The 136,915-nt window shown below is 36.8% G+C and overlaps 7 protein-coding genes and 1 pseudogene across 9 annotated transcripts in view; 5 read left to right on the top strand and 3 right to left on the bottom strand.

Annotated features, from left to right (window-relative positions):
* The window catches only part of map1sb (microtubule-associated protein 1Sb), a 9,393-nt gene extending 1,565 nt beyond the window's left edge, over positions 1 to 7,828 (top strand). Inside the window, exons 2-7 of the mRNA XM_048164350.1 lie at positions 1 to 67; positions 1,344 to 1,426; positions 1,783 to 1,923; positions 2,087 to 5,204; positions 5,278 to 5,483; positions 6,563 to 7,828. The exon at positions 1 to 67 is cut by the window's left edge and continues 35 nt beyond it. Of these exons, the coding sequence (XP_048020307.1) occupies positions 1 to 67; positions 1,344 to 1,426; positions 1,783 to 1,923; positions 2,087 to 5,204; positions 5,278 to 5,483; positions 6,563 to 6,721 (3,774 nt within the window). The 3' untranslated portion in view covers positions 6,722 to 7,828. The remainder of the gene's footprint in view (positions 68 to 1,343; positions 1,427 to 1,782; positions 1,924 to 2,086; positions 5,205 to 5,277; positions 5,484 to 6,562) is intronic.
* A 7,860-nt stretch (positions 7,829 to 15,688) lies between these two features.
* Positions 15,689 to 21,515, top strand: LOC125251362 (interferon-induced protein 44-like). Its single transcript, XM_048164363.1, has 8 exons — positions 15,689 to 15,801; positions 16,059 to 16,548; positions 16,646 to 16,697; positions 16,875 to 17,070; positions 17,190 to 17,342; positions 19,284 to 19,455; positions 20,398 to 20,498; positions 20,582 to 21,515. Exons 2-8 carry the CDS (start codon positions 16,065 to 16,067, stop codon positions 20,765 to 20,767), a joined length of 1,344 nt encoding a protein of 447 aa, XP_048020320.1. The 5' UTR covers positions 15,689 to 15,801; positions 16,059 to 16,064; the 3' UTR covers positions 20,768 to 21,515.
* A 743-nt stretch (positions 21,516 to 22,258) lies between these two features.
* On the top strand, positions 22,259 to 25,051 carry LOC125251359 (interferon-induced protein 44-like). The gene is made up of 8 exons (XM_048164359.1): positions 22,259 to 22,408; positions 22,668 to 23,157; positions 23,252 to 23,303; positions 23,422 to 23,617; positions 23,744 to 23,896; positions 24,061 to 24,232; positions 24,420 to 24,520; positions 24,604 to 25,051. The coding sequence occupies exons 2-8, from the start codon at positions 22,674 to 22,676 to the stop codon at positions 24,787 to 24,789; spliced, it is 1,344 nt and encodes a 447-aa protein (XP_048020316.1). The 5' UTR covers positions 22,259 to 22,408; positions 22,668 to 22,673; the 3' UTR covers positions 24,790 to 25,051.
* Positions 25,052 to 25,201: 150 nt separating this feature from the next.
* On the bottom strand, positions 25,202 to 32,418 carry rabgap1l2 (RAB GTPase activating protein 1-like 2). 3 transcript variants are annotated; one of them, XM_048164367.1, is made up of 8 exons: positions 31,036 to 31,329; positions 29,505 to 29,573; positions 29,231 to 29,341; positions 29,019 to 29,123; positions 28,859 to 28,942; positions 28,709 to 28,780; positions 28,394 to 28,585; positions 25,202 to 26,264 (listed from the first exon to the last, which is right to left on the bottom strand). In XM_048164367.1, exons 1-8 carry the CDS (start codon positions 31,144 to 31,146, stop codon positions 26,046 to 26,048), a joined length of 963 nt encoding a protein of 320 aa, XP_048020324.1. In that variant the 5' UTR covers positions 31,147 to 31,329; the 3' UTR covers positions 25,202 to 26,045. The 3 variants fall into 3 exon arrangements, 1 of the variants encoding a protein (XP_048020324.1); XR_007180982.1 differs by having other exon boundaries at positions 26,129 to 26,264; positions 27,970 to 28,585; positions 31,036 to 32,418; XR_007180983.1 differs by having other exon boundaries at positions 26,133 to 26,264; positions 27,981 to 28,585; positions 31,036 to 32,418.
* Positions 32,419 to 36,136: 3,718 nt separating this feature from the next.
* fam163aa (family with sequence similarity 163 member Aa) lies at positions 36,137 to 59,190 on the bottom strand. Its single transcript, XM_048164373.1, has 4 exons — positions 58,237 to 59,190; positions 39,670 to 39,794; positions 39,335 to 39,449; positions 36,137 to 37,138 (listed from the first exon to the last, which is right to left on the bottom strand). The coding sequence occupies exons 3-4, from the start codon at positions 39,425 to 39,427 to the stop codon at positions 36,779 to 36,781; spliced, it is 453 nt and encodes a 150-aa protein (XP_048020330.1). The 5' UTR covers positions 39,428 to 39,449; positions 39,670 to 39,794; positions 58,237 to 59,190; the 3' UTR covers positions 36,137 to 36,778.
* A 5,209-nt stretch (positions 59,191 to 64,399) lies between these two features.
* Positions 64,400 to 83,534, bottom strand: nrd1a (nardilysin a (N-arginine dibasic convertase)). Its single transcript, XM_048164351.1, is given in 32 exon segments — positions 64,400 to 65,315; positions 67,634 to 67,723; positions 67,833 to 68,040; positions 69,144 to 69,227; positions 69,315 to 69,367; positions 70,071 to 70,118; positions 70,242 to 70,380; positions 70,486 to 70,517; positions 72,139 to 72,301; positions 72,588 to 72,715; positions 72,806 to 72,900; positions 72,903 to 72,955; positions 73,100 to 73,151; positions 73,293 to 73,412; positions 73,510 to 73,596; positions 76,784 to 76,907; positions 77,050 to 77,154; positions 77,310 to 77,364; positions 77,484 to 77,542; positions 77,850 to 77,970; positions 78,122 to 78,199; positions 79,369 to 79,438; positions 79,522 to 79,595; positions 79,672 to 79,729; positions 79,815 to 79,937; positions 80,023 to 80,118; positions 80,202 to 80,275; positions 80,440 to 80,593; positions 80,690 to 80,771; positions 82,417 to 82,672; positions 82,897 to 83,133; positions 83,516 to 83,534. Coding segments are annotated over 31 exon segments (3,282 nt in total). The 5' UTR covers positions 83,073 to 83,133; positions 83,516 to 83,534; the 3' UTR covers positions 64,400 to 65,090.
* A 9,004-nt stretch (positions 83,535 to 92,538) lies between these two features.
* Positions 92,539 to 100,077, top strand: slitrk3b (SLIT and NTRK-like family, member 3b). Its single transcript, XM_048164352.1, has 2 exons — positions 92,539 to 93,195; positions 94,249 to 100,077. Exon 2 carries the CDS (start codon positions 94,273 to 94,275, stop codon positions 96,916 to 96,918), a length of 2,646 nt encoding a protein of 881 aa, XP_048020309.1. The 5' UTR covers positions 92,539 to 93,195; positions 94,249 to 94,272; the 3' UTR covers positions 96,919 to 100,077.
* Positions 100,078 to 134,390: 34,313 nt separating this feature from the next.
* On the top strand, positions 134,391 to 134,507 carry LOC125252045 (annotated as a pseudogene).
* Positions 134,508 to 136,915: the final 2,408 nt, after the last annotated feature.

Raw genomic sequence — 136,915 nt, 5'->3', positions numbered from 1 at the left:
AACTTGGATGAGCAGCTGAAGCTCTTCACTTCTCAGCATTCTTCTTATGAATCCAAAGACATAAGAGGTATTATTTCTGCTTTCTAATATTTACTGACTATGAATGCCTTTTTTTCTGGGTAACTTTTATTTTTCATCATACAGCAGACATAACTTTATGAGGTATACAAAAAGAAGCACATTTGGGTTGGCAGTGAAAGACATGAACTACACTTTTAAAGAACTCTGTTGGGAATATTTCAGAGCCCAGTTGGAGCACATGATATACGTGTGGGATTCAATCTTATGAATTAACAAAGAAGCAACTGTGTAGTCCAGCCCCAGCACAGCTCTATTTCCAGTATCAGACATGCACAATAATATTCCAGTTAATAATGGAATATGGTTATATTTTCAATGTGTATGAGTCATAAACTCATTAAAGCCATAACCATAATCTGATTATGCCAATTTCAAAAAGTCTGAAAAACAACAACTGGCATGTGTCTATATTAAAAGAATTACGGTTCAAGGCAAACATGAGAATAGCAGAAAAAGAACATGCATGCAATGGAACATTACAATAACTGTTGAGCATGTAAAAATATTTTTTTGGAATAAAGTCTTAACAAGAATTTTGACACTTTTATCAGAAAATTGTTTTAGTAAACCTGTTCCTTTTGTATTTTACATTTATAAACACAATAAATATCCTTTCATTAAGTGTCTGATGTAAAAAGGCTTTGCTTTAATGGAAGAAAATCATTAATTAATTATAATTTTAATATTTATATTGCGTAATGAGGACTGTGTAAACTGTGTCGCTTCTATTATTCAGTAAAAGTTGTATTATGTTGGTATGTTGGTCCTGATTTGCTATTTCAGTAGACACAGCAGAAAGACAGGAAGGAAGTGCTTTCTACCAATTGTTCAGACTTTGGCTGCTGTTGAAAAAAACAGCAGTGGAACATTTTCTTGCAGTAGTTTTGAAAGTGATTTTGCTGACAAACCATTGATAGACATTTGCAGCTCTAATACTCAGGGAAAACTCACTCATTTTATTTTGCATTACTCTGGCTCTGTTTTAGGTTATGGCAGCATTCAAAACGCTTTGAAGTTTGACTCATGATTTTAAAAGCTTACAGAATAGCCAAATATTTAAGTGCATAATGTTTTGGACTTTAAAGTTTAGTGCAATTTTCTTTGATTTATCTTTATTGTGCTTTTTTTTTTCTTTCAGATTAGTATGCAATGCATTAATGTTTGCTGTTGAGAAATCCACATATGCATGCCATCTTTGTGTACTTATTCTGATGATTTCCCTATTGACTCATTTTGTTTGTCTCCCTACAATCCCATCATAGGTCAGAAGACATTTCATTTCAGTTCAGACGTACTGGACATTAAAGTTGTAGTAAATCCATCTGAAGGGTTACTCTACTCTGAGGTGTGTGACTGTTAAAGGCATCTCTTCTCTTCCTCGATTCTATTTATTTGTATTACACAATCAATAAATGACAAAGGTCACATAAGATATGTTAAGGCTAAATTTAGTGCCTCGGAAATATAAGACCCATCACCAATCCTGCAGAAAAATTTAGTCTCATTTTCTAATGTAATCATTTGTAACAAAACATTAGTTTTCAATCAAGTATTCAGTCTCCATTTTGTAGTACTTTGTAGAGGCATATGATAATAGCTTGAAATGTAATTGAAACATAATATGCATATATTTAAAATATTTGAATATATAAATATACTTTGAAATATTTTTGTAATTTATAAATATTTTTTGTAACTCAGGTCCACAGCTTCATATCATCCATACCTCGGCACAAATTGCTGGTTCTAACGGGACAGTCTCTTGAGGACTCCGGGGATCTGGTCCTGCACACGGGGCAGTTCACTCCTAATGATTTCACCCAGATCTTTTCAGATGAAGAGGTTTGCCAGACTGTAAATGTGTATACCAATATTTTAAAGTGTTGTCCTCTCATAAGTAGTGGATAAGAAAAAGTAGCTATATTTGTATATAATATGATTCTTCTATGCATTACAAATGATTCAGTTTTTTTGATGATAGCTGTTTTCTGTACATTTCCAACAGATTCAAGCTCTCTTAAACTCTGTAAGCACACATGGCAAAGCAAACCTCACCTTAAGCTGCCCTAAAATTGGAAAATGGAAAAACTCAGTGCTAGGGAAGCACAACATACATGACATTATCGACATTAAGGTGAATCCTCTAATGGTACTGCCCAAAATGGGCGGCCTTCAAGAGTTCACAGACCACATTTTTGAGTCTTTAGAGCCACAGTCTACATTTGATCTCTTAGAGCCACCTGGCACAGTGGGATTCCTCAAGCTATGTCGTCCGTGCTGTTATGTCTTTCCAGGAGGGAGAGGCGACTGTGCCTTTTTTGCTGTCAATGGCTTTAATGTTTTGGTAAATGGTGGAGCAGATCCACGCTCTTGCTTCTGGAAGCTTGTCAGGCATTTGGACCGCGTTGACTCAGTGCTGCTTACACATGTTGGAACAGACAACCTGCCGGGAGTTAACAGTCTGTTGGAGAGGAAGGTCGCAGAGCTTGAGGAAAATAAAACTGACTCACAGGAAAAGGAGCAATGGGCGAAGAATCTAATCTCTCCAGAGCTTGGTGTGGTTTTCCTAAATGCCCCAAACAGACTTAAAAAGCTTCAGGGTGATCCTAATGTACTACGAAGCAGTGATCTAGCAGGACTTATTTTACAGCATTTGGAAAAACTAAAGATCTCACCAGAACCGCTTTTTCGCAATTCAAGTGGCTCCATAGAACCTGTTATTCTTTTCCAGAAAATGGGAGTGGGATGCCTTGAGCTTTATATCCTAAATCCAGTCAAACGTAGCAAAGAAGTAGAGTCTTTCATGAATAACTGGCCAGATAATAGTTCCAAATCCAAGAGTTTAGATGGCCACCTATCCTCTGTGGTCTCTATATGTGCTTTGCTTGTTTGGCATCCTGCTAATCCAGTGGAGAAAATCATCAGAGTTCTCTTCCCTGGCTCTACACCACAAGGAAAGATAATGGATGGTCTGGAGAGACTGAAGCATCTAGAGTTTCTCAAGCGCCCTGTAGTGTGCTCCAAAGATTTTGAAACAAAACAGGATAAGAATCCAAAAGCAGAGAGTCAGGACAGTCCCAAATCTGTTAAAAATGAATCCAGACCAAGTAATGGTGCTTCAAAAGACCGAGCGATTCGTGGAGATCTAGAGCTAAAAGACAAAACCAAGGGCATGAATGCGAATGATCTAAAAGGTGAAGAAAAGTTAAAATCTGTAGAAAGCAATGTGAAACATAAACCCTCCAGACTAGTTACAAGGAAGGAGTCTTTGAAGGACAAAAGCAATGAAAAAATAAACATATCAGACTCAAAGAAACAAGAAAATGGGCAGAAAGAAACGTCAGGTAGCAAAAATTCTTCAACGAGAAGACCAAAGTTAGATAGCAAAACCGAAGAGAGAAAAGCAACAAAGCCTCTTGGGAAAGAAATCAAGAAAACCTCCACTGGATTACTGAACTCAAATAAGCCTGGAAACGTAAAAAACGAAGGAAAATTATTCAAACAGGCAGAGGACAAAGCCAAAAACTTTAAATCTAACAAGGAGCAGCAGAACCAGAAGATGTCAACAGACTCAGAAGATGTAAATTGCTCCATAATGTCTTCACCAGAAGATATGACAGCAGATTTTCTGGAATTGGATCGAGAGCAACATGAATTGCTCATGAAGAGGCAAATTGTTGACTCTGGGAACCTGAAAAATGTCTCAACAGGTAATGTGCAGTCTATGTGTAGTAGCATAGTAAACCCAAGCATGTCCGGAGCATCTGCGAGACCCTTTGTCAAAATAAAAAATGAGCTCTGTGTGAATCTAGACCTCACTCCCACTGAGTATACTTTGCTTGATGGGGCTTTGAAAGATAATATTTCAAAAAATGGGCATGAGGAAGTTTGTGTCAGTCCAGATGAAAAGACGTTAGAGCTAACATCTCCTAGATCAGGTCCAAATAGTGCTGGTCATACTCCTTATCACTTGTCACCTGAAGAGACCTGGGCCTCAAAAGATCATAGTAGTTTTGGCGTGAAGATGTGTCTTGGCTCAGATAGCCAGCAGACGGGATTGTCCAAGTTTTCAGAGTCCGGATGCCCTAAAAGTAACCAAGAAAGTATCTCAACTTCCTCCAAAGAGAAGCATTCTAGTTTCCTGTCTCTCAGCTCTTTCAAGGATATAATGCATGATATATCTCCCACTTTTACCACCACACACTCAATGCCTGCAGAAGTAAGTTCACCACAGTCCACTGAGGTCGATGAGTCATTGTCGATGTCTTTTGAACAAGTGCTGCCAACAGTGAGCGAGTCCACCAACGAAGACGAAACATCTTACTCCAACGGACATCATGTCAATTCTGATTTCAAAGTAGGAATGTCTTTGTCTTTAAAGAAGCCTCACACCCAGAGGGCACCTCATGATGGCCCAGATGGGTGTTCATCTGGACCGCATGGTCTAGTATTTGATGCTACCCATGATGTTGACCTTTGCTTGGTCTCTCCATGTGAGTTCAAACATTTCAAACCGGTTGGCAATCAAGATGTTCCACTGTCACCAGGTTTTAGAAACACCAGCCCGTTGAACCTTTCTGATGATAGTGACCACTCCCAAGAGGTAGCTAAGCCCCTTCCACCTTCATGTTCAGGTAACAAGGTCACTCATCCAGCTCAGGAGACCCCTCTCACTTCTGCCAGTGACTATTTTCAGATGGCAACAGACTCAGATATACATCCTGGTGTAGAGGATTGCCCATCCATTACTGCAGATGGACTTCTGGATTCTGATGAAGAAGGTGGTGTCCACCTGCAGTCCCAGAACCTAAATGATGGTGTGAATTCTTGCAGAGGGAATCATTCTTTGCCGAAGGATCCCCCACCCGCACCTCTGAAAGACTTACCTCCTCTTCCACCTCAGCCTGGCGCTTGTATGCCTGATCCTGTCAGCAATGCAAAGCCTGGTGCAACAAAAGGCCGAAAAGCAGCAAGAGTTACGCAGAGGTTAACATCTTCACAAGGCACCAAAACCAGGGCTGGTAGTCAAGGTTCTTCTGTTAGTGGCTCGAGAAGCAGCTCAGCAGGAGACATACTGGCTAGTCGGAGCACAGGCTCTGCTTCTAAACGATCCACAACAGCAGGTTTGAACTGATTTTACATTGTTTATTTTTGCATGAAGATATTTATCTGGTACTGACTGGTGTCCTAATGCAGGTTGCAAGCTTGGTGCTTCAGTATACCTGGACCTGGCTTACCTTCCCTCAGGCCATGCAGCTTCTACTGTTGATGTTGAGTTTTTTTGCCGCTTGCGATCATCCTGTTACATATTAAGTGGGGACGACACACTCAAGGAAAGCTTGCTGAGGTCTATTCTGGATGCATTATTGGAGGGAAAATCTGTATGGCCTGAGGATGTGCCGGTATGTATGAGAAAATATATGCAGTAGAAGTCAATTCAAAGGAACTCTACAGGACTTTGGCCTCTTTATCTGTGGTTAACTCTTTCCCCACCATTGATGTAGTTTTCTGGCTTTCCCTGTTTTCATTGTTATACAGTAGGGGGCACTATTACACATCTTCTGAAAAAGTACTGAATGTCCAGATTAAAACACAGGCAAAAAAGGAGCAGAAACAAGCGATAAGTGTTGCTTATAAACATTGTACACTCTAAAAAATGCTGGTTTAAAAACAACCCAAGATGGGTTTAAAATGGACAATCCCAACGATTGGGTTGTTTTAACCCAGAGGTTGGGTTAAATATTTGCCCAGTGTGCAGGGCAGTGTTATTTATCTCAACTACTGTTTAAAAATTACTTTATGACTGGTTTAAAATGAACCTAAAATAGGTTGGAAATTAAAAATAAGACACATAATTACTAGAGGCAACAATAATAATCAAAAGGTGAACATTTATTAATAAGCAATTTAATAAGTGTTTGTTGTTTAATTATTTATTTTACGTATTAATAAATGTTCATTTATTAAACATATTCATAAATGTTCATTTCCAACATACTTTGGATTCATTTCAAGCAAGCAATACAGCAGTTTTTAAACAATAGTTGAGTTAAATAAAACTACCCAGCAGGTTTGGCGAACATTTAACCCAACTGCTGGGTTAACAACCCAAACAATGGGTTTGTCCATTTTCAACCCAACTTGGGTTGTTTTTAACCCAGCATTTTCTAGAGTATAGTCTGAAAAAAGGAGCCATTACATTTTTGTGAAAATGATCAAAATTGTTAGCGGTGGCTGGAAACTTTATAAAAAAAAAAAAAAAAAAAAAAAAAAAAAATGCTGGCGGAGAAAGTGTTAAACATAAAATTGCAAGTTACTTGTAGAATTGTTTTTTGTCGTGCCACTTTAAATGTTATGCCACTTCTACACGGACAGGTATACCTATGGTTGCCTGTGATTATCATATCAGAGTGGACCCAAAACAATCTTTTTTGAGGGGATAATGTGACATACTTTGTTTTATCTTTGTGTAAACTTCTAGGTGACCCTGATTCCCACATTTGAATCACTGATGATGCATGAGTGGTATCGGGAAACTCAAGAAAAACAACGACATCTGGGCATTACAGTCCTAGGCAGCAACAGCACTGTGGCTATGCAGGAGGAAACTTTCCCTGCTTGTAAAGTAGAGTTCTGCTAGATGGACAATGGTGACACATGCTTTACATTTCCAATCTGTGTATCCCATGCTTATTTAAAGGGACACATACACATTTTCACCACCATACATTCATATGTACAGTTATGTTCTTCTCGGCAGATGTTTTACCAAACAACATTGTGTTTGTGAAAGATTCCTAAGCAGGAAGCTAAGGACTAAAATACACAGAAAAATCACAAGTATTAAATCAATACCTATAGATGTATTTACTCTAGGAGTATAACTTCACTGATTTATTATTAAGAAGAGTATTTAATAGATTCCCACTTCACAAACATAGCAAGTCATAATATAATTATATACTGCACACTTTAACATAGCCCAGAGTTCACATCTTTCTATGGAAGAGGTATACAACCTTCTTTGGAAAATGCTTTATTGTGGTTTATGCGGATGACCTGAATAAATTGGAGCTAGAGAATTGCATTGATTATGTGCATGAAGACCATTATAAACTCATTTAGACACACAAACAAATGAATTAAACAAATTAGTAGTGCCAGTGGGGGTTAGATAAAAGATGGCACAGATATTTTAATATCAGTTGTCCAAACACAGATCAAATCACACAACATGATTACATAGAGACCTATTTTACACTTCAATATGTTCTTGACAAACATTTTTGGTTTTGCATTGGTCTGAAAGGATAGTATTGTACCATTTTCCTGTCCCTTTTGAGGACCAGTAGCTTCACACCAATTCACACAGATGTGGTATGAATGCACTGCACTGTAATAGAAAATCACTATGAAATCTGTAGATGGCATGTAAGTGACAATTTCAGTTCATCCCATTTGGACATGTGATAAGTGGTAGAAGTGTGTGACACTAAGTATAACTTGTAACTGCAGTGCAGAGCCTCTGATATCTACTGTATGCCTACTGTGCTTCTGTTACTGAATGCTGTAGTACATACTGCTCCTTTATTTTTATTAGATGCATCTCCTTAATTCAGCACTATAAAGAGAATGTCTGGTAAGTTTGTGGAGCACAAGAATTTCATGCATTGCTGCACTCTCATATAAAGTGTGTAATATACTTGTATGTAAAATGAATTATATGAATTAAAACATTTAAATGTCATTGAAAATTCTGTACTGATTCTTTGTCAGTATTACAGGATAATGCAATCCCACAATGCACAGACATGATTAGTGGGGAAAAAATGATAAAAGTTTAGAGAAAAAAAAAAAAAAAAAAAAAAAAAAAAAAAAAAAAATATATATATATATATATATATATATATATATATATATATATAATACTGAAAAGTATCAATAAAAATAGTTGAATGTAATTAAATTGGACTGTCCCAGATAGCAAGCAATTATTGAAAGAATGTTAATTCAGTGTTGATGTGTGGATGCTAATAGCAAAGTTACAAAGTGATGTTGGTTCAGTATCACTTTTGCAACAATTGTGAGATTTCAACAAAATATCAACATTGAGATGAACAAAGAATCATTGGCAATATTGTTGAATCAGTGTAAAATTGTGATGTAAAAAATAAATTATAGACTTGTTTTTAATGAGCGTTCATGCTTGCAGTTGCCAGTTTCGAAGAATTTAAATCAAATTGGAGCCAAATTGGAGCTTTTCTGTTGAAAGAACACATTTTCTACCTGGTGTTTTACTTAATCTTTTCAATCTGGCAAAGATTAAAGAACACTTCGGAAGCGCAGATGATCTGAAAACACAGACCAACAAGTAAACCGGCGGACTTATGCGACCTGTCTCTAGTAATTTGCATATGAAACTAATTTAATGTTTATATATATATATATATATATATATATATATACAGTACAGTCCAAAAGTTTGGAACCACTAAGATTTTTAATGTTTTTAAAAGAAGTTTCGTCTGCTCACCAAGGCTACATTTATTTAATTAAAAATACAGTAAAAAACAGTAATATTGTGAAATATTATTACAATTTAAAATAACTGTGTACTATTTAAATATATTTGACAAAGTAATTTATTCCTGTGATGCAAAGCTGAATTTTCAGCATCGTTACTCCAGTCTTCAGTGTCACATGATCCTTCAGAAATCATTCTAATATGCTGATTTGCTGCTCAAGTAAACATTTATGATTATTTTCAATGTTGAAAACATTGTGTACTTTTTTTTTCAGGATTCCTTGATGAATAGAAAGTTCAAAAGAACAGCATTTATCTGAAATACAAAGCTTCTGTAGCATTATACACTACCTGTTCAAAAGTTTGGGGTCAGTAAGAATTTTTATTTTTATTTTTTTGAAAAGAAATTAAAGAAATTGAATACTTTTATTCAGCAAGGATGCATTAAATCAATCAAAAGTGGCAGTAAAGACATTTATAATGTTACAAAAGATTAGATTTCAGATAAACACTGTTCTTTTGAACTTTCTATTCATCAAATAATCCTGAAAAAAAATATTGTACACAAATATTTTGTACAATTGTACACATTAAATGTTTCTTGAGCAGCAGATCAGCATATTAGAATGATTTCTGAAGGATCATGTGACACTGAAGACTGGAGTAATGATGCTGAAAATTCAGCTTTGCATCACAGGAATAAATTACTTTGTCAAATATATTCAAATAGAAAACAGTTATTTTAAATTGTAATAATATTTCACAATATTACTGTTTTTTACTGTATTTTTAATTAAATAAATGTAGCCTTGGTGAGCAGACGAAACTTCTTTTAAAAACATTAAAAATCTTATTGGTTCCAAACTTTTGGACTGTACTGTATATATATATATATATATATATATATATATATATATATATGTGTGTACATAAAAATAGTAACTTGAGATGATGGAGGGGCCCAAAGAGAATCTTGTTCCTTCTTAGACCCGGGTTTTCCAGGCTGAACCATACAATATACCACTATAATCAAATACAGACCGTAATGTATATGTAAATAGTTTTTAATGAAGAGAAACTTGCCTCCATTCCACTCCACTTACACATCTCTTGATGTTTAACAGTTTTTGACATTTCTCAACCATTTTGTTTATATGTTCAGCCCATGAAAGATTTTAATAAAAAATAAATAGGTCTGCCTCAAAATGTAAAAACCTTCACCCTTTTCTGATTGCTTCTTGAATCTTCCCATTAATATGAAAAACATTCCTTCCCCTTTTCCACAGAGTCTGTTGTCTGCAAAAAACATCTATTAATGTCTTTTACTTGATTAAAAACATCATTAACCATTACAGAAAAAAATGAATGGGCTTTATTACACTCCCTTGTGGAGTTCCATTTTCTATCTCAAATCTATTTGACAATTTGTTCCCTATTCTTACCTGTATAGTTCTGTCTGCCATCAAATCTTTTATCCAATTCAACATCCTTCCTTCTATGTTCATCAGTTTTAATTTTATCAGAAGACCCTCCTTCAACATCATATCATATGCCTTTTCAACATCGAAAAACACTGCTATAAATGATTCTTCATTTATCCTTGCTTTTCTAATTTTGTTTTCCAAACATACAATAGGATCCATTGTGCCTCTTCCTTTTCTAAGGTATTTTCTTATTATTCCTCTCTTTTAAATATGTCAACTATTCCATTACCATCCTTTTCATACATTTAGAAAGATTCGATGTTAGAGCTATAATTAGAAGGATTTGAAGGGTCCTTTCCATACTTCCTGATAGGAATTATTATAGTTTCTTTCCAAGCTCTCGGTTGCTTTTACCAACATTTCTGTCTTCGTCCTTGTCTGTTACCTCTATTTCGCCTTCTGATTCTGATACAGGATATTCCCATTCTTTCCTATTACCTTCCATTCTCTTTATCATATCTACTAGGCTGATCTTCCAATTTCACTGCAAAATCTTTGCCAGCTTCCTCTTTGTCTTATAGTTCTCCTCACCACTGCTTGAGTGTAATTATGTGTTCTGTTAAAAAGTATAAATGCCTTATTTCTGTTTCTCACAGCTTCACTACACTTAGCTGTCCACCATGAACAGTTTTCCTTTTTTACCTGCTTTTTGGTATTGATTCTAATGCTGCCTCAAGTATTGTTGCACAAACTCTTGTCAGTTTCTTGGTTTGAGTCAAGTGCTACCACTCTTTTCTCACAATATTTCCTCAAACTTGACCCAATTTGCTTTTTCAAATATCCATCTTTCTCTTCCTTGTATTAACATTCTATGTGTCTCAATATCCACTGTTGTAATAACTGGTGTAGTGATCACTCCCAATGCTAGATTCTTCCCATAAATCCCACTTTCTAGGCAAATTGTTGACACAGTGTCAAATCCAACACAGATTCAATTCCCATATGAACATCTATCCTTGTTCCCTTCCCATGAGTCTGCATCATTCAAACAAACCAGCTCCCTTTCCTCTAATTTAGAGCCTCCACTATCCATTACCATTTATGTACCTCCCTCCCCAAAGTGTTTTATGTGTATTTAAGTCCCTAATACACCATAATTTATAATCACTATCTCCTGTCCCCTACTCCACATCTCCACCACAATATTTTCTTGATTCTTTCCCTTTCCCAGTATGTATTTCTCGTTTAATGACTGTTGCACAGCCACCACCGTTCCCTTCTTTCCTATCATATATCATATCATATCATATCATATCATATCATATCATATCATATCATATCATATCATATCATATCACACTGTTCCCTTGTAAAACAAATTCTAAATAATGTTTCAATTTCTTGATATTCAGAATCTTGATATAAGTTCATCTTCCCAAAAACCAGTCCCACCAATCCAAGATGACGTATTGCTGCTATTACTACCAACTGAATAATTTGAGACTGGACAACTAATTGTGTGTCACATCATACAATGCGAGAGAGCTGCTCTGCTAAGGGGTTTTGTGTGTGGTGTCACTTTCAGTGACTTACATCGAGCTAGATATGAGCTGTGTGTTATCTCAAGGTTTTAGATCCAGTCACTGTTCTCCACCAGAACCGCTCCAATCAGTTTTGTGTTCTATTCACGACTCAAATGCTGTGTCATGCGCGAAGCACTGCAAAGGACATGAGACGCGAGTGCAACGGTTAAATGTGTCCAGCTAGCGCATGTTTACAGTGAAGCTGCTGTCGGTTAATGAAGATTTGATAGGTGTCAAAAGTGATTAGATAAGACTTTTCAGTTTTATGGATGTTGCCATCTTTGATATTACTTTGGTCATGTCTCTATGGTTACTAGTAAGGGAATCCGGGCTTGCACATATACATACAGACATTATTTTGTTTGACCCTGCCTGTATGACCACGCTCATTCTTAATAAAGCTTGCAAATGGATCCCTGCCTGAGTCCCGTTTCGTTACAGAAGACTTCGCCTAAACAAAGATCCAGCAGCTACCATGGACCGGTAGGAACAATCCACAACTGTTGTTATGGCTGAAGCAGGGACCAAGATCATTGGAGGATTACATTAAGGATTATTTGGACATTGCGTATTATTCAGATTTGCCTGACTGTGCACTGATAGACTTTTTCTGTGATGGAGTTAACCAACCTCTCCAGAACAAACTAAGACAAGAGGGACCGCATTCATCACTTAGTTGCTTTATGGATTATGCTTTGTTGTCTGTTGGCTCTCTATTTACTGTGGGTGTCGCGGAGAAATGCGACACCTCACTTAATCACGTAATGGCCGCCGCACCAAAGGACACTCACAAAATGGCGGCCACCATCACAACAACACCAGTCCATGTCTCCGCTGATTTTCATGAGCAAAGTCAAGTCACAGTTGATCTTCATGAGCCCAGTCAAGTCACAGTTGATCTCCATGAGCAAAGTCAAGCCGTCGTTGATCTTCGTGAGCCAAGTCAAGCCACAGCTGATCGCCCAGAGTCATGTCACATCTCCGCTGATCGCCCAGAGTCACGTCACGTCTCCGCTGATCGCCCAGAGTCACGGCACTCAAGCCTGCCAGTTACAATGCACTCAAGTTCGCCGGTTGCAACGCACTCAAGTCCGCCAGTGTCTACGGACAAGATGGCCGCTCCGCCTGTGTCTACGGACAAGATGGCTGCTCCGCCAGTGTCTACAGACAAGATGGCTGCTCCGCCTGTGTCTACGGACAAGATGGCCGCTCCGCCAGTGTCTACAGACAAGATGGCCGCTCCGCCTGTGTCTACGGACAAGATGGCTGCTCCTGTCTTCACCGAGCCCGCTCCAGTCTTCGCCGAGTCAGCTCCAGACTCCACACCCGAGCTCCTTGCCCTGCCGGCAAGGACTCTGACTCGCTATGGCCGCCTATGGACTCTAATTCACTATGGCCATCAATGGACTCTGACCCACCGTGGTCATCTATGGACTCTGTCCCGCCATGGCCGCCCACGGCACCTGACCTGCTGTGGCTGCCCGAGCCACCTGACCTGCCGTGGCTGCACGACTCTCCTGACCCGCCTTGGTGTCCCAAGGCTCTCAAACTGCTATGGCCGCCCACGACCTCTGACCCGCCGTGGCTGCCCGTGGCACCTGACCCACCATGGCTGCCCGAGTTCCTGGACCTGCATTGGAGACCCCGTTCCCGTCTACCAATAGATCTCCAATGCACCCCCCCCCCTGTCTATGCCATTTACGTTGCGAGGACGCGCCTTCCGGAAGGGGGGCGTTATGTCACAATTCCTGTCAGTTCCTGGACTATACTTCCCATAATCCTCCCTGCCAGTCACATGCACACTCCACACCAATCATCATTTGCCACATACAGCTGTAGCTTATTATCTGGACTATTTAAGACTCACTCACACACCACCTCATGGCAAAGTCTTGTTTCACCCTGTGTACAATTCCGAGCATTATTACCCTGTCTGCCTGTCTGTTACCGATCCTGTCTGTTACACGTTCACGATTCTCTGCCGCCTACCTTTGGACTGTGTATTGTTTCCTGACCTGTGATAGCCATCTGCCTGCCCCAATCTACTGCCTGTATCCTGACCACGATTCTGCCTGTCCCTTGCTATTCCTGTTTGTTCCTGTTTGGCCCTGCCTGTACGACCACGCTCACTCTTAATAAAGCTTGCAAATGGATCCCTGCCTGAGTCCTGTTTCGTTACAGACACAGGACTAAGTCTAAATTAAAAAAATAGTTGACAAAATTAACACTAAGTGCATCCCTACAGTGTCATTTGCACTGAATGCATGAGAGTTGGCAGCAGCTGTTATGGTGTGTGCATGAGTGTGCAAATGATGCATGTGTGTTCCCGAGCGTTAAAGTCAGTTAATTTCATACTTCAATACTGCCATTTGCAAATATTTGTCATTCTTTAATAGCTGTTTGGTAGTTACAGAATCAGAATCAGAATCAGAATCAGAAAGAGCTTTATTGCCAGGTATGTTGTTTACACATACTAGGAATTTGTTTTAGTGACAGAAGCTCCACAGTGCAACAGAGTAACAGCGACAAGACAAGACACATAATAAAAAGAATAAAATAATAATATACAAATTTACAAGATAGACAAAGTGCAAAAAAAGCAAAAGACAATATATATTATAGACAATTGTATGTACAATTATGTGTGCAAATTGAGATATAAATAAGTGTTTTAAGTAAATAATATGTAATAGTGTTGTGTGTTCCGTGTTTGTCAAGTGTTCATGAGATGGATTGCTTGAGGGAAGAAACTGTTCCTGTGTCTGGTCGTTCTGGTGCTCAGGGCTCTGTAGCGTCGACCGGATGGCAACAGTTCAAAGAGGGAGTGTGCTGGATGTGAGGGGTCCAGAGTGATCTTCTTTGCCCTTTTTCTCACTCTGGATAAGTACAGTTCTTGGAGAGTGGGGAGGGTTGTGCCAATGATTCGCTCAGCAGACCGGACTACCCTCTGTAGTCTTCTGAGGTCAGATTTGGTAGCTGAGCTGAACCAGACGGTAATTGAAGTGCAGAGGATGGATTCAATGATGGCAGAGTAGAACTGTTTCAGCAGCTCCTGTGGTAGGTTGAACTTCCTCAGCTGGCGAAGGAAGTACAACCTCTGCTGGGCCTTTTTCACAATGGACTCGATCTGGTTGTCCCACTTCAGGTCCTGGGAGATGGTGGTGCCCAGGAACCTGAATGACTCCACTTCAGTCACAGTGCTGTTCATGATGGTGAGTGGGGGGAGAGCAGGTGGGTTTTTCCTGAAGTCCACGATCATCTCCACTGTCTTGAGCGTGTTGAGCTCCAGGTTGTTAAGACTGCACCAGACAGCCAGCTGTTCAACCTCCAGTCTGTAAGCAGACTCGTCACCGTCCTGGATGAGGCCGATCAGTGTGGTGTCATCCGCAAACTTCAGGAGCTTGACAGAGGGGTCTTTAGAGGTGCAGTCGTTGGTGTAGAGGGAGAAGAGCAGTGGGGAGAGCACACAGCCCTGAGGGGCGCCGGTGCTGATGGTGAGGGTGCTGGATGAGAATTTCCCCAGCCTCACTAGCTGCTGCCTGTCTGTCAGGAAGCTGGTGATCCACTGACAGACAGAGGTGGGCACGGAGAGCTGAGTTAGTTTAGGCTGGAGGAGTGATGGGACAATGGTGTTAAAAGCAGAGCTGAAGTCCACAAACAGGATCCTCACATAAGACCCTGGTCTGTCCAGATGCTGGAGAACATAATGCAGTCCCATATTGACTGCATCATCAATCAATATGGGACTGCATTATGTTGTTACAGTTGTTCGAACTTAATATGTGACTTCATAATTGAGTTGGAATCAACTACAGGGTGGGGTTTTGCGCTTAACCAGATTTTTTGTGCATTTTTATATTTTATATTTACATATTTACATTTCTTTTGCATGCATTATATGATGTGACAATTTAAATTACTTGAATCCTTTCAGATGTGGACGGTAATCTGTCACACCACACTGTACTGTATCTAGTTGCTTACATATTTTTCAAAATACATTTTCAAGGAACTTGGTTCCTGGGTGGGGTTTTGTGCTCAACTGGTTTGTAGGAAATATCACGTTAAAGCAATCCTGCACTGCCACTTCATTTTTGTGATCTGTACGACGTTAAGTTTCAGTAAAAAAGAAAGTAATCTCTTTCAGGTTACCAAAGGAAAGCAGACGAATCTCACGTCTCATTCCAAGGTGAGCTGATTTCGTAACTTTTTTTATTTTGCTTTCATTTTTTGCTAGGTAAATGCATTTTTATATTTTATATTTACATATTTATGATGAGACAATTTGTATTGAATCCTTTCACATGAATTTGGGTGTGGACGGTTATCTGTATGTTGTACTTTACTGTATGTAGTTGCCTACATATTATTCAAAATCCTTTTTAAAGAAACTTTTCATTTCATTATAACAGCATGCTTTAAAAATTTTGGTTGAATGTTTTTCAGGTCATTATGAGCAGCACCATCACATCCAGCTTGAAAAAATGGCAGAAGAAGAAGCTCTGCTCGTTGTTCAACAATGCCAACTTCAGCCTGCTGTTTAAAGCCAGTGTGCATGGCTACCATAGCACTACATTTCACCAAAAGTGTAATTATCAGGGGCCGACTGTTATTGTAGCTTACAATAAGTCTGGATATGTTTTTGGAGCTTTTATTAGCAAAAATTATGGTCAAACAAACCAAAATGTTGTGGATGACAAAGCTTTTCTCTTCAGCTTTAATGACAAAGAGATTAAAGAAGATCCTCTCCGTGTGTTCAGTGGAAATCCCCAGTATGCTTTCACTGACAGTGGTCCAAACTTTAGTTCTTTAGTGTTTCTTTACAATAACACAGCCAATGTCTACAGTAATCCAGCATCTCCATACAATTTCGATCCACAGAGGATGCATGGGAATGACTTACAGCTGACAGAATGCGAGGTGTACAGAGTTGAAGGTTTGTTTTATTTTGTGCTACTTTTTAGATAATTTATGAGAGAGTAGTGCACTTTCAATAATGGTTGTGTGAATAACTCTGGTTTGGATTTCACCAGACTGTGGAGGACTCTTGGAGAAACCATGGAGAAATGTGCAGTGGAACTCTGAGTGAGTGAAGAAAACCAAATTTAGTGTCTTCTTAAAACTTATTCAGATTCAGTAATTCAGTCAATTTGGTCTGATTTCTGTTTTTTAATATCAATGTCTTTTACTAAATGTTTTTGACTTACTGTGTCCCTAAGAGTGCTTAAGGAATTTGACAGTGACAATTATTAATGTTTTTAGGACAAAGGAGGCACTCCTAAGCACCATCTCGGGCTGGAAGCCTTCTGTTAGCTCAGTTAAACAGGCCCGGATTCTACTGGTTGGTCCTGTTGGAGCTGGGAAATCAAGCTTCTTCAACTCTGTCAACTCTGTGTTCAAGGGTTATGTGAGCATCCAGGCCAACACCGGCACTGCTGGAACCAGTTTGACAACTCGGGTAGAAATATACCTCGATTATTACATCTCTGATGTTTCACAGAGTGAAATATTGTGTGAAGTATTGTGATTAGTTATGTACCACATTGAAAATGATTGCTAAATATTTGTGTCATGCAGTTCCGTACCTACTACATAAAGCCAGGCAGCGATGTCAGCCATGTTCCCTTCACTATGTGTGACTCGATGGGTCTGGAGGAGGGTTTGAACAGCGGCCTGGATGTAGAGGATTTTGCCAATATTTTGAAAGGTCACATTCAAGACAAGTATCAGGTGAGAACCTTAGGTAAAAGGTAAACATAATAGTTAATAGGTTTAGAATATGTTTTATAAAACGAATAGTTCTGGCCCTTGATTCTGATTGGTTGAGCCGTATTCAAAGCTATTGTAAAATTCTGACTGCATTACATAGTTATAGAGGGTATGCACGTGACGTCACCGTCGACCGTTATGACCGCGGTTACACCCACTGAGTGGCAAAAGACTGAACGTGAATGCCGCGAAAAACACACAAAACACATCCAAAACGGGAAAGAGCTTTGTGATTGACTGTACAAATAGCTTTGACACAAAATCTGAGGTATATTTTTAAAGACTGCCGATACAGAAAAAAGAAGCAAATGTATTGCTGCAATTCACAGAAACAACTGAACCCCAGCAGAGAAACATGGTTTTGCAGTTATCATTTTGTGTCGAATTGTTGGATTTTGAGGTAAAATCATACCGTATATATTGTATTGTTATATATTGTGATATTTTAAATAAACACTGACAAAAACTCTACAAGTTTTAGGGCTGGACAATATGACGATATATATAACATTGATATAAGTGATTACGCGGATTTAGACCTACCTATATTGTAGTTATATAAAATATTCACAGGCAGATTTGCTTTAGGCCTATGTATTTCCCTGGCGTCGAAATCAGGCACATATAAATGCCAGGAAACACGATTCCTCTTTTTCACAGTTTCCCCTATTAAATCCAGTCATGCAGCAGGTTCTTTTGCCACTCAGTCCAGCTGAGGGAGCGCGTTCTGGCGGGAAAGTGATGTCGATGCATACCCTCTATTGCTGCACCACTGAGTGTGTATGTTGCTGCAAAGACTATAGAATAAGAATACTATAGAATACAAAATCGTTTAATGCAGCATTCTATATGTATATTGGTGTGTTTGGTTTGTTTTAAATATTCAAAAAAATAATTAATTTATCATAGAGTGGGGTAACTTAGCGTTATGCTGTGATGTCACAATCGTGTTGCATTGTGGTATATGGAGCTGCCTGAAGTGTACACTTGCTCCCTCACTTTAAAAATGTTGACAGGGTTTCAGTTTCCCCTAAGGGGAAGTGCTTAGGGAAGTTCGCAAGTGTGTCTAAAATTGGAATGGAACACAGTCAAAGTGATAGAAGCTGCACTTGAATGCCCGATATTTCAAAGATGGCCACTAAGTGAAATTACTTGTCTTAAAAGGACTCTGTCTTAGCAATGTAAATATATGTTTGTTCTCAACTGATTTTGTTCATTAAAGGGTTAGTTCACCCCAAAATGAAAATTCTGTCATTTATTACTCACCCTCATGTCGTTCCACACCCGTAAGACCTTCATTAATCTTCAGAACACAAATTAAGATATTTTAGTTAAAATCCAATGGCTCAGTGAGGCCTGCATAGGGAGCAATGACATTTCCTCTCTCAAGATCCATAAAGGTATTAAAAACATATTTAAATCAGTTCATGTGAGTACAGTGGTTTAATATTAATATTATAAAGCAACGAGAATATTTTTGGTGCACCAAAAAAAAACAAAATAACGACTTATTTAGTGATGGCCGATTTCAAAACACTGCTTCAGGAAGCTTCGGAGCACAAATGAATCAGTGTGTCGAATCATGATTCAGATCACGTGTCAAACTGCCGACGGCTGAAATCACGAGACTTTGGCGCTCCGAACAGCTGATTCGACACACTGATTCATTTATGATCCGAAGCTTCATGAAGCAGTGTTTTATGGATCTTGAGAGAGGAATGCCTAAATGCCTAACAACGCCCCTGTTATAAATTCACTGTAAACCATGGCTTCACAGGGCTTATTGATTTATTAGCTAGTTACAGGGAAAAAAAGATGGAGATTAAAAAAGATGGACTATAATTTTTTATTCAGTATTTTCTGTCTAACATCTTAATGATATTTGACATATCTTCTTCTTAGTTTAACCCATCGATGCCTATACAGCCAGACTCCCCTCATTTCCGTAAATCTCCTGGCTTGAAGGACAAGATTCACTGTGTGGTGTATGTGATTGACACCAGCAAAGTCAAGCTTCTCTCAGACAAAATGTTTGAAAAATTTGCAGTTTTTCGAAAGAAAACCAACCAGCTGGGTGAGTGACAGACAATAATGAAACAGATTTGAATTAATTTCAAGTGACATGAGTGTATTTTGTCATTTAAATGATGGGAATAAATTTACAGCCTCTCTCAAGCAACCTGAGGTTAAGTCCCTTTATCAAGAGCATCTCTTGTGGGGATTGATTGTTCAACAACTATAAATCTTTAACCTTTAGGGCTACATCACCCAGGATAATGATCCCTGGGATTTGGTAGCATTTAAGGGCCTAATTACATCTGGTCACTTCATGCATTTTTACTGATCAGATAGCTGTCCCTTTTGTCACAACTGTTCCATTTACACTTGACCACATAAATATGTCTCTGCAAAATGGATATAAAACTGATCTTCAATTCCTGCGTTATATGCGTTCACGTCAACAAAAGCAACAGATGCGGTGCATTTTACTTATCATCAGCTAATTTCAAGAACAAAGACCACAATAGGAGAAAAAGTGACATCAGCACTCTTTCTTACCATAGTAAGATTTTAGTCTCACTACTTTCAATGAACATGATTGTGTTTTGAGCATCTGCGACATGCTTTCAGTTTCATTTGAGGCAGTTTGCACATTGGCTTGCTGAAGAGATACTCAGCTACTCATCTGACATATGACATGCTATAGCCAGATTTGACGCCACTGCTGCAACACACATTGCCATCATATAGCCTATAACATGCTCTCACACGTTTATTTAGTAAAATTTGCATATGTGGTTTCAACAACCAGATGCATTTACACTTGTCCAGCATTTGTAATGCATTTCAGATCACTTCCTGAAATGGTTTGAGTGATGAGATTTAAATCCGTCCAGAAAGTGTTTCGAAAGGCATTTACACCTTGTCTTTTCGCTATCGGAGAGATATCCCATCAGAGAGAATGCATGAAGTGACCAGGTGTAAACAGGCCCATAGATGTTGTTCTGTACTTCAGGTGTTCCTCAGCTGGTTCTGCTGACTCAGGTGGATGAGGCCTGTCCCTTAGTGGCGGAAGACCTGAAAAATGTCTACCAGAGCCACTATATCAACAGAATGGTACAAATGAATGTATATGACTTTATAGAGAGTGTTCTGTTTCACATCTTGTTCTTGAGTGTTTCTGAATTGTTTTGTGACAGGTGCAGGAGGTGAGCACTCGGCTTGGAGTCTCTCTGTCTGCTGTGATCCCGGTGAAAAACTACTACCAAGAACTGGAAATAGACCCTCAAACTGACATACTGCTTCTGAACGCTGTTGTTCAGATACTCAGAGCCGCTGAGGGCTATTTTGATGATTTTTACAACCCAGAGGAGAAGTCTGAGTAAAGCTTTCTTTTCCCTTTCAGACCTAAAGGTTCTGGATGTATATTTGTATTAGCAAATCATATCTTTCTGTTTAGATAATCACATTTATATTTGTTACAGTCTGTGCTTTGGGTGCATTTCTCTCATTACTCCTTTCATCTCTCTGAGTATGTGTTTAGGCCCTTGTGCACATGTGCTACTTATTATTTTTAATGTAAGCGCAGATGTGGCTGATGGTAAATTAAATATCTTGTTTCCAGTGTCAAAGGTCGCTGAAGCAAAGCGTAGCAGGGTGGAGGAAATATTCACCAGCCATTACCCCACAAACAAGCTTTGCTCCTTTTTAACTAATTTTTGTTGATTAATCGTTAACATTAGCTGCCCTTTTATGCTGGAGTTTTCAAGTATTGTTAATTGTTTGTGGTTTGTGTTTTTGGTTCATTTTCTTTCAAGCCATTCAGATTCATTCTTTATAGGAAATTTGTTTTCACAGACTGTACCAGGAGCAACATTCAACACACACAATATGCACATACTACACAGAATACACGTAATTGTACACATAAATAGACATATTGCAAAAAAAAAAAAAAATTTTGTTTTGCACATTAATCTGACAATAAATGCGGCACACCCAGTTTTTCTGATGCACACCCAGCGTCTCTTTTCTGGCTACTATATTGTAAATATTGGGTTTCCTGTGTTTTTTTTTTTTTTTTATGTGTATAATGTATTTTAAGTTACTGCCTAAGTAAAGTGTTTAAAATCACTCACCTGTGAGGTTACATTTAGTTTCAGATGCTTATTTCTTTAAAATGATTTTACAGAAATTATTTGTCATTATTTTAAGGATCAAAATATAAGAAATTGCTGTTTGACTGACAGAAATGATGTTTTTTTCTCATTATTATTAGGGACAGAAAGTCTTGAGTGCCATCTGCAAAATTAATTGGTATTGAATTTTATTATTTATTTACAAGAATCTGCTGTCAGGCTAAGCATTTTAGAGAACAAGTACATATCCTATTTGTATAGTAAATATAATATAAATATTGTGGTTGTGTTAGGTTTCATTTTTGTGACGTACGACCTATTGCAAGGTGCGTTTCCGTAAAAACGAAAGTAATTTTATGGGATTTCCGAATCTTTTTAGGGAACCGGATCATTTGGCTCAGCTCAGTAATAAGCGCCGACTCTTTCAGCTCCCAAAACGACTCTTCATTTAGTATCACTTCTGGCTTTTTAAATTAAGCCAAATTTAGTAATGTTTAGCCTGTGATTGATATGTACGCACACATTTAACTTAAATTATTCAATGTAATTATATTAAACCTTAAATTTTGTTTAACAAAACAGTTTTGTATTGAACATTATATCTCAAGAACGGCGGGATAATGTCATCACGTGATCGCACGTGCACACACATTAAAATAACATTCACTTAGTGTATGACGTGTGGCTGAGCAGTGTAGCGAAATGATAATCATATTATTCTGTCTAATATTAATATACAAAAAAAGAAAACGGCTCTCAGAAGGGAACCGACTCTCACCGTTCACTTACAGGAGTCGACTCATAAAGCCGACTCGCTCGCGAACGAGACATCGTACTTTCGAGCAACCAAGGGAAAGAAAGCAGGCGTTTCCGACGACTTGTTCTAACGTGAGCTGATTTCATAATGTTTGTTTGTTTGTTTTGCAAGATCATTTGCAAACTTAATATAATTTGACATTTTGAAATATTTGAATCGTTTCGGATGTATTTGGGTGTGGGCAATAATCGTTGCACTGGCAATAGCCTATTTTATATTCAATTACAATTCTGTATACAATATATTCAGAATACTTTTAAATGAACTTCATATTATATTCTATATTATATAAGCAGCATGCTTTAAAAATGTTGGTTGAATGTTTTTCAGGTCATTATGAGCAGCACCATCACATCCAGCTTGATCGAATGGCAGAAGAAGAAGCTCTGCTCATTGTTCAACCATGCCAGCCTCAGCCTGCTGTTTAAAGCCAGTGTGCATGGCTACAATATCAATATATTTCACCAAAAGTGCAATAATCAGGGACCGACTGTTGTTGTAGCTTACAATAAGTCTGGATATGTTTTTGGAGCTTTTACTAGCAAAGATTATGGTCAAACAGGTGGATATGTTGTGGATGACAAAGCTTTTCTCTTCAGCTTTAATGACAAAGAGGTTAAAGAAGATCCACTCCGTGTGCTCTGTGAAAATCCCCAGTATGCTTTCACTGACAGTGGTCCATACTTTGGTTCTTTAGTGTTTCTTTACAATAGTACAGCCACTGTCTACAGTAATCCAGCATCTCCATACAATTTCGATCCACAGAGGATGCATGGGAATGACTTACAGCTGACAGAATGCGAGGTGTACAGAGTTGAAGGTTTGTAATATTAAACATAATTGCCTAGAGAATAGTGCACTTTCAATAATGATTGTGTGAATACCTGGCTTACTCTGGTTTGGATTGTCACCAGACTGTGGAGGACTCTTGGAGAAACCATGGAGAAATGTGCAGTGGAACTCTGAGTGAGTGAAGCAAATGAAATTCAGTGTCTTCTTAAAAACAATTCAGATGTTAATTTGGTCTTTTGCCTTTATTTTAAGATCATCTTTTACAAAATGTTTCTGATAATAATGTTTTTAGGAGAAGGAAGGCTCTCTTGAGCATCATCTCGGGCTGGAAGCCTTCTGTTAGCTCAGTTAAACAGGCTCGGATTCTACTGGTTGGTCCTGTTGGAGCTGGGAAATCAAGCTTCTTCAACTCAATCAACTCTGTGTTCAAGGGTTATGTGAGCATCCAGGCCAACACTGGCACTGCTGGAACCAGTTTGACTACTCAGGTAGAAATATACCTTGATTACACCTCTGATATTTTATGCATTAAAATATGGTGTGAAGTATTGTGATTAGTTGAACAAAATGTATAAATGCATTAAAAATAATTGGTAAAAATGTGTGCCATGCAGTTCCGTACCTATTACATAAAGCCAGGCAGCGGTGTCAGCCATGTTCCCTTCACTATGTGTGACTCAATGGGTCTGGAGGAGGGTTTGAACAGCGGTCTGGATGTAGAGGATTTCGCCAGTATTTTGAAGGGTCACATTCAAGACAAGTATCAGGTGAGATCTTTAGGTAAATGGTAAACATAAAAGTTACCGCAGTAGGTGTGGCAGATGTTTTACTAGCTATTACAGGAATAAAAAAATGGACATTACAATATGCTTTAATTTTTTTTATTCAATATTTTCAGTCTTGATATTCTACATGTTTTTTTTCTTCTTAGTTTAACCCATCGATGCCGATACAGCCAGACTCCCCTCATTTCCGTAAATCTCCTGACTTCAAGGACAAGATTCACTGTGTGGTGTATGTGATTGACACCTGCAAAGTCAAGCTCCTCTCTGACAAAATGATCGACAAGTTAGCGGTTTTTCGAAGGAAGACCAACCAGCTGGGTGAGTGACTAACAATGATGATTAGATTTACAGTCTCTCTCAAGCAACTTGAGGTTAAGTCCCTTTCTCAAGAGACCCTCTTGTGGAGTTTGATTGCACAATTAGAATAAATCTTTAGGGCTACCTCACCCATAGGATAATGATCTCTGGGATCTGATAGCGTTGAAGGTGTTGTTCTGTACTTCAGGTGTTCCTCAGCTGGTTCTGCTGACTAAGGTGGATGAGGCCTGTCCCTTAGTGGCGGAAGACCTGAAAAATGTCTACCAGAGCCACTATATCAACAAAATGGTACAAATTAATGTATATGACTTTTAGTCAGTATTCTGTACTGTTCTGTTTCACATCTTGTATTTCTGATGAACTTGTGACAGGTGCAGGAGGTGAGCGCTCAGCTTGGAGTCTCTCTGTCTGCTGTGATCCCGGTGAAAAACTACTGCCAAGAACTGGAAATAGACCCTCAAACTGACATACTGCTTCTGAACGCTGTTGTTCAGATACTCAGAGCTGCTGAGGGCTATTTTGATGATCTTTACTGTCCAGAGGAGAAGTCTGAGTAGAAGGTTCTGGATGTATATTAGTATTAGCAAATCGTATCTCTTTGTTTACACACATATTCCTATTGTTTTCCTTGACAAGTTAATCTGTTTGTGTAAGGTCCATTGACATTTCTGCTGTTCTACTGTTTCTACATTTCTAATGAACATGCAAACTATTTGTGATTCAAAACATGCAACCACATGTCTAATATTCAAAGCTTTATTCTCAGTTTGAGAGAACAATCTGTGGTTTAGAATTGAAATAAAGGTCTTATTAAAGGTCTCATAATGTTTATTTGTTGTAGAAGATAATGAAAGAAATACATTCACATTGTACAGTACCAACAATCAACGTGTACAAAGTCAATTGTTTGTACTTGTTCTAAACCTTAAAAAATACTTTTGTTTATGCAACCTTATGTAGTTAGGTTGATTTAATGAAATTAAATGAAAACCAGTTCATTTAGAAGCATAATATTTAGGTTAACTTGCAAAACACCTTTTGCAGTGTATGCTTAAACTCACAGTAATACAAAAACTTCATATTCTTCATGTAAGATTGCCTTAAGAGCAACTGATATGTTACACTCATCTCTAGATGTGCAGATATTTCTTCCTGCTATCAGCCATTCTTTAAAAAATCCTCTCATTCCCAGTGTTTACAACCATACAGATCTATCCACCTTATTTTGCAATGCAGAAGTAAGCTATTTTATGTAAATGTGTAAGACTTCTGGTTCATTAGCCACTATATGTATATAACTAGAAGAATAACAAAGTGCTAGAAACCAGTGTGTTTATAATTACAACAATACATTAAAATAATATGGAGTAAGAAACACCAGTTTGCAATATCAAGCAGCATAACAAGCTGTTTTTTACAGCTAAAAATATCTGGAAGTGGATGACACCAGAAGCCAGACACATCAAATTTGATCTTATTTAAAAATAAGGTGGATATTGTCCTCTGTGGCTAGTTGCATAAACTTCTTAGATTTGTCTTAAAAGTTAGTCATGTATTTTTTTTTTCTTTAAGACTGATCATAACTTTTTTAAAGTAAGGTAGATTGGTCTAATTTGACTTTTCAGATCACCCCTTGGCTAACTGCTAGTTGGTCAGACTAGTTCTTCAGACTCAGTCATAACATTGTGACTATGTTTATGTCACTGGCCTTAAGGTCTGAGAGAATAGCCTTCTCATCATTTGTGAGACTTATTCCAGGAGTGCTCTCATGAAATACGTTTCTTCTCCACTAGAAGGCCTATGCTACTCCTTTTCATACTTTGGCCGCTCTCCCTTCTCGATGGGCCCAGGAGAGCCTTCTGGTGACCCAGCTGGAATGGGGGTTATTTGTGGGGCTCCAGGCAGAATCTGGTTGAGAGGAGTTCTGATGGCCGCTGGCAACTGTCCTGAAAGAGCCCAGAGTTTTTCTGAGCCATGTGTTCTTAGCAGCCTGAAGTTCAGTCGTCACAACTGCATTTTGGTGCTCCAACTCCTTAAGATGAAAATGAGATACTGTTTTTAGCATAAAAGTATCTATTTAAAATCATTAACAAGAGACTTCACCCAAAAATGAAATCCGAGAGGTATATGACTCGTGCATAGACAGCAATATAACACATTTTTGATGAAATCCGTGAGCATGAAATCCAACATTATTACCACTTTCAAGGTTCAGAAAGGTACTAAAGACATTGTTAAAATAGTCGACGTGACTGCAAGTGGTTCAACCTTAATGTTATGAAGAGATGAGAATACTTTTTGTGCGCAAAAACAACAAAAATAATGACTTTATTAAATATTATCTTCTGTGTCATTCTCATATGTTGTTTACGTCCAGCTCTTCCAGGTTCTACATCAGAACGCCGACTCATTATTGGCCGCATGCATGCATCGTGTTGATCACGTGATCAAACTTTGGCCAATACTTAGCCGGCATTTAGACGTAAACACAGAAGCCTTCACTGTGCTTACTGCGGCAACTACCTACGGACAATGACGGAAGAGAAGATATTGTTGAATAAAGTCGTTATTTTTGTTTTGTTTTTGTGCACAAAAAGTATTCTCATCGCTTCATAACATTAAAGTTGAACCACTGTAGTCATGTTGACTGTTTTAATGATGTCTTTAGTACCTTTCTGGACCTTGAAAGTATCAGTTACATTGCTGTCTGACAAGTCATATACCTCTTGGATTTCATCAAAAATATCTTAATTTGTGTTCTGAAGATGAACGAAGGTCTTACGGGTGTGGAACAACATGTAATAAAGTAATAAATTACAGAATTTTCATTTTTGGGTTAACTAATAATAAGCTTCAATTCATTAATGCATATCATGAACAATGAACAACCATTTTAACAGCATTTGTTAATTTATAAATGTACTCTTGTTCATTGCTAAATCATGTTATTCGCAATAAATGAACTAATGTTAATTTATACAACTTTAAGTTTTTAAAGTTAGGGTATGCAATTCCGAAGAGGCTAGCAATAGCAAGCTAGCTTTGAAAGCATGAGATCCCACCCTCCCTTGGGAGTATCTCCAAAACAACACCTCCTTTAGAATTGGGCTACTTTAACACTGTCGCCACGGGTTATTTTTCATGTCCACGGGTTGAAGTGACCCCAAATAACATGATATTTAGCCCTTGAAATGCTAATTTTACCAGGGGAACCCCACCAAAAACGCATATTTTACCCTCCGGAATGCAATTTTTACCAGGGGACCCCCACTGAAACGCGACTGAGCTTGTTTTGGGCTAATTTTGAGTAGCATTAAATTACAAAAATTTAGTTAACACTACTGTGAGGGTGTTTGTAATACAGCAGCAATGGGAGTGACAGTAAAAAAGACATCTTTATCTCTTCTGAATGCTGTTAATCGCTCTGTTTTTTTACTCTTTTTGAAAGTTGTGAAAACACTATTGTTGAGTTTTTCTTTTGCTATTTGTGCAAATGGAAACACAAAAATATATTTAATCAAGTCTGTCATTCACAATTTTACCCAATTATGACGATTTCCGCTTCAGAGAAACCTGGAAATGTGAAAAGGGTCTATTGGACGGGTTTTGTTGTGAAAACCTGGCAACCCTGACGCACACAGCATAGTCTGCGAACCGTCACGAGACAAGATGGCGTTAAATTACCTCATGTCTAAAAGCACAAAACATTACAATAATAACGAACATAAACAACGTACAGAGCTCTTACTTGTACCACCTGACTGCTTCAGATTAATTTAGGTGTTTATAAACGCATAAATCCAAGTCTGAGGACATGAACAGCTCCAGGTAGAACATCACGGGTTGCCATCTTGTAATTGCATTTACGACATTGCGTGAAAGCAGCATAAGCTCGTTGTTTTGGTTCAGGAGGAACTGTAAAAGGCGGCTGCTGTTTCCTTGCCATGCTCGGACTTACAGAACGCGCTCATGACGTTTGATGTCTGCGTGTGCACGGAGGTATGGAAATACATATGTTGACCGGCAGGAGGACATTGTATCATTACATTCGGACTGAATGCAATGATTGGATGAACATTTTTTGGCCATGAGACTTTCACAGAAGATATATGTACATGTTTTAATATTTAGACCACTTCTATTATTGATTTTATGTCTTACTTGGATCTTGCATTTGGACTCCACCATTTGTAGCTTGGTCTGGACTAGCTCTCTCTCTAACTCTTGGACCTGTTCTCTGAGAGAGGCCTTCACTTCCTCCTGAGCAGAGGTATCTTCACTCTCAGAGCACAGCTGAATTGATCCATCCATGCTAAAGATATGTCTGCACCGCTCACACTCCAGCATCTTGCTCTGAAGTAATGTAATATATCATACAGTATATATGAGAAAAGAGACTTTTTTTAGGAGAAACATGATACTACAGTAAGACTGATAGTTAAGGTAAAGCTGCACTGAGGTCAGTTTGTTTCTTACCTTGATAACTGCCAGCTCTTTGTCTGCTTGAGCTTTCTGGTGTTCAAGTTTAGTGTTCAGTTGGGAGCAAATCTAAAAGACGCAAGAAAATGGGCTGAACGTTGCCATCAAATGCAACAATGTTTATTGAATGTGTAATTGAATGTTTACCTGCTTGTAGTCGGCGATGATGTTGTTTGATCTCTTAATGTCTGCTTCTGCTTTGTCCAGCTCTCTCCTAAACATCTCTTTCAGCTGTCGAACACATCAATACTTTAGACAAGGGCAGAGCATGAGCTCAGACTGTTCAAACACAGTGATGTTAAAGCACCTGTGAAGCCTCCTCCTCCTTTCCTCTTTTCTCCTCCTCTGTAATCTTCAGAAGCTGTTTGGTTTTTAAAAGCTCCTTGGTTAATTCATCCACCTGGTCCTCAGTCTGAAAAACACACCAGATCTATCTAAACATGCACGGCATATAAAACAGAAAATGAAACCGGCCTGTTGCATATGACATGCATGACAACTGGTAATAATTTGACAGACCTGATCTAAAGCATTCCTCAGCGCAATCTTGCTGGTGACAAGTTTTTGTGCAAGGTCATCATTTTCCTGCTCCAGTCGCAAACTGGTTTCCTGAAGCTTACGGTTTTCTCTCTGGAAGGAAAAAAAACATTAATGCCACAAATATATAACCTTTAAGTATTCAGTGCATGATTATGCAATTTTCGCATAGTTTAAATGATGCAAGAGCTTTTTGTTGATGTGATTGTTGCGAAGAATGGAAGGTTTTTGTTTTCGTCAGGGTGTGATCTCTTACCTCGTACTTGTCGAGTGGGTCTTCTTGCTGCAGTTGGTTATCTCTTAATTTTGGCTTTTTAGATGGCACCTTTTAAAAAGAAGATTCAGAAACTTTCAAATCATATCAGGTATGCAAATCTTAAAGGCATGAAAGGAATGTAACATCTTATAAATAGGCCTACTGGTTATATAATAAATTCGTAGTTGCAGGAATGATATTAAAATTATTTCTTGCAATTTTATCGATTACATTTTAAAATTTTTTTTACATTTATTATATATATATTACAGTGGTGTTCAAAATGATTAAAACGGTAAGATTGTTTAATGTTTTAAAAGAAGTCTCTTCTGCTCACCAAGGCTTCATTTATTTGATCCAAAATACAGTAAAAACAGTGATATTGGGAAATATTTTTACAATTTAAAATAGCTGTTTTCTATTTGAATATATTTTAAAATGCAGTTGGCAAAGCTGAATTTTCAGCATCATTACTCTTCAGTTTTCAGTGTCACATGATCCTTCAGAAATCATTCAAGATATGCTGATTTGCTGCTGAAATATAAAGCTTTTGTAACATTAACACTACTGTTCAAAAGTTTGGGGTCAGTAAGAGGTTTTTTTTTTGTAAAGAAATTAAAGAAATGAATACCTTTACTAATACTTATTTCAGCAAGGATGCATTAAATTGATCAAAATTGACAGTATAGACTTTTATAATGTTGAAAAAGCTTTGTATTTCAGATAAATGCTGTTCTTTTGAACTTTTTGTTCATCAAATAATCCTGAAAATTTTTTTTTACACAACTGTTTTCAACACTGATAATAATAAGAAATGTTTCTTAAGCATCAAATCATCATATTAAAATGATTTCTGAAGGATCATGTGACACTGAAGACTAGAGTAATGATGCTGAAAATTCAGCTTTACCAACACAGAAATAAATTGCATTTTAAAATATCTTCAAATAGAAAACAGTTATTTTAAATTGTAAAAATATTTCACAATATTACTGTTTTTGCTGTATTTTGGATCAAATAAATGAAGCCTTGGTGAGCAGAAGAGACTTATTTTAAAAACATTAAAAAATCTTACCATTCTAATAATTTTGGCCACCATTCAATTATATATTTAACTTTCAGATCATATCAGGTGCACAAAATCTTAAAGGCATGAAAGTAATGTACAGTAGTCATCAAAACCTTTCATCAAAGTTGTCCTAAAACCTTCTTCTTAGGACAACTTTGATGAACTCTTTTGATCCACTTCAAATATTTATATAACTTTAAGATCGTATCAGCTGCACAAAATCTAAAAGGCATTAAAGTTATGTGTATATATATATATATATATATATATATATAATATATGTACGTGTGTATATATTATAATGTTGTATATAATATTTGTTTACGAGCACAAAGGAGTAAACGTTTTAACAATAAATTATCAATAAATAAAGTGACTGTTGTGCTACTCCTTTAAAAATTCCAGCATGCCAGCTTCAAATCAACATGTGACAAACATGAGGTCCAAGGGTGCTGATCTTACCACTTGTTTTGGTAGAGACTCCACCACTAGACTAGCCAGGATCTCCTCCTCTGACATTTGGTCAATAATGTGGGCATCATAAGCAACAGAGATAGACACTTCTTCCATCATTTTGGCAGTTGAGTAGAACACGAGCGATCTCAAAATACAGAGTAGGCAACTGAACTTGTCTGGAGAAATCAGAAATTACAACAGGTTTGACAGGCAGCAGTCTATATCTGTCTCGTCTCAATGCAAGCCCTGCCCTTAAGACTATGGGAGGAGTTTCATTTCAGTCCACCTTTGTCCTGCGGTTCTTCTCTTACCTAATAAGCAGGTATCAAAACACCATGGCCTTCCAACTGCCTCACAGAATCATTCCACAATCCAGCAGCAAATTCTAATTATTTCCACACATTGCTGAAGCAGAACCCAGTTAAATGTCATTAAAATTATGAATGCAACACGAGTAGGTTCCAGAACAGATATTTTACTGCTGCCGTTTGGAGTTTGCTAGCCTGACTCTGGGTTCAAGCTCAGGGCTAAAGACTGTGAAATTGAAATTCTTGCTGTAATCCTTCGGGTCGCCCCTCACACAAAAACACTGTGGTTTGCTGGGGACAAGCAGGTGCCAGTACATTCCTCCATTGCTTAAGCTGCTTATATCTGGCTGCTGTATATGTTCATTGGGATTGATGGAGGCAGAGAACTGCTGTTTTTCACATCTCACTGCAGCTTCAGGGAGGCATAATGCAGTTATTATTAATCAAAATGGTCAAAAGATGATGGTTAGTTTCTTATAAAACCAACTTTTGCTTCTTTGTCTGTAATGCAGAGCTAATCTGTTGTGGAGAAAGAAAGAGAAGGGGAATGTGAACAAAAGTGGGGGAGGATGTTATAAGTAATTGAAAGAAGGGAGGAGAAGAGAGCAATAAAGACAAACAGCAAGTGTCACAGTGTTCAAAGGTTCTTGTATTGGAGGAGGCGCCGCCTCAGTCTTCAGGTTTCGTCATGATCCTGCGAAACAAACAAACAAACGCCCATCTCTCTCCAGAGCGCATTCACTGAGAGGTGGGAGTGGCTCTCACCTCCATTTGCTAAGTGTGCTGCTTATTATGGCTGAAAACTCATAGTGAGTCGGTGGAAAGCTTCATCATGCTGAGAGTGACATTCTTTTACAGTTGCTGAACTGCAATGGAAATGAGATGCATGCAACAGCTGTTTGCTTAACAAGATCTTAAACTGGTCCTTCAAGTCGTTTAACACAATACACTGATAGAATGCAGACCCAGCCCTGCTTGACACTCCCATATCGGTGAAGTATTTTTAGTGCTTTTAAATATCAAAGTGAAAGAAAAGGCTGATTTTGATTTTGTCAAAATGACACAAGTGTGTGTTTCCTCAAGCAGCGGTTTAATATACTACCGTTCAGAATCTTGGTGTCGTATGTTTTTAAAAGAAATACTTTTATTCAGCAAGGATGCATTCAATTGATCAAAAGTGACAATTATATTTCAAATAACTGCTGTTCTTTTCAACTTTCTATTCATCAAAGAACCTTGAAAAACTTATCATGCAGATATTTGATCAGTTCTGGCTTTCCCTGAGAATCAAACCCACGACCTTGGGATTGTTAGCGCCAGTTTGAGCTACAGTTCTCCAAATTTATAATAATAAGAAATGTTTCTTGAGCAGCAAATCAGCGTATTAGGATCATGTGACACTGAAGACTGGAGTAATGATGCTGAAAATTCAGCTTTGATCACAGGAATAAATTACATTTTAAATTAAAGTAAATTAAAATAGAAAAGTTATTTTAAATTGTAATGTAATTTCACAATTTTAAAATTTTGACTGTATTTTTTACTTGAACAAGAGAATTCAAAAGCATTAAATATCTTGTTTGACCCCAAACTTTTGAACGTTAGCATGTGTGTTGGTATTAAAAACTTGGTTCACAACCCTCTTAAAGAGTTAGTTCACCCAAAAAATTTAAATAATGTCATTTATTACTCACCCTTATGTTGTTCCACACCCATAAGACCTTCACTCATCTTTGGAACACAAATTAAAGGATTAGTCCACTTTTAAATAAACTTTTCCTGATAATTTATTCACCCCCATGTCATCACAGATGTCCATGTCTTTCTTTCTTCAGTCGAAAAGAAATTAAAGTTTTTGATGAAAACATTCCAGGATTATTCTCCTTATAGTGGACTTCAATGGGCACCAAACAGTTGAAGGTCAAAATTAGTTTCACTGCAGCTTCAAATTGTTCTACACGATCCCAGATGAGAAATTAGGGTCTTATCTAGTGAAACCATCACTCATTTTATGAAAAGAATTGAAAATTATATAAGTTTTAACCATAAATGCTCATCTTGAACTAGCTCTCTTCTTCTCTATTTGAATTCCAGCAGTGTAGACACTGCTCAGTGTATTACTGCCCTCCACAGGTCAAAGTTTTGAATTAATTTTTATATGCAATATGCTAGTTCAATAGTATATAACAATTAGTTCAAACTGACCTGTGGAGGGCAGTAATACACTTAGCAGTGTCTACACTGCTGGAATTCTAATAGAGGAGAAGAAGAAGAGAGCTACTTCAAGATGAGCATTTATGGCTAAAACTTATATAATTTTCAAATTTTTTCAGAAAATGAGCGATGGTTTCACTAGATAAGACCCTTATTTCTCATCTGGGATCGTGTTGAACAATTTGAAGCTGCAGTGAAACTAATTTTGACCTTCAACTGTTTGGTGCCCATTGAAGTCCACTATAAGGAGAAAAATCCTGGAATGTTTTCATCAAAAACCTTAATTTCTTTTCGACTGAAGAAAGACATGGACATCTTGGATGACATGGGGGTGAGTAAATTATCAGGAAAAAGTTTATTTAAAAGTGGACTAATCCTTTAAGATATTTTTGATGATATCCGAGAGAATTAATGACAGAACTTTCATTTTTGGGTGAACTAAACTTTTAAAAGTATTTTTATTATGAATTAAGTAGATTTTAATTGAAATGAATGGTAAATTGTGTTTTAACTTTTAGAATTGTCTTGTTTTCCATAATTATTTTACTGTTTAAATTAAATGAAAACACCCCATGACCTGCCATTGGGGCATGTTGTCACAAAAGGTCAATATGGACTGAACAACTGTACAAGTTTTTTCAATGTTTTGTCTTTTTCATAGTTTCCCATAATCAAAAACAGCTAGAATACAGCAACATGAACAGGAATATGGAAGAAAAACATAATTAAAGGAAACAGAAGCAGTCAGTTCTAAGATACAAATATGTAGAGAGACTCGACAGGAAACATTTCAATCATTGAAATAATTTGATCTTTATGTACATGTATTTTATAGATGTGAAATGGCTTTTATTACTCTGATCACAATTGACCAATTTTATAAAAGTCTACAGGCATTTATAAATGCTTCATTTATATTCAAAAGCATTCTGTGAAATATGTGTACAATAAGCTACTCTTTTTCTTCAGTATTTTAAACCATAGACTGATATACTTCCAGATTTTTGCTTTTTTTTTCTTCCAATTTTTGACAAAAACTATTCACATGTAAAACAGAAGTGCCATCCTGTGATTCGTAATGTGATCCAGTTAATAACAAAGAGTGCTCAAGTGTGAAGATAGACATCAGAATGCACAATTCATAAACCAATGGCTACTGAAACAAGTATGTGAGAAAATATAATCATTTACACAAACACGTTTGCAAAGACAAGGAAATTATTGTTCATAAGTATCATTTCGACAAAAATAATGAAATGTTTTTACTATTTTCCAGTCATTTTCTCTCAGTGACTTTGCCTCAAGAAGATTTCTGAAGCTGTTGTGTATAAATCTGAAATTATATGACTTTGGAGATATCAGCAACTGCACTTAAAGGGTTAGTTCACCCAAAAATGAAAATTCTGTCATTAATTACTCACCCTCATGTCGTTCCACACCCGTAAGACCGCCGTTCATCTTCAGAACACAAATTAAGATATTTTTGATGAAATCCGTTGGCTCAGTGAGGCCTGCATAGCCAGCAATGATATTTCCTCTCTCAAGATCCATTAATGTACTAAAAACATATTTAAATCAGTTCATGTGAGTACAGTGGTTCAATATTAATATTATAAAGTGACGAGAATATTTTTGGTGCACCAAAAAAACAAAATAACGACTTATATAGTGATGGCCGATTTCAAAACACTGCTTCAGGAAGATTCGGAGCGTAATGAATCAGCGTGTCGAATCAGCAGTTCGGAGCGCCAAAGTCACGTGATTTCAGCCGTTGGCAGTTTGACACGCGATCCGAATCATGATTCGATACACTGATTCATTTGTGCTCCGAAGCTTCCTGAAGCAGTGTTTTGAAATCGATCATCACTATATAAGTCGTTATTTTGTTTTTTTTTTGGCGCACCAAAAATATTCTCGTCGCTTTATAATATTAATATTGAACCACTGTACTCACATGAACTGATTTAAATATGATTTTAGTACCTTTATGGATCTTGAGAGAGGGAATGTCATTGCTCCCTATGGAGGCCTCAATGAGCCATCGGATTTCATCAAAAATATCTTAATTTGTGTTCCTAAGATGAACGAAGGTCTTACGGGTGTGGAACGGCATGAGGGAGAGTAATAAATGACAGAATTTTCATTTTTGGGTGAACTAACCCTTTAAATGTTATTTTAAAAAGCTCTTAATTGATAATGTAGTGGATTTGGACAAAGAAATAAGTGAGAATGAACAACACATTACCTCAATCTTAACTGTCAACACACATTTCACTCTGTGTCATTGTGATTTTTAGTTGATGTGATATATATTCAAATATGAGTTTACCAATATATTCATCATCAGTAATTCATTTTACATTTTCCCAACAGATCAACACACATTAAGACGATTACATTTTGGTTAATTTCTCATCCTAAAATAAGTGTTTCGGTAACACTTTACAATAAGGTTCATTAAAATGAACTAATAATGAACTGCACTTCTACAGCATTTATTAATCTTTGTTAATGTTAATATCAACATTTACTAATACATTATTAAGGTCTTGTTAACATTAGTTAATGCACTGTGAACTAACATGAACAACTGTATTTTCATTAACTTATGTTAACAAAGATGAATAAATACAGCAACAAATGTATTGCTCATGGTTGGTTCATGTTATTTAACTAATGTTTAACTAATGAATCTTACTGTAAAGGGTTACCAGTGTTTCAAATAAAAAGATTCAGCATATCAGGGGCTATTTAGATAAAGCTGAATATCATGCTCTTTCCAACAAAAGTACTTTTTTTTAAAAGCTATTAAAAATGTGTGTGGAATGTTTGCCTTTCATGTCACTATAAACAACAAAATACTTGAGATGAGCCTATAAAGCTTCCTTGGGCTGCTCTCTAAATGTAATATATGCTTATTTATCTGGCTTTTCCAGATAAATAAAATATCCTATTTGCATTTAACCTTTAACATTAAAAAGGCCAAAAACCACACAAACACTTCATGTCATATAACTCACAGCCCTCGCAGACGAGGCGCAAGAGGAAGAGGTAAACAGGTAAAACAAAAGACAATGGAAGACTGAAGATGGCCTTAAACCTGCAAGGAAGAATAACATGGCATCCTGTAGGTCTTTTGACTCTTGGCGCAAGGAGATGGCATGGCCCCAGATGCTCTGGTTCACAGAGGCAGCTCTGTCCCTGGGTTCATCTCAGGTCTGTGAGGGTCAGACGTCAGTGCTGATGGCTCGTGTATTGGTGTAAAAGTCTGGCGTGCTGCGATGGCTCAGCACGGGGCCGTACATGGCGGCCAGACCAAGGGCGGTGGCGCCATGGTTCTCGTAGTGAGCGGGCATGTAGGACAGGCGTTCGCCGCCATTACGCATCTCATCCGTGCCACGGAGGTAGTAGGGCGAGCAAGTCGGGCAGTAGCTGTGAGGCAGACCGGGGTCGTAGGGCAGCGAGAGAGGTGTGACGGCCGCCCCGTCCACTCCCGGAGCGCTGCATGCGTTGCAGGCAAACTGTGGCTGAGGATCTCCGACCGAGCCCGCCTCCCCTTCTGACTCATTCCTCTTACAGCAGTAATACTGGGACGGAGGGACAGAGCAAACAAGATCAGGAATTGGCGTTTCAACACAGATCTTCTTCAAATTGTTGAGTAACACGCTGAACTTACTTGAGCATTGAGATTTTAGTTGTTTACATAATAAGCTGTTCAGTCATGATGTCATTTAGGTCAACAAGTAAGGCTAAAACAACATTCAGTATTTTCCAATGGGTTTTTGATTATGAATAAAATAAGGTCTGTGGTCAGCACTACTTGAGACTTTAAAGGGTTAGTTCAGCCAAAAATCTGTCATTAATTACTCACCCACGTAAGACTTTCATTCATCTTCAGAACACAAATTAAGATATTTTTAATGAAATCTCAGAGATTTCTGTCCCGCAATTGAAACTTTGACGCTTCTTGAAGAGATCGTAAAACTAATCCATATGAATTGAGCGGCTTAGTCCAAATTTACTGAAGAGATTTGATCGTTTTAGATGGTGAACAGATTGAATTTAGGCTTTTATTCACATATAAACATTCATCAACTCACACATCAGTTGTGGTAAACGGAAGCTCAAGCATGTTTGCTTGATGCATACGAGAACCAATGAGGTTCATTCGCATGTTACGCAGCACGTTTGAGCTTCAGGAAGAACCAATGAGTTTCAGCCGTCAATCAGGTTCGGTTGAGCTTCTGTTTATGTTCGTGGATCAATGTTTATATGTGAATAAAAGCCTAAATTTAATCTGTTCGTCATATAAAGTAGGGGTGTCGCAATATACCGGTACTGATGATAACTGTGATATTCAAAGCATGAAATATCGATATCGTGTTAATTTAGGGTGTGACGATATTTCGCCAACGAAAATTTCAAAATGATAAACAGCAGAACAGCCCCCGTGCAACAAATGTTTTTGTTATTCTGACTAAATCCGCGTTTAGAACGAATGAATCTGAATGAATCGGTCATTTGAACAAATCAGTTGACTTACTCATTAAGACAGTGACTTGCTGCCACCTACTGGCAGTTTAGTTTAGTTTCATATTTAAAGTACATTTTTATTAAAAAGTTAAAATTAGAAAAATGTATTTAAATATATAATATTGAATTAAATTTATGTAGACAAATTGTAAATGCTTTGTAAATATATTAATGCCACTTCTCATTCTATGTCACCTCTGTGTTGCAAAGATGGATTTTGTTTATAATGATTTGATTGGTAACAGCCATAATGTATAGGCTACTATGCTAGTATTAATTTTTATTTCTTCAGGTCTTAAAAAGCCTTAAATTTGACTTTAAAAAATGTACAGCAACCCTGAAAGAGAAAAACTAAATAAACAAAGTAAAAATTATTTATACTGATAAATCCACCCCCCCCCCCATTTTTTGGCCACAATAACTGTGATGTGAAAAATCTAATATCGTGACAGCCCTAATATAAAGCTATCATGTCTCTTCAGTAAATTTGAACTAAACCGCTCAATTCATATAAATTAGTTTTACGATCTCTTTATGAACTTTTTGAAGCGTCAAAGTTTCAATTGTGTAGCTGTCAATGGAGGGACAGAAAGCTCTCAGATTTCATCAAAAATATCTTAATTTGTGTTCTGAAGATGAATGAAGGTCTTACGGGTGTGGAACGACATGAGGGTGAGTAATAAAAGAAATTTCATTTTTGGGTGAACTAACCTTTTAAATCAGTGGCGAGGTCAGAAATGTTAAAGGAAGTGGACATTGGTGAAATAGGATAGATGTAACGAAGCCTCGTTTACTGAAATCACGTGACTTTGGCAGTTTGATATTCGCTCTGAACCACTGATTCAAAACAAATGATTAGTAAAGCTTCGAAGCTTCATGAAGCAGTGTTTTGAAATCGCCCATCACTAGATATTGTTGAATAAAGTCGCTATTTTGTTATTTTTGCTGCACAAAAAGTATTCTCGTCGCTTCATAACATTAAGGTTGAACCACTGTAGTCACATTAACTGTTTTAAATACGTCTTTAGTAGCTTTCTGGGCATTGAAAGTGTTAATTATCTTGCTTGCAATGCAGGCCTCACTGAGCCATTGGATTTCATCAAAAATATCTTAATTTGTGTTCTGAAGATGAACGAAGGTCTTACGGGTGTGGAACGACATGAGGGTGAGTAATTAATGACAGAATTTTCATTTTTGGGTGAACTAACCCTGGTAAGCACCCTGCAGTGAAATGTAAATGCAGTGCTCACCTGGAGTCTACAGTAACAAAGCACTGCAATGATACAAAGGAGTATCACTGTTGCGAGAATTCCTCCGGTTATGACAACAGTTCCAGCTGTCATCCGACCAGATCTCCATCAAACCCTGAGAAAAAGAGAGAGAGAGTCAATTGTCTTGCTGAAACTTCATTTCCATATGTAAAACCAGACTGAAACTGTGTTGTTACTCCGGTCACATCACCAAAACAAAGATAAACATTTGAAACCATTTTAGTTAAATAACATTCAAAGAATCCTCAGTACAGCGCAAACATTTGATTTACGTGTTAAAGCCTGTGGATGGGGTTATACTCCGAAGCACTTACATTAGAAGAGAGCAGAGGGGACGACAGGCCACAGAGGGTTTGTACTGCTGCTTCTCCTGACGCACGGCTCATTGGTTGCAGACACTCACCAGTATACTTTCTGGATATCACAAAAGAAGTGGAACCTGTGATATGTAAAAACAGATTTGTTAAAATAGATTAAAAAAAAAGAACTTCTGCCACAATAACAATTCTGGCCAAAAGGAGGCAGTATAATATAAACAGTAGAACATCACCACAGCAAAGTATACTTGTATGGCATCACATACTCATATAGGTACACAAATGATGCTCGCAAACTATTTAAAAAGTAAGTTAGCTAAGAGAACAAAGAATAATGAATAAAGAATATTTTAATATATATGCAAACAGTGTAAGTGAAATATGCAGAACAAATGCAACAACATAAGGTAAACAGAGAGGCAACATTACTAAAGAGCACTTTGTAATATGGCACTGTTAAAACACTACTGAAACAAAAATGAACTAGTAACTAGTATGGCAAGCCGTTTTAGCTTAAAATGTTCCCAGCGTTACTTGTCATAATTGCATTTTTACTAGTAATTAAATTAGAGAGCTCTTTAATGATAATTTTTACTAGTAAGAAATGAATTAGAGAGCTCTCTAATTTAAGGGGCTGTTTACACAACACCGTTTTCAACTAAAAACGGAAAACTTATGCATTTTGGCAATTAATTTACAAGACAACAGCGTTTTGGTGGCCTGAAAATGAAAACTTTTGAAAACGGGTTTCAAAATGCAAGTTTTTGAAAACGATACCATTGTCATCTCTGTGAAAACTGCAAAAACGCAAATCTGAAAATGGTGACGGCATGCACGTGTGTATTATGTGTTTAGTCTATCCACCTTATTTTTCAACGCGAAGGTAAGGTGTTTTCTGTGAATGTGTTGTTTCACCGCTGTAGGGAAACAACGAGAAGAATAACAGAGTTCAATAAACTGTAAAAACAAAATGGATAGGCATTTGGCACGATTGCTCTGTAAAAAAATGCGTATGCGCAGGTGCGTAGTCTTTCTTTACAAAGTGACATCGCCATCTACTTGTCTGGCATGTGTAATACAGAGTTTTTAGTTATTTTCGCAGATCCGTGTGAATGGGGATAGTTTTGATTAAAGAAAAAATAAAATCTGTACAAAGAAAAAACTTTTCCGTTTTTAGTGCATCGTTGTCATGTAAACTAGTGACTATGCAATTACGACGAGTAACACTGGGAACATTTTAAGCTAAAACAGCTTGCCATAATCTAGTAACTGTACATTGTCTACAATAACTGTACATTTGTACATAACTTCTCAAATTGTAATCTGTAAATTACCTCATAAACTGTACACTTGTAAATAACGTATCTGTACATTCATTAAAACAATTCTATTTTTTCTTTTTTATTTCTATTCTATTGCATTATTAAAATTTTTGTTTCATTATATTATCGTTATATTTCATTCCTACTGTGTTATTCCTATGTATACCTGCACAATCATGTATGTCTTCTGCACTGGAGCTCCTGTCACCAAAACAAATTCCTTGTATGTGTAAACATACTCGGCAATAAAGCTCTATCTGATTCTGTAAAATAATCAGTGTTGCCTTAACTACAGAACCCAGCAGTCTCTAGTTCAAAATCAGGGATGCTCTCCGACCCAGCACACATCTTCCTCCTGACTATTTTTTTTTGTTCCCCCAGAGTAAAAGCACTAAATTATATACAGGAATGGTGGAATGCTAATGCTGTTAAAAGCAATGTGCCATCTATTCTCCCTGGAATGAGTCCAAGCAGTGTGTTCCTGTCCCCTACGCTCCTTGCCAGCGGTTAAACTCCAAGAAAATACTGATCTGAGTTCTTGTGGTGGGCTGCTGGGGGTCAAACCCCTCCATCATGGCAACAGTGACAGCAGCGGGCCACTGATGGGACATGTTTGGATAATTACAGTTGATGGGCTAGACAAGGTCGCTGTAAGTACACTGAGAACATTTGAATAACAAGGACTGGTGGGGACTGGAGAGAGCTTGTGTTTATCCAAGTATTTTCTTGTGCTAATTTGTGGTGATAGGCTACTAAACTGAGAAATTTGACATCAAAGTAATGCCATTTCTGCGCGCAATACCAAAATCCAAAGTCTGTTCACTTGGTGACACTCTTGGCAATGCAGCTATTTTCTATTATCTACTAGAATAGGGAAAGGCAAAAAAAAAAAAAAAAAGAAGAAAAAAAAAGTAAGCTTATAATGCATACATGTACAGTAAGCCGTTAAGGAAAAAAAAGAAAGAAAAAGAAAAAAAGATTAGGACACCGACGCGGAGTGAGTAGGTATGGAAGTTTGGTAATTGCAACTTTTTCCCCTCAGAATTTTGTGGTATAAACTCGCAATTGTAAGAAAATGTCAGAATTGTGAGGTGATATTTTTCCTCACAATAGAAGGGATGCATTGACGTCACTTTCCCGCCGGAACACACTCCCTCAGCTGGACTGAGTGGCAAAAGTGCAAAAGACTGGATTTAATAGAAACTGCAAAAACGCAAGTAAAACAAACGATTACACCAAAGGTTGGGCTTGAAAGTGTTCCTTATAACATGTCGAAGAAACCTAATCCATGATATTGGCATGCAGCCAGGAATCGTGTTTCCTGAGGCTGATTTCTACGCCGGGGAAATACATAAAGCAAATCTGCCTGTGAACGCTACAATATCGGTAGGTCTAAATCGGAGTGATCACTTATATCAATGTTAATATATATCGTCATATCGTCCAGCCCTAAAACTTGTATAGTTTTTGTCAGTGTTTATTTAAAAACACCCAATTATGCAGAATATAAGATGCTAAATATTTAATTGATGAGTTGTCAACACAATATATAACAATACAATATATAGGGTATGATTTTACCCCAAAATCCAACATTTTGACACAAAATAATAACTGCAAAACATGTTTCTCTGCTTGGAGTTGAGTTGTTTCTGTGAATTGCAGCGATCAATTTGCTTCTTTTTGCAGTAGCTTTTGGCAGTCTGTAAAAATATAACTCAGATTTCTTGTCAAATCTATTTGTACAGTCATTTGCAAAGCTCTTTCCTGTTTTGGATGTGGCATTCACGCTGAAATCCAATGCTGCCGCTCAGTCTTTTTGCCACTCAGTCGGTGTAACCGCAGTCATAACGGCTGACGATGACGTCACATGCATACCCTCTATTGGACTTTATAATTCATGAGTTTAAATCTCACAATTCTGAGAAAAGAAGTCACATGCCTTGATGCCTTCCTACCTAGGAATGCATCCTCAGAAGGCAGCATTTTTTTTAAGCTTTCGAACGCAACTAGGATTTGATTAGTTCACCTCTCGAGGACTGAATGTTATGTTCCGAGTCTTTTGTTCTGCATAAGCAACGTTTGCGTAATAAGACCTTCGTTCATTTTCATAACACAAATTAAGATATTTTTGATGAAATCCGAGAGGTTTATGACTCAATCTATACACTTTCAAGGTCCAGAAAGGTACTAAAGACATCGCTAAAACATTTGACATGACTGCAGTGGTTCAACTTTAATGTTATGAAGCGACGAGAATACTTTTTGTGCACAAAAACAAAACAAAAAAAACCTTTATTCAACAATATCTTCTCTTCTATCATTCTCATATGTTGTTTTCGTCCAGCTCTTCCAGGTTCTCCATCAGAACGCCGTCTCATTATTGGCCGGCTCCTGCGTCAGCATCACACGCATGCGTTGTGCTGATCACGTGATCAGCTTTGGCCAATACTGAGCCGGCGTTCAGGCGTATACACGGAAGCCTTCACTGCGCTTACTGCGTAAAGATAATGACACAGAAGAGAACAGATTGTTGAATAAAGTCGTTATTTTTGTTTTGTTTTGCGCACAAAAAGTATTCTCATCGCTTCATAACATTAAAGGGATAGTTCACCCAAAAATGAAAATTTGATGTTTATCTGCTTACCCCCAGAGCATCCAAGGTGTAGGTGTCTTTGTTTCTTCAGTAGAACACAAATGATGATTTTTAACTCCAACCGTTGCCGTCTGTCAGTCAAATAATGCTAGTGGATGGGAACTTCTACTATAAGAGTAAATAAAACTTGCATAGACAAGTCCAAATTAAACCCTGCGGCTCGTGACGACACATTGATGTCCTAAGACACGAAACGATCGGTTTGTGCGATAAACCGAACAGTATTTATATCATTTTTTACCTCTAATACACCACTATGTCCAACTGCATTCATCACTCGATTCGTTTGGTCTGATCGCGCTCTGACAGCAGCAGTGATGTCTCGCACATATACTTCAATGAGAGCGAGACATCACTGCCGCTGTCAGAGCGCGATCAGACCTTACTAACGAGTGCTGCATGCGGTTGGACATAGTGGTGTATTAGAGTTAAAAAATGATATAAATACTGTTCGGTTTATCGCACAAACCGATCGTTTAGTGTCTTAGGACATCAATGTGTCGTCACGAGCCTGCAGGGTTTAATTTGGACTTGTCTATGCAAGTTTTATTCACTCTTATAGTAGAAGTTCCCATCCACTAGCATTATTTGACTGACAGACGGCAATGGTTGGAGTTAAAAATCCTAATTTGTGTTCTACTGAAGAAACAAAGTCATCTACATCTTGGATGCGCTGGGGGTAAGCAGATAAACATCAAATTTTCATTTTTGGGTGAACTATCCCTTTAAGGTTGAACCACTGCAGTCACATTGACTGTTTTAATGATGTGTTTAGTGCCTTTCTGGACCTTGAAAGTGTATAGATGAGTCATAAACCTCTCGGATTTCATCAAAAATATCTTAATTTGTGTTCTGAAGATGAACAAAGGTCTTACAGGTGTGGAACGACATGAGGGAGAGTAAATTAATGACTAATGACTAACCATTTAAAATGTTATTTTTCTCGTTACATGACAGCCTCTTGTTTGGAGACATTAATCTTTACACAATACTAAGTAAATAATGACATTTAATGATCATTTTTGGGTGAACTAACCTAGTGTGCTATTTTGAATTCAGCCACTGTGAAGATTTTACCAATAAAGTGATCAGTTGATCTTTTAGCTGAGAGCTAGGTGGGTCTTCCTTTCCTACCACCAACTTTTAGAGCAATCCTGTTAATTTTCCAATGAGTGGCCTGCCTCGTTCTGCTTACACCCAATATGACTCTGACCCTACATACTGCATAACCATATTACAGATAAAATCACACTGCAGTGTACACTGAAGCCAAAAAAGCAGAACCATTAAATTGAGCTGTGCTTTACATTGGTCCTCGAGTCCCTGGAGAGATTTTTTTTTTTTTTTGTAAATGGAGAGTCAATTATTCATAGTGAAAAGAAAAAGACACCACTGTGCACACTGAACACTGAGATAATACTACTACCATACCTTTTGTTTGGTGGATTATATTGTGGTGTTTTTGAGGTTAGTGAAATTCATGAAACATGTAATAATATGAGACGACCATCCCATATACATGTATGTGTTATGTGGACATGTGAGGAGAATCAGACAGAGATGTGGTGCAAGAGGAAGTGTGACCCGGTGCAGGCCTTGTCAGCATGCTCGTTTATCACCTGGCTCACTCTATTACACCAATGAGTCTGCAGATCAATAGACAGATGCTCGTATATCTCCGTTGCCATGGTAGCCAGGGCTTCTGACCCACTTCTCCCCAAATACCCCAACACCCCTCTCCTTCGCCCATTCTCTTTATCTCCTTTTTTTATCTTTCCCCCTCCATTTCTAGTTACCACTTTATTTCAGTACGTCACCAGTATACGTCAGCCATCTTCACACACTGTGAAGGCAGCACAGAAACCAAATCTGAAACAGTATATACAGTATACTATGAAAATGTGTTTTGGTATTGGTATTGACTTCATATATAATATAAATACTGATTGATATATATATATATATATATATACACACACACACACTACCGTTCAAAAGTTTGGGATCAGTACGATTTTTTATATTTTTAAAAGAAGTTTTTTCTGCTCACCAAGATTGCATTTATTTAATTAAAAATACAGTAAAAACAGTAATATTGTGAAATATTATTACAATTTAAAATAACTGTTTTCTATTGGAATATAATATAAAATGTAATTTATTTCTGTGTTGGAAAAGCTGAATTTTCAGCATCATTACTCCAGTCTTCAGTGTCACATGATCCTTCAGAAATCATTTTAATATGATGATTTGCTGCTCAAGAAACATTTATTATTATTATCAATGTTGAAAACAGTTGTATCCTTTTTTTCAGGATTCCTTGATGAATAGAAAGTTCAAAAGAACAGCATTTATCTGAAATACAAAGCTTCTGTAGCATTATACACTACCGTTCAAAAGTTTGGGGTCAGTAAGAATTTTTATTTTTATTTATTTGAGAAGAATTTAAAGAAATTAATATTTTTTTTCAGCAAGGATGCATTAAATCAATCAAAAGTGAAAGTAAAGACATTTAAAATGTAACAACAGATAACAACAGATTATATTTCAAATAAATGCTGTTCGTTTGAACTTTCTATTCATCAAAGAATCCTGAAAAAAAAATGTACACAAATATTTTGTACATCTGTGCACAATAAAAGTTTCTTGAGCAGCAAATCATCATATTAAAATGATTTCTTAAGGATCATGTGACACTGAAGACTGGAGTAATGATGCTGAAAATTCAGCTTTGCAACCACAAGAATAAGTTACATTTTCAAATATTGATTTATTTTAAATTGTAATAATATTTCACAATATTACTGTTTTTTACTGTATTTTTAATTAAATAAATGCAGCCTTGGTGAGCAGACGAAACTTCTTTATAAAACATTAAAAATGTTACCGATCCCAAACTTTTGAACGGTAGTGTAAATATATATATATATCTGTGGAAAAATCCTTTACAGGCAGTAGACAATTAAGGTCACATGGAGTTGCAATAACTTAGGACACTAAAGAGAACTTTCTACTGACTCTGCAAGGCTCTGTTTACACCTGGTATTAAGATGCGTTTTGGTCAGTCGGTTCACAGGTGGACGACTCTAAATACAGGTGTAAATGGGGTCTAAAACATTTTCAGTTTGTCCACTTTAAACCACTTGCAGAGGTAGTTGAAAAAGCATTCGACTGGATTGCTTTCGTAGTGTAAATGGTCGAATGTGTTTGAACAGCCACAAAAGACCACCTACTGACCTAATGAGTAAACATTATGGGAAGTGCGCTAGCCAGATTTAAACTTTGATGGCTAAAGACCCAGATTTGGTTTGAAGACAAAAAATGTACCAAGCACAATGTTCTCTCACCATTCCTGATTTCTAACACACAGTCACCACGTTCGGCTGGTCTTGTTTTTCTGTTGTCTCCAGTCGTGTTCATATATAAATTGCGTGAGCTTATTTTGTTCAATAGATCGAAAGATCTGAAAAAAACAACAACATACATTTACCCGCCCATAGACCCTCCCCTCGAAGAAATCAGGACAGAAGTGGTTGAAGAGACGGATTAAAAAAACAGGTGTAAACGGGAATGTGTCCCCCTCGTCTACTTGTGATCTGATTGACCAAAACACATCTTGATACCAGGTGTAAACAGGGCCTAAAACACCAGGAGAAAGACGCCCAGAGTCTCTGATCACCTCTGGGAACATGCTATAGTGCTGGCATGAGGACTGCAGATGTAGACAGAGCAATAAACTGCAATGTTCATAATGTAAGACGCCTAAGACAGTGCTACAGGGAGACAGAAGGACAGTTGGTTGTCCTTGCAGGACTTAAAGCAGCTTTGATATTGACCATCCCTCCCCCCTTTTTTCAGGGACTCATTACATTGCTATTCATCAAATGTCTGTGAAATTTGTTCAGTTGTTGAATCTTTTTATGTTCATACAAATATTTACACATTAAGAAATGTGTTGGGAAAAAAAAAACAGTTTGAACGTAAGTTGTTATTTATATATATTGCATATTTTATACATGGCTCTATGCTGTATTGCATCTTTACAGACACCTTTAGATCTCTGGAACATCATAGAGCTCTCGTCACCTGCTCACTTCATCTCACCTGCTCAGGTTTCTTGGCTACTTTCTCTTTTTCTCTCCTTGCCTCAAAAAATATGACTCTTCTCACTTCCTTAGCTTCCCCTCTGCTTCTTTTTAAAGAAGCACATGATGCCACTTCCCCTCAGTGCTCTGGTAGTGTCTGTCCTTCCTGCCTTTGCTCCAGAACAGTTATGGACTTTTTATCTGGCAGCTCTATCTGACCTCTTATCTGTCTGACTGCACCAGGCCCAATATAGCTGTAGGGGTTCCACATGTTTATGACACAAATATGTCTGCAATGTGAAAAGTAAAGTCAAATCATATTAAACATGATGGGAAAACAACACTGAACTTAAATTAGTATAGTGTAAAGAAGTTGCATTAATGTCTCCAAATAAGAGGCTGTCATGTAACTAGAAAAATAACATTTTAAAGGGTTAGTTCACCCAAAAATGAAAATTCTGTCATTAATTACTCACCCTCATGTCGATCCACACCTGTAATACCTTTAAGATAATTTTTTTTAAATTAAGATATTTTTGATAAAATCCGATGGCTTTGGCAGTTTGATTCACGCTCCCAACCACTGATTCAAAACAAAAGATTTGTAAAGCTTCGAAGCTTCATGAAGCAGTGTTTTGAAATCGCCCATCACTAGATATTGTTGAATAAAGTCATTATTTGTTTTTTTGATGCATAAAAAGTATTCAAGTGTTCATTTTATCAAAAATATCTTAATTTGTGTTCCGAAGATGAACGAAGGTCTGACGGGACCTGGAACAACATGAGGGTGAGTAATTAATGACAGAATTTTCATTTTTGGGTGAACTAACCCTTTAAGTTCCGTTTGTGTATAGTATGAGAGAAATTCGGACTACATCCAGTATGTTGTCATGTGACCTACAGCGTCAGTTGTGTCGCTTCACTGCCATTCACAAATTCTCTCCCGTGGCCTCTTGGGATATCAAGTGTCCACTGCATGCACACTTCAGGATCTCGCTTTTTGACTACTGTTTTATGAATACTATGAATTTGGACGTACTACTCGACTTGCATACAGTTTTCCGCCTACTAAGTTGTATGGAAGTAGGCATTTCAGACACAGGGCAGGCTGCAGTATGAATTCCCATGCAAGTAAGTCCAGGCTGGTTTATGTAGTGCAATTAGTTTTATTCTTGTTGGTTAGCCTAGTTAAGAAGCATGGTGGGGCACCAATATCAAAAACAGCAAACAGTAGGCTGGAGAGCAACTACTGTGGTCTTTTCAGCAGCAGTGTTGTTTTCTCAGTGTAAATAACCTCATATATCACTATTTAAAGTGGCAGCAAAATGGTTCATGTCACTGAGCAAGCTAAACAGGGCAAAATAAATGTCCTATGGTTAAGAAAATGCTAAATATAAATGACAAGCACTCAACGAACTTCTGTTTGACAAGTTGAACACTGCGTGACCATCAAATAGCTAATTTCCCTCAACATTCTCATTTCCCTTCCTTATGATTTCGCCAGCTTTGGAACAAAACACAGCAGCGTGGTGCTAATAGAAAATAACTTGCAAAGAGCTGAGATTGCACTCTGTATGGACAGCCCAATGGGCCATTATTGGAACAGCCCAAGCTTTCATTTACTCTAATTGCGGTTCTAGCCTTTATAACATACACTTTAACCACTGGGACTAATAAGAGGAGAAAAGAGAGACGGAAATCAAATCCCATTCAGCGTAAATTTTCTCATAATCCTTTTTCGTTGTGGAGAATTCTCTTACAGTGGGCTGGTTTCTTAAAGGATTTAGAGAGATCATGTTCAGCTTCTCTTTGGAAACTGAATTGCAAGTCAAAGGTTTTATATTAATGCATTTTCTTATCACAGGCCATTCTGGAGATTTTCTTTAAAGGGGTGGTTGATTATGATTTCACTTTTTAAACTTTAGTTAGTGTGTAATGTTGCTGTTTGAGCATAAACAACATCTGCAAAGTTACGATGCTCAAAGTTCAATGCAAAGGGAGATATTTACAGAAATTTTAAGGACTACAACAAATGCCTGGTAGGGACTAAAATTAGATTCTTCCTGTGTGATGTTAGTGACATCACAAACCCTAAAATTTACATAAAGCCCCAGGAACATGCAACAAAGGGGGTGGGACAATGTTGGGCTGCTTTAGAGAAGAGGAAGAGTTGTTGTAGTAGAGTGTTGTTGTCATGCCGTCATTTTACGCCGGACTGCTTCACAAACGAGGGTCAGTTCAACACTGGATTTGCACAAAAGATTAACATGACGGCACATGCTAGTGGATGAGTTGATCAACCCCACAGCAACTACATACATTCATCCACTAACCGTTCAGAAACGTCCAGTTTCATTCTAAAGTTGTAACTTCTTCCTGAGTCTCTCCATCAGTGTCGACTCCGGTTTGAACAATGTAAGGCTGAACACCGTTACTGACAATCCTCATTTTGGCTGCGTGAGATTCTCCAGCTTTGTTGATGTTGAGCAACCGAAGCGCGAGCCGTTAAAGCTCCGCCCTCTTCTGGAAAGCAGGATTTGCATTTAAAAGGACACAGTGTGTTTTTGCTCAAACCCAAATAGGGGCAAATTTGACAAGCTATAATAAATGATCTGTGGGGTATTTTGAGCTGAAACTTCACAGACACATTCTGGGGACACCAGAGACTTATATTACATCTTGTGAAAGGGGCGTAATAGGTCCCCTTTAAAAAAAATGTGGATTGTACTCAGTGTCAGACCAGACCCGGAAATAGATTAATAATAATATTTGTCTGGGATAAAACTCTAATTAACATGCCATAACTGATTGTATCTGTCAAATAAATTAGCATTCTGTCATCATTTACTCAGACTGTCATTACAGACCTGTATGAAAAATCTAAAGAAAAAAAAAAAACACTGACTTTCATTGTATGGACAACATTTTTTTTCAAAATATCTTCTGTTCCACAGAAGAAATCACACAAGTTTGGAATGACATGAAGTTGAGTAAATTACAGACTTTTGGGTGAACTATCCTTTTAACACCAGATTGCTCTGGAAATAAGGTCCTGTAAGTCATTTTGGATAAGTGGCAGTTAATAATATCAAGTAGCTGACAGCTGTGAGAAGCACCATACATGCATATATTAAATACTCCCTGATGTATAGAACCACTCAAATCAGCTCAACAGGCTTTGACACAGTCAATGAGAGATAGTTAAGGAACTATTTAAAGGAATCACAGGAGTGACTGACTCACTTGTATCAGATCAGACTCGGAGCCCATGTCTCTGGTGACATTTGCTGAAATTTGAGTTTGGTGAGAAACCGATAATGAGAGCGAGCTTGCTAAGCTCCTTGTTCCCACCTTCGTTTTACTCATTCCACCATCATCAACTCTAAAGATCCTGGTCATTCAACTTTAAAGTCTCTTGGATTGATTGAAATAGAGCTGTGCTTCAAATTCTCGTTCTGTTTTCCAAGACATCAAATCTAAAATCATAAACATTTTAGAGTTTTTCATAATACAAATGAGACATCCAAATCTATAACGTCTGAAGCAGCTTTAGTTTTAGCTTCTCTCTCTAGCTGGGCCTGTATGCCAGCGGGTCTCTGCTGCCTGATTTATGGACGGCCAGCATGCACATCCCGCCCCAAGGACAAATCAAGAGACAGCTTCAGATGTCAGGCTATAAAGCAGCTGCTGACTGGGTTCTTATTCAGCAATTGCCGCTACACCACTTAATTCACTGGCGTTTATTTAAAGCACAAAGAGAGACTATCAAAAATTGTGTTGTTTTTTTTTTTAAGGAAATTCTGACAGACATGAGGCTCATGGTTTAAGGTGACAGATACAATCTATGCACAAAGGCTTTACTGTGTCAGTTTGATCTTGATCATCTCAATGTGCTTTAAAGAAAAAAAAAAGAACACACACAAACGTATATGTGTATATATATATATATATATATATATATATATATACACAGGGCCTAAAATTAACACTTGCAAAGCACCAATTGTGAGTAAAAATAGGCGTTGGGCGAGTATATGAAACAGTGTCAATCACCAGGTGGCTGGTAATATTTTTATGAATCCTAAGGGCCGTTCACACAGAACACGTTTTTCTATTCCAATGCGCTGCTTTCCCATTGTTTTTCTATGTAAACACGCGCTTAACGGACGCGCATGACCGTTACGCTCGCGTCTTTTGCAGCGCCTCGCACATGAACACTGTGTTTTCAAGACGCTGTGTCAAGTTAAAAGAATTTCAACTTTTACATGCAGCGCCACTCATCAATGTCAGTTCCAAAACAGTGGACCAATCAGAAGGGGGGCAAGCGTTTCAAGCTTCTGTTTACAGTAGCAAGTTGGCATGACAACATTTTTATTTTACAGCAACATGGCGGAGGATGTAGTGTGATTATTTTCTTTTTTTTTTTCCATGTCAAAAATAGTATCTATCTATTCTGCTGTTTGCCTGTTTCTATTATTTCCGTTATTGCCATTATTGCATCACGTCTCAAAAGTGCGTCTCGAGACCCTCGTGTTCTGCGCTGCGCTTTTTTAAAAACCATTCCTGAGCGCTGTGTTTCGTGTTTTTAGACGTAAAGACGCTTTCTGTGTGAACATCCCTTAACAATGCACTTTTGTGCGAACGTGATACGTGAACAAACGTGAATGATGCTCGGGCCAGTGCTGCATCGTCACGAAACTTTGAGCCTTTTCCAATTTAAATATTCAAGCGCAAGAAGATGCAAAAAGGGAACTTAATTCATTACTTGTGCTTTGTGGGAAGTTTTCTGTGTGCAAACATCCGAATCACATCTAAAGCCACATCACAGACAGCACACAAATACTGAGCTTTCACTTCTTGCGCTTGAACATACAAATTCACACAAAATTATGAAAAAAATGGCCACCTCTGCGACTATCCTAGTCAACATACACATAGTTATGGCTTAAGTGGATGTAAACAGTTGAGAAAGACAGCACATGTGTATGGTATCAGTATGTTGGATCTGTGCATTATGTCTTAAAGTGACAGCAGCCTAATATTTCTGCTTCTGTGTTTTTAATGTTACAGGGTTAGTTCACCCAAAAATGTTTTGTTTTTGTGCACTAAAAGTATTCTCGTCGCTTCATAACATTAAGGTTGAACCACTGTAGTCACATGGACTATTTTAACAATGTCTTTAGTACCTTTCTGGACCTCAAAAGGTGCAATGATGTTGCTGCCTATGTGTGGTTCAGAAACCCTCGGATTTCATCAAAAATATCTTAATTTGTGTTCTGAAGATCAACGAAGGTCTTACTGGTTTGGAACGACATGATGGTGAGTAATTAATGACAAAATTTTCATTTTTGTCTGAATTAACCCTTTAAATCAAACAAGAAAAGACGGGAAAAAAAATGTATTAAGTAACTTTACTAAGGATTAATGTTATATAGTGGGGACTATTTAGTGTTATTTTACATTTGATTACTTTATTCAATTTCTATACTTGAAAATTGTAAATTTTCACTGGTATCTAAAATGTTGGTGTCATTACTGCCTGTTTTTGCAAAAACAGTTTCATGTCGGTAAATAAATCTTTATGGCCGGTAAATTTTCAGAAGTCACCGGCCATTGGCTGATGTGGCAAAAAGTTAGTTTTATATATATGTATATATTTATTTATTTATTTTTATTACGCATTTTTATTTCATGTTCAGAGATGATAATTTCTAAAAAAAAAAAAAAAATTAAAAATCGAAAGCTCTTAAAGGTGCACTCGAATGAAAAATTGAATTTACCTTGGCATAGTTGAATAACAAGAGTTCAGTACATGGAAATGACATACAATGAGTCTCAAACGCCATTGTTTCCTCCTTCTTATATAAATCTCATTTGTTTAAAAGACCTCCGAAGAACAGGCGAATCTCAACATGACACCGACTGTTACGTAACAGTCAGGATCATTAATATGTAGGCCCTTAATATTTGCATATGCCAGCCCATGTTCAAGGCATTAGACAAGCCAGTATTAACGTCTGGATCTGTGCACAGCTGAATCATCAGACTAGGTAAGCAAGCAAGAACAATAGCGAAAAATGGCAGATGGAGCAATAATAACGGACATGATCCATGAAAACATGATATTTTTAGTGATATTTGTAAATTGTCTTTCTAAATGTTTCATTAGCATGTTGCTAATGTACTGTTAAATGTGGTTAAAGTTACCATCGTTTCTTACTGTATTCACGGAGACAAGAGCCGTCATTATTTTCATTTTTAAACACTTGCAGTCTGTATAATTCATAAACACAACTTCATTCTTTATAAATCTCTCCATCAGTGTAGCATTAGCCCATTAGCCACGGAGCACAGCCTCAAACTCATTCATAACCAAATGTAAACATGATCCAATGCATGCATGATGAACATTTGGTAAAGATCCATTTGAGGGTTATATTAGCTGTGTGAACTTTGTAAATGCACTGCATTATAGTCGAGAGCTCGAGGGGCAGGGAGCAAGAGGATTTAAAGGGGCCGCACACGCTTAATTGGTGCATAGTTAATGATGCTTCAAAATAGGCAGTTAAAAAAATTAATTTAAAAAAAATCTATGGGGTATTTTGAGCTGCAACTTCACAGACACATTCAGGGGACACCTTAGACTTATATTACATCTTGTGAAAACTGGTTCTAGGGCACCTTTAAAGAATTAGAGATGTTCATGTCCACATGCTACATTATATCAAAACATAGTTTTAAGAAGTAGTTGTATTGATTTAGCAATATTGTGGCCATAAAATGGTAATATATTGGCAAAAATATAAATAAAATAGTTTTTACCTGTCACTCAAAGTATAAATGCACATATATTTGCTTACACATACAAAGCTTGATTGCTTGTATCATTGCGAAATGTAATCTATATTATCACCCAGCTCTAATCTGCTAAATGAATGGCATGAATACAAGATATTCTAAACATTACCATCATGATTTTCTATAAAGCTGCTTTTTTTGCGTATTGAGAAAAACACTTCAAAAATACATTTGACTTGATGAGCAGACAACTATTTCAGGACAAGAAGTCAAATCAAAAAATCATGTAAATAAAATGTCATAAAATTTGTTCCACATTGCAGACGTGATTACTGACAAAAGCTCGAAACGAACCTGCAGCAAAGCTGCAATGCTAATGTGTTCATTCAGGAGAAAAATGAACTTTTTAAATAATTGTTTACACAGCGTGAGTCAAATAAAGTGCAAATGGCAACGCAGTCAAGTGTGCACATGTCCAACTCAGCAAGAAATATTAAACTTCTTTCTTTGGATAGCTCGAGCAATACCGAGCTGATGACTCAGATGCCGTGTGCTCTGTTCACTCGTAAACACATTGTAATTTGTTTTTGATGTGTGCTACATAAGTCAGCAACAAACAGGAACCGCCGCAATCACAATGCTGAGAGGCTTCTCTTGACAGCTTGTCGGCCTGATCTATGATGTCACTTATAACAACGCTGTGGGGAGATAGTACGGTGAACGTCCTTCTTCATTATTAAAATGAGTCTCTCCTCTGCAGCCGTGCAGAGCCGGTTCTCGCGCTGTGAAATGGAGAGGCAGGAGCTCTGATCATTTTTGAATGAATCCCTTCTCCTGACTGTTAAATAATGGCATGAATATTTCGGTGAGGAAGCCTCTAACTTTGCACTTGAAATCATGGCAAGCCTGCAATTTTAAAGTCGGCCCTTTTCAATTATTCAAATATCATTCCTGTAACAATATTTTTCCATCACCAGGCCATTTAGCCAGGTAGTGAAGGAAGGATTTTTCACCCCATTCTCTTCAAAAAGCACTCATCTCTGCTGTGTAAGGAGAGAATATATTTATGTCTAAATCTGGGACAGTTGCATGGATTTCAAAAATGAACAGAGAAAAGAGGAATATCATCATTCTCTTTTCTTTGTCCAAGAGTATAATTTATACAATGTATGAAGGTAAGATTATTATTACTTTAAAGGGATAGTTCACCCAAAAATGAAACTTCTGTCATTAATGACTCACCCTCATGTCGTTCCACACCCATCAGACCTTCATTCATCTTCGAAACACAAATTAAGATATTTTGATGAAATCTGTGAGGTTTTTTATCCTCCATTGAAAGCAACGAAATTACCACAATGTCCAGAAAAGTAGTAAAGACATAGTAAAACAGTTGACGTGATTACACTTGTTTAACCTTAAAGGGTTAGTTCACCCAAAAATGAAAATAATGTCATTAATTACTCACCCTCATGCCGTTCCAAACCAGTAAGTCCTTTGTTAATCTTAGGAACACAAATTAAGATATTTTTGTTGAAATCCAATGGCTCAGTGAGGCCTCCATAGCCCGCAATGACATTTCCTCTCTCAAGATCCATTAATGTACTAAAAACATTAATGCGGCAAAAAAACAAAATAACGACCTATTTAGTGATGGCCGATTTCAAAACACTGCTTCAGGAAGCTTCGGAGCATAAATGAATCAGTGTGTCGAATCATGATTCGGATCGCGTGTCAAACCGCCAAACTGCTGAAATCACGTGACTTTGGCGCTCCGAACCGCTGATTCAACACGCTGATTCATTATGCTCTGAAGCTTCCTGAAGCAGTGTTTTGAAATCGGCCATCACTAAATAAGTTGTTAAAAATATTCTCGTCGCTTTATAATATTAATATTGAACCACTGTACTCACATGAACTGATTTAAATATGTTTTTAGTACATTAATGGATCTTGAGAGAGGAAATGTCATTGCTCCCGATGCAGGCCTCACTGAGCCATCGGATTTCAACAAAAATATCTTAATTTGCGTTCCGAAGATTAACGAAGGTCTTACAGGTGTGGAACGGCATGAGTGTGAGTAATAAATGACATTATTTTCATTTTTGGGTGAACTACCCCTTTATTGTTATGAAGTGACGAGAATACTTTTTGTGCACGAAAACAAAACAAAAATAACAATTTTATTCAACAAATTCGTCTCTGCCCTGTCATTCTCCTACGCTATTTTCGGACGTAAACACGTAAATGCAGCACTGCGCCAACAGCGTAACAGACTGACAGAGAAGAGGAAAAATTGTTGAATAAAGTGTTTGTTTTTGCGCACAAAAAGTATTCTCGTTGCTTTATAACATTAATGTTGAACCACTGTAGTCATGTGGACTGTTTTACTATGTTTTTACCTCTTTTCTGGACATTGAATGTGGTAATTTCATTGCTTTTAATGGAGGATGAAAAAAACCTCTCGGATTTCAACAAAATATCTTAATTTGTGTTCTGAAGATGAACGAAAGTCTTACGGGTGTGGAAATTTCATTTTTGGGTGAACCAACCCTTTAATGTCAAAGTTGTTCCAAACTGGTTCCATGGATGTAGTCAAATATGAAAGTTTAAGAATCTGCCATTGAAAACCCTTCATATTGGGGGTCAATAAAGTTAATGACAGTACATAATCAAATAATTTTCCAGCAATTTCTCTTTTTACCATAGTATAGTAGTATTACATCATGTTCATGTACATGCATTCAACCACATTGCTTGCAACAGACAAGAATTGTTCCCAGAAAAGCCCTTGATGGGCTCTTCCTTGAGACTGTGTGGTTTACCATAGCTTGACTCAGTCAAACAGGCTCCCTCAAGCAGTACATCTGCCAAGAGCACACTGCTGGAGAGCTTGCCATGTAAATCCAGCAAAACAAACAGTTGAAAAGCAGCTCCAAACACACCAGGCCCCCTTGGCAGATACAACATCACTGGCCTAGAAATCATGTCTCCACTAAAACAGCATCTGTGTATGTGTCGTGTCTGCTAGAAACAGACAACATATGCTTTCCCCTGTGGAAAACATGACATCTTCGCCAAAAGCTATAGCTTTGCATGAGACATCTGACTACTATTAGGCTCAGATGTCACAAAAATGAAATACACACCATGCCTATCTGTCTATCTAATCTATCTCTTTCTCTTTGATCAAATCTGGCCTAATTTAACCACTATACAGTAGAAATAATCAAACAAAATAAATAAATTTGGCACAATGTAATCACTTTATAAAAATATGTATTTTTTAATATAAATAAAAATGATATACAGTGATCTTCAATGCAACAAAATTACTTTTCAACATAATTATGCATTTTTGGAGATAGTGACCATGTTATATCTTACCTAGAGTGCCAGAATCACCAGATTTTAGGGTATTTTCACCTTCATAATTCAAGTTTAACCCACACAAGGCATACAGCATGAACAAGTGGAAAACAATTATGTGCATTGTGTCCAAAGGTTCAGGATAGTGATGCCACTTCATAACTGTTGAATGTTTACTATGTGTGTGTGTAAGAATTTTTTTTGTTATTCATGCATTAAAATTCAAAACCGGACACATTTAGAGATTGCCACTTCAACACTTACATTAGACCGCATCCACATCAAAACCATTTCAGCAAGTGCATGTCTGCTCATAGAAGGACATTTCAGTTACCTTAAACCTGTTTCTCCTCCTCCCAGAATGTTTGTAAAGCAGGGTATTATTCCGAATGCCTGCTGTCTGTCAGTGCTGAACACTACTGTAACTGTTCATCTGGGAAAGGATCGTCTGAGGCTTTGCTTCGTTAGCAGAAACGCAGCGTCCACTGCACAGCTAGCTTTTATTATTTCTCTGAACGGATGGCTGTCACATCATCATTTGTTGCGGATGTAATTCCGTGTATTCCCAGCGAACAGCCGCGTGTGTGCCGTGAGAGACAATATCACACATCCGAGTTCGCAAATGAACGAGTAGTATTACCCAGAATGCGAATTGTAGAGTACGGGCAGTGGAGAGAGCCGACGGTCCCTCAGGAGGATGCAACAGCCTGTGAGATGATGTTGCACGCGCGGAAAGGGTCAGGAAATGAACCCACACCTTTACAGACGTTAAACGAGAGGAAAGCGTCAGCCTATGAGCGTGCGTCATGTGTTTCACATGACCACCGTCCAGAGAATATATTACAAAGAAAAAAAGTGACAGCAATCACATGCCACTTGGCTTTATCTTTAGGAAACGTGCTTGGTGAGTTTATAATAGTCAGGTAAGTAGGGAACATGAAGGCTAAATTTTAATGACTACTACACAGAGAAAAAGTAAGCATTTGGTTGGTTGGCTATAGGCTATAATGAGAGCTGGGCAGATTACTTATGAATTGTAATCAGTAATATAATCTCTTAGATTACACATTTTTGGTAACGTAATCTGACTACTTTTGGATTACATTTAGATTACTTTTGTGCTAACCCTTATTTGATGTCATAGGATAATCTTTTTTGGTAACGTAATCTGACTACTTTTGGATTACATTTAGATTACTTTTGTGCTAACCCTTATTTGATGTCATAGGATAATCTTTTTTGGTAACGTAATCTGACTACTTTTGGATTACATTTAGATTACTTTTGTGCTAACCCTTATTTGAAGTCATAGGATAATCTTTTTTGGTAACGTAATCTGACTACTTTTGGATTACATTTAGATTACTTTTGTGCTAACCCTTATTTGATGTCATAGGATAATCTTGTACTATTTTGACTGATACAAAGAAAAAATATATTCCAAAAAATATATATTTTATTCACCAACAAAAGCCTCAACAGATTCTTTTTCAAGTGCAATGTATGGACAGTTAATACTTCAAAATACTAATGTACCTGTTAGTGTTTGCTGATAATAAAACAAAATCACATCTTATGATTTTAAAACATATTTACTTAAAATTAAGTAAATTTTGAAAACAGCAACATTACAAAAACAAATATTTATAACATGAAATTCACAGCAATACCACTGCTACATCAAATATTTCATATATATTTAATATATTATTATATTATTATTTCATGTGTATATATATATATATATATATATATATATATATATATATATATATATATATATATATGTATATATATGTGTGTGTGTGTGTATGTATATATATATATATATATATATATATATATATATATATATATATTTCACCTATATTTTCCCCTCACCGCAGGAAAAACTTGAAGAATCTCGAACGAAGTGACAGGTTTACTATGAAAAAAATATAAATGTTAAAAAAATGAAAAATTAGGAGAATCAATTAATAGTGAACAACTTACTCCCATTGTGTAAATAATATGGAATCATGTAATCCATAAAAAAGTAACTGTAGTCTGATTACAAGTATTTTACTCTAATTACAAGTACTTTTTAATTTTTGGAATCTGATTACGTAATCCGGATTACATGTAATCCGTTACTTCACAGCTCTGGCTATAATATATATATCGCAAAATACTTTATAAAATATTATACAAATTTTCCTTTCTGAATATATTAAGAGAGACATGCTCTTGATTTCATGTCAGTGCTGTTGCAAGAAACTGACAGATGACTCTATCTGGTCCAAAATAACCACTATATCAACAAAAAACAATAATAATACTATATCAAAGGCAAACTACTTTATATAAATAATTTATTAAGAATTTAACATATAATATATAATAGACTTTAACAGGCTTTTTTCTTCATGTATCAGTGCTATTGCAAGAAACTGGCAGATGGCTCTTGAAAATGTACCATTTTCAAATCACTTGTTTGAAACACTACTGATTTATTAATTGCATATTTCATATTCATTCAATTCACAAAGACTTGAGCAAATAAGCGCATCAGTAAATTAATATTCAACCCCCCAAAAAAGAGTGAACTTTCCCTTTAAGTATCAATATTTGTCAGTCTGTTTTTGGCAAGCAAAACTAATGAAAATACCTTCTGTTTACAAACAGACATGTTCCAGTATGTGGGAAGATTAATTATGTTTGCAGACTTAGTTCACCCAAAAATTTAAATTAATTACTCACCCTCATGTCGTTCCAAACCCATAAGACTTTCGTTTATCTTTGGAATGCAAATAAAAATCTTTCTTTGGTTCACGAGAGCAGAACAATTTACTCCCCCCATGTCATCCAAGATGTTCATGTCTTTCTTTCTTCAGTCAAAAAAAAAAAAAAAAAAACTAAGGTTTTTGAGGAAAACATTCCAGAATTTTTCTCAATATAGTGGACTTCAACAGTTACCAACAGGTTGAAGGTCCAAATTGCAGTTTCATTGCAGCTTCAAAGGACTTTACATGATCCCAGAAGAGGAATAAGGGTCTAATCTAACAAAACAATCGGGAATTTTCTAAAAAAAAAAAAAAAAAAAAAAAGATAGATAGATACTTTTTAACCACAAATGCTTCATCTAAAAACTTCATCTAAATTTTATCAACTTCAAAATCGTTCGATATCCTTGTTTTACCTCTTTTTTTTGTAAAGGGTGTTTAGCTTAATCTTTGCATGTTCGCTTTGTACTTCCGCCTACGTCACACGGCCTTTGTAACATGATTACGTAATGCGTGATGCATCGCAGAGCTAGTGCTGGATGAGCATTTGTGGTTAAAAAGTATACGCATTTTAATTTTTTTAGAAAATGACCGATCGTTTCTCTAGATATAAGACCCTTAATCCTCGTCTGGTATCGTTTAAAGCCCTTTGAAGCTGCACTGAAACTGACATTTGGACCTTCAACACATTGGTAACTGTTAAAGTCCACTATATGGAGAATAATCCTGGAATGTTTTCCTCAAAAACCTTAATTTCTTTTCGACTGAAGAAAGAAAGACATGAACATCTTGAATGGCACGGGGGTGAGTAAATTATCAGGAAATTTTCATTCAGAAGTGAACTAATCCTTTAAGTCAAAGGAGGACACGATCACCCACATACAGTACGCACAAACTCAAGCTCTACCTCTCGTGTATGCATGCATGCACATTTATCTGTGCTCACACACATAGCAAGGTGCCATATCACAGACACATTTGATTATGACAGCTGGCAGGGATTTGTTGCATAAATTACAATATTACCAGCAGAAGGGATCTGTGACAAAGCTGAATGAGCCTGCTGAACTCATCTGTGTCAATGCATTTAATGCAGGTAATGCGCTTTAGTGCAAAGCTACCATACTTGTCATTTGACATCTTTCTAATTAAATATTACACACGACAAGGGAATGCAATTCCCTCTTCCCTCACTGCCATTACACTATGTCTTTAGATGCGAAGGAATGATTACATTAAAACATCACTTCGATAAGCATGATTTTTTTTGCTGCAATGCCAGACACACTGATCTTTTACCAAGTATTTTTTTATGACAGTGATAAAGATCAGTTTTTAAAACTCCATAATAGAACAGTTTTATAAACTAAAACATGTATCTGTTATTAAATGAATTAAATTAGGCTGTCTGAATCTAGCATTAGATGCCATTATCTCACTATCGAAAGGCCAAACCCAATTAACCTGACTTACAGAAGCCCTTGTTTCATTCCCTTGCTTTGCTGCCTTGGAGGCACATAATTCATGTCCTTCTTATATTTTCATGATCCGTAAGAGCAGCAAGGTTCACAGCTCCTTGAGTAAAACTGAGAGAACTCTGGCTGACTTTCCCCATATATCTGCCTTATTTATTTATATCATCCAATCGTTTTCTGTCTTAGCTACACCTCCTCCCACTCAAGCAGCTTGTCAATTAAGACACCCGCAGGAGTGAGATGAAGTGACAGCGTGGTGACGAATCGTCTAGCTACAAAAGGCAGGAAGTGTATTCCAAGGCGGTCTAAATATTTAGAATGCGATCCCTTTTAAACTGTGCCGGTTTCAGCAGACTGATGAAACTCTAGCCAGTGTACTTCAGGACAGCAGTGTCAGAACAACGAGAGGCGGGGTGGTCAGAGAAGAAGAGCTATTCTGGAGCACAGAGATCATCTCTCTTGCTGTGCCACCTGCCTGGACAAGGAGACACAATACCAACTCCGTGTGATGCCTGGTAAGAGTTGGCACCGTGACAATTCTCAATGTATTTTCAGCTGAATCTAAGGTCACCTTTGGAGAGTTGAAGGCATTAAAATGACATATCACCTCCATATATGACTGATACAGCTCACATAATTTCAATATCCTGCTATCCAATTTATTTTTCAAGTATAAGAACGGGTACAGCCATTTGTAATTTCCGGTGTCAAATGCTTTTAGCTGTAGAAAACAGCTAGTAATGCTGCCTGATATTGCAAACTGGTATTTCTTACCATAATATTTTAACGTATTGTCTTAATTAGCCTATAAACACACTGGTTTGTAGCTCAAATAGTTTTACCATTTACTGCACTTTGTTACTCTTCTCATTATTTGCCTATAGCGGCTAATGAATTGGAAGTCTCGCACATTCGCGTTGAAAAATAAAGTGGGTACGCAGTCAGCATGAATAATATTTGCAACACATTTTACTTCAATAATCAGACAAAACAGCATTTATTTAGGCCTATATATATTTAGTGTGTAATGTTGCTATTTGAGCATAAACAACATCTGCAAAGTTACGACGCTCAAAGTTCAATGCAAAGAGAGATATTTTCTTTTACAGAAATCACTTTTTAAGGACTACAACAAACAGCTTGTGAGCTTCTTCCCATGTTAGTGACATCACTAACCCTAAAATTTACATAAACCCCGCCCCTGAGAACGCGCAACAAAGGGGGTGAGGCCATGTTGGGCTGCTTTAGAGAAGAGGAAGAGTTGTTGTAGTAGAGTGTTGTTGACATGCCGTTCATTTTATGCCGGACTGCTTCACAAACGAGGGTCAATTCAACGCTGGATTTGCACAAAAGATGAACATGATGGCACATGCTAGTCGATGAGTTGATCAACTCCACAGCAACTACATAAATTTATCCACTAACCGTTCAGAAACGTCCAGTTTCATTCTAAAAGTTGTAACTTCTTCCTGAGTCTCTCCATCAGTGTTCGACTCCGGTTTGAACAATGTAAGGCTGAACACCGTTACTGACAATCCTCATTTTGGCTGCGTGAGATTCTCCAGCTTTGTTGTTGTTGAGCAACTGAAGCACGAGCTGTTAAAGCTCCGCCCTCTTCTGGAAAGGGGGCGGGAGCAGCAGCTCATTTGCATTTAAAGGGACACACACAAAAACTGTGTGTTTTTGCTCAAACCCAAATATGGGCAAATTTGACAAGCTATAATAAATGATCTGTGGGGGATTTTGAGCTGAAAGCTTCAGACACATTCTGGGGACACCAGAGACTTATATTACATCTAGTGAAAGGGGCATAATAGGTCCCTTTTAATATAACTCAGATTGTGTTTGGCTGAAAGAAGATACACCTAGGATGGCTTGAGGTTGAGTAAATTATGGGATAATTTTTTTATTTTTGGGTGAACTATTCCTTTAACGCATTGGCGACCGCAATGAGAACCAATTTGGCTTTTGTTGCAGACCTCAGTCAAAAGTCATGTGTGTGTGCTCTGTGACGTCAGCCGAAAAGAAAAGTCCTTAGAGTGGCGGATAAAATTGTAACATTTTGATTATTTAAAAAAAAAAAAAAGAAAAAAAAAAGTTTTATTAAGAATAACATATACCAATTAATCACATACAATAATACCAGAATAATAAGAAAGTATATAGTAAATTCTGAATCCATGTTGACTTTTAATTTTGAAATAATCAAATGGTGATTCATAATAAAGATGAAAATACTGAAATGCAGACAGGCCATTAGTAGTTTTACGGTGCTTTTAATAAATATATTTGCACACTCTAAATTCAAGCAGTCATACTAGCCATCCCTCAGTTTGCAGATTGAAGTTGTGCCAAATGCAGAATGATGCTATAGCAATAAGAGAAGAGAAGCATCATCATTCTGGTCTTGCATGCTCAAATGCCCACCTCTGAAGCATCATTACACATCCTCAGTATCAGGCATCATCAACCGGCTACATAAAAAGCAGTCCAGCAATCTCTCTTACTGCATCTCGTTCAAATATATTTCATACTTTTCAGCAGAGTCATTACATTATAAATTTATTAGTACAAACTTAACACTGCAGTCCTATTGATAAAATACACACAATTCTGAGTAATTTAAGTCATGATTATGCTCTAAAGGTCCACTACAGCCAGGGAGGGATATAATGAGACCTTGTGATCTGCGTCTGCAGCAGGACCCCCAAACTGAGCCCCATCGTGCCCGCACACACAAACACACAACATTCACAGCAACGTCATTTCAACAGCAGGGCTCATTATATGAATGTACACACGGCTGAAGCTCGAATGAGAGAATGGGGAGACCTCCATTCCATGCTCATCTTTGCTCAAGTATGACAGAGTAGACAGGAGGAGAGGATGGAAGACGGAGGTAGGGGGAGCGTGCCTGCTTGCCAACTGGCAGAGTGAGTCCATGCTTTTGTTTATTTGAGAATCTTGTGGTAAGGGTAGAGATTGAGGGTGGAGGTAAAGGCCTGGATGTCTGTGATGGTAGTGGCTGAGGCCAGTAAAGTGGAAGCAGGAAGGAAGGTGAGTTTGGAAACCTCCCCATACAATGACATCTTAATGCCCTCCTCCTCCTCCTCCTCTCCAGTGGCCGGATGTTCCTTACTAGGTGGGTCGTTTTCTTCTACTCCATAACCAACAACCTGAAAAGAAACCAATTATCCTTCAGACTGGGATCTACAATTCTAGACTCGCAATACAATATATGCATTTCTTTTTAGATTATATTTGCATTTTCAAAAGGAAATAACCTTGCTTGCAGTTACCTAAAAGTTTTTGGTAAAATCCACAAAAGGAGGTCAAACAAACCTGTGCACTGAGTGTATACATTAACAATGATGTATGGTTAATAATAATTAAAATATAAATTTTAATATGAATAATAAATATTTATTATGTATGTATGTATGTATGTATGTATGTATATATAGTGCTGTCAAATAATTAATCACATTTTTCTGTAATTAATCACAATTAATATATATATACTCTGTATATATTCTGTAATTAATTGCAATTAATTGCATAAATAATAATATATAAAAATATATTTTTTACATTAACAATGATGAATGGTAATTAATAATTGAATAAAATATACATTTTACTATGAATAATATATATATATATATATATATATATATATATATATATATATATATATATATATATATATATATATATATATATATATATATATATATATAAAATTTAATAACACATTTTTTTGTAATTAATCGCAAATAATCTCACCTAACATTAAAGTTTTTAATATATATTTTTTAATACTGTAATACTTTGATATTGAATCTCCAAAATAATGTAGAAACAACATAAAGACGGGACATTTTATTCCTAAGCACTACAAATGAAGGCCAGTATCACTGATACTGATGTCTCTATTAAAATGATTTTTTCTCTCTCAATTTTAGTCATTAATTATAGCCATTCAACATTTCAGTATAATTGAAAGCTATTAAAGGTGCCATCGAACGTTTTTTTACAAGATGTAATATAAGTCTAAGGTGTCCCCTGAATGTCTGTGAAGTTTCAGCTCAAAATACCCCATAGATTTTTTTAATTAATTTTTTTAACTGCCTATTTTGAAGCATCATTAACTATGCACCAATTAAGCGTGTGCGGCCCCTTTAAATCTCTCGCTCCCTGCCCCCTCTGAGCTCTCGACTATATTACAGCGCATTTACAAAGTTCACACAGCTAATATAACCCTCAAAATGGATCTTTACAAAGTGTTCGTCATTCATGCTGCACGCATACATCGATTCCTGTGAGTATTGTATTTATTTGGATGTTTACATTTGATTCTGAATGAGTCTGATAGTAGCTAAGCTGCAGCTAATGGGCTAAAGCAAACATTACACACTGTTGGAGAGATTTATAAAAAATGAAGATGTGTTTATGAATTATACAGACTGCAAGTGTTTAAAAAAATGAAAATAGCGACGGCTCTCGTCTCCGTGAATACAGTAATAAACGATGGTAACTTTAACCACATTTAGCAGTACATTAGCAACATGCTAACGAAACATTTAGAAAGACAATTCACAAATATCACTAAAAATATCATGTTATCATGATCATGTCCGTTATTATTGCTCCATCTGCCATTTTTCACTATTGTCCTTGCTTGCTTACCTAGTCTGATGATTCAGCTGTGCACAGATCCAGACGTTAGTACTGGCTTGAATGCCTTGAACATGGCTGGCATATGCAAATATTGGGGTCATACATATTAATGATCCCGACTGTTACGTAACAGTCGGTGTTATGTTGAGATTTGCCTGTTCTTCGGAGGTCTTTTAAACAAATGAGATTTATATAAGAAGGAGGAAACAATGGTGTTTGAGACTCACTGTATGTCTTTTCCATGTACTGAACTCTTGTTATTCCAACTATGCCAAGGTAAATTCAATTTTTAATTCTAGGGCACCTTTAATATTAACATTTAATAGGCTTTAAAAATATAACTTTTAATTTGCGTGAACTTAAAACAATCTTTAGATAAACCCACTGTACTAAATGTCACTTTTATCTGTGCATTTAATATATCCGGGCTCAACGCTAAGTTTTTTTCTACTGGCCCAGTCAGGTCTGTTCAGATTTTGACTTGCACTGCCAAAATGCACAAAAAAGTTAGTTTTCATTGTTTTCAGCGCCAATACAGATTTGAGGTTTTTTTTGTGTCTTATCGTTCTTGAATTGTTTAATATCACTTGAATGAATGATAGCATGATCATACACTGTAGCGCAACCAAAGGACGAAAAAATAGAAACTGCATTAATGGCGTTAAATATTTTTTATATTTACACAGGGGTTGGACAATGAAACTGAAACACCTGGGGCCTGATGTAGAAATGTTGCATATGCACAAAATGGGCACAGAAGTGTAGAATCACTGAATAGATGAATCTCAAGCGAGCGATATGCGGATAAACTCACATGCACACTGAGCTTCCTGTTGCTTTCACCCCTGTGTTCCATGAACCAGTTCACCAGTTCAGCCTTGGTCATGAGTTTCAGTGCATCAATCTGTTGTACAAGTAAAAAAATACAACAATGTCCAAGTATATTCCCACAATTCATCATCAACACATTGCTGAGCTGTCAGACTTTGCTCATGTTCAACAGGGCTCCTCACCTCTCGGCTGAGTCTGTCGAAGACGTATTGCTGTGTGACCACCTCTGTCCAGTTCCTGTCCACCTCCTCGCCAAGATGGGTGTCTTCGCAACCCTTCAGCTTGACGAGAGCAGTCACCTGTGTCTTAAAAGCCTCATCACTCAAGCTGTTCATCTTCTCTCCAAAGCTCACCAGAAACTCCTCAATCTTTGTCTCCACCAGCTCAGTGCTGGAGTGCAGGAAGTGAGTGAAAGGAGAAGAGAGTTTTTGTCAGTTTCAGACCACATGAATGCGGCAAATATACACCCAAATTAACAGGTTACATTATTTACAATGTGCATAAACTGTAACTCGATAGAAAACACTTATCGCACTACAAACACAATAGGGTTCCCACACTTCCCGACCTACACTACCATTCAAGAGTTTGGGGTTTGTTAACATTTTTTCAAATATTTTAAGTCTCTTACGCTCACCAAGGCTGCAATTATTTGACCAAAAATACAGTAAACAGTAATATTGTGAAATTTAAAATGTATTACTTTTTTATATTTCAATACATTTTAAAATGTAATTTATTCCTGTATTGGCAAAGCTGAATTTTCAGCATCATTACTCCAGTCTTTGTTCCTTCAGAAATCATAATAAAGATAATGATTTGGTGCTTAAGAAACATTTTTTTTGTAATTATCAATGTTGAAAACATTTGCGCTGCTTAATATTTTTGAGGAAACTTTTCTTAAGGATTTTCTTAAGAATATAACGTTCAAAGAAAGAACAACATTTATTAAAATTTAATGGATCCATCCTTGCTAAATAAAAGATGAATTTTCTCAACTTTTCCAGTTGTTTGTGAAGACTGGATAAAGATTTTTGTTTTTAAATCATTCGACAGGGACCACAAGATTATTTCTAGATAAAGAAGTACTTTACAACTAAAATAATTTAATAAAAACTACAGAAATTTCCATAACCTTTTAAGATTTTTTGAAAAATAACACTTTTGAATCATTATTCTGATGTTTTCTATGGTAGGCAACTCTGATATAAATTAACACAATGTTTTGCAATATAGACTTTTATGAAATACAATATTTTGCATGATTTAATACATGGATGTATTGTTAACATTCAGTGTATTTCACTTCAGAAATAATAAAGCGCCAATCAGAGTAAAATAACACTGCAATTTAGTTGAGATAGAGGTGGAGATAAAGGTTAATTATGAATCTGAAGTCAAGAGGCAGCAGCTGCAGAACATAAATCAGATAATTCTGATGCAGCAGTGAGAACTGCAACCAAAAAAAAAAAAAAATCACAGCAAGAGCTCACTTGAACTTCGTGGCCTGAGTCTCCACTGTGACTGAGAATCCAAGGACACCTGATGTGTTTCTACAAGTTGGGTAGACGTGATATCTGTGAAAACAGATGGAGTACAACTAATTAAAACCAGCAAATGGAGTAAGATAATGTCTTAATGTCGTCCCTGCACCAGAGACTTACCCTAATGTCTCTTTGGTTCGGAGGAAGTCAAAACACGGCTCCTCCATGTGCATCTGCAACACAGCAGTCACAATGATAAGACAAGAGTTAATGTAATGCTGCCCACTTTACTCTGCAGCCAAAACAGCAGAATAGTACAGAAGTCACCTTATATTGGATTTTTCTGAAATGAGGTACATTTCTGATTAAATAGCCATTATTGATATTTTCAATGTGAGAAAAACAACAACATTCCCTTAGTTTTCCTTTAGTGAGGCTTTAGTTTAATATGCACACAATAATCCCAATTAAGAAAAAATGTCAGGGATTGCCCACCATGAAAAAAAAATATACTGCTTATTAACATTTGTTTTAGCTGATATCTGATAGTTCCAAAAGCTGTTATCAGCAGCAATTAATTGGCAAAAATAAATAAATCGTTGGACCTTTAGGACAGTACATTACACTTTACAATGAGAGCCAGCTCAAGCTGTCAGAGTGTTTTAAAGTAACTGCTGAGAAAGACAGAGAACTGGACAGCATCCAAAGTCAGTCTTCAGTATAAAGTAAAGTGGATGAGTTGAGCTTATGGCCATGCAGATGTGTGTGCTCAGCGCCCTAGAGAGCAATATCTGAGAACTTCTTTTGAAACTGGCTGGAGAGACTGACTTTATTGCTTAAAAACCCCTGGGGTGGCTGTTCTTATACATATATAAAGTTTACTGTAAGTGATACCCTTCATTATGAAGTCAGCTACCTAAACGGAGTCATACTCACCACTAGTAGCTCCATCAGAGTGTGTTCACGTAGGTTCTTAGGACCAGACTACCAAAAGACAGAGGTAGAAATTAGGGAAATCACTGCTATAGAGCAATACAATATAAAAAAGTAAATATGCGCTGATATCTTGTTAACTGGTTTTAGATCAGCGAAATAGACAAGTGTTACCTGGTAATACACAGTGACCTCAGAGTTTGCATCTCCCTTGTTGAGAGACTTGACTTTGCAGAGATGATGTTTCTGAGGGAGCTCTACCACTCTAAAGAGAACAGGGACCTCTACTGACAACTTCTTGAATTTCAGTTTGCTGAAAGGGGGGAAAAAATGCAATGCTATTTTTGATTCTGCTTTTTAAAACATTGTGGTAATGCTACACAAAATTACTGGTAGAAATAAAAACACAAGTGCTTACTCTGTAACATACTGCAGAAACCCCATGGATTCCTACACGTGATGAGAAATTAAAGATTACACTGTTTATGTTTCTTAACAGATCAACTGTAGTTCTGAGAATAAAAACGTTTTTCACAAATGTTGTATAATATATATTTTAAAATTATGTAATATTCTAGGTGTACATTAATACAAGTTTAGCACTAACAGCAGCATTCATAGCATGTTTTGAACCTTTAATGTTCCTTGAAAAACAAACATGCAATGTGTGCCCTAGTGAAGAATAAATATACCAAAATGTATTTGAAACATTTGTTTTATGCTAAGTATTCTACAAATACATTTGCATATTTATGTACTTAAAATGAATACCCAGCAATTCTACTTTTGGAATACTAAATTGATATAATTAAAGGCACAATATGTAATTTTCACCACTAGAGGTCGCTTATTCAAAACAAAGGCGTAGCTTGATGACGCCGAGATTGAGCGGAATCATGGGAGGTGTTGTCTTTACGTCTACAGCCGGTGGAAAAGAATCCGACAGGACTACATTACTGTAATATGAAGCAGGGTGTGGATGAAAGAGAACGAGGCCGCTGGAGAGATTGCTAATGAGAGACGAGAGCGAAACACGGCTCGAGAGCAGTGGAACTTTTATTATGTCGTAGACGAGCGCTTCTGCTTCTTCGGGTCATGAGTATGTGTGGTAACGCAGTGCTGTTTATCATTTTAGATACATTTGTGTGTTGAAAGTTGTTATAGTACAACTCTGCGTTCGCTCAGCAGCTACTATGAGACACTTGTTCGCACACTGCAGTAAGCTAGATCGATGGTAAAACATGGTACTCGCGGTAAATCAATAAAACGAGATTCAAACAATAAGACTCGATGTGTTGCGCTATATAATGATGATTCATTTTCTGTCAATGAATGCATCCAAACAGTTGCTCGCATGTCTAATAAAACACATATATATTAAAGTGTCTTTGGTGTTTCCATGGTTTCTACAAAATAATACGGGAAATCAAGGGTAACGCAGGTTTGATGTCATTGATAGGCGATGCACGGTCCGTGTCCTGGTTAAAACTGTTTATTTCTCCTGATTCAAACATTCTTGGAAACATTTGGGATAATGCAAGTACACAAGTCAACAAAATATATAACACCGTTCTAGTGGTTTTTGGATATTTTAATCCAAAAATCTTACATATTGTGCCTTTAAAGTCTGCTAAATTGGAACAACTAATTTTGTACTTAATGCACTTTAGTTATCCGGAAGTAGCGTTGAGGTCCAACTAAACATATACTTTAGTATATTTGATTGTGCTAAAGTGGATCTATACTTTAGCTACACTTTAAATATCTTGCATTTAAAGACTTTTAGCATTTTAGCATTTAGAAACATTCTACAGTGATCATACTATCCTTACTAATAGTGATATTAAAAATTTTAGGCTTAATATTAAGAAATGTGCATTGTGCAATAAATAAGTTCTCCAAATAAAGTTTAATTATAATATTTCTATCAGTAAGTCTCAAGCGATATGTCAGTAAATATGTTAATCAATTTGTAGTATACTTATTATGAAATAAATGTATTTTAAACAGGTTTTTTTGGTAAAGGTTTTTTTTTTTCACTTGGGTGTATATAAAAAGTGTAAAAACATACACTGCTAGTAAAGTTTCCCTGCACTAGTCCTTCAGCATACAGCTCAGACTTGAAGCTGCTCACAAACTCCATGAGCTCATCCACACTGAGCCCATCCAGCACAGCCTGATACTTCTGAATGGTTGACCAGCGAGAGTGCTCTAGAATCAGCAGCCTCACGTCTCTGAGGAGACACATATGACAGACACAGAGAGAGAGCTATGAGAGGAAGATCATGCATTTCTTTTTCCCCCTCAATCAAACAGATACATATAGCAATAGCTTCGCATGCATATCAGCCAGGAAACATACCATAGACTTGCAGTTTAAAGACCATGTGAAAAATATTCTTGCATTATTCCACCAGATTTACATTTTCTAAATGAAAGAAACTGGGCTAAGAATGTGGGGTGGGGCTACGGGGCAAATAAAGTGTAATTGCAGTAAAGGCAAACATAAAACAGACGCACTTTCCAAGCTTCTCAGGCTTGATGAGGATGTTAAAGTAGGTTTTCTTCAGCTGCTCTGCAAACATGCTGAATACGTCAGAAGCGGCGGAGAAATCAGCAAGATAATCCACGATCAGGTTGAACAGCAACTGCAACAAATGTCAGCAGTTTAAACAATAAATTTAAGAAAATAATAAAACCAATTTCTGTATATAACCTGATTTGGACACGATATTTACCGGTAGTTTGTGGTTGAAGCCCTTAACCTTGATGACCAGACCATGCTCTCCTGCAACCAATTTATATTCTAGCTGGGCCACATCAGCCTCGTAGCCGGCTCCGCCAGGTTATGCACCAGGATATTCACAAACAGGTCAAAAAGCACCAGGCTAAGAGGACGAGAGAACAAAAAGAGAAGGTCAGATGAAAAGGCAAATGGATGAGCAAGAATAGAAACTAGAGGGTTTCCATGGCTACAGCATTTACAAGATCTGCTTGAACGACTGTATGTGTTCACATGATCTTCAGCTTACTTTTTTGGAGATTTCTGAACCACAGGTGATATGAGGTGGAAACGCACGTATGCTGGAGGAAGAGAAAGAAAACAGAAGTGTGAGCTGGGCAAGTGGGCACAGAGGTTCGGCAAGAGACTTTTTGAACTTCCATTCGATCTGTTTTGACATCGGATACATGATTTATTGACTGTAGAGACAAACACAATGACACCTTTGGGAATCTTGAACTTGTTGTCCTTCTTGTACCACAGACACCCTCTCTCATTGTTCATTATTCTGACAGGGTACTCCGTGTCCGGACAGTCAGAGGTTTTGAGGGCGAAGTCAGTGGCTGGAGGAGAAAACAAACAATTGCAAACGGTCCTGAAACAGGCTACAGATCCAGTACCTGACAACAACATTAAAAGACGTCAACCAAAGACACCCACCGATGAACTTATTCTCAACAGGTAGGTGAAGGCTTGGGTTTAAATCGAAATCCCCCGCCCAGAGCTCTCTCCAGTGCTGCTGTATGTCTGTAAAGGAAAATAAAAACATGGTTCAAACAAGTGTTTGTGTCTCCAGAGCGGCACAATATAGAGGAAAAATGCTTAATGCTATTTCTTGCATAATGTGATTAACTAAAAATTAATTATTTACTAGTAAATTTAAAACCAGGAAACAATAACATCTGCCTCAGAAAGGAAAGCAACTCCTCAAAGTGCACTTGAGCAAGAAATAGCAAATCTTTTACCTAAACAACATTCTGTAAAAACTATTATTCAGCATTAATGTCAATCAAATAGTCATCTCACCACAGGTAGGCTTATATAACAACTAGGGACACAGCGAAATTTCAGCTACCAAACATTTTCAGCTTTTGGACAAAATGTTTTTGGAGTATGATCAGTGACTGAAACAGATGTTTAATTAGCGCTTCTCCGCTGGCCCGTTTTTAATGTGTTCGGCGTCTATTTCGCGAACACAACGTGGATAAGCTACAACAGATAAACATGTCAGCTGTGCAAACACTAGCTCTGGATTGACAGCATTCATTTCTCGATTTTAATCGGTTTCTTAAATATAAAATCTTTTAGTCTGTGCTGTTTTCTGTTGATGCAGAGCCTGAACAAAACTTCACTAAACATCTGTAGCACACCAGCCATCCAATAATTGCAAAAAATACTTTGTTACTTTTAATATAAGCAATGTCTCAACTTTAAAATTATGGCAATTTTATTACGAAATTCAAACAATAAATGTCATTTTGGCGCCCTTTAACATGGCATGACAGATCGCTGTAACGCCTTGTTTCAGGCGCACGTGAACCGATCATCTCATATCCTCTTTACTGCTAGTTACAGCACAAAATAAACATGGTGAACACCAGAGGGTATGTTGAAAGATACATTGACTTACCGAAATGAATCCTATTTCACATAATTGCTCAATCAGTGTTTCAACCGGGGAAAGACGTCAATAAATCAGCTTGTAGGCTATATATTGACACTTAAAAGGAACAAAATGAAAATGAAAATTCTGTCATCATTTACTCACCCTCAAGTAGTTCCAAACCTGTATGAATTTCTTTGTTCTGCTGTACACAAAAGGAAGATATTTGGAAGAATGTTTGTAACCAAACAGATCTCTACTTCACAGAACTACTTGAGTGTGAATAAATGATGACAGAATTTTCATTTTTGGGTGAACTATCCCTTTAATATTACATTTACCTCAAGTCACCTTTTATTTATATAGCGCTTTTTACAATGCAGATTGTGTCAAAGCAGCTTTACAGTGATAACTGGTATATAATTTGGCTGCACAGCAGCTCTTAAAGAATAGTGTCAATGCAGGAAGATCAAAGCACTGTTGAATAAATGTCAAGAATACTGCTGAATATCAAATCAAGTCAAATGTCAAGTCAACAACGCGACAGCGGCAAGGAACCAGTTGACATCAGGACATCAAGCAAGCTATTCAATGTCCATAAATTAGTTAACTAGAAACAAATAACTTTAATATATGCACTGTATTACATATTCATTATATTTATACTTAACCCGTTAGTGATATCTTCATTAATTAATATATGTTTGAATAAATCTGTCATGAAAACAAGTTAAAGTTACAGTTTATTGGAATTTAAATGTTTATATTTCACCAACAAAGTAGAAGTAATTCTGTTATTAAAAAGTTGATATAAAAACTGCCTCATGTGCAATTTCTTTTCAGCCAAATTTATCCTGAATTTTCGGTTTCAGACAGAATTTTAAAGGTGCCATCGAACGTTTTTTTACAAGATGTAATATAAGTCTAAGGTGTCCCCTGAATGTGTCTGTGAAGTTTTTAATTAATTTTTTTTTTAACTGCCTATTTTGGGGCATCATTAAATATGAGCCGATTCAGGTTGCGGCCCCTTTAAATCTGGCGCTCCCCCACCCACGGAGCTCGCGCTTGCCTTAAACAGTGCATAAACAAAGTTCACACAGCTAATATATCCCTCAAATGGATCTTTACAAAGTGTTCGTCATGCATGCTGCATGCCTACATCGGATTATGTGAGTAAAGTATTTATTTGGATGTTTACATTTGATTCTGAATGAGTTTGATAGTGCTCCGTGGCTAACGGCTAATGCTACACTGTTGGAGAGATTTATAAAGAATGAAGTTGTGTTTATGAATTATACAGACTGCAAGTGTTTAATAATGAAAATAACGACTGCTCTTGTCTCCGTGAATACAGTAAGAAACAATGGTAACTTTAACCACATTTAACAGTAAATTAACAATATGCTAACGAAACATTAAGCTATCAAGTTTACAAATATCACTAAAAATATCATGATATCATGGATCATGTCAGTTATTATTGCTCCATCTGCCATTTTTCGCTATTGTTGTTGCTTGCTTACCTAGTCTGATGATTCAGCTGTGCACAGATCCAGAAGTTAATACTGGCTGCCCTTGTGTAATGCCTTGAACATGGGCTGGCATATGCAAATAATGGGGTCATACATATTAATGATCCCGACTGTTACGTAACAGTTGGTGTTATGTTGAGATTCGCCTGTTTTTCGGAGGTCTTTTAAACAAATGAGATTTATATAAGAAGGAGGAAACAATGGAGTTTGAGACTCACTGTATGTCTTTTCCATGTACTGAACTCTTGTTATTCAACTATGACGAGGTAAATTCAATTTTTAATTCTAGGGCATCTTTAATTTCAGTGCATCCCTAATCATTTTTATGTACAATATGACATCTAGAACATTAAGATAAAAAATTATGGAGAGAACAGAGAGGGTTAGATCCACTCATGCTTACAGGCTTGGACTTAAGATGTATTTCCCTTCTGATTAACCACCCACAATCTTGTGGTTGTTGTTTACTGCTGTTATCATGTTTAAAACCAAAATACTCCCACACGACCGAGGAGCTTCCTAATTTTGGCGTCAGATCTTCATCTACAGCTGCAGTGGCTGCACTGATTCATTTAGATAAGCTAGTTCATGTTCTCCACTTCTAACTAGCACCAATTCCGCTATTTTAAGTGTATGAGTATATTAAAGTACATATAAGTCTATAGCTCATTAAAAGCTTATTGCGATAGGCTAATCTGCAATGTTACTTGAATATTACAGCTTTTTAACTTTTCAACTTATTATCCTGAATATTGTTTTTCCAACTGAACTGAAAAAAATGGAGAAAAGATGTACAAACCCTCTACACTGTATTGGGTCCCAAACCACTTTTCCCTGAGTGGACACTGGCCTTCATGCTCGGGCGACAAAAGGAGCAAGTTGGCCTTCTCTGGTGTGAGGAGGTTCAGTGCAGCAGAGATCACCTAAGAGAAAAAGATGTTCACAATTATAAAGAACTTCCTGTGTTTTCTTTCGCTTGGCATGCTAAATTAGCACACATTTATACTCATATTTTACAAAACCTATAATAAATTAAAATCAATGGTGCCTGTGAAGGACAACTACCTCTGGTTTGAACTCAAACATTAGCTGGTCTCCTGTTAAAAAGTCCTCTTTCGGGAAGAGCTGCATGTTTTCACAGATGTCCTCCACATACTCAATAGGATCAGTCTGTAAAAGCAACACTGTAAGCACTGAGTCTACACACAAATAATCTACTTCTAATATTGTTCCAATAGCCAGGAATAAACAAAAAATACTCAATTTTTGGTGAGAAACTGCTAAGCGTTCATAAGCTGACAATACTATAAAATACTTAACCGTACCTGCTCCTGATAGTGGAACTCATTGGCCTCGATCTTTTGAATTTCTTCATATATTCTGGTGAAAAAAACAAAGCTTTTCATAATGCCTTTTAAGATACATTATTGAGTGCAAAGTTCTGCAAAGATTCTACTTCAATAAATCCTCGTGTAGCACACTTCACGTAAAGGGCCTACCTTTGTTGGGGCCCAAGAGTCTGAAGCATTTTCAAGTACTGGAAGACCAGATGAGCAACCTGAATGAAGAAAAATATGCAAATGACCATGGATGCATTCATTGTGAGTGGGACTAAACTTTACTGCAATCGTGCGTTTTTTAATTTGGGATGCTAAAGGGGCCTCAGAGGCTTTGTAATCCTATTTTACACACATCTAGCAAAGCTGTTAGTTTCTCAGCTTTCCCCCTGTATTTCGTTAATGACATTAAGTGTGAAAAGAATATTATATCTTAAGGATCCTTGTAAATATAGTGCATATTTTTGACATGAACTAAGTGTAGAAATGTAAAACAATGCAGTGTTTGGGCTGGGTCCCTTTGCAGACCTCATAGAAGTTCTGGAAGCCCTCGTCGGTCAGAGTGATGGAGATACTAAAAATTGAGTAGGTGGTGTTCTGATCAAAACCAGTTTCACTGTTTCCACCAAACAACGCTAGAGCCCAGCACCTAGTCAGAGAGAAGGAGAGATCCAGTTTAATAGTTTTTGGGGTTAGTACAAAAGTTATGCACAACACTCTATTATGCTACATGTACAGGTATCAAAGAAAGCCGAACCACCTCATGAAAAAAAAAACAAATCATGAGAGAAAGGCCTTACTTCCTCCTAAGCATGGACAGAATACTTCCAGTTCCCTCGTGGCCAATCAACCAAGCAATGTAATGCAAAGGCTTTACCCTGAGGACCAACATAAAGAGCTTAGGATAAACATCACATTATTTGAGAAATAATATTGGCATTCCAATACAGAGCAACAAAAAAATCGATACATAAAGACCCAGTGAAATGGCTTAATGCCATCTTTATAAAGAAGATGTGGATATACTGTAGATGTTCTCAAAGCTAACAGACACAGACTTAAAGGGTTAGTTCACCCAAAAATGAAATTTCTGTCATTAATTACTCACCCTCATGTCGTTCCAAACCCGTTCATCTTCAGAACACAAATTAAGATATTTTGGATAAAATCCGATGGCTCCATGAGGCCTGCATTGCCAGCAAGATAATTAACACTTTCAATGCGCAGAAAGATACTAAAGACATATTTAAAACAGTTCATGTGACTACAGTGGCTCAACATTAATGTTATAAAGCGACGAGAATACTTTTTTGTGTGCCAAAAAACAAAATAACGACTTTATTCAACAATATCTAGTGATGAGCGATTTCAAAACACTGCTTCATGAAGCTTCGAAGCTTTACGAATCTTTTGTTTCGAATCAGTGGTTTGGAGCACCAAAGTCACATAATTTCAGTAAATGAGGCTTTGTTACGTCATAAGTGTTTTTAAAATTTCAATAGTTCACGTAACTTTGGCAGTTTGATGCACGCTCCGAACCACTGATTCGAAACTAAAGATTCATAAAGCTTCATGAAGCAGTATTTTGAAATCGCCCATCACTAGATATTGTTGAAAAGTCGTTTTGTTTTTTTCTTGTGGCTTCATAACATTAATGTTGAACCACTGCAGTCACATGAATTGTTTTACATACGTCTTTAGTAGCTTTCTGGGAATCTGAAAGTGTGATTTGCTGGCAATGGAGGCCTCACTGAGTCATCAGATTTCATCAAAAATATCTTAATTTGTGTTCTGAAGATGAACGAACGTCTTACGGGTTTGGAACGACATGAGGGTGAGTAACTAATGACAGAATTTTCATTTTTGAGTGAACTAACCCTTTAAATCAACATAAGTCTCCTGTTGATTTCATTGTGATTTTAATAACACTTTTCAAAAGATGTTTAAAGAATGATTGCCTGTAAAAATACACTTTAAAAGTGCTACACCTGGATCACTGTATTTTTAAGAAAAAAAATTTAACTGAGCACCACCTTGGCTGTTTTACCTGTAATGCTTCTCTTGAGGGGGTAGAGCCCATGTGATGGTGAGGGCATGTACTTTTCTAACAGGCACCACTGCAACAAACCACAAACAAAATATTAATATTTAGTTTCTGAGTTTGTTAAACCTCATTTGAACATTAAGTTCTTTGACATACCTCGGTAAAGTTTGTTGAAGGAAGGTGTTTCAAAGGGGCTCAGTTGGTCTGAAAAATCAGGCTTTGCCTGCCCACTGAAAGGAATTGAAAAACTTTTTAAACACATTCATTTTATCAGATTTTCAAAACTCTCAGAAACTCTTCGCTTACTTGTTGGGCACCTGACTGAAGATTTCTCTGACCCATTCCTCAAGGGTGTCGAGATTCTCTGTGAAGGTAAGTGTAAAGAAATTTTAGGATAATTTTCCATTAGAAATTCTATATCCAAGTCAAGTTCTGCGAATGTTACCTACCTTTAGACTGCACAGCTAAGGTCATATAGTGGGCAGAGTAGTACCTCTTCCAGAACTCACGGAGTCGCTTGTAAACGTTGATATTCTTTTCCTTAGGTTCAGTCTTCAGGGTCTGCGCATTTCCTTAAATACAATCACCAAAAAAGCAACTGAAGCTCTAGAACAAATCAAAGAGCTACTCTGAAGCACTTTTGTATGTTTGACTTACCCCAGCAGAACTTGCCCATGGGATGGTTGGGCTTTGCTAGGCTACCAAAAAGCATTTCCTTACGGTGAGAGTCTGAAGGCTTAGCAAGCTGATATTCTGTGGCAAAAACAAAACAAAACATGTTAGGCTGCCTAGTTAAGCTACCAAGACTATTGTAAATCAATAAAAGCTTTACTCACCACTGTCCACAGCCTCGACCTCACGATCAATGGCGTCTTCAATCATAAGAGGGCAGATGAAAAACTGAGCCCATCTGAAAAAAAGACAATTACATTATTTTAAAGGTTAGGTATGGACAAAGGTTAATACATTTTTTGTGTGAAATATTACAAGTGCACTTGTTCTGACAAAAAAAAAAAAAAGACAAAGAGGACATCAGGATAAGGTGATATGATCACATCTTTAGAGCTACTTCACCTGTCAAGGGCTTCTTTGAAGCGTTTCCTCTGCACATCAAATTGGAAAATGGTTCTCTCACAATCAGTGGAAGCATTATCACTGCCACCATGCTTTTTCAGGAATGCATCAAAGCCATTTTCAGAAGGGTACTTTTCACTGCCCATGAACACCACTGGGATATAAGAGTTAAGGTCAGGTGAAGGATTATCACTGAGAATAAAGCACGTCTGAATACAGTAATGGCAGAACAGATGCAGATGTGACTTACTGTGTTCAAGGAAGTGTGCAAGGCCAGGTAGGTCATTAGGGTCACTGAAACTCCCTACGCCAATACAAAGGGCCGCTGCAGACTAATTTCAGAAGAAAAAAACAATGCACTAGATGCATTTAAATCGTTCCAGCAAACTAAACCTGATATTTTTATGTAATCACCAATTTTCATGTTATAGTCAATAACTGATAAAAAAGTGATATTTAGAATTCTATATTACTTTGTCTAAATAAATTAAAAGTAAAACACTAAAAACTAAGATCAGCCACTTTAAAGATAGAGTTATGAATAAAAATTACAAGGTCAAGAAAAAAGAGAAAGAAATGGGGATATGTATAGGGGAAATTTCAGATCATGATGACTTTAAAGGGAATAGTTCACCCAAAAATGAAATTATCCCATGATTTACTCACCCTCAAGCCATATGACTTTCTTCTTTTAGACGAACACAATTGGATTTATATTAAAAATATCCTGGCTATTCTAATGTTTATAATGGTAGTGAATGTGGCTCGAGATTTTGAAGCCCAAAAAAGTCCATATTTAAAATTTTGTAAACTATAATAACTGGCTTTCGGTAACAGTCTAGTTCCGGCAGAAGAGTGACCTCTGACCCGACACATGACGTACTGACGAACACGCAAGAGCAGAGGATAGAGAAAAACAAAACCTCAGAGGATTTCAATATAAGAGAAGAGGAGCTTGAGTTTGCTGCCCAGCTCTATTTGTTTGAACCACGAGAGACGTCTACTCTCACCTGAGAGTACGCTATACCTACATCCTACGTTACACATGGGGTCAGAGGTCACTTTTCAGCCGGAACTCGACTTGCGTATGGCTGTTGCCGTATTAAAGATATTATAGTTCATAAAGTCTTAAATATGGATATTTTTCTTTCAAAAATGCATCGCTTTGCTTCAGAAGACCTTTATTAACCCCCTGGAGCCGTATGGATTACTTTTGTGATGGATGGATGTGCTTTTTATGGGCTTCAAAATCTCAAGCCCCAATCACTCCCATTATAAAGCTTGGAAGAGTCAGGATATTTTTAAAGGGGACCTATTATGCCCATTTTCATAAGATGTAATATAAGTCTCTGGTGTCCCCAGAATGTGTCTGTGAAGTTTCAGCTCAAAATACCCCACAGATCATTTATTATAGCTTGTCAAATTTGGGTTTGAGAGAAAACACATTGTTTTTGTGTGTGTCCCTTTAAATGCAAATGAGCAGCTCCCGGGCCACTTTCCAGAAGAGGGCGGAGCTTTAACAGCTCGTGCTTCGGTTGCTCAACAACAACAAAGCTGGAGAATCTCACACAGCCAAAATGAGGATTGTCAGTAACGGTGTTCAGCCTTACATTGTTCAAACCGGAGTCGACACTGATGGAGAGACTCAGGAAGAAGTTACAACTTTTAGAATGAAACTGGACGTTTCTGAATGGTTAGTGGATAAATCTATGTAGTTGCTGTGGAGTTGATTCAACTCATCCACTAGCATGTGCCGTCATGTTAATCTTTTGTGCAAATCCAGCGTTGAATTGACCCTCGTTTGTGAAGCAGTCCGGCGTAAAATGACGGCATGACAACAACTCTTCCTCTTCTCTAAAGCAGCCCAACATGGCCTCACCCCCTCTGTTGCATGTTCTCGGGGGCAGGGTTTATGTAAATTTTAGGGTTAGTGATGTCACTAACATGGGAAGAATTCATAGACAACAAAACACAAACCTGTTTTTCAGATCCTTTTTTCTTCTTCCTGTCATTTTCCTCATCCAGCTCCTCAAAGTCACTATCCTGACTGTCCCCTTCCTCTACAGATTCCTCGTCCGTTCCTTCCCCAGAGTCTCCCTCCTCTTCTTCTCCCTCTGCCTCTTCCTCCTCCTCCTCTTCTGAATCTTCATCATCCTCATCTTCAGCTTTCCCATCTAAACCACTCAGATCAGAGATCAGAAGAGCCCTCAGTCCGTTACTGAGCTCAATGTATCTGGATGAAAAGAGAAATATTCTGTTAGCAGGTTTAGTCATGCAGTGTTGTGTTACACGCTCAGAGATGGAACCAGAGCTTGTGTTTTACTTCTGTGATCTTATATTTCTGTACTGCAGTGCCAAACATACTGTCTCATTCATAATGTAAAATGATCTTTTAAAAGGTTTCACTTAAGACAGATTTGATTTTCACAGTTTTAAATGTGTACTTCTGGACTTTACCTGTATTGTTTGGGGTCACTTGGGGACTTAATAATTTGAGGGTCCCCTTGGTTGTCACCTCCACCACTGTCCCCTGGAGGTGCGTTAGGGTCTCTGAGTGGTTCTCCCCGGTCTGGACCAGCAGACTGAGCAGGGCTGCTGGCTGCAGCACATTTAAACTTGTTTGTCTGGGGCATCTTGAGAAATGATGCTACTTTAGCACTGGAGTTGAGGTGAACTGGGCGGTTTATGATCCTGCTACAAAACAGGGGAAACGCACGCGCAGCCTTGAACAGAGCGATACTGACTTTGTTTCTTCAGTCTAAAAGAAACGATATGTACATTAGAAACAGGATAACCATAAAATAAACACATTATCTACGCTATCTTGCATGATACAGTCGGGTCTGGCTTTTTTTTGAACTTCGGAGACAATGTAGGCTATCATCACCACTGTGCTACAATGAAGCTAATCCGCTACAGACACTATTTAATATGAAGCAAAAACGTCTGATTCACCCTTGCTTTGGTTAATAAACGAACTCTGCTAATTTACCTAAAATATAATACGACTAAGTGAGATCAGTTCCTGGCAATATTTCACAAAGTTAGTCAAGTTTCATCGCAGTCTCATACCTACAGTCCTGATGATGGGTCAGCCGAACTTTACAGCACTCAGCCTGTCACTGTCTATGCAACAAGAAGAGTTCTGATTCGACAAAAACCATTGACGTAGTAAAACGCAAGGCTGTGATTGGCTAAAGTTATTGCCAGGGTGAATGCATCTGTTTCATCTGTCTCAGCATGATTCCATACAGTGGTGTTGTTGCTGGAATGGGGATGCTTACATTTGGATTTTCACCATCGTTTACTAAATTAGCAGCAACTTTTGTAATGACACCGTGTCTATTCCTGTATTTTTTTTAAGTAAACGCAAGAGAATATAATCCAATCGCCCCTAACCCCAAATACTTAGTTAAGTATCTATACGTGTCTGTACATGCACAATGATTTTTGACTTATTTATAATTACAAACGTTTTACTTTTAGAGAGGAATAAATCACAGGAATAAATTACTTTGTGAAATATATTCAAATAGAAAACAGTTATTTTAAATTGTAATAATATTTCACAATATTACTGTTTTTTACTGTATTTTTAATTAAATAAATGTAGCCTTGGTGAGCAGACGAAACTTCTTTTAAAAACATTAAAAATCTTAGTGGTTCCAAACTTTTGGACTGTACTGTATATATATATATATATATATATATATATATATATATATATATATATATATATATATATATATATACATGGGCGTCGGAAGCAAAAGAAATGTGGGTGGGTCCTCCCTCCAATTATATATATATATATATATATATATATATATATATATATATATATATATATATATATATATATACATACATACATACATACATACATAGGTAGATAGATAGATAGATAAAAATGCCAATCAATCGGTAGTTATTGATTTTTTTCAATAGAACAACGAGACACAAACCTTTACATTCAATCGCGTTTTTTGATCCCATTTATTTTCACACATTGATCACACAGTGCATACAAAGTTTAGTCCCAAAGTGCGCACAACTGGAGAGTTACACGATAACCTTTGATTTCGCTAGATAGAAAAGAAGCTGGGCCGTACGCAGGGTTTTATATTTACCGAGGTCACAAAATGTATTATGCTAGGGGGGTTCGGGGGCATGCTCCCCCGAGAAAATTTTGATTTCCTTGGTGTACATATATGCATTTTTAAGACGTTTTAAGGCCAACAAATTGGATAACAATAGCTTTAACCATGTCAACAAATACATAGCCTACATGCATGCACAGTTTTGAGGCAGATTTAATCGCATGTTTGGTAATTCCATGTGCATGCCCGTAGTTTCTTTAGCGCGTTAGTTAAACTATAATAAAGTAATATGCAGCACGCGCCGGCGCATTTGCGCGAGCAATTCTTGAGTTCGCGCTTCGAGCACAGTAGACTATAGCCTAACGGCTGATTGGAGTTTTACTGGCATAGCCTGACAACATCTCATCTGACCACAGTTCACTGTTGTTCAACTGAAGCTACCTTTTCCGCGCTCGTTTGACTTGCGCCTGGCGCTGAGGCGAAGTCGGAATGCGCGTCTGAAAAGTGTCCCGTTTGTTGTGGTCGTAAAGAGACATTTCTTTATAAACGCAGCTTTTTACTTGGCGATGTTTTAAAAAATATTTTTATTTTTGGTATTTTTTATGATCTGTTGGTGGTTTGCGGAGTAGCATCACCGGGGGGATTAGACAAATGCTGAATTAGAGACGGTAAAAGTGAGTTGGTCCAATATCATTGGTCTTAAAAAGTGGGTGGGTCTTGTCCCACCCACATTCAATGGTTCCGACGCCCATATATATATACCGGTATATATATATATATATATATATATATATATATATATATATATATATATATATATATATATATATGGGTAGCAACGGATTATACACTTCCGGTCAAAAGTTTGGAAACATTACTATTTTTTATGTTTTTGAATGAAGTTTCTTATGCTTAAGGCTGAATTTATTTCATAATAAATACAGAAAAAAAACTATATTGTGAAATATTATTACAATTTAAAATAATGGTTTTCTATTTTAATATACTTTAAAATATAATTTATTTCTGAGATGCAAAGCTGAATTTTCAGCATCATTACTCCAGTCTTCAGCGTCACATGATCCTTCAGAAATCATTCATGCTGATTTGATACTCAGTTATTATCAAGTTGTGTTGCTTAATATTTTTTTGGAACCTGTGATACTTTTTTCAGGATTCATTGATGAATAAAAGGTTAAAAAGAACAGCATTTATTCAAAATATAATTATTTTCTAACAATATAAATCTTTACTATCACTTTTTATCAATTTAACACATCCGTGCTGAATAAAAGTATTAATTTCTTTCAAAAAAAAAGAGAAAAAAAATTACTGACCCCAAACTTTTGAACGGTAGTGTATATTGTTACAAAAGATTTCTATTTTAAATAAATGCTGATTTTTTTTTTTACTTTTTATTCATCAAAGAATCCTGAAAAAGTATCACAGGTTATAAAATAATATTAAGCAGCACAACTGTTTCCAACATTGATAATAAATCAGCATATTACAATGATTTCTGGAGTAATGATGCTGAAAATTCAGCTTTGATCACAGGAATAAATTATATTTGAAAGTATATTAAAATAGAAAACCATAATTTAAAATTGTAATAATATTTCACAATATTATTGTTTTTTCTGTATTTATTATGAAATAAATGCAGCCTTATTGAGCATAAGAGACTTCGTTCAAAAACATTAAAAATAGTAATGTTTCCAAACTTTTGACTGGTAGTATATGTAATCTGGATTACATATTTTGGAATATATTTTTCTTTGTATCTGTCAAAATAGTACAAAATTATCCAACAATATATGTGACATCAAATAAGGGTTAGCACAGAAGTAATCTAAATGTAATCCAAAAGTAGTCAGATTACATGTCTAATATTGCCTTGTGATTTTGTCAAGATTGTAAGATTTTGTCAAGCCATTATTAACCCAGTAAAACCTGACATATGAAATAATAGTTTAAAAAATCTATTTTTTATTTTTAAATGGAAGTTTATCGAATTTTTGGACAAAAAAATAAATAAAATAAAATGTTTGCATATGTGTTTTGTATCATATTTGATACATCAGTCTTTTATGGCCCAAATAGTATGGAGCTCACACTCAAGGAGAAAAAACACATCAGTTTTATTCATAGGCCCAAACTGAGCAAAAATATGCAATTTGGTGCATATGTTGTTATGGCCAAAAAAGTCTGATTGCTTGATTTTTATAACATTTTAAAAGATTGCTTACATAAAATGCATAAAATATCAATTAGTATTCTATATCTCCCAATAATATAGTCTTAGTAGATGATATTTAAATGCTTAGTGTTATAATCAAAGTAGTTTAAATTTTGTGTGTGTTGAGTACATAATGCAATACAATAGTGATTGTGTACAGGTTTTTAAACTATAAGTTTTAATCACGTTGATGATTTAGAGGCCTTAGAAATTCATCAAGTAGGCGTTAATCCTTGAATCTGAGCAAATGATCCCTGGAAATGTAATTAAATGCATCCGATACATTCAGCATTTCATGATAATAATCCCAAAGTATACAATTCTGTCAGTTCCCAAATCTTGCATACTAAAACGCCTGTTTATTTGAATTGTCTTCAATATATCAGACGGCTGTCCAGCCTATATTGAACGTTCAGTACACTAATATAAGAGTACAAGCACAGCTTAAGTGTTCTTTTGAACCTTCATTCCTTTCCATTTAATTACCTACAGATACCCTGTGAAAAGAGGCTGATAAACGCTGCATCCATGACAACCAGTGTGGAACAGTGTGCTGAGCTGAACAGCCATTATAAGACTATCAAATGTTAAGAGTTGGTAACACAGTCGCATATCACATTAATGCTGCTGTTGTGGATTAGAGCTGTTGGTTTGTGAATCTTATGAGATGTGTTTAATGAGTTCTAGACCCTGCTGAGGACACAGGGTTCTTGTTTGCTGATGTGTAGAACAGGTAATCTGTGCTTAGTAATTTAATTCTGGTTAATTGTTTCTATATTTTACGATTTGAAGGCTCTCCGAGTGGAGATAATCATAATCATTGGATTCCCTGTATAATCCTGTGTGGGTATTACATGCGCGTGAACGCGTTTGCATTGTTTAGTAGTGGATGACTGTGACTCTCTCCGTCAGTAGGGGGAGCTCTCGTCATGGCATTTTTTTCTACTTCATTTATTATTTCTGCTTTGATGTAATCTTTTAGCATTTCAAGTACGATGCTTCACATGATAAGAGGTGATTTCCCTTGGAGCACTCCTCCTGTTTTGTGAAACGCTGTGTCGCAACATTTTGAGTTTGGGTCTGGTGTGTTTCATATTTTTAACAAGATACTTTGACAAGGAAATGCTGGGCCAGAAAAACACTCAAACCGACAAACAAATAAGACACTGAAAAAGCCCTTGTGGAAACATTTATTTTTGTTAAGGATAATAAAATCATGCCCCAAGCAAAATAAATTTCGAGCCCGTTCAAAATGAATAATATGACACAAAATTAATAGTGCAACATTTAGGGTGAATACAGGTAAAATGAAACAGTTTCTGAATGTTGATTTTAAAATATGACTATAAGTGCCATTCCATATTAGAACTTAATGCTGATTTTTAATGGATGAACATAATGATAATGATTAAAGGGTTAGTTCACCCAAAAATGAAAATTCTGTCATTAATTACTCACCCTCATGTTGTTCCACACCCATGAGACCTTCGTTCATCTTCAGAACACAAATTAAGATATTTTTGATGAAATCCGTAAGCATGAAATCCAACATTATTACCAATTTCAAGGGCTAAAAAGGTAGTAATGACATCGTTAAAATAATCCATGTACTACAGTGGTTCAACCTTAATGTTATGAAGCGACGAGAATACTTTTTCTGTGCAAAAAACAAACAAAAATAACCACTTTATTCAACAATTTCTTCTCTTCTGTGTCAGTCTCCTATGCAGTTGACGTAGTCAACACAGTGCAGCGCTTCCAGGTTCTACATCAGAACGCCGGCTCAGTCATGGAAGAGAAGAAATTGCATTTTGTTTTGTTTTGTTTTTTGAGCGCACAAAGTATTGTCGTCACTTCATAACATTAAGGTTGAACCACTGTAGTCACATGGACTATTTTAATGATGTCATTACTACCATTCTGGGCCTTAAAAGTGGTAATAATAAAGTTGCAGTCTATCAGACGCCAGAGAGCCATCGGATTTCATCAAAAATATCTTAATTTGTGTTCTGAAGATGAACAAAGGTCTTACGGGTGTGGAACAAGTGTATGATGACAGAAATTTCATTTTTGGGTGAACTAACCCTTTAAGCTATATAGTTACCTAAGCTGAAAGCTTAAAGGGACAGTTCACCATAAAATGAGGATTCTGTCATCATTTACTCACCCTAAAAAATTTTTTTCCCATACTATGGAAGTCAATGGAGTCCGTCAACTATTTTGTTTCAACCATTCTTCAAAATATCTTCCTTTGTGTTCAGCAGAACAAATAAATTCATACAGGTTTGGAACAACTTGAGTGTGAGTAAATGATGACTGAATATTCATTTTTGTGTGAACTATCCCTTTAAGAAAAGATTTAACAAAAGATTCTGATTGGTCAATCATGGCATTCAGTAGTCACATTTTTCCTACTATTCGCCGTCGTCCATGGCAGTTCTGTATAGAGCAACTCAGTATTAACATACTGTAATTTTGCTGCAGTGTTCGTCTTGTTGCTAGGCTGATTGTTTTGCAAATTTTAGTATGCAATAAACAAAAAAGATGTTTATATTACAACAATCAACCATTTATATCGTAACCTAAAAAAATGCATATTTTTAGCATTTATATGTTAGTACCCATCTGTACGGACACTGTCGTTCTCCTGCATGAATTAAAAGGGCTTCTAAAATAGCACCCTTTATACACTGCACTTAATCCATCAGGAGTAGGCATGGGGACTCCAAAGGACAGGTTCCCATGGCAACTGATTTATATCCTAATTAAAATGGGAGGGTAGTTTAATTAGCTTAACACTGGTTATGGCCGGCCGTCCTTGGTGGAGGTGTGAGGAGAGGGGTCATTGCTCTGTGTTGTATCCATGAGGAGCGCCTCACTAAAAGGTTAAAGCACCTGTGGATCCAGATAGCTCCCTCGCCAGCACCTCAGTGTCAGCTACGCCCTTCATCTTCTGTTTTCTAAAGCTGGATAATTAATGACCAGCTTCAGGCTAAATGAGCTTCAAATGGCCAGATTACATCTCGCGTTTTATTTTTCTTCCGGAAAAATTACACCCGTGTCTCTTCAGTTGCAAATTGAGACGGTTTTGTCAAACAGTCTTTGTTGGTTTGATGTGAGAGGGGTTTATAATTGAACGAGAGTGCTTTAAATGATTTGTTAATTAGTCAAAGGTGGTTAAAATCATGTAAATCCTTAATACAATCATTCTTCAAACAAAGCTAATCTTTTGTAATTATATTAATTGCATACAATTACTTGCTTAAATTGATCAGTGTGTGGAAAGCATGACATGGCTATTATAATATGGAATGGAGATTGAATTGTTTTCTTTTGTCGAAGGCGGTCGAAATCTGCTTTAGGTCAGAATATGGCATTCGTTTTCAGAGATGGTTGGGTTTCTGGACCCCATTACTGTCCTGTCAATCACGGGGTCCTCTTCCTCACCACCGTTTGATGGCTGCCCATACCTTTAATAGCGAATATAAAGCACATCATAATTCCAACCCCACAATTCCTAATCATTTGTTTGCATGTTTTTCTCTTCAAAGCAGCAATCTGATAGAGAAACACTGCTTTAATCACCTTTAACAGGCTTTAGAAGAAAAGGGAAGCTGCTGTCGCAAGCTAATTCACTGGAACATGTTCAGATCTGCAGCCCTGATCTGTGTGACGGCATTAAAGATTTTTTTTTTCTTCTTAAGGATCTTCAGGAAAATGCTTTAATGCTCAAAGGCACAGAGAGCTGCTGAGACAGAGTATTAACTAGCTTTAGCTTAGATTCTCTGTTACCTGTGGGAAATTCACAATAAAGGGAAAACTAAAGTCGATATGCCTATGTGTTCAGAATATTACTCTGGATATATGAGAAGTGTAGTAGTTTGCTTTGGTTTTAATGGCCTACACAGTAAGTGAAGCTTGCAGGCTGCTATATTCCACGATAAACCAAAATGATCAGATGAGAATCACATTTATGCATATCACTGTCAAACTCATTATGCAGTAATTAAAGGCAGGGTAGGTAAGAAATTTTGTTCCAAATTTGTTTAAACTTTCTATATATATACATGCATAATTAAAATGTAAGAACTCTGATAAAAAGAGTATAAAAATCGAGTGACTCTAGACCGTTTAATCTGTATTAAACACAGCTCATTATTTCCATCCGGGACGAAACATAGGATTGGCTTAGGCGGCTGTCACTCTCTCGCAACCATGGCAACCACCCTTTTGCCACACATGACCTGCCCACTTGCGCGCGCACGTTTGATTTGGGGAATCCAAGAGGCACGGATCCTAGGAATACCAAAACAATGGCAGAGAAACAGCAAGCTAAATTCACAGTATCGGCCTATGCAGTTAGTGAAGGCAAACCAGGCAAAAAAAGGAAGACAGTAACAGTACAAGAAAAGGCAATGAACAAAAAGTCTTTGGATAAACAAAGAAATAAAACGCGAGTTAATATCGGCGTGGCTTTCCAGCGATGGCGAGAACTGAGGGAACTCAAGGGGCTGAAAAGTGACTCCTTGATGGCTTTATTTCTGCTGGACAGGTAAATCTTTCTTTTTGTATTTTGATCATACATATTTTTTTGTTTATTTTTTCATGAAGCATGTGTCATTAGCACACGTAGCTGCGTAATATAGCTAACATAACATTACTTAGCGAGCCGTAGTAGAGACGATAAATAATGATAGCTATAGTGTTGAATTGTGCATAATTTTACCCTCTGTCTAAGTCTTTTACCATGTTCACCTGCAAGTTTACCTGCACGTTTTTTTCGCCTTTGTTTTGTTTTATATTCTCTACCTATGTTTACTGATGTCTTTATCTTGTATCTGTGTGTGTCGTACACACTTTGTTGTATGTGTGTGTTATTATTTTGTGTCTGCAATGCAGTTGTGAGTTGATATTTGAGTGTATGTTACTCTGTTGATCTGTAGAACAACGTATATGTTATGAATCTTACACGAAATTCATCTTCATCACAGTGTAAATGATGGTAATGGAAAAACGTGTATCATGCAACCTGTTTTTAGCTTTGCCTTATAGATAACTAGCTCGTTAGCGAATCAAAAAATATATATTTTAAACTTTACCAATATCAATATGCTAGCTTGATAGTGAGTACTAAAATACATCTTGTTTGTTTATCTTCATAATTTTAAAGTTATTTTTATTACATGTGATTCTGACATGATGTCACTACATGCACTGTGCTCCTTCCTCTCCGCTCGTCTCAGGTAAATAATGCGTCTTCCAGCTCAGTGGTCGGAGTCACACGTTCATGCGTTTTGGGGGCGTGGCTTTGGAAGGAGCCCAGAAGGGAGGGGGTGGAGTGAATGGAAATAATGAGCTGTCTTTAAAACAGTCGTGAGAGGTCTACAGACACTCGATTTTTATACTTTCTTTTTCAGAGTACTTACATTTTAATTATGTATTGATATATAAATAAAGTTTAAACAAATTTTGAAAAAAAGTTTTTTATACATTTTTTTGCCTACCCTGCCTTTAACTGGTGATTTATAAGATAATTAATCAGCCATATGAGAAATCAGCAAAAGTGGGCATCAAGTCAACATTGTTCATTCTCAGTTCCAAAATAAGCAACATGCCCATGTATGAAGCACCACATTGTTGTGCAATAGCAGATGGCACTATGTTTCCATGGTAACCAAATTAAGGTTTCATTAAATTGTTAGAGCCCTATACAATGAAGGATGATGAATAAGTTATCTGAAGAAGTCATATCGCTCTGGTAACAGTTGCAGTGTTATTTAATAGGCTAATATGAGTGAAGTAAATAGCGTTGCATAGCAAACTCAACTACTTTGTCACGTAAATTAATGCGAATCTGAAGAAATATGTCGAGGGTAACACATTAAAAAGCCAAGTTGAACCTCAAAACGGTGTGTCGCGCGCCGAACGCTGCGTTCATGTTATTCTCATCATCTCGCGCATATTTGGAGCGTTTCATAGCAGGGCTGCGGGCGGGCGGGCGCGCGCTCGGTGCAATATATTTTACTTGCAAAGCGAAGTCCGAGGCAGCGCCATCCTGTGATTTTATTTCAGTGCCAACTTGCATAGCCTGCTTGAAGCGGTTTTAGTTTCTGCAACTGTTTCCAACCGACATGTACTAAGATCTCGCTCATCATCAGTCCTCACAGTGGTGCTGAACTGCAGCCTTCGCTGTCTTCACTGTTGAGCGCTCGTCAGGGGAGCGGACCTGCATCCTAAAGCAAACCTTTCTGAGACATTGCAGTCCTGTCACGTCTTCGGCTCTCCTATTTGCCTCTAACACGAGAGCGGAGAGAAGAAGAAGAAGAAGAAGCGGCTCAACGGTGGTGACATGGCAAGAGGCAGCATTATTTAAAGTGGTCAATCTTCTGCTCTTTTAATTCCACTGCAGCAACCTGAGTGAGTAGCGCACAATTCTTCTCAGTTAATGCCTGTGATATGGATCCGAACGCGGGCGGTGGTAAAGCCAGACAAAGGGGAATGCTAATAGATTGCATTTTAGCGCATTGGATTATCATTACGTGTTAATTATGTATCTGACAGCGTATGAATCGCTCTTGGTAAGCTAATAAACATTACATTGCCTTTAGCTTCCATAAGTTCAGCTTTTTCATGCAGTGCTTCAATGGTTTCCTTATGTCTGTATTGCATACTCAGTTCAAAGCTGGATCTGATCTTTGGCTCTGTTCTGTCCTGTCGAGAAAGCAATGTGATTATCTAGGCTGGATATCAGTTTAACTTTGTCTTAAAAATATTTATTTTGTCTTGTTTACATGGAATATTATTTTTGCTATCATACTTTACCTCAAAGTACTGCAACCGCAGGAAATTTTTTTTTTATTCTGTTACCCTGAAGATTTTGCTTTGCAATAATATGCTTTGCATGCATTAGTGAGGGAGCTACATTATTTCAATGACCTGTATGCACATACCCCTTCAGCAATCAATAGAACCTAGGTCTTATTAACATCACATTCCTAAGTGCCCTGCTGTGCACATTAGCTAATAGGTGCTCGTGGAGGAGGGGAGAAAGTAATATTTTCCATGGAGGTCAAATTGATATTCCAGAGTCATTAGCTGATTTAGAAACTAAAGCGAAACCTCTAGAGAAGCATTATGCCTTTAAATGGATTATGTCACATTTTGCATCTTCTCAATATCACTATAGTAAATGCAGCAGGCATACTTTTAAGTCGGCATTAAGCTCTGGTGCATTTGCTGACATTGATAATTGAAGCCTTTATTCGACTATATTGTTTGCAGTAAAAAAAAAAAACTGCAGTCAAAGCAGCTGAGCTGCATTCTGCTCCGTCATACAGTATAGATGACAGCCTCCCCTATTCTTCAGTCATATCATGACTAACTTGTAAAAAAGTCAACATCAATTGGATTGAGCAGTTGTTCATCATCTTCTCTTTATTCACGCCACTAAAACTGTTGTATTTTTTTCAGTGCAGTGAAGGAGCTCTTGAGGCTATGCACTTGCCTGCATTTGGTGAAAGCATGTTGTGGGTTACACTGCTAAGCACAATTGCACTTGGATGGACGACACCTATCCCTCTACTTGATGATTCAGAAGAAATAGACGAGCCTTGCTTTGAGCCCTGCTACTGCGAAGTGAAGGAAGGCCTGTTTCACGTTCATTGTGACAGCAAAGGATTTACAAATATTAGCCAAGTCTCACAGTCATGGCTTAGACCATTCAAGCTCTACCTGCAGAAAAACTCTTTACGGAAGCTCTACTTCAACAGTTTTTTGCACTTGAACAATGCAGTGGCCATTAATCTGGGCAATAATGCCCTGCAGGACATCCATGTTGGGGCTTTCAATGGTTTGAGCTCCCTGAAGAGGTTGTACCTTCACGAAAACAAGCTGGAAGTGTTCCGGAACGACACATTTCTCGGACTGGAGAGTTTAGAATACCTTCAGGCAGACTATAATGTTATCAAGAGAATAGACAGTGGGGCGTTTCGAAATCTCCACAAACTCAGAGTGCTCATCCTTAATGACAATTTAATACCCATGCTGCCGGCATTTCTCTTCAGATCTGTCTCTCTGACGCACCTTGACTTGAGAGGCAATCGACTAAAGACGCTGGCTTACAAAGGGATTTTGGAATATATCGGTCGCAGTCTCATGGAGATCCAGTTGGAGGAGAACCCTTGGAACTGTGTCTGCGATATCATCCAGCTCAAGGCCTGGTTGGAGCGGATTCCGTACACCGCGGTTGTCGGCGAGATCACGTGCGAGTACCCTTTCCACCTCCACGGAAAGGACCTCAGAGAGATCAAACGCGGCGAGCTTTGTCCCTTATTAAATGAAGCAGAGATCGAGTCAATTCTAGCCGTCCTACACTTACCATTCTACACAGGGAGGGCGAGGCCTACAAAGCCGTCATCTATAGTCTCCCCCAATCAAAACACTGTCTCCTCCGTGGAACAAAGAGAAAGACCTCCAAAGCCAACAAAAAGACCCAGGCCCTCAAAGACACCACCGACACCACGCAGTGTGTTCCCTAATCAGCCGCCTGTAGCCGGATACCAGACGAGGCCGCCTATACCTATCATTTGTCCCATGGGATGTACCTGTAACTTGCATATTAATGACCTTGGTTTGACAGTCAACTGTAAGGAAAATGGGTTTCGGAACATTTCCGAGTTGATGCCTCGACCCTTGAACGCCAAGAAGCTTTACTTGAGTGGAAATCTCATTCAGAGAATATACAAGTCCGATTTTTGGAATTTCTCCAGTCTTGATTTATTGCACTTGGGAAACAATCAGATATTTTACGTTCAAGAGGGGGCTTTTGTTAATCTCCCTAATTTGAGAAGCCTTTACCTGAACGGTAATAGTATTGTGAAGTTAACTCTTGATATGTTCCACGGTTTGCACAGCCTTGAGTATTTGTATTTCGAGTACAATGAGATACGAGAAATCCAGCCGGCTGCCTTCAGTTTAATGCCCTCCCTGCAGCTAGTCTTTCTCAACAACAACCTCTTGCGAACGTTGCCCGTGGGAGCATTCGCAGGTACCTCGCTGACACGCCTGAACTTGCGGAACAACTACTTTCATTGCCTCCCAGTCAGCGGCGTTCTAGAACACCTGCATGCTGTCGTCCAGATCGACCTGAATCAGAACCCCTGGGACTGCTCCTGCGACATCATCCCTCTCAAAGAGTGGCTGGATACGCTGAGCTTAGTGGTCATAGTCGGAGAAGTGGTGTGTAAGACCCCCGAGCTGGTCTCAGGAAAAGATTTACGCTCTCTGAATTCTGAGGTGATATGCCCTGAGCTCCGACAGTCCTCACTGTCTCCTGCCGAATCAGACGGGCTTATCACTACATATCCCGAGGTGGGACCGCACCCGCCGAAAGGAGCCATACCCCTCTCTGTTCTCATTCTCAGCCTGCTGGTTCTGTTTGTGTCTGCCTTCTTTGCTGCTGCAGCTCTTTGCGCATATGCTCTTAAAAAGCGTGAAAAGCTTCCCTTTAGGAAGCAAGGGGAAGTGGGCCTGGCAGGCATTCAGATGGAATGTGGAATATTCACAGAACAGCCACCGACCTTACCAGAAACTCCTCCTTCCAATCACGTGTACGATAGCATCGGTGCTCCCTCTTCGCACATGTGCAGCAACCCCGTTTACAAAAGCGGACAGGAGGAGTCAGGGCAGAAGCATCCATTCTCAGAGACAAAAGAGAGCGGTTCGCATTACAGAACGCTGGTGGAGAAGGAAAAGGAGTGGACCATGGCCATCTCCAGCTCCCCCATTAACACTATCGTCAGCGTCGGCGCGCCTTGTGGTGACATTGCCGGCTTTCATGAAAACGGAATACTCTGTCCGACTGTCATTGATAGCCAAGGTCCCACGCCCAAGGTGGGATTAGTGGACAGTCTTTTTGGCACAACTTCCCAGTTTAGCAACCTGCCTGACAGACACACGCACCCTCCCTCAGAGTATCCACACGCCAAACAGGATGCCAGACAAAAGCAAACGATCACAACCACCACAGGGACAAGGACAGGATGTCCTAATCAAACCCAAAGTGATTATCCTGAGCTGAGGGCTAGACTCAAAACAAAGATGGATTACATTGATATGCTGGAGAGGTCATATCAATTCTAAGACATGTCAGATATAAGACTGCACATCCAAAATGAAAATGGTAAGATGGAAAAAGAATTCACGCGATGTAAAATGGTACGGTTTTCCCTCAAGTTGCTCTGGAGGAAATCCCTTGTTCAGATTTTTTAAAGTGCCTTCATAAGAGCAGCCAGCAATGTTGTAAAGGAGTATTTTTCTATCACAGTTTTATTTATCTAAAATACATAGATTTACATTGGAAGGAAAAGGATCAACTGCTGTTTCCAGACTTTGCAATGTTGGTAAACGTGAAGCAAATTATGCGTATGAATGCAGGGCGTGCGGTCTTGGCTTTTAACTCGTTTGCATCAAAAACTTCTGAGATATTTTTTATTTAACTGAAAATTGTCTATCAGCAATAGAGATACTGCAGTTATTGTATAACTGTCAAGTGCTTTGTTGAATCTGTATTTTCAAATTGAGTAGATTGTCTTTAACTGGACTCATTGAATGGTTTTATGGACCAAGGTAAGGTCAAAACATGTAAAAGATTGGGAACTATTGATCATGTCTACGGACGTACCTTCTCACAAAGGCAAAGACAGATCTGTGCATATATTTATTCTTAGATTTCAGTGTTGCAATTATTATTGTAAGACATCATGTTAAATCAGTTTATAATGATTATGCCTCTGGTTTAGCCTTCCTTGAAAAAAGAAAACCCATGAATTCAATAAAGGGTGCTAAACTAAGCCAAGTTCTGCAAACTGTACCATTTTGAGTAGCAGACATGCGGATTTTGGCCTCTGCATAGCATGCACACACACACACACACACGCACACACACATCCACGTGCTTTTAGTATGCTTCAAAAGAGATTCCAAAGAACAAAGTGTTTCAAACGAGACCTCATATGCTGGAAACTAGTAAATAACAGCGTGAAATTTGTCAGAGATATTGACACAGTCAATTTGCGAAAGACTCTGTCAGGTCACCCACATACCTGGAGGAGAGGAAGCAGAGAATAATGTGCAGCATTCTTATAGCATCCTCTGCAGTCTCCAGTCCCCTGAGTGTCCATGGGAGGGCATCAGTTAGATACACCTATTCACCATGCATAAGCTGGCTTAACCTAGTTACGCAGCATTGCGTAAGGGAGAAAAATTCCCTTTTTGGCATCATATAGTAAAAGCCTTGAATAAAGCCAAACCTGGAAAGAGATGAAGCTGAATATTTATGAATATCGAAGTTCTATCATCCTGCGATTTGACATTTGTTATTTTTAATTCCTCATCCGCACGATCCCCTTTCATAATTTCTCATCTCATTGCATGAAATGCAATTACAAACCTCCACTTTGAGCCGACTAAACACATCTTCCAATTTTAGTCTCAAAGAGCTACATTTAAATGTCTAAAGAGTGAACGTGTTTGCTCAAAGAAAGGGTTTTGCTGTCGGTCCAGCTTCTCTTGAAATTGGTCTGAAAGTCCAAGGACACGCGTGTGAAAGGAGGGTAACGCCAGAGCCCCGGATCGACTCTTATCGCGCCGCCCCTGTTTATTTTTGCTAATGTTGTACTTGGCAGATTCCATCCCTCACAGGCCATCCATCATTTACACAGTTGGATGTTTATAACGGCATTTCTGCTTCTGGCATACAGACCTGCTTGTCAAAGAGAGCCGCTTCCTAACCACCTTTTCTCAGTGATAATTCGCAAAGCTTTTGTCCAAAGTATGAGGAGAGATAATCCTCTCAATGCCACTCCAGTAACCCTCATTATACGCCTCTGCCACCCAATCCCACAGACGGCCTGGCCAACTGATCCTGTATGCAGTGAATGCGATCGCAGGGGCAGTCAGCTGCTCTGCTACATAGTGCTCATGTGCCTCGCCAAGACAAAGTGGCATTTAACCAAGAGACCATGAACAGAGAGAAGTGGGCAAATGTGAAATGATAGCTTATGTTTAATGGTTGACAGGATCTAAATAACCAACAGTTACTTTCTTTGATGGTATTGTGCGACTATTTTTTTATGGGAATGCTCCTAACAGAAAGTGGCATGATTATGAGGTTAATAATTACTTCTGAAAAATGCTCTCAGAACAGCCATTTAACAAAACACTGTTATTATGAATTCTGAACACGACATATGGCGATGAATGCGAAAATGTAATGCGCCGCACCACGGATAATGTGTTCCCAACACGTAAATGAGCCACAAAGTACCTGCGGAATTTTCAATGGGATGCAATTAGTCAGCAAACGGTGTGTGCCGTTGCTCTCTGACATTTGCATTTTTACCAGAGACTGTGGCCTTTTCCTCTGGCTGTCACGCCTGTAATGCGTCTGCTCAGACATGCCATCAAAACCCTTGCCCCTTGGGAAATTCAGGGACACCATAGTGCAGGCAGTTGTCATTTTACTGGACAGCTTGGACATGGTTCAAGTGTTCTGCTGTCGTCAATGCTGTTCTTTCTCAAAATTTGTCACAGAGCGGAAAAATATGAAAAAGTTTGCACTGGCTTGCATATAGACGTGTTTCTCGTTGACAAGAACTAGGCGTGTTATTGTTCTGAAAAGCCTCAGCGAATGCCTTTCTCACTGATAAAAATTATTATGTGGTGAAGTACATACTACAGAAAAACTTAAAATAACAAAGTAAATTCTATATTAGTACCTAATTTAAGCAAGTAGAAATGAAAGCGTGAATATCAACGTTATAAAATTAAGTAATACCTACTCAACTTTCTGATACTGGTGTTCCCATCATGCACTGGGGTGTGAATAATTAACTGTTTTCCAGCTGTATTTACACTGTTTTATCATTGCTTTTCTTGTCAGGTTTAGTAACTTGCTGTTTGTGACATCATTTTCTACTCAAAACGTTACCGTTATTTTGTATTGTGTACCAAGTATTGAGATCTCTGTGTTCGGGTGGGTACCGCATTGCTTCTATTATGTAGATATGTTGTCTACACAATATCTACTGTATTATTTGCTCGGATGTTCTAAGTAAAACATACACTTTAAAGCACAGCTTAAGTCAGTGTTATATTGTTTGAGTAAAAATTACTTGAAACAGAGTATTGCAAAGTAAACTACAACTAAGTAGAAATTACTCAAACCATAACTGGCCAAGTTAAAGTTACTTTTTTTTGTTAATTTTACTTAAAGGATTAGTTCACCCAAAAATGAAAATTCTGTCATTAATTATTCACTCTCATGTCGTTCACACCCGTAAGACCTTCGTTCATCTTCAGAACACAAATTAAGATATTTTTGATCAAATCTGATGGCTCAGTGAGGCCTCCATTGACAGCAAGATAATTAACACTTTCAAATGCCCAGAAAGCTATTTAAAACAGTTAATGTGACTACAGTGGTTGAACCTTAATATTATAAAGAAACGAGAATACTTTTTGTGCACCAAAAAAACCCAAAATAACGACTTTTCAACACTATCTAGTGATGGGTGAGTTCAAAACACTGCTTCATGAAGAAAACAAGGCTTCGTTACGTCATAAGTGTTTCGAAACTTTTCGAAATTTCAATGGTTCACGTGACTTTGGTAGTTTGATTCATGCTCTGAACCACTGATTCGTGAAAAGCTTCGAAGCTTCATGAAGCAGTGTTTTGAACTCGCCCATAAATAGATATTGTTGAATAAAGTCTTTATTTTGTTTTTTTGGCACACAAAAAGTATTCTTGTTGCTTCATAACATTAAGGTTGAACCACTGTAGTCACATTAAATATGTCTTTAGTAGCTTTCTGGACCTTGAAAGTGTTAATTATCTTGCTGTCAATGCAGGCCTCACTGAGCCATCGGATTTCATTAAAAACGTGTGTTTCTAAGATGAATGAAGGTGTAGAACGACATGAGGGTGAGTAATAAATAACATAATTTTCATTTTTGGGTGAACTAACCCTTCAACTTAGTTAAGTAGATTTTACTTAATTCAATATGTAAAATTTACTTTAAAAAATCTGTTAAAAATTAAGTAAATTGTACTTATTGTATATAGACCATTTTTGCTGCGGAATTGTTTTGGTGATATTTGCTGCATATGGTTTGTGCTTTAACCTTTCAATATATTGAATTTGCTTTTTTGAGAGAGGAGAGGAATAAGAATAATGTGCTTGAAAAGGACAGGTAGAGACGGAGCGAGAAAATAGAAAATGTTCTTTAGAAACCACACATGTAGTTTAAAATTAAAAAGCCACAAGTCACATATTTTTTTTAACAAATTTAATCCCTAGTGATCACTCTAAAATACTATATTATACACTGAACAAAAGGTGTGTTGAATTTACATGATTTAGTAGTGTACATCGGCCCCACATGAATCAATTAAGTTACACAAATATAATTTGTTAATGTAGCTTCAACATGATGAAATTAAATAATTTTTAAGTGACCCAATTAAGTAGTCTCAAAGTGAATTTTGTGAGGTTCATTGATTCATGATTCATTCATCCAAAACATCCATCCATCCATCAATCCAATATGTCCATTCAATTCAACTTCATATATGTGTTATGTGACTGCTAAATCAACAGCCTATTAGCTAACAATAGTGCACACACTACAGCATATTAAATGTTAGCTTTCAGCAATGGTAACCCAGTGAAATTGAAAACATTCTAATAATTCCAAGTGAACACTGAACACTATTAAACCTGTTTTCATCTTACTGCAAAACACATAAAATAGGGTCACATTTTTAAACATTTTCTCTCTTGATCCAAACATATGCACATGCTGGGAACTAACAAGCACCACCCATTTTCAGTTAATGGAACAAAATTCAATTCAGTCCCAACACAAAGTAAACTTCAATATTAGATATATTTAAGTGGATTGAACACAATGAAATTAAGTTAGGACAAAATGTGTAGGAATTGTGTTGCTTTAGCTTATTTTAATTAAGTAATTTGAACAAGCAGCAAAAATCTTTTTTTTTTTCCAGTATACTATACTATACTATACTATACTATACACTATATGTCATCTAATCTTTACTTTTGTTTTGGTGGATTACTTTTTTTTTTGTGTGTGTGTGTGTGTGTGTGTGTGTGTATTTAGGTTTATTCAGTGATGTAAAATAACATTTTTAATTTGAATAAAATTCAATTGTTTAGATGTTACCACAGGACACACATTTTTAGAAGGAATGCAAAATATATATTGTACCATACTGGTTATCAGCCATTTTATTAATTTTCTGGAATCAATGAATATTGGATATTGAATATTTAATTGTCTTTTTTCATTTTATATTAAGTGAGTGTGAGATGATGGCAATGGTTAAAGTTAATCTTTAAAAAAACACTAATAATTTAACAACACTGTTAAATTGATTTTTTTTTTTTTTGTAATTTCAAAAGGAAAATTTATTTTTCATACTGTACATTATAATGCAGTGATGCCTAAATTCACTTGTAGCATTTGCAGCAATTATTTTATGTTTTTTATTTTTGTGTTTTTTTTTTAAGACACAATAGTAATAAAATGTAATATGAACATCACCATTATTGGTTAATATTAAAAAAATATTTTTCGACTCATCATTATCGGTCAGAATTGCAATCTTGGGGCATCCCGATTTAGTATGTCTTCAGTGTACGTTTCTTATACTTTACAACACTACAGTATAATTTCTCCCCCATTCCTATCTCACTCGGTGACTCACAACGACCTGATTGTCAGATCAGCTCAGAAACCCTGACTGAATGATAGATAGATTGTGGTTGCTAGTATAGGAAATGATAAGAAAATATTACCTCACACCGCAAACTTCTCTAAATGTACAGTCGGTGCAAGAACAGGCTCGTGTTTTGTATGCTGTACAGGTTCAATCTCTGTTTGAAGCAGCTTTGACACCATGCTGAGAGCTTTGTCTTGGGAAAAGAGAGTAGGATGCTGTCAGACCAGATCTTTTGTTTCTCCTCCTTTATTTTTCTTTCTTCATCTAGAATTAAACTCTGCCAGAAAGTAGAAAAGTTGTTTTTAGTGTCTGCCGAGTGACTTTTTATGGCCAATTTCTTCGTATGCCACAGAGTGCTGATATAGTTAGTGTGAGCTGGTTATTCCCTGTCCATGGTGCTGAATTTCTTTTGTGCAAAGGATATCAGCAGCGTTCTGCAAGGCTCTGTGCTGTGCTGTGCAGCTTTTGCGGTGTGCTATTTCCTGCAGTGGGAGCTGTTTTTATGCATTTGAGCATGAATCTAGAATCTGGTACACTGTGATGCAGCAATCAGCACCGTCTCTTAAGTCCACCATCTGTTGTAGTTCTTGGACATTTATGGGAGATCTGTCAGTGTAATTGTGTGTTTGTCTTGGCTGGAAGGGCATTGATCTGACCCACAGCATCTAACAGAGCAGCAGTCACTGTCTCAGTAATTACATGTTTTCATTAAGAAAACTTGAGCAGCGTGCAAGGGAGAGACAAAGCAAAGTATTTGTTTATTTTAATATCTTGAATTTTTATATTTAAACATTTGAAAGTAATGCATTTTATCTGTCAAATATCTGCCAAAGGGTTTATGGGAAATCACTATATTACAAAAGAAGCTTTTAGAGAACTTTAAACAGCATGGAATGCTTTTAAATGGCACTTTATTTTTTAATTAGGCATTCTCAGTGGAGACTTTTGCTGATCATGTTTTTTTTTCCAGCAGCATGTTTCCTGGAAATATCTCTCACCTAGCAAATTCCTAACGTCTTTTTTCATCTTATACAATATAAAGGGAGAAAGAGAGAGACATGAACACACATAGGGAGTGATGATTTTATTATACTAATATTAAAATGCTGAAGTCAAGTTGTTTACGCTTGTGTCAGAGTGAGCTGCTTTGGGCAGGTGGGAACTAAATATGGAAAACGAACATAGGAGCAGGAGAAAAAATAAAGCAGAAAAAAGCTCAGATGGACAAAGGAAGCTCTTTGTTTCCATGTTTTATATCCTACTCATTCACTTATGATGGTAAATTATGTACATGAAACAAGAGAGTGAATCCTTGATGTGATAGTGCTGGATTTTAGCTGAGAGTCGAAATGGAATGAATCAGTCTGATTCCGGAAGTAAAACTACATTACCCATGATTCTGCAGAGAAATCTCCACCAATCAGAGAATCGCAAGAAGAACAGTTTAGCGCCAGCCCCCAAGAAGTCATGGGGACTGTACTTATTTCCTTCATTAAAGGGGTCATGAATTGAGAAATCAAATTTTCCTTCATCTTTTGACATATAAGAGGTCATGGTACTATGAAAATATCCTGTAAGTTTCAGAACTCAAAATTTCCTTGTTAGTCCAAAAACAGCTTTTTATTGAAACAAAGCTGCCAAAACAACTTGTTTTGGATTTTGACTCATTATGATAGTGTGAAGAAAGACCGCCTCTGCAGAAGAAGATCGACGCCTACTTCTTCATCACTGCCTCTTTAGCCCCGCCCACCCATTAGCCCATGTCATGCAGTAGTAAATACAAGACAAACACAGGACTACTCCAACAACAAAGTGATTGAGATGCCTTTGAGGACTACAAGACGTTTTGCAGTGCCAATTTAAATGTAAAAAAACAGTATCGCCTTCCTTGTGATCATATCATTAAGAAAGTGTTGGTGAACTTTATTTTAACAAAGTTCCAGATCGCATCAGTAAGACACTGTTTGTTTGTTTGCTTCATTTTACTTCCGATTCGTTTTTAAACAAGATGCCGTTCAGCACAGGCTTTTCAGCATGAAAATAAAAGATGATGCAGTGCCGACTATATAAGATCCGACAGCAATGTCACAACACGCTAGTGTGAGTAACAATGTTTTTACCATGTCTGTTTGACTGAGTATTTATACTGCAGTCAAACTGTGAATAGTTGTGATTTGCTGTTCTCTCCTTTACTTCAGCATTTATGGGGTTAATGCGTTGGATTATCGGATACAGAAGAAAGCACGTAGAGAACGCTTCTTTTGTTGTTTTGATCAAGCTGTAATCCTGAATAAAAGCTTCAGTGAGCGAATCTTGTTTTCTCATAAGACATTACAACACGTTTCATTTGATTTAAAACACTACACATGACATTGTTTACGTTTTTCACTTTATCAAAAAGAATGAACGATGAATAGCCGAAAAGAGTGACAAACGATAGTGCATATTTATTCATAACTCCGTTTACACAAAACACTGTAAGTTATTTGTCAATTATAACTGTGATAACTCCAAGTACTTAAACTTTATTCACCACAACCAAGACTTATAAAGCATGTGTAAAAATGTATACATTTTTCACATTGTTGGCAAATATTTCAATGTAACAAGATGTTTTTCAACATTGGAAGTTTTCAAAACGTGTAATGGTGCGGACGCTGAAAATGATTTTAATATGCAAAACTGCTGCCCAATCATAGCAGGGGGCGTTTACTTCCCAGTCTTGAATGAGACACGCCCATCAAAACAGAGAGTTTGAAAGAGTGGGTCAAAAACAGGATAGAAAATAGCTTATTACTTCTAAATTAGGATGTAAATCTTGATAACATAAGTGGACTTCAGAGAAGATTATAAAAATTTAAAAAAGAAATGCAGTTCGTGACCCCTTTAAGATGTTAAGTACACAGTCTTTTTATCCGACTTTTTTGCAAGTTTGTAATGTTGTGATTCACCTTGTAGCTGGTTGTTTTGGTTCATGACTTATAGCACTTAAAGTCCCTATGGATATTTTTATGAATAGGAAAAATATTTCCAGAACCAATGTTGCACTCTATTAGCAAATATCTAGACAGCATGATTGACCAATCAGAATCAATAATATTCCATAAAGCTGTTATATATAAAAAAAATTAAATAATGGAATTCAATTCATAATATAACCCTAGTTTCCATTTTAAGCTAATTACAAAAGATTTCACTGAGCTAGATGCACAATATGAGTGCAACCCTTTAATTATTGTTTTTCAGTCTCATGTCAGAATGACAGAAATAGTCTTGCTATCTTAATGTTTGTTTAAGCAACCCGAAGCTATGCAGTGTTTCTGCATGATAAGACATTATAACAATAATAAAGAACGTTTTTTATGTTTTATATTGGATGCAACAATGTAATTACAACGAGAGCGTAATTAGAGTCTTATGCCTTACCACTTTAAGAATATGCCGCTTCCATTTCTTTTCCAGTCAATCCCAAACCAATCAAAATATCTGCGGAGAGGCATATCCACACTCTGTATTTTTTCTTTTCCCTCCATTTTCCTTCGTTTAAATGAGAGTGCTGACCCCATTAGATAAAAAAAAGAAGAGAAGACAGACTGCATTCATTTTGAGAAGAGTGATTAATTACAGATGTTACTGAGACAATGAAATATAGATCATACCGACTGGGACTCCAGCCGGGTTTACTCAGTGTCAGGCTCTTCCAATTTTGATCAGAGGGGAAGGAATTCATCGCCGAGCTCTTTGCCACAGGTTTTTGTGATCATTAACATTCTCTTCAAAGGCTTGCAATAAAGCATGCTAACCAAAAAATCCACCCAAAAAGGCAGAAGGAAAGTTGTGACGTGCTGTGGTAGATTTATCTAGATATTTTTTTGCAGAGTGTTGCAACTCATTTGGAGCTTGTGTAAATGGCATTTTGAAATGAAATCAGTAAACCAAATCCTTTGGCCGACAGATGCATGAGAGAACGAAATGGAAAGAGAGGATGTGCGAAAGAAAGAGGCGAGAGAAGATATACTTTGCATGGCTGAGATAAAGGACAGATCATTAGTCAGGGCTCTTAATATAACTGCAGGAACAGGAGAGCATGGCACTGTCGGTTTTTAGACATTTGGGATCTATTTCCATTTTATATGTACTTATTTCATAACTATCGGCAGATGTTAAACATTTAGTTTATACGTTAATGAAATGTGTGCATATTTACTTTTATATTGAACATGACTTGGGTTAAGCTGATTTCATTTAACCTTTTAGTTTGACATTTCTCCATCTTTTCTTGCACATTTTTAATACAGGAAAAACAATGACTAATATATGTTTTATGTATATAGAGTCCACCTACATTTTGGAACATTTCCAGATGAAATATTATGCAAAAAAAGCAATATATCACGACAAAATGCAAATTGTGATAGGCAATAGCTATTAATCAGATGTAAATGGAATAAGTGTTCTTATTATAAATAACATACACATAAGTGCTTAAATTGAGCTTCATGCAGGGTTCTCTATCTCTTTTTTACAAAAAAGATAGATAGATAGATAGATAGATAGATAGATAGATAGTAATACTAATAATATTTCAAAATACTGCTGTTTTACTGTATTTTTGTTCAAACAAATGCAGCCTTAGTGAGCTAAAGAGACTTATTTTAAAAACATTAAAAAAACAAACAAACAAACAAACTCGAACGGTAGTGTAACTTGCAATTTCGTGTTTTAACCACAGATGGCGGTAGAGAGACCAAAGTTCTGTAGCGCACATTTGAAGAGATCGATCATCCGAAAATGCTGTTCAAAACATTTATGAATAACTTTGCGAAACACAAAAGAAGATATTTTGAAGAACTCACTGGAACAAGCAACAATGGATCCTATTGACTTTCACTGTATAAAGATAAAAAAAACATTTAAAGAAGAAAGTCTTGAAGAAAGTCATACAGGTTTGGGACAACATGATGAGGGTGAGTAAATCATGACAGAAATTTCATTTTTTGGGTGAATTATCCTTTGAAGGAAACTCGACAGCTTTTGTTGTGCTAACTGCTCTCTGACTAATACCTGACCAGTGAAATTCCCCCTGTAGTCAATAATTTTATCCCTTAAAACTAATCTTTGATCACCAACATTACATATTAAAACGTTTTTTTCCTGTGAAAATGCCTTAAAATAGCTTGAATGTCCTCATTTAATATACACGGATCTATGAATATGATAATTAGCCCCGCCTCCACTCACTCGCACAAGCTCACTCAGAGTCGTGAACTTACTGAGGTAAACGCTGCACAATGGTATCGCTTTTTAGAACACATAATGGTAATTAATATGATTAGCGTTTTGCTTGACTTCGTTATCAAAGAGCTAATAATGTGTTGCTAATGTTACACAAACCATATTCACATTCACGAGTCGGTCAGCTGCCTCACATCAGTATCCATAGAAACGCTTTTTACAACTCAGAATGCCAGTGGAGAAAGTTCACCATTACATCGTAATGAGCATCATACACCCGCCATATTGCTAAATCTACACAATTTTTCATATCAACAGAAAAATATCCCGGGATAACCTTCTTTTGAGACTTCCAGGCGCAGTCAGTTAATGATATGCTAATATGCTCGCAGGCACCTTGACGTGATTGGTTACTAGGTAGTTTGTGACGTCATAAACACCAGCGATTTCAAACCGCGGGTTTGAGACTGTCTTTGGTTTACTGCAGATTTAAAGAGAAAATACTTATGAATTCGCACATGGTTTGTCTTAAAGCATGTTAAAAACACCAGAAAAGATTAACAGTCATTATCCGTGCACATCATTATTTTTTTAAAACATGCACTCGTAATCTTTAAAGGGTTAGTTCACCCAAAAATGAAAATTCTGTCATTAATTACTCACCCTCATGTTGTTCCACACCCGTAAGACCTTCGTTAATCTTCAGAACACAAATTAAGATATTTTTGTTGAAATCCGATGGCTCAGTGAGGCCTCCATAGGGAGCAATGACATTTCCTCTCTCAAGATCCATTAATGTACTAAAAACATATTTAAATCAGTTCATGTGAGTACAGCGGCTCAATATTAATATTATAAAGCGACAAGAATATTTTTGGTGCTCCAAAAAAAAAAAAAAAAAAAAAAAAAAAAACGACATATAGTGATGTACAATTTCAAAACACTGCTTCAGGAAGCTTCGGAGCATAATGAATCAGCGTGTCGAATCAGCGGTTCGGAGCGCCAAAGTCACGTGATTTCCGCAGTTTGACATGCGATCCGAATCATGATTCAATACGTTGATTCATTACGCTCCGAAGCTTCCTAAAGCAGTGTTTTGAAATTGGCCATCACTATATGTTGTTATTTTGTTTTTTTTGTTGCACCAAAAATAATTTCGTCGCTTTATAATATTAATATTGAACCACTGTACTCACATGAACTGATTTAAATATATTTTTAGTACCTTTCTGGATCTTGAGAGAGGAAGTGTCATTGCTCCCTATGGAGGCCTCACGGAGCCATCGGATTTCAACTAAAATATCTTAATTTGTGTTCTGAAGATTAATGAAGGTCTTACGGGTGTGGAACGGCATGAGGGTAATAAATGACAGAATTTTCATTTTTGGGTGAACTAACCCTTTAATCAAAAACATTAACTTTTAACCCTGACATTTAACTCTTTACAACAACATCATGCACAGACGGGACAATAATCTCTCTCCTCCAGTAAACTGTCACTCAGTAAGCAATTAGCAAACAACAATAATACAATGATCCAATCATTTCCCAATGGACAAAATCCTGCCCTTCATTATTTTCTCATTTGCGGAGCAGTTTCACTTGCATATACATCACAATATTATATTGCAACTTATAGAATATAACATTGAGACGACTGCAGCTTCCATTTCATGATAACTGATCTTCCTTTTGTAATTCATTATAAAAAAAAATCCAACCTTGAAATGTCAAGGATTACACAGCCTTTTTTAAGTGAATTATAGTACTATATTACATTAAATACTATAGTGGAATTATGGATTAAAGCATCAATTCTCTCAATATCCAGTTAAATGCCAATGAATCTCCTCATGTAATTTATTTTTGCAAGTCTAGGTTAAATTCAGTGGAGTGAGCAGGAGTGATACGGTAAAGTAGTTCGCTCGATGCCTTCAGAATGTTGATGGCGCTTTGTTGGCGTCGAGGGATGAATTTGCAGACTTCATAATGAGAGTGAGAAGATTCACCACGCACTCATTAGTACCATAGTGAAAGGAAATTTTGTACAGTGGCAAAAAATGTTCACAAGCTTGTCCCATAATACTCCAATAAAAGCTTAATGATTTCCTCAGTTGTAATGAATGGGTATATCTGTGCAGGCAGAGTTTAGTGGCTTCCATTATGAGTCTTTTTTCATTTCCTCAGAGGAGGGCAGGTTATTGTTCACATCATCACTAGTCTCAATTCCAGTACGGTTAGTTTCAGAGAGCCCAGCGGCTTCAGGGAGTCTTCTCCGCTCTTAGGCTCGCTGCCAATCGTCTCTTAACTCTGACTGCTGGAATAACACCCTCACAGTATCAATTATTCCAGTCTATTTCCCAGTCTGACACTCGCCATTATCCTCTCAGATATCATCGCTGTCATTGAAATGGAGCCAAGGCGGAAGCGTTTGTCTACCTGGGAATTTGCGCCTGCTCATCCCTGACATGGAATGGATGCACAGATGTCACATTAAAATGATGGCTCATCTTTTGCGGCCCACGTTTTCTATAGCCCGTCTTTGGCAACGCGGGACCCCGTCATAATACGAGAGTGTCTAGACCCTTGAAGACGGAGGACGAGGGGTCAAAAATGGCCAAATTGATTTTTCTTCAATAAGGTGCACAATCTCTTTGATTTCAGCTTGGAGGATTCTGGGATTCACTAAGACCAGATGAATGATATGTGATGGTTTCTTTCTCGCACGATCGAAATTGCGTTCAGATCAATTATAAAAAAAGGCCTTGAAGTGATAAGCACTTTTTTTACTGCTAAGTTTGACCTGCATGGTTATGAGAAGTATACACCATCAAAGTGTGAGCGTGAGAGTGAACTAAACTAATGTTTAGCTTTTCTTTTTAATAGTCAACTTATTTTCAGCAGTCATCAAGTTGGTACCCACTGGTCACAGACAGATTCGATTTCTATTCACATGCTTGTGATTCGATTCCGATTTCGATTCGATATCGGTTATTTTGGATGTAGTATATCAGATACAGTACATGGCAAATTTTCTAGAGGAAAAAATCTCTCAACTAATGGTGTAAACTACTCATGGGAGTCAGTTGGTACTACATTACTATAATATTGAAGGCTAAATTAACTTATTTATATACAAACACTTAAATTACACTCAATGATGTTTTTATAATATACAAAGTTTAGAATTACATAATCATATTTCTACTCCAATTCATTTTTTTTTTTAATGTAAACATTTAAATCGTGGCTGTAATAACTGATTAATTCAAACATGCATTAACACAGGCAGTGTATAGTTGTCATTTTCCTTTTGTAAGTTTTTTTCTAGATGTTTTCCATGTTTTATTTCTCAATGACATGCAAGAAAACATCCAAATAAAGGATTTCAAGAACAAAAAAAAAGGTATTCACTTCCTTCCTGTGACATGAGGCTGTCAACTTCCTAACCCTACTTCCAGGAAACATAGCGAAGGCAAACCCTCCCAAAGAAAAGTAATTTTCATGTTAATATTAGGAATTTTTTGTTGACATATATATATATCTATGTAATCATGAGGGTCTCTAGAATCATCCAAACAAAACAAATCTTACAAGAGATCTATAGTTTTGTATACTTAGTCAAAAGTCCAAGCAGCAACTATAGTTGCTGGTGGGCAAATGACTTGTAAGTACATACAGTACAGTCCAAAAGTTTGGAACCACTAAGATTTTTAATGTTTTTAAAAGAAGTTTCGTCTACTCACCAAGGCTACAATTATTTAATTAAAAATACAGTAAAAAACAGTAATATTGTGAAATATTATTACAATTTAAAATAACTGTGTACTATTTAAATATATTTGACGAAGTAATTTATTCCTGTGATGCAAAGCTGAATTTTCAGCATCGTTACTCCAGTCTTCAGTGTCACATGATCCTTCAGAAATCATTCTAATATGCTGATTTGCTGCTCAATAAACATTTATGATTATTTTCAATGTTGAAAACACTTTTTTTTTTCAGGATTCCTTGATGAATAGAAAGTTCAAAAGAACAGCATTTATATGAAATACAAAGCTTCTGTAGCATTATACACTACCGTTCAAAAGTTTGGGGTCAGTAAGAATTTTTATTTTTATTTTTTTGAAAAGAAATTAAAGAAATGAATACTTTTATTCAGCAAGGATGCATTAAATCAATCAAAAGTGGCAGTAAAGACATTTATAATGTTACAAAAGATTAGATTTCAGATAAACACTGTTCTTTTGAACTTTCTATTCATCAAATAATCCTGAAAAAAAATATTGTACACAAATATTTTGTACAATTGTACACATTAAATGTTTCTTGAGCAGCAGATCAGCATATTAGAATGATTTCTGAAGGATCATGTGACACTGAAGACTGGAGTAATGATGCTGAAAATTCAGCTTTGCATCACAGGAATAAATTACTTTATGAAATATATTCAAATAGAAAACAGTTATTTTAAATTGTAATAATATTTCACAATATTACTGTTTTTTACTGTATTTTTAATTAAATAAATGTAGCCTTGGTGAGCAGACGAAACTTCTTTTAAAAACATTAAAAATCTTAGTGGTTCCAAACTTTTGGACTGTACTGTATATCATGGGGAAATGGGGTATACTGTGTCTAATGGGTTAATAAATCAAGGTTATTTGTCTTGTTTAGTGCTTTTTGCTTTCATAATATTTTATATTGTTATATATTATATATTGTTATTTGTTAATTAATTTATTTTTTAATTAATTAATTAATTAATTATTTTTTTTTGTTATATGTGAGCCTGGAATACAAAACAAGTCATAAGAGTAATTTTTTTTAAATTAAGATTTATACATCATCTGAAAGCTGAATATTTATAAGCTTTCCATTGATGTATGGTTTGTTAGGATATGGACATTTGGCCGAGATACAACTATTTGAAAATATGGAATCTGAAGGTGCAAAAAAAAAAAAAAATCGAAATTTTGAGAAAATTGCCTTAAAGTTGACCATATGAAGTCCTTAACAATGTATATCCATTCACAAAAAGAATTTTTTATATATTTACAGTAGAAAATGTACAAAATATCTTAGTTGAACATGATCTTTACTTAATATCCTAATGATTTTTGGCATTAAAGAAAAAAAAATCAATAATTTTGACTATAATGTGTTGTTTGCTATTGCTACAAATATACCCGTGCGACTTCTGACTGGGTTTGTGGTCCAGGGTCACATATAGATGTAATTTTTTCTAATGAACAATGTAATTTAACATTTTAATTCACAATGCTCTGTTGAAGCAACTTAATGGCTGCACTTTGTTCTGCACTATGTTCCACCACTTTAAAACAAACGGATTTGTTGTTTGTTTTGTTTTCATATTCAAGAGATTATAAGCTAGATGCAGCTTTTTTGTGTTCGCATCGAATGTTCTTCAACTTTGATTGATCATGTTGATCTGCTGAAAGCAGTTATTTTGAGTTAGATTCACAAATGTTATCCTCCTATTCAAATTTTACATTGATGGGTTCATACAACATATTTGCACATTCAAACACGTTTTTTAAGAAACAAAACAAAAACCTGGGGAAAATAAATGCAGAACATGTTCATAGGACACTATTAACAGGACTATATGCATGAAACCATTCAGAAAAATTTGGGCACAAATGGGTTAAATATTAAAGAACATTAAAAATTATAATGAATATGTAACGGTGCATATATTTATCAGAATGTTGCTTTCTAGAGTTTACTTTTCTAGCTGACTAATGAGTTTATGGTCACTGAATATGGTTTTTCTGAGGTAAATGTGACGTTACCTGACATTGTTTACAAGCTGTTTTACGTCTTTCCGAGGTTGAAACACTGATTGAGCTATTACACGAGACATGATACGGATTTCGGTAAGTTGTACTGTATCTTTTAACATACCTTTAGATGTTTAGCCGTGTTTATTTCGCACTGTAACTGGTATTAAAGCAGAGGAGAGGACGTTCACATGCGCTCGTACTGCCGCTTCTTTTTAACTGAGGCGCTAAAGCGATCTGTCACGCCCAGTGTTAATTTCGTTTCGTCAACGACATTTTTTCACGGACGAAAACGAGACGATGACTAAACAAAAATGCGACTAAAAACTATGACTAAAATCTACTCTAATTTTCGTCAACAAATAAAAACGAGACGAAAATGAAAAAGAGGGACGATTTGGGAAGATATCCAGTCAGGACTGCTGTGTGGAAGATTTGAAGTGTAATGTGCTGATCTAACCGCGGGAAAAAGCGGCGCTGTTGCGCGCTCTACAGGCTCGTGCAGCAGCAGCACATCAGACTGCTTCACAATTAATGAATAGCGCACATTTATGCCAAGCGATTGCTTATAAGCTAATGTTGATGAATTATGTCAATGTTTAATACACGATGTTTATATGGTAGAATGTTTTAGGCGGTTGTAAAAATGCATATTTATCACCCTCATGAGTTGCCTGCTACTACAATAGGCTACAGTGCAGACTGCAGACATTTCAGAATAAAAGTCACGGTGTATTTCGGGATGGTTTATAATTATTATTTTTCCTGGTCATTATTGTTATTTTGTTTACACAAACTGTACTTAATTTAATTTCTATTTAATTCATAGTAAACTACTGTATCTTCTGTCACAGGAAGGAAAGACTAAGAACATTATTGGACACATTATTCAATATATTTTACAAGAATAAGGGTTATTATAGTTAACTAAACCTAAAACCAAAGAAATCTTCATTACTTGAAATAAACATTAACTGAAATAAAAATAAATATGTAAAAATGTAAACTTATTCTATTTCATCTAGTTTCTAAGCTTTAGCTTAACCTGAGGTATTAAAATAACAAACAGAAATAAAAACCTATAGACATTTAAAAGCAAAACTAAAAGACATAAACACAGAAAAAATACTAAAACTTTTAACTAAAATTACAATGAAAGCAGAAAAACTAAAAATCAAATCTAATAAAATTTTAAACGAAAACTATAATAGTATCTCAATGAAAAGTGTGTCAATCCCTGAAAAGTAGCCTACTGAATTTTGCTCTTTTGTGTCTTTTTGCACTTGAACGGTCAAAAACCGTCTGCTTTGGGGAGCAAAGTACAGTTGGGTGAACATAAACAGTTATATCAGATGTGCCTATATCAGTGTATAGGATCTGTGTATTGTTAGAGAAATGCTTAATGCATTACAATTTAACTAAATTAGATTTTAGCCGACTAAATCTACTGTAGATTTAGTTGACTAAAATCTTATGATATTTAGTCGACTAAAACCAGACTAAAACAATTTCCGATGACTAAAATATGACTAAAACTAAATGGCATTTTAGTCAAAAGACTATGACTAAAACTAAATCAAAATTTGCTGTCAAAATTAACACTGGTCACGCAACATTAAACAGCGCCAGAAGGGTATTTATTTTTTGAATCTCATAATCTCTTTTGAATCTTTGCTTCATATCAAAAGTAACAAAGCACAAAGATTATTGCGATTTATTGAATGGGAGGCGCGGTACATGTTCTGTTCATTCCTCAACTGAAAACAGACTAGACTAATCGATTCTTGGGATTTAAGAATCGATATCGGTTCGTAAAAATGAGAATTGATTAAAATCGAGAAATCAATATTTTTTATCTAGCCCTCGTTGTTTACTAACTTTTAATTAGTCTTCCCATTAACGCCATCATTGTCTTCATTCAGGTCGGTTAGAGAATGCGCAAAAACAAGAGGCGGGATTTATCGCATAAACCAATCACAGATCATACCCAATCATGGCGCCATGGAGGCATTGCCTCCTCTCGTGTAATTCATTATCAATTACCCCCCACTAAACCCAGCACATGCTTTTTAGGAGGTCTGTTATAAGTCAATAGGCTCAGGGGAGGCAAGAGAGACGCTGTAACCTTACCTGCATCAGGTGTCGCTGGTGTACAGTGTTACTTTATAAAAGCGACTTTTACACATTTTTAAATATTTGTGTTGTTTTATTTATGTAATATCGATTATTTTGAAATTTTCTCATTGCTGACATGGAATGGATGCACAGATTTCACATTAAAATGATGGCTCATCTTTTGCGGCCCAGGTGTTCTATAGCATGCCTTCGCCAACACAGGCCCCCGTGATAATACGACGGGCGTCTAGACCCTTGAAGACGGAGGACGAGGGGTCAGATGGCCAAATCGATTTCGCTTCAATAAGGTGCGCGCACACATGTCATAAGAGCGATACTCAAATTATTTTTGAAGTGCTTCACTCGCAGAGAAAGCTCTTTAGCCAGCAACTCATTCATTCGTTCACTCGTGAGTGTGGAGAAAAAAAAAAGGTCTGTGACTATGCACAATCTCTTTGATTTCAGCTTGGAGGATTCTGGGAATTCACTAAGACCAGACGAATGATTTGCGATGGCTTCTCTCTTGCACGATCGAAATTGCGTTCAGATCAATTATAAAAAGAGGCCTTGAAGTGATAAGCACTTTTTTACTGCTAAGTTTGGCCTGGTTATGAAACGTACACACCATCAAACGTGTGAGCGTGTGAGTGGGACTGACCTTGGCTAGCGCACATGAAAGGGAAAATGACAGTGGCAGCTGTATGATATGCAGTGGTGCTGTCTTCTGCAGTCTCTTATTTAGGCCTAGTCCCCGAAGTCATTTGCAAGGATAATTAGAGAGGTACATGAATTGTATCTGCAGCGCTTCTCTCCCCGTCCTTAATAAAATATGAAGTTTTTAATGACAGTGTGGTGTTATGCACCATTCATTATTCATCACTTTACGTAACCTTTATGTAAGTCCTAAATTAATCGGAATTTCAATAAGTTTGAGGTCCGGAATTTGGAAGGTTTCACGGTAGTTTGCGGGTTCTGAAATCGGAATGGGACAGCCCTACGGAAATCCAGTTTAGAGGATGAGCAAACATGAAAGGGAGTCCTGTCATAGATGAAAACGATGAGATGAATCATTCAGTGGTATTTGTTCATGTGCTGGATACATAATCTGTTCCATACAGATTAAAAGAGATTATAGTTGTAGTTCAGTCGCGCCGTACCTGGTTAACGGATTTCATGGCTTCGCAGAGATAGAGAGAGCGTGAATTTGCATTTCCCTGAAAACAACACAGGGAGAGCATGTTGTTTTAAGGGAATTAACCTTTGATGTTAATGAGGCACGTTTCCAAAGCACATTTCAGCAGCCATATCTGAACTCTCCACTGCACGCTATCAGCTAGCATCAGTTGCCGCAAAGCAAACTGTTCTCTCGATCTCCCTCTCTCTTGCTCTCTCTCCACAAGGCCACTAGCCAGGTTTTGTATCCCATGAGACCAAGAGGGAAGAGTTCACTGAATTATGGATGTTTTACAGTGCCAGGAATTCTGTTGAAATCTTCTGCAAAAAAGCTTTAAATCACTGCGGTGTCAACGCAGATTACCTTGCAACCACTGAAATGCTTAAAATGCAGCCAAAAACTCGGCAAACCCAACAAGTACAACGAGGCAATTTTGCAGACAATGCAGCAATGGAGGCAGAAAGAAAAAGAGCGTGTTCAGACTTGTCTTTATATTATGATAATGCTAATTTGTTTGTTTTTCAAGGAACTTGAGGGGGCGTTCACACTGACAGTGATTAAAATGTTGGAGGTCGCTGAGCTGTTGGTTTCGAGTGGGCGTTCCTACTGCCGCGGAACCGTCTGCATTCCCATTGGTCGTTTCCGTGTCCTGTCTCTGCTCATTTGCATAAAGTTGAGCTTGTGAGAATATATGATGTATGTTTGCTTTGTCACTGTGAATCACTGTCAGTGTGTGGCTGGTTAGTTAGCATGGCCCTGTTGACCCTTGCTGGTAGATGTCGTAACTTCATCGTTCTCCATTAATGGCCATTTAAAAGTAGCCATGATTTAGGCCAAATATAAACATAGAATATTTTATTATAGATGATTTATTAGTGCCCAATTCATTTTTAGACATTTTTATTTGGATGTGAAATATTTATATTTCACTATCACAGCCAAGTAACTGCTTGCAAGTCCGCAAAAAAAAATTATATATCAAATGTAAGTTTATGTCCCTGTTACACTTAATTTTCCTGGTTAAATAAACGTTACTGAGCAAATACAATTTGTATTTTACACTATGTTATTACTAACTACCTATTTATTAAAACCAAGTATAAATTTAATCATGTAAGTTTTTACAGATTTTTTCATTTATTCCAAAATAATAACTAAAGGCACTAACAATTTAAACATTATTTGTGACCCTGGACCACAAAACCAGTCATAAGGGTCCATTTTTCCATTGATGTATGGTTTGTTATGATATGACAATATTTGGCTGAGATACAACTATGTGAATATCTGGAATCAAAAAAATCTAAATATTGAGAAAATCTCCTTTAAAGTAGACCTTAGCAATGCATATCCACTCACAAAAATACATTTTTGATATATTTATCGTAGGAAATTTACAAAATATCTTCATGGAACATGATCTTTACTTTATATCCTAGTGATTTTTGGCATGAAAGAATTTTGATCTACATAATGTATTGTTGGCTATTGCTACAAATATACCTGTGTGACTTATGAGTGGTTTTGTGGTCCAGGGTCACATTTGTGAACTAATGTTCAGCTTTTCTGTTGAATAGTCAACTTATTTTCAGAAATCATCAAGTTGGTATGCATTGGTCACAGACAGACACGAAGATGTACCTTTAATTTCACCAAGCTGATTGCTCACTAAAAACCCCCATAGTCATCATGTTTTCAGGCCAGTTCAAGTTTGACTTTGACGTGAAAGAAAGCGGTGATATCTAAATGGCTGCAGTGTTTACCTACTTTTTAATTAGTCTTCCCATTAAAGGGTTAGTTCACCCAAAAATTATGTCATTAATGACTCACCCTCATGTCGTTCCAAACCCGTAAGACCTCCGTTCATCTTCGGAACACAGTTTAAGATATTTTAGATTTAGTCCGAGAGCTTTCTGTCCCTCCATTGAAAATGTATGTACGGTATACTGTCCATGTCCAGAAAGGTAATAAAAACATCATCAAAGTAGTCCATGTGACATCAGTGGGTTAGTTAGAATTTGTTGAAGCATCGAAAATACATTTTGGTCCAAAAATAACAAAACGAAGACTTTATTCAGCATTGTCTTCTCTTCCGGAATCCTTTCCATTGAATTGATTCCATTGAATCCTTTCATCTGTCGGCGTTGGTAATGCACTTTTACGTCGCCGTGGTTGTTTTTGGCGATTAGGACATCCGCGACATGCACACTTACACACCATTTTAAAAAATATAGCAATACCAATATACAAACAATTGGTAATGCACCAATAAGCTGGATGCCAACTGCCGTAAAACAGGAAAGAAGAAGAAGAAGAAGAAGAAGCGGAGTCGTGAACGCGGATTGACAACAGACCCGGAAGAGAAGACAATGCTGAATAAAGTCGTAGTTTTTGTTATTTTTGGACCAAAATGTATTTTCGATGCTTCAAAATGTCGCGGATGTCCTAATTGCCAAAAACACAGTGACGACGGTGACGTAAAAGTGCATTATCAACGCCGACGGATGAAAGGATTCAATGGAATCAGTTCAATGGAATCAATTCAATGGAAAGGATTCCGGAAGACAAGACAATGCTGAATAAAGTCGTAGTTTTTGTTATTTTTGGACCAAAATGTATTTTCGATGCTTCAACAAATTCTAACTAACCCACTGATGTCACATGGACTACTTTGATGATGTTTTTATTACCTTTCTGGACATGGACAGTATACCGTACATACATTTTCAATGGAGGGACAGAAAGCTCTCGGACTAAATCTAAAATATCTTAAACTGTGTTCTGAAGATGAACGGAGGTCTTACGGGTTTGGAACGACATGAGGGTGAGTCATTAATGACAGAATTTACATTTTTGGGTGAACTAACCCTTTAACGCCATTATTGTCTTCATTCAGGCCAGTTAGAGAATGTGCATGAAAACAAGAGGCGGGATTTATCGCATAAACCAGTCATAACTGATCATACCCAATCATGGCGCCATGGAGGCATTGCCTCCTCTAGTGTAATTTTCCCCCATTCATTATCAATTACCCCCCACTAAACCCAGCACACGCTTTTTAGGTTTTAGGGAGTCTGTTATAAGTCAATAGGCTCAGGGGAGGCAAGAGAGACACTGTAACCTTACCTGCAGCAGGTGTCGCTGTTGTACGTGTTACTTTATAAAAACGACTGTTACTGTCACATTTTGTAATATTTGTGTTGTTTTATGTTTGTAAAATCAATTATTTTCTTATCCAGTTTTTTTGAGGAGACACAGCCTCCCTTGCCTTGCCTTGTGCTTCACAGGTATTATAGACCTCCTAGTTCGGCACCAATAGTTTGCATCAAATAAACCATTAATAGGAAAAATGATTGATCACACACAGAGAGGGAAAAGTAAATGAGGTTTAGTTGGACCTTTAGCACACAGTGTCATTTTGAGCTCTCTGTAATCTAACTCTAAGCCTGCCTCCATGTGGTTGTTTGCTAAGGGGAGCAAACCCAACAGCTATACTTCAACCTGAGCTTAGATGTGCTGTCGCCACAGACCTCTGTCACCCATTGTTAGACAGACTGCTACAATCTGTTCCTGCAAAAGGCCAGTTTTTATTCTTCTTATTGGGTTTGGTCTGAGCTCTCTAGGTTATTTCTCTGCAACACTCTTCCTCTCTCAACACATTGAGGTTCCAGTTAAATCCTAAGAGATGTTTTAAAGGCACATTTCACCTTCCTACAGAAACAAAGACCAGAACTCAGACTGGTATATGGGATTATTTTTGCCATCATTAATGATGCCATCTTAGATCTTAATTTGAGATGTTTTCAACATAATAAAATTATACCTTTCTAAGTAGGGCTGCATTGATATTAAAATTCTGTCTGGTACTGATAAGCCAATATTTTTTTCATGTTATGTCTGATATCTGATAATTGGTTGTTATATTGTCAAAATAAATAAAAAATAAAGAAATAAAATGTTTTTTTAAATGCTACAAGTGACTTTAATCATAACAATTAAATTAAATGAAATTGAACTGAATTAAATTAAATTAAAAATTGTGCATCCATATTTCTTAGACCGATCCAAGACAGCATAGAACATTTCTTTAGTCATATCTGAAATGGCATCTGAAATACAACATAACATGTGGAATAAAGCATTCTGCCGTCAGAGCAGAAAGGAACATACTGGTGAAAGAAACTTTTTTTTTTTCTTCTTCTTCACTGCTGCAATGCAGAGAAAGATCCATCAAGACTGTACTTGATATGTCTGTTTGGTATATTGTTTATGCCTATTTCATCATCACGGCCACCACCACAGTGATTGCATCATCTCTTGCACCGAAACATTTGAACCCCTAGAATCCAGTAGAATTTCCCGTAGGTATTCTGTGTGAGTTTGACTGCAGTCCTTATTTCAGTATTTATATTTTTCGATTTCATTTCAACACTCAAACAGATTAGTGAGAGAGCGAGAGCGAGCGTGTGTGAGCATCTCGTAGCATTTGGCTTAATAAATGCAATTCTCTTCCAAAGTTTCAGCACAGCCGACTGTCAGAGAGAGTGTGCTATTAGGCATTGTGAAGTTCAGAGAATTCCATGAGTTGCTTCACACAATGGCTTTCGTCTAGATTAATTGAAAATGACTTCGGCTGAGTACAGCCTTTGCAGACACAATGTCTGCACGCCGCTGTAATTATTATCCGTTGATTTGGACCATGCTGTACAATTTACTCTTTCTCCTCTCTTTTTTTCCCTCCTATCCATTATTGTTGTTTGGTAAAGTAGAAATACAATTTCACAGCTCAGAGGCTGGGTCAGGACTGGAATTATGATTAATAATATTCCAGTGAAAATGATTCAGTTCTCTGTGCTGGTGAAAAATAATTACTCTTCTTAATTGTACAAAATATTGCCTCGCGAGACATGGAATATTAGAGGAAAAACAAAAGACACGCACAAAGCTTGCATATTAAACCGAAGTTTCACCCAGCGCTTTGTAATGACCTCTCAAAGGCGTATCGGTGGTGTGCAATTATTGATAATTCAAGAGAAATTCCTGTTGAATTATTCAGAAACAGACTCACAGCTTTCATTTAACATCTCAAGCTGTCTGCTTTATGGTCCCCGTTCCCCGTTCAGATAATTGAGCCAATCCATTTGGCTTGGTATGGTGATAAAGTCCTCTGTGCTGTGAGTTCAGTTATGACACTTGAGTTATTAATTACGCATCTTAAATGTGGTCATTGACTGTAATGCAAGGCAGTTAAATTGCCACCAGAACCCAGTTGCACATTGTGTCAATTTACATGAAGTTAAAAGACTTTTGTAAATGCATTATCTTTCCAACTTCTGCCCTGTAGCTCATCCCCAGTTATTCTTCCCCTTCCACAATACACTGAGGGAGAATAATCTGATCCTTTACAGAAGGAAGCACCGTTTATTTATCACATGACCGCTGTTGCTTGGCAACCCAAAGCCTTCGGTTTATCCACCAGCACAAGTAATAAATCCATTATACAGAAAAGCAAAGTAGCCTCCAACAACAGACCTACAACTCATTCCTCCATTTCCTATCGCAACAGAGCTTCTTCGTTTATTATGTGATATTGAATTATTTATTAACATAATGAATCCCATCTACCTTTCTATCTACAAAACTGATCTATCTATCTATCTATCTATCTATCTATCTATCTATCTATCTATCTATCTATCTATCTATCTATCTATCTATCTATCTATCTATCTATCTATCTGTATGTATGCATGTATGTATGTATGTGTATACACAATTTTTTCATGATGCAACATTATGCTAAAATGTTTTACATTTTTTACATCATATTGCACTCTGTATTCCAAAATGAGAAAGCAAAAACTAGATTTGTGATTAGTAACTAGTTACAGTAATAATATTACTTTTTGCAGTAACTAGTAGTGTAACTAATTACTAATAAGATTTTCTGTAATAATATTACAGTTACCATCCATAAAACAGCTTGTTACTTAGTTACTTTTGATGCCTCAACCCCTACTGATTTGAAATCCAATAATCCACTAATTCCTAGATTTATTTTCATAATTTCCATGACTCACACAGGCACGTGAAGTCACCAGTGCAGCAGGCAAGCTTGGAATATGGAAAGCTTACATTCAGCAGATGGAATTATTGCCATTACATTGATTTTGTCAGGAGAAAAGATGATCTGAACACCACACATTACTTTACTCTGGCATTACATGGCTTGCTCTCCCACATCCCTCTGATCCAGATATAAATTATATTACTATAATTAAAAATCTTTTTGAAAAACCAAAAAAGATTTTATTATGAACTTGAAATATGTTGTTAATAACATTTTAGAAGAATTTTATGGGGACTATGGAAGCCCGTTTCCGCCACTAAATAAAAAAATAACCATAATTGCGAGTTTATATCTCAGAATTCTGACATTTTTTCCTCACAATTCTGACTTTTTTTTCACACAATTGTGTAAAACTTTATATCTCGCAGTTCTGACTTTATATCACACAATAGCGAGTTTATATCTCAGAATTGTGACTTTATATCACACAATTGCGAGTTTAAATCTCAGAATTGTTACTTTATATCACGCGATTGCGAGTTTATATCTCAGAATTGTTACTTTATATCACGCGATTGCGAGTTTAAATCTCAGAATTGTTACTTTATATCATGCGATTGCGAGTTTAAATGTCAGAATTGTTACTTTATATCACGCAATTGCGAGTTTATATCTCAGAATTGTGACTTTATATCACGCGATTGCGAGTTTAAATGTCAGAATTGTTACTTTATATCACGCAGTTGCGAGTTTATATCTCAGAATTGTTACTTTATATCACGCAGTTGCGAGTTTATATCTCAGAATTGTTACTTTATATCACGCGATTGCGAGTTTAAATCTCAGAATTGTGACTTTATATCACGCAATTGCGAGTTTATATCTCAGAATTGTTACTTTATATCACGCGATTGTGAGTTTAAATCTCAGAATTGTGACTTTATATCACGCAATTGCGAGTTTAAATCTCAAAATTGTGACTGTCACGCAATTGCGAGTTTATATCTCAGAATTGTTACTTTATATCACGCGATTGCGAGTTTAAATCTCAAAATTGTGACTGTCACGCAATTGCGAGTTTAAATCTCAAAATTGTGACTTTATATCACGCGATTGCGAGTTTATATCTCAGAAAGTCAGAATTGTTACTTTATATCATGCAATTGTGAATTTATATCTCAGAATTGTTACTTTATATCACGCAATTGCGAGTTTAAATCTGAGAATTGTGACTTTATATCACGCAATTGCGAGTTTAAATCTGAGAATTTGACTTTATATCACGCTGTTGCGAGTTTAAATCTCAGAATTGTAACTTTATATCACGCAATTGCGAGTTTATATCTCAGAATTGGGATTTTATAACTCGCAATTGTGAGAAAAATGTCAGAACCGTGAGGAAAAAAAGTCCTAATTGTGAGATAAAAAGTCGCAATTACTGTTTTTATTTTTGATTTAGTGGCAGAAACGGACTTCCAGAGGGGACAACTACTCTGGGGCGTGAAGGAAAAGTAATATAACTAGTAGTGTAACTAATTACTGTTGCCAGAAAGTAATAAGTAATAATGTTGCTTTTAAAAGGAGTAACTACTAACAAGTAATAAATTACATTTTTTTGAGTAATGAGCCCAACACTGGTGTTGATGTATCCCATTTTACCCATATCCCTGTTGAAAGCCTATAGATAGATAAAATAGATATCAATTTTGTGTTTGACAATTATTTTTGTTGTATGAAAGTGTCTCAATGTCAATGCAGTTCATCTTATCAAATCAACAAAATGAGTTTTCTGTATAAGAACCTCATAGACACCTGTGAACCTGAGACTCTTCCAATATCTGATAAGTGAGAAACAATAGCTTTCTCTAGATACAATCTCTCTAAAGTGTCCACTTGATTTTTTAGATTGCCCCGGTGCTGTCTGCTGGACTATCTTGAGATCCTGTCACCAATGTAGGTGCACCAGCTTGAAAAGAAAAAGAAAAAAACAGAGGCTATCTAGGTGCTAATCTGTAAAAAATACCTCTGAATGTGGGGTGTATATTGAGTTATGCCACTTCAACCACAGAGACGGAGAGAGTGAGCTAGCTTTTAATGTTTTTAGACTTCCAGCACATTCTCTTTTACTCGGCTGCACACATTCAGAAATGCGATCGAATGTGACCTTTTTTCCTACACAGAAGTGGGAGTATGTTTTTGAAGAGTTCATCTCAAAGCCTTTGACTTGATTACTCAAGCTGTGTTGTTTGTGCTTGCAGGCATCATAAAAGACAGAGAAACCCACAAAATAGCAGTTTGAGAGCAGCTATTCATGTTGCAGAAACACAGGTCAATGACAGACTTAAATGCTCATTATAACAGCAGAAAAATAATAATAATTAAAAAATGTGTTTTATTTGAAACGAAAACCATTAAATGAGCTTCCTATGACATTATTAAAGTGTTAAAATGTTCTAGTTTTATATTTCTAGCTAGGAATCCTTCAAAATGTGTCTGTAAGCAAACTAAGATACTGCCCAGACGACCTTGGCACCGAGAGAGCAGACTCATCTTTGTGTGTGGTCACTGGCTGTGAATGTATTTAAGGTTGGAGGACCAGAACGTCAAGTGTGGTCTTCAGAGAGCGGTGCGGGAAGCCCTTAACTGTGAGTGAGAATCCACAAAGACGCTAATTCGAAATAATGCCTCCTACCTGTGTTTCATTTATTGTTTTTCTCCTCCGTAATGATGTGGTGGGTTGACGTCGTCCCTGTGACCGTCTGCCTGCAGTGATTAAAATAATGATCAATCACAGTGCACTGGATGGGCCCTCATCACGCTCACATTCCCACTGGGGCTCGAACACATTGATGAGAGCGGTTGATCCATTCACTAATGATTCAGAGCTGAGTTAGAGTCAAAACTCATTACAATAACAGATGATGTGCTCTTTGATGACATGGAATTGCTCCAAGGAGTAGTTATTGAAGAAGCCCTCACTGAAATTAACGGTGAGAAGCTGTGTTTGTGCAGGCATAATAGTGCAACCTTGAGATGCAAAGAAAGCCAATGCAATATAAAAGCTGTGTGCATTCCCGACTCTTATTCTCCATCATGCGTTCAGCCATGAAACTTCATTGTCTGTTGTTTCTTATTTGTCAAAGGAATAACCTGTCTCCAATGTTTAGGGATAGGAATAGCAAGTAATTTAACACATTTTGTTTTGATTTTGAATGATTTCTCTTAATGATTCTGATTCCTTAACATCCCTGTTACAGTTTTTTTTTTTTTTTTTTTTTTTTTAATTCGCTTTGGTACTATTTTCACTCTTAGTATAAACTCTTAGTACAAAAATGTATTCATTAATCATTTAATAGCAAACAATGCAATATGCATGTTTCAAATCACCCTTGTTGATATATATATATACACTATATCGATAGAATCTGTATCTATAGAAATCTATAGATGACCAAATGATTCATTGATTAACCATTAAGATCAGTTGGATTAAATAATAGACAAATGTATTAAACTGAATGAAAAGAGATGCATATGAAACGTTTGATAGTAATAGCATTATGAATTGAAAACATGCTGAAATGTTTGAAAAAAATGCACTTTTGATGATCTGTTGTGATATTAGAATTAAGAGTTTTGAAAATATAACAGTTGCTTGTGAAAATTGCGCCAAAGAAATTAAAAAAATTATATATATATATATATATATATATATAAGTGTACAATATTTTTTTTTTCAGGATTCTTTGATGAAGAGAAAGTTCAAAAGAACAGCGTTTATCTGAAATCTAATCTTTTGTAACATTATAAATGTCTTTACTGTCACTTTTGATTTATTTAATGCATCCTTGCTGAATAAAAGTATTAATTTCTTTAATTTCTTTAAAAAAAAAAAAAAAAAAAAAAAAAATTCTTACTGACCCCAAACTTTTGAATGGTAGTGTAAAATGTTACAAAAGCTTTGTATTTTAGATAATTGCTGTTCTTTTGAACTTTATATCCATCAAGGACTCCTGAAAAAAAAGTATACAACTGTTTTCAACATTGATAATTATAACAAATATTTCTAATCATCATATTAGAATGATTTCTGAAGGATCATGTGACACTGAAGACTGGAGTAATGATGCTGAAAATTCAGCTTTGCCAACATGAGAATAAATTACTTTGTAAAATATATTCAAATAGAAAACAGTTATTTTAAATTGTAATAATTTTTCCACAATATTACTGTTTTTACTGTATTTTTAATTAAATAAATTAAGCCTTGGTGAGCAGACAAAACTTCTTTTAAAAACATAAAAAATCTTACCGATCCCAAACTTTTGAGCTGTAGTGTATATATATATATATATATATATATATATATATATATATATATATATATATTTAGAATAAGAAATATTTGGAAAACAGAAATGCGATTTTGTTGCCAAATGCTGGGATCGATAATATATGTAAAACAACAAAGAACAAAAAAAAATTGGTTATATATTTCCTTTATTCCTTTATTTTTTTTATAAAATACCACTGATTGATGTCTTAAGCCTTAAGTACAGCATACTTTAACCCAGTATCAGATCTTTTTTTTTAGTTATTTTAGTATTATTCATATGCTATTATAGCATTTATTAATATTTTAAATTATATTTTATTTTATAATTTCATTTTTTTAAAAAATTTTATATTTAGATTTATTTTAATTTCAGTTTTAGTTTCAGTAATTTAGAGTTTTAATACTTTAATACTTCAATAATTTTAATACTTCAACTTAAAGGCCCACTGAAGTGTCTTGACTCAATGTGTTGATGTAATTTCCACTGAAACAGGAAGACATATTGAACAGCCCTGCCCCTTTTTAAAAAAAAATAGCCAATAATGTTATGTTTTTGTTAGTAATCTCTAACAGTTTCTCCTCCTAATCTCCTCTTCTATCACTTTAAAATACAGCATTCTGTGCAGAATTCAAATGGGCCCAATACGTTTTGTGGTCTGCGCCGACTCGCGCATCATATGATCCGCTCTGTGCTTTCGTGTCTCTGGACCGGAGCAGACTGCTCGCTGCATTCGCGTCAAAGGAAAGCATATTTACACTGTCTGTATCGTTCCCTATTCTCTATATAGTGCACTATGTGCCATTCACCATATGTAAACTAGTAAATGTGTGAACAAATGACTGATTTCAGCTGCAGCTTTACAGTGTAGGAGGGGGCGGGACTTCAGATTCTAGAGAGCATTTGATTGGACAGAAGATCTGATGAGAAGCTGAAGTGCAATGTGATGTCATGAAAATCTGTGATCCATTTTAGCTGAAGTGAGAGACTGTAAGTTTTGAATGCTTATATCTCCTAAATGTGAATTTTGTCATTGTTTTAGAACACACCATCTTATTCATAACATAACTTCTTCATACTAAAAGCTAAAAAACTTAAATTTTGATTTCAGGGGGACTTTAAATAAAAAAGTTTTTTCACATAATATTTAATTTTAGATTTATTTAAATGAATGAAAATGATTTTTAACAGTTTTCACTGTTTGGACATTGAGTCACACATGACTGAACTAGTTGCGATTCATGTGCTTGATTCAAAATAACCTGCTCATAGAGTCATTGCCTTGGGAATTGGATTCTGGTCACGCTGTATGTTTTTGATTCACTAACATAAGAGTCATTTGCTCAAGAATTGGACTGGTCTGTGCTGTATGTCTCACGCTAAACATTAATGCATGGAACGCTATCAGAATATTTGAGTAAAATGTCCATCTGCATTGAGAGAGGCACGTATGAGAACTGTTAACGGATCAGAATGTCATGAAAATTACTCAGTTCACTGTATTGTTTTTCTATCTTGGACTGGCCATCCATCCATTTTTTTTAATGGAACATAAGACTCAGCTCCAAAACATATTCATGCTTAAAACAAGGGATGTTGTTCGATAAATTGCAAGTTCATGTACAAATCCGGCCAAAGTGGCAAAAAAACTATTAACAGATGTTAATGCATGCTAATGGTAGGCTGAAAGTATGCCTCGCCCTCGTTCATGCACTTTCTACATCAGCACTTCCTTCCATATTCACTATCACTAGCTCTCCCTTAAGTACTTTTATTTATTTTTTATTTTTTGTAGGCAAAATGTGTGGAGCTCTAAGCTCCTCATGGCTGCAGCATATGCAGAACGATAACAAACAAATCTGCCATAAATTCTACAAACCATTTATGAATCACTTTGGAACTGCATGTATTACATAAAACATTTCCCATAAACCTATATCAGAGCATTAAATAGATAAACCCAGAAATTTACAAACCAACTCACTGCCTCATTGCCCTGAAAATCAGCTCAACTGCACACAATCTGTCTCTCTCTCTATATATATACATACACACTATAACAAATGCTGGGTTAAAAACAACCCAAGCTGGGTTGAAAATGGACAAACCCAGCAATTGGGTTGTTTTAAAGGTGCCGTAGAACGTCTTTTTAAAAGATGTAATATAAGTCTAAGGTGTCCCCTGAATGTGTCTGTGAAGTTTCAGCTCAAAATACCCCATAGATTTTTTTTTTTTTTGATTTTTTTAACTGCCTATTTTGGGGCATCATTAACTATGTGCCGATTCAGGCTGCTGCCCCTTTAATTCCTCACGCTCCCCTCCCCCGGAGCTCGCGCTTGCCTTAAACAGCATAAACAAAGTTCAAACAGCTAATATAACTCTCAAAATGGATCTTTACAAAGTGTTCGTCATGCAGCATATCTAATAGCGTAAGTATGGTATTTATTTGGATGTTTACATTTGATTCTGAATGAGTTTGATAGTGCTCCGTGGCTAACGGCTAATGCTACACTGTTGGAGAGATTTATAAAGAATGAAGATGCGTTTATGCATTATACAGACTGCAAGTGTTTAAAAAAAATGAAAATAACGACAGTCTTAATAACGACAGACCGTGAATACAGTAAGAAACGATGGTAACTTTAACCACATTTAACAGTACATTAGCAAAATGCTAACAAAACATTTAGAAAGACAATTTACAAATATCACTAAAAATATCATGTTATCATGGATCATGTCAGTTATTATTGCTCCATCTGCCATTTTTCGCTATTGTCCTTGCTTGCTTACTTAGTCTGATGATTCAGCTGTGCACAGATCCAGACGTTAATACTGGCTTGAACGCCTTGAACATGGGCTGGCATATGCAAATATTGGGATGTACACCCCGACTGTTACGTAACAGTCGGTGTTATGTTGAGATTCGCCTGTTCTTCAGAGTTCTTTTAAACAAATGAGATTTACATAAGAAGTAGGAAACAATGGTGTTTGAGACTCACTGTATGTCTTTTCCATGTACTGAACTCTTGTTATTCAACTATACCAAGGTAAATTCAATTTTCCATTCTAGGGCACCTTTAACCCATGTTTGGTTAAATGTTTGCCCAACGTGCTGGGCAGTTTTATTTACCCCATATTGTTTAAAAATTACTTTAAGACTGGCTTAAAATGAACCCAAAATAGGTTGGAAATTAAAAATCAGACACATAATTACTAGAGGCAACAATAATAATCAAACGGTGAACATTTAATAATAAACAATTCAATAAATGTTTATTGTTTAATTATTATTCATTAAACTTTAGTAAATGTTCATTTATTAAACATATTAATAAAATGTTAATTTTCAAAATACTTTGGGTTCATTTTAAGTGAGCAATATAGTAATTTTTAAACAATAGTTGGACTACCCAGCAGGCACACATTTAACAAAACAACCCAATTGCTGGGTTTGTCCATTTTCAACCCAACATGGGTTGTTTTTTTTAAACCCAGCATTTTTTAGAGTGTATATATTAACAGATTGTGTGCAGTTGAGCTGATTTTCATATATGTGTGCGTATATATGCGTGTATGTATACTGTATACAACCATAAGCGTACAATAAAATTGCTAAATATTTTAGGATGGGCTAAAAAATAAGCACTTTTTGCATAGGATACTTTGTTGTCATCCACCCTGCTATCTCTTGCTGTGAAGGGGCGGAGCGCGTTTCTGTGTGTGTACAGCTGTGCAGCTTCTGTTTAGACTCGACTCCAGGGACGTCGCTTGACAGTAATCCTACTCCAGCCCTGATCTTTCAAACACACTTACAGCTACAGTGTGCGGTACGAAAACAAAGAAATGCTTCAAACTCGAAATCGATTGTGACTATAAATAACGCTAACTAGCCATTTGTTAGGGACGTATAAGTGGAAGACATCACTCACCTAACCCATGCAATCAATAGGCTCTCATTAATGTTATCCATCGTCATTATCATCTTGGTGTCAAGTGCAAGGCTTAACCTTACAGAAGCGTGAAGTTCCCCATTATGATTTCAGTTGCATTTCTGCCATTAGTAATTCATGAGCTTCTCCTTTTTGAATTGAGCTGGGGAAAATGGAGGAAATAAAACTATTTCTCTGCATTTTTCATTGACACTGATATTCACTGTGTCAAAGTAATTAGGACCATTGTATTTAAAGCAAAATCTTTTTATCACTTCCTCCAGGGAATGAGAACAAACAGGAAGCATTTTTTTGTGTGTGTATTCAAGGCAAAACTAGAGCATTCCTCTTATCACTGCAATCTTGCAACTTCCACATTTATCTCCTTAATGTCAAAGCGTTTATGCATTTAAAATAATTAAAATATTTTAATTAAGCTCAGCATGCAATAACAGTCTTGGAGTGTTTAATTATTTTAATAGTTTCGATTCAGCTCTAATACTTCACAGCGTTCATCAATGCTGAATTATATGTTCCATTTATTACATGCTGTAATAGCTCATTTTGCAGAATCATAGCTATAAATAAAGGTCTTATGTTGTTTTTGAGGATTGTAGCGTGCTTTAAAGACTGATGCCTATGGGCTTTAAAAAGAAAATCAATTAGATTTTGTCAAATAAAGCATCTGCATGCATCCTTTCAAAGATGAAAGCCTTGTTTACCTTGGTTCGTTAAATCGAAGACATTATTGCGAATTCATTCGCAGTATCATACAGGTGGTGAAGTAAATACTAGGCATAATTCAGTTACATATTTAATTATGCATAATGTAAATTCATGACATAATTATAATGAAAATTTATCCTTAAAGCTGGCAGTCGCTTAGTGGGAAGAGATTTACACCATGACTACAGCTTAGAGAAACGGGCTTTAACTATTTTATGACAATTGTATTACTTTTTGACACAATAATGTGGGCTGTGAGTCATCACTGTTAATTAATGCTTGACAATAGCCGACGCTGGATTGCACTGCAGGACGTCAGAGCACTCATGAGCGTTCTCCAAAATACTCACTTTTAAATAAGCATTCATTTGAAACTGTGAGCCCAAAATGAGGTTCTGAGAGAGAGAGAGAGAGAGAGAGAGAGTGAAAAGAGCGAGAGCCACAGCTCCAGTATTGAGCAAACGGCCTGTTTTGTATGTACAGACACAGAGCTCATTACAGAAGAGGCAGAAGCCAAATCCTTCAGTGCCCGTAGGCAGGGATTTACCGAGGAGGAGATAAAAGCTGGTTCATGATCGCAATAGAAGTACATGCTTGGTCACTGCACTTAAACACTTCATTGTTTTGGCATTCAGTTGAAATAGTGCTTTGACGGGGCTGTGTGAATACAATTGTTTCTGTCAAATTACATCTTTGTTCTCATTATAGAAAGGAGTTTTGCTGTTGCTGCGAAGAAAGTAAAACACATCGGCGGGCCGACTAAGTTGGGAAGCTGTAAGTGGGAATTTTGCACGCTTCGAAACCGTCGTTGTCAACACCTTCTGTGTGGTTGGCAATTGCTTCTAAAATGTGTGACCTCTTGTTGCATGAATGCAATTCATTAACACGATGCAAGGGCATCAGTGAAGGCTATAGCTTCTGCTTAAAATAGCAGCAAAAATCATTTTCTTGAGTATGTAGCTGTGCGTTCATGTGGGCAAAGTGTAACAAGCGTTTTTGCGGTACTAACAAAATCAGTCTCCGCAGCACTTCCTTTTCTACTGAAGGCATTGACATCGATTCCTAGATGCATTTGATTTGCTCCCCTTCATTTTCTTTAATTGTGCAAGCTGTTTGACATTCCCCGAAGAGTCAAGAATTGTGAGGAATGCGGCGAGAAATATATCAAGGCTAGACTGCGTACATGACAGATATTCTTGTTTGACTGCGCTGACTTTGTAATCCCATGAAAGTATAACTACCTGGAGGCTGCACTTGTGTAGGCTGGTACGCCTTTTTTTTTTTTTTGATGTCTGATTACAGAATTAACAATATGCTAAAAATCAAACCTCAAGGGTGAGGATGGGATATGAACAACAAATAAACAAATACTTATATCCTCTTAATAACTTTCTGGGGTTCTGTTGTTTCCCAAATTATGTTTAATATCAAGAAGATTGAGTGTGCAGATAGTAAACTGTACTGCAGAGAGCTGTCCCGGAATATGGAGTGGTACTCATTTCGTATCCCTCACCAGTCTAGCGTTTAATATTTGTAGAACATTGTAAAATGATGAAAATTAAACTGCTCGGATTCATTAGCTCTATGTGTTGCAGCAATAAGAAAGTAATTAAACCACTGCAGGCATTATGATGCTCCAGTTAAGAAAGAGGCCAAGTTCTTTGAATTTGTTTGTGCTGTAATGAAAAATGGATCAGCAGATTTCTGATAATGTTGTATTAGATTAGCAAGAAGACAAGAGCTGTAATGTCGCTTTTAACCTCTCACATTTTACAAAGTTCTCAATGTTTGTTAAAATAACTTGTTGATCTCTGGAATGCTTGATTCTGATTGGTTTTTCTGCAGCATATATATAAATATGGTGTGTGTGTGTGTGTATATATACTGTATATACTAGGGCTGTCAATCGATTAAAAATTTTAATCTAATTAATTACATACTCTATGATTAATTAATCTAAATTAATCGCATACATAATTTTTGCTGTGAAAGTATTAAATATTTCAATTCAAATGAATCAATGCAGTGTTTTTCCTGGGTCAAAAATGGTCTTCGATGGTGACAGACATGGTCATCCACACAAACAGTAAAAAGTGCCCTACCCACGTGATCTGCGAGCCCGATACTGACAATAAAGTACCCGTCACTCTCACTGTAATTCTTTCTTGCCCTCTTTGCAAAAAAAAAAAAAAAGATTTTATAGCTTTGTAAGAGAAGATGCTTTTTTGCTAAACCTGAAAAGTATTAAAAAGTAGCATTTAGAAGTTATATTAACTAATAATATAATTTTCTACCATATATAATTGAATGCACCTAGCTAACAACAACTTGCTTTGTTCTGGTTTCACCTCACTCCAGTTTAAACTAACTGATTTTATAGGTAGGCCTAATTTACTACACATTGTCATTTACACATTGCCAGCAGCCATATCACCCTGTAGCCCAAGACTGGTTGCCCACTGAAGCTAAGCAGGGCTGAGCCTGGTTAGTACCTGGATGGGAGACCTCCTGGGAAAACTAGGTTGCTGCTGGAAGAGGTGTTAGTGAGGTCAGCAGGGGGTGCTCACCCTGTGGTCTGTGTGGGTCCTAATGCCCCAGTATAGTGATGGGGACACTATACTGTCAAAAAGCACCGTCCTTCGGATGAGACATTAAACCGAGGTCCTGACTCTCTGTGGTCATTAAAAAAATCCCAGGATGTCCTTCGAAAAGAGTAGGGGTGTAACCCCGACATCCTGGCCAAATTTGCCCATTGGCCTCTGTCCATCATGGCCTCCTAATCATCCCCATACACTGATTGGCTTCATCACTCTATCTCCTCTCCACCAATAAGCTGGTGTGTGGTGGGCGTTCTGGCGCAATATGGCTGCCGTCGCATCATCCAGGTGGATGCTGCACATTGGTGGTGGTTGAGGAGATTCCCCCTTCAATATGTAAAGCGCTTTGAGTGCCCAGAAAAGCGCTATATAAATGTAAGGAATTATTATTATTATTATTTAAATAACCTGAAAATATTGTGGATTATTAAGGCTAATTTTACTAACCACTCTTGCTAAATGGGGTAAGCACACTTATGTTCTCATTTCAGAGTTGTTCGAGTAAATGATTCATTATAGACCGTGTGGACAGATCAGTTGTTGTCATGATTCATTAAAATGAATCTGTTCAAATTAGTCATTTGGTCGCGAATTGGACATTAGCGGACTTTGATGCGTTGCGTGCAAATCACGATTGTTATTAGGACATCGCAAAAGATTTGTCAACACAGAAAACACTTCACCACTGGATAGGATTTTCTTTTTGTTTACTGAAAGTGTGGTTTATGTCAGCTGCACGTGCAGGGCGCCTGTCAGAGAAGATGAGGTGACGTTCTTTTGAGCGCTATTCACACCCAGAGGTTATTCAGGAAAAACATTCTCCGAATGCGCCTCGTGAAACATGGATTCGGTCTTACGAACTTTTAGCATTGTGTCAGTTGATTTAGATTATTATGTGTGAGGTAGAGAGAGTGCAAAGACGATGCTTACTTTGAAGTTTGCTTACTTGCTTCGCGTGTACGAGGGAGGAGCTCTGCTCGTTCTGTCCGTCAGCGCAGCAGTCCTCTCCCTCATTCATTTTACAGTCGAATGGTGGCTAGAACGGCTCCAGGTTCAAAGGTCAATACGGAATGGATTAATCTGCGTTATTTTTTAACGCGTTATTTTTTCTCAGATTAATTAATCGAAATTAACGCATTATTTTGACAGCCCTAGTATATATATATATATATATATATATATATATATATATATATATATATATATATATATATATATATATATATATATATATATATATATATGGTAAAAGGTTAACAAAAAATATGAATAGGAAAAAAATGAATAGGCTTGGACCTGGTGCTGGTAACCCAATGCACAGGACAATGATGACACCAGAAAAAAATATTCATGATTCTAACATGGAAACACAGATTTATTTTAGATGAATATGTTTGCACTCTGTCACTGACTAGATATATTTAAAATACTAATTTACTGGTAACATAAGACATTTGACATTATCAGGACCAACAAATATTCCCTCATTGCATTATTATACATTATATTTAACATTATATAGTAGTTTAATGTAGTACTGACACTAAAACTCTGTCAACTTGAATTAAAACAGTAGTTTTAATTTTGGGTGAACTACATACAATAAATATTGTCAGTATCCACAATACATTGTTGCATTTTTGTATTGCGATATACAGTATATATACACATACACACACACACACACACACACACTACAATACAACTAATATATATATTAGGGGTGTAATAGTTCAAATCACTCACGGTCCATTTTTTTTAAAATCACTGTTTCAGTGTCACAATTTCGGTATGGTTTGGTATATTCTGTGTTCAGGGAAAAAAGGACTACTGTCAAAAAAAAGAACAAATAATCAAACTAAAAGCAATATCACAAAGAAATACAATAAAGCAGAGCAAAGATAGAAATAAAGTAAACAGTGCTTTTCAGGCTATTTATGTATCAGTTACAGAAATTGAAGTAATCGAATGTTGCAACATTGCATATAATCTTCATTGTTTAAATTAAATAAAGATTAAAGTTACAAAAGCTATTCAGTCAAGAGCAGCGAGTAATTCCTTGTCTTTTGTTGTTTGATTAACTTTAAAAACACAGACAGCAGGAATATTAGGCTGCTGTCACTTTAAAGGCGGGTGCACACTGTGTGATTTTGGCCACGATTTGGTCGTCTGAGACAAATTTTGCGAATCCTAAAATATTCCTATAATTCCGCGATTAAATTTTACCTCCGATGAAATTCTGGCAGTGTCAGAAGATTTGACGCACAATCCTCCAGTGTGACTTCTCCTTCGACGAACATCAAATTGTCTTAGTTTTTCAAGACAAGCCATGATCAAAAGTAACG

The sequence above is a fragment of the Megalobrama amblycephala genome, linkage group LG17 (assembly GCF_018812025.1).
Source record: "Megalobrama amblycephala isolate DHTTF-2021 linkage group LG17, ASM1881202v1, whole genome shotgun sequence".
Lineage (NCBI taxonomy): Eukaryota > Metazoa > Chordata > Actinopteri > Cypriniformes > Xenocyprididae > Megalobrama > Megalobrama amblycephala.
The sequence above is the reverse complement of the archived record's forward strand: the minus strand, read 5'-3'. Positions and strand labels throughout refer to the sequence as shown.

Coding starts and splice junctions, on each gene's coding strand:
- LOC125251362 (XM_048164363.1), top strand. CDS start 16,065: ATGAGCAGCACCATCACATCCAGCTTGAAAAAATGGCAGAAGAAGAAG. Junction 17,071..17,189: donor GAACCAGTTTGACAACTCGG/GTAGAAATATAC, acceptor TGTGTCATGCAG/TTCCGTACCTACTACATAAA. Junction 20,499..20,581: donor GCCACTATATCAACAGAATG/GTACAAATGAAT, acceptor GTTTTGTGACAG/GTGCAGGAGGTGAGCACTCG.
- LOC125251359 (XM_048164359.1), top strand. CDS start 22,674: ATGAGCAGCACCATCACATCCAGCTTGATCGAATGGCAGAAGAAGAAG. Junction 23,158..23,251: donor CGAGGTGTACAGAGTTGAAG/GTTTGTAATATT, acceptor GATTGTCACCAG/ACTGTGGAGGACTCTTGGAG. Junction 23,304..23,421: donor AATGTGCAGTGGAACTCTGA/GTGAGTGAAGCA, acceptor TAATGTTTTTAG/GAGAAGGAAGGCTCTCTTGA.
- rabgap1l2 (XM_048164367.1), bottom strand. CDS start 31,146: ATGATGGAAGAAGTGTCTATCTCTGTTGCTTATGATGCCCACATTATT. Junction 29,574..31,035: donor AGTCTCTACCAAAACAAGTG/GTAAGATCAGCA, acceptor TCTTTTTAAAAG/GTGCCATCTAAAAAGCCAAA. Junction 29,124..29,230: donor TGAGGAATGCTTTAGATCAG/GTCTGTCAAATT, acceptor TGTGTTTTTCAG/ACTGAGGACCAGGTGGATGA.
- fam163aa (XM_048164373.1), bottom strand. CDS start 39,427: ATGACAGCTGGAACTGTTGTCATAACCGGAGGAATTCTCGCAACAGTG. Junction 37,139..39,334: donor TTTGTTACTGTAGACTCCAG/GTGAGCACTGCA, acceptor CCTCCGTCCCAG/TATTACTGCTGTAAGAGGAA.
- slitrk3b (XM_048164352.1), top strand. CDS start 94,273: ATGCACTTGCCTGCATTTGGTGAAAGCATGTTGTGGGTTACACTGCTA.